The 144,179-nt window shown below is 35.2% G+C and overlaps 1 protein-coding gene, 1 long non-coding RNA gene and 1 pseudogene across 5 annotated transcripts; 1 reads left to right on the top strand and 2 right to left on the bottom strand.

Moving 5' to 3' along the window:
• Positions 1 to 25,016: 25,016 nt before the first annotated feature.
• Positions 25,017 to 143,007, top strand: PLA2G4A (phospholipase A2 group IVA). Of its 3 annotated transcripts, XM_039881225.1 has the most exons (18): positions 25,017 to 25,152; positions 46,130 to 46,232; positions 57,544 to 57,625; positions 74,852 to 75,000; positions 75,647 to 75,760; positions 85,864 to 85,901; positions 88,770 to 88,911; positions 100,804 to 100,940; positions 107,852 to 108,074; positions 108,824 to 108,938; positions 114,929 to 115,066; positions 115,149 to 115,241; positions 117,520 to 117,591; positions 120,387 to 120,629; positions 127,323 to 127,507; positions 136,221 to 136,416; positions 137,841 to 137,998; positions 142,231 to 143,007. In XM_039881225.1, exons 2-18 carry the CDS (start codon positions 46,200 to 46,202, stop codon positions 142,360 to 142,362), a joined length of 2,250 nt encoding a protein of 749 aa, XP_039737159.1. In that variant the 5' UTR covers positions 25,017 to 25,152; positions 46,130 to 46,199; the 3' UTR covers positions 142,363 to 143,007. The 3 variants fall into 3 exon arrangements, with proteins under 3 accessions (XP_039737159.1, XP_039737160.1, XP_039737161.1); XM_039881226.1 differs by lacking the exons at positions 25,017 to 25,152; positions 46,130 to 46,232; positions 57,544 to 57,625; positions 74,852 to 75,000; positions 75,647 to 75,760 and adding an exon at positions 79,924 to 80,052; XM_039881227.1 differs by lacking the exons at positions 25,017 to 25,152; positions 46,130 to 46,232; positions 57,544 to 57,625; positions 74,852 to 75,000; positions 75,647 to 75,760 and adding an exon at positions 85,506 to 85,630.
• LOC120617548 (uncharacterized) lies at positions 74,947 to 78,017 on the bottom strand. Of its 2 annotated transcripts, none has more exons than XR_005656951.1 (2): positions 77,509 to 78,017; positions 74,947 to 75,213 (listed from the first exon to the last, which is right to left on the bottom strand). It is a non-coding gene; the product is annotated as an uncharacterized LOC120617548 (long non-coding RNA). The 2 variants fall into 2 exon arrangements; XR_005656952.1 differs by having other exon boundaries at positions 77,761 to 78,017.
• On the bottom strand, positions 99,975 to 100,093 carry LOC120617867 (uncharacterized; annotated as a pseudogene).
• Positions 143,008 to 144,179: the final 1,172 nt, after the last annotated feature.

The raw sequence follows: 144,179 nt of genomic DNA, 5'->3' as shown, positions 1-144,179 counted from the left end.
TTTGGATTATTTTGAGCTAAAAGCAATCGAGACCCAGCAGGATCAAGAGAAACTTCTGCCCGCCCCCTTCCCCCTTTATAGAAGAATTTGTATTAGGGGCCTTGCCCATAATAAGAGATTATCAGAGATAAACTTTTCTTGACCTGTCTATATGTCAGGGCAAACTACTAATTACCAAACATCTGCTCTTATGCTGCTGGTGGCCTTTCTCCCCTCTGGAGCCCCAAGTCACCTTACCTCATCCTCAGCTCAGAATGTCGTGTATACTTCATTTTCCCTTTCTGTCTCTGAACCTCTCACGCACATGAAGTTCTCGTGTGCACACAACTAAATTTGGTTTTCTCTTGTCAATCTGTCTCGTGTCCATTTGATTATTCAACCAACCAAAGAACCAGAGGAGGGAAGGGGGAAAATAACTAAAGAGCCTGTCCTTCTTTAGTTATTTTCAGACCCGTTCTCTTTCTTTATTGAGGGATAGGGGTTAGAAAGTGTGGTCCCAGAGGACATCGGAAGGAAGGGTAGATGCTGCTGAAGGAGAGAGGATAATAACATAAGTTTGGAGACCATGAAACATACTTGAGCTTCAAATTCAACAAGTTTTCTTGTTGGTGTTTGTCATTATTTCCTGGAGGAAAAAAAACAAGTTTATGTCTTGGTTCTTCTGAGACAATAGTGCTTAAGCCATGGTATGAACTCGCTGATACCTTGGTGCATTACAGAATATACTAGAAACTAATGAGGGAGAGGAGAAATGTTCCTCTACCCTCGGGTTCTTCTGATTGGCCTAATAATCAACCAGACAAGAGACGGATTAGCAAGAGAAGATAACCAAATTTAATACATATGTATGTATGGAAACCCCGCATACCTCAGAGAGTCAGAGATCCCACATGCATGAGAGGTGTCAGAGATAGAAAGGGAACTCAGGTGTATAAGACATCCTGAGCTAGGAATGAGGTAAGGTGTCTTGGGGGCTTCAAAAGGTTATTGTGAGGTGATAGGAAGAGCGGATGCTTAGTAAATATAAGTTTGTCCTGCCTTATAGACAGGTCACAAGAAGTTATCTCTGATAATCTCCCATTATGGGCAAGACTCCTGTCTAAGTTCATACAGGTAGTCAAAGGAGGAGTAGTCAACTTTAGCCTCAGTCCTTAGATCAAACAACCTGCATACCACAGAAGCACATCTTGGGGTGACTAACTCTGAACCGCACACTAACAAGCCACATTTTTTCAAAACAGTCTGTAAATTGAAGCACTTATGAAAGCACACCGGAGACCCCATATGGAACAATGGAGCTGCATGCACCACAATTACGTATTTTGAGTGAGCAAGGTTTTATTATTTAGTATGTGTGTCAGAGGCCTGGATCCCTGTAACAGGATATTGCAATTTGATAATTCCCTTGGGGAAACGGAAATAATCATGTTGTTACTCTTTAACCATGGACAAGCTTTGAAATGGCTGAAAAGGGTACTCAGAAATCTAATGAACTATGCCATTTCAAGGCAGGACACCCTTATTACGCAGTCATTTTCTGAAGGGTACACAAGGTTATTCACACTCCTGCCTCTTTATTACCTACTACCCTTAACACCCAGTTGTGTGTGTATGTGTGTGTTTTAACCAGTATCCATACTAAAGACACATAACAGTGGAGATTTTTAGTGCAATATAAATGGTTTGAAATAACTGTTCCAGCCTTTGACAACATATAATAAATCAATTCATCGTTGACACATAAACAAGCACCTAATATTTATACTTCCACAGTCTTTCAGGACTTGTTATCTATACTGAATAGATAAAAAATATATATTATTTAAGTTGGCTTTGGGTATCTAGGTGAATGACTGAATTCAAAGTTATGTTTAAAAGAAAAACAAAACTCGATTCCATATTTATAGATTCCTTTCCTTTGGAAACATTAACCTTTATTCAGAAGCTTATGAATTGTCCTAATCTGCTTCTTGTGGGGTGGAGGGAGAAACTTTCCTCTACCCTCCTAAATTCTTTCAGCTGGCTTAAGAATTAAATGGACATGGGATAGATTAACAATAGAACATAACCAAATTCAATTACAACATATGTGTGGGAACTCTACTGCCACGACAGAGTCAGAGACCCCACGAACATGAGAGGTTTGGAGACAGGAAGAGAAAATGAGATAGGTACGACATTCCGAGCTAAGGATGAAGTAGTCACCTAGATGCTGCAGAGAGAGAGTCACAGCAGGATGATAGGAAGAGCGGCTGATCAGTAATGAGTACATTGTCCTGCTATACATAGGTTAACAACAAAAAAAGATGATTTCTGATATCTCTTATTACAGGCAAAACCCCTAATTCAGATTCCTCTAGGTAGTTAAGAAGGGAGGGCAGAAATTTCTCTGGAGCCCACAGGATCTTGATTGCCTTTAGGTCAGAATAATCCACGTATCACAGAGGCATATCTTGGGATGCCTCATTCTGAGCCCCAACTTCTGGATCTAGATTGCCAGGCTCATTTGAGGAGTAAAATAACCAAGCTGATGAAAATTCTTTCTGTAGTCAAAGGAAGTCATGACTCAGTGGGTCAGAGTTATGTTTGTCTATTAAATGCTTGCTTTCCGTGTTCTCTTAAACACATGAGTAGCAGCGGTATAGAGGTTCCTCAAAAAACTAAGAATTGATCTACCATATGATCCAGCGATCCCTCTACTGGGTATTTACTCCAAAGACTTGAAAACTCATATTCAAAAAGGTATTTGCACACCGATGTTCATAGCAGCATTATTCACAGTGGCCAGGACATGGAAGCAACTGAAGTGTCCTACGATAGATGATGGGCTAAAGAAGCTGTGGTACATATATACAATGGAATATTACTCAGCCATAAGAAGAGATGAAATACTGCCATTTGCAACAACATGGATGGACCTCGAAATAATCCTACCGAGTGAAATAAGCCAGACAGAAAAAGTTGAAAATCACATGATATCACTTATATGTGGGATATAAACCTAAAAGCAACAAATGAGCAGGACAAACAAACAGACTCATGGACATGGACAATGGACTAGTGGTTACCAGAACGGAAGGGGAAAATAAAAAAATAACGTGAAAAAAATTATGTATAATAGTTGAAAAAAAAATGAACTGGCATTAAAAAAAAAAAAAGCACATGAGTGCTAAATTTGATCGCGTTACAGTCACCTGGAGTTGTTAGTAGTAGGTGGGAACATGTGTCCAGATCCTAGGCATGACGACCTTGGATGCATAAGCCCAGCTTTCTAGTTTCCGCTGGTCTCCAAAAAGAATGAGAAGAGTACAGCTTTCCCCAACTATTCTCCCTCAAATCGTGTTCTTTACTTTGCTAATTATTTTAGATTTGAAAAAAAAAATTGCAAGTTGTTTTCTCTTGCATTTGCCTCCAGCTAAGCATTTTAAATGTTCTTAATGTATCTTCTTTCATTAAAAAGAATTAAAATGAAAAACTCTCCTACAGCCTTGTTCTTCACTCCTTACTTACCTCACCGTCACGTCTGTTGTCTTAGTGTACCCAGAGAATTTTGGCATACTTGCCCCGTTTGCGTGAGCCTTTACCAGCTCTCTACATGTCATGCCAAAATGCAACTGTGTGGTATAAGCCATGTCTCTTAATAATTGGTTTGACTTTTATAGAGGAAAACCTTGCCTGTTTGTTGGTAACATACCCACTTTTCTTAAAATTCCTTTATCACTACATTCTGCAATGCTCTTGATTACACGAGAAATTCTAGTTTTTCCTGAGGTAATTTTTGTTTGTTTGTTTCTTTTGAAAAGCATGAGAAACACTATTCAATCATATTTTAAAATGAGTGAATTTTAGTGACAGTGAGAAACAAATAAGGACATGTTTGTAAAATATATGCTAATAACTTTAAATATATTTATTGTAGTTTATATAGTTCCAGGCTTGGAGCTTCCAAATCCTTGGCATTTACAGAGCAATAAGAGCAATGAGAGCATCTTTTGTTATGATACGTGGTCTCTTTTTGGGAAAATTTTCAAAGCCATAAAGGTGAAATGTGTGGCTTGTTATTCATAACAAGCCCCTTCACTACAACTGGGTTTATGTTCATGAGGTAATTTCTGCAAAGCACCTAAGGATGGGGGCTGGTTGCCAGGGGAACCAACCATGAATGGAAGATTGGAAATTTCAGTCTTACCTACTGATTTGCTGGGAGGGGAGAGGGGCTAGAGGTTGACTCAATCGCCAATGGCCAATCAGTTAATCAATCATGCCTGTGTAATGAAGTCTCCATAAAAACCTGAAAGGGGGATGGGGGCTTCTAGGTTGGAGGACCAGAACGTTTCCATGTGCCACTGTGCCAGGCCCCAAACTCCATGAGGACAGAGGCTCATTTGTTTGGGACCTCGCCTTATGTATCTCTTCATCTGGCTGTTGATTGGTATCTTTTAATACCTGGTGAGCAAATGGGTTTTCCTGAGTTTTTTGAACCATTCTAGCAAACTAATTGAGCCCAAGGAAGGGATCAAGGGAACTTCCAGTTTGTAGCCATTTGGTCAGAAGCTCAGGCATCTGAAGTGGAGGGCAGTCCTGTAGGACTGAGCTCTTTTTCAGTGGAATCTAATTCTGTCTCCAGGTAGATAGTGTCAGAATTGAGCTAAATTCTCCACACCTTGCTTGTTCCAAGACTTGCTTGTTGGTGTGGGGAAGTCCACACACGCACACACACGTGCACAGACACACACACACACACACACAGAGGAATTGGGTCCAGGAACCTAATTTATTTATGTGGCAATATGTTAATTTTCTACAGATGTCTGGAAGTAGTTCTGAAAATCAAAACAAAACATTATTGAATGAATGGAAGGAAAAGAAGAAGAGTCACAGCTGTCATGGATGAATTTCATTAAAATGCTTTGTTCATTGAAGATCTCTTCTGCAACTGTAGGAGCTTATTGAATGACAACAAGACTGGTGATGTGACACCCTCTGCTGACCTGTGAGAGAATGCTATGTCATTACGCTACGGTATTTACTCTTATGGGCTTTTTTTCTATCAGCCATTGTGATGACCGATGACATATTATGTTTCTTATTCCCAGATTAAAATGAAAATTGATAATTGCAGGAAAGCTTAGAAGTTGAATTGAGACTCTTGCACATCATTCTTACCCTTTACTCTTACTTAGATTCTATGACATCAAAATGACTTGTAATTCAACCAGTTCTAGCCACGAACATGCTGTCTTAGAATTACACTATATTGCCAACTCCGGATAATCGTAAATTATTTAGGCCACTTTTATTAGACCAATTTTACAGATATAGAAACTAAGTTTAGTAAATAAGATGGACATAATATAGTGCTAGTCTAGAGAAACTAGTTTTTCATTTGTTGGTTTTTCATTTATTGGTTAGACCTAGTTTAGTATGGCTGGTACACACTGATGTCTCCATAGGATCTAAAAGGCTTTTCTATTTTCACTGCCCAAAAGTACCAAAGGCGCACTTACTAGCCACTTTTATAGAGGAAATTCTGACCCAACAGCCCTTCCTAATAACCCTTGGCTTAGAATTTGAGTAAGCTCTGGGTTTCCTTTTAATGGACACAGGCCTGAGGTCATTTATGCGCTTTAAAATTCTTCTAATTCTCTCTCTAAAGCCCCCAAAAGTTAATGATTTTCATTATGCAACACTTAAATAGTGAAGCCGGAACTGGAATTCGGTTCTAAGCTTATGTAAACATCTCGAAGATTGGAAATGAATCTTCCTAAAATTGCTATGCCACCAAGTAGGAATAATTTTCTCTAAACCCTTTGGTTAATTCCTTTGCCAACGGGAGGAATTAATGTTAAGAACTGGGGAAATTTCATTCTGTTCACAGTCCTACAAAAATGTTAACATTTTTATTGTTTACCAGTGCATATTATTTAAAAGTATATACTGTAGATCTCTTTCATGTTATAGTCTATCTTCTTCCCCTTTGGCATATTTATATTTGTCATCAAAACAAAAAAGGTGTTAAATTCAGAATTAAAGTAATTCAGTGCTTAGAATATGACCTGGCTCATAGGAAGAGCCCATAAACATTAGCTATTATCAGAATGCTCTGGATCAACAGTAGCTAGAATGTGATACATGGGTACCGGGGTGTCCCCCAAATCCTAACAGAAGATCACCAACACAAAATGTTTTCATAATAATACTAAGGTATTGTTTGTCTATTATTTGTTTAACAATTACTGGAAGTCATTGTATTCTTTACTATTAGTATCGATACTGATATTATAGTTATTGAATTCTTTATTACCATGCAATCTCAATTAAAAAGAAAAGTCAATGTCACTTAGAATGATCTTTATGAGGTCATAAAAATTAATTTATGAAATCTCAACTCTAATATATGTCTTTTTAATATTCTGTGTGAGGCAAGTAGAATACATAAAACACTTCTGATACTCCTTGCGGTATGATGATGTCATGTGTGTAATTGAGTTGTGAACTAAACTATACACATTTTTCATGAAATACCATTTTTCACTGAAAGACCAACTGACAAATTATGGTTCTTTAGACTTTAATATTTGGCATTCATTTTCTCAAAAAAATGAATAGAGTGAGCCTGTCACTTTGAGCAAAACAATTAACAGTGGTTGTTGCCAATAACATTTGAAGTTTTAAATAAAAATTAGAATTTTAGAAAACATATAGACCACTGTAAGTTTGACAACTTCCAAATACTTAAAGGCTTTTTGATGAGATTGGTAGTAATATTAACAAATGTGACATATCATTTCTATAATTAAATGTGTGAACATTTTAAGGAGCTGTATAGCTCCATGAACCAATATTTTCCAAATGGGAAACATATTATGCTACAAAATCATGCATGGGTAAAAGATCTACTTGCATATAAGACAGACCAATGGATTCAAATATAAAAGAGCACAAAAAGTTTATTGATACTTGGTTTCATAATCCACATTTCAACTTACCTTTAAGAAACAACCACTTGTTAAGGTTTCGTTTGGTATCAAAGGTAATTTTTAAAAGATTATTAAAATATTCCTCTTTTTCCAATGGCATATCTATGTGAGGATGGATTTTCTTCATATGCTTTAACTGAAACAATCTATTTAAATAGACTGACTAAAGAAACAGTACAATCTATCTTCTCTTCAGCCAGACATTAAAGAAATTTGCAAATATGTCCAATAATACTTCTCTTCTCACTAAATTCTTTTTGTTTGGAATTGTGATATTCATTATAATGTATAGTTATATTAACATATAATTAATTTACTATTCCTATTTTAAAATGAATATAGAGATAATTATTTTAAATATTCTGTTTTGATATCAAATCAATAGATATCAATAGCTATAAACCATATAATCAAAAGCTCTCTTGGGTTCTCAGTAATTTTTGAGACCATAAAGGGTTTCTGAGACCAAAATTTTTAAAACCGCTGGTATAGAATAAATGTATATTGTAGTTCCTTCATACCATACAATCTCTTCAGTTTAGGACTCTGGAAGATAAGATAAAGACTATAATTCTGTGCATAAAATAAACTGGAATACAGTAACAATACGATAATCAAACATGATTCTAGAAATTGACTGCTTTGAAAGAAAGAGAAAGGGACAATTTGTTATGACTAAATGTATTTCCCGATTATTGAGTAAAATGTGTTTGAGAGGTTATTTATGATTTGGTTTCAACTAGAAAGTTGTCAAGCTGCTGTTTATTGTTCTTATCAGTCAAGGGAAGGTTATAACCTTCCAAAGTACCCAAGGTGATATTCTTACCTTTTAAGTTTGAGATATCAATAGAGAGATAATAAATCTCAGTTCAAAAAAATTGTTTTAATGCGTTTGAGACCATGCCCATTGCTGCTGGCTTCACAATGGTCATTTCTTAGATTTCCTTCTCTATAAACCAGAGTAGTTTCACTAAAGTCTTTCTTTGTTGCAGTTAGTGCCTTTATCTAGTGTGGTCTTTGACTCTTTTTCTACTTTGTTTCTACTCTGCTGCCAAATTGTCCTGTCTCTTCTTTTCAAAGTTGTTTCACGTTGGTTCTTTTCTTCTTCAACCCCATTGTCCTCCTCTAATTCAGGTGGTCATCACCTACTAATGCTTGGATTTCTATAGCAGCTTCTTAGCCAATCTCTCTGCTTCCAGACCCATGAAAAGTCTGACTAAAACAGTGATTTGATCTTCCACGTCTGAGCATAAAACCCTCCAGAGGCTCCCCATTACCTATAAAATAAAGTTCCTCAGCCCGGCATTCAGGAACATTCAATGCTATTATTTGTCTCCAGACTATGTATTCAGAACATCTTTCTCTACAGCTCATCATGAGCCCTTTACTTCAGGTAAGGAAGCTTTCCCACTGTCCTGCATAAGACGTGCCTTTTATTGAAACCGGCACTTTACTTTTGTTAGCCTACACCCAGGAATGTCCCCTCCCTCTTCTCGTTTCAGGTTTCCATTCTCACTCCTTGTCAAAAGTTCGAGTCCCAACTTTTCTTTGAAATATACTTTTCCCTTTCATTTAGTATTGAGTGATAAAAATATCAATAAATTATAATTAGAGTGCTTTTCTTTTGCCTCAGATCCTAAAGCTAGTTAATGTGGGTGACTTGGACAAAGAATAATGTACTTTTTTTTTTTTTTTTTTTAAGAGATAATGTGATAAGCAGTAGGCTTTGGAGTTAGAAGACTGATTTCAAACTCTAGTTACGGTTAAAGGAATTTGGATAAATCATTTCAACTTCTCATATTTGGTTTTCTCATGGGTAAAATAGAAATGATTATAACATCCATCTCACAGGATCATTGTAAGACCAAATAAGAAAATATCTCTTGAAATAATACAGTTCCACAAGAATGTTTATTATTGTTGTTGTTTCTATTGCTTTTTCATGTGTGTATATATTTTTATACTCCCAATTAGGGGATAAGCTATTGGAAGGGAGGCTTTGAGTCATTCTTTACTTTTGAATTCCCCCTTGGTAACTAGTATTAATAAAGAATTGAATAAGATTTATGAAGTGTATAAATAAATTTTTATGAAAAGAGAAATTAGGAGGGCTATGGTAACCCACAAGTAAATATTTATCTTGTTAAGAAAAAAACGCACAAGGTAGGAGGTTAGCAATATGAAGATTAATGCTGCTTTTATTGAGAGACTGTCTATAGAAATGAAAATCGTCTTACTACTCAAATCTTTTGAACCACAGAAATTTAAAATTCCAAGATAAATAATTTGTGACTCATCATGGAAGAATGAGGTCAAAATTCTGCAGGGAAAGAATGAACCAAAAAAGAGGAGGCTTAAGTATGAATCAACATGAAAAATTGAACTATGATAAAAAGTAAGTTCAGCTAAATTCTGGGAAAGTAGTTTACCTCTTACATAAAATAACTTACTACAGAAATTAAGCTGAAGTCATCTGTATACTTAAGCTTCTAATGTTTAATCAACTGAAGGATTGGCAGCTTATATGGATTATGGTTCTATAAGGAAACCAGTATAAGATTAATAAATGTTAGTGCTTTCAGAATTAAATTTCTAATAGCAAAGAACTGTCTTGAGTTATTACATACTATAACTAAAGTTAAATTCTGATCCCATGAGAATGTTCGAGGTTCTGAATAGCCTGGTAAGGAAAGAGTCCAGCACCATACATGTGTATATATGTGGGAAGAGAAAAATAGAGCAAACGAGCCTCACAACCAGAGGGATCAAATGAATGTGAGGAAACCAGAGGGTGCATGAAAAGACTGATGTCCTACATGTCTCCTTTTTTACTGCCTTTCTCCAACCTTTATACCTGGATCTACTTGGTCCCTATGTGTAGTGCTTGTTTCTGCTTCAGACTCTGGAAGCAAATCAAGAAAAACATAATGAGCTCTATGTCAATAATTTGCTGTCTCAGACTCAAGTAAAACATGTTAATCATGTCTCTCTGACTGAGTCTTACCTAGTTCTCATCTTCTGCCTCATATGACCGTAGTGAGTCCCTCTTCTGTGTCTTTGTGCTTTGTTCCTAAGCCCTGGCTGATCCAGCATCCTGCTCAGTAACATATTACTTTTTACTGCTTCTCTTAGTCACAAACATGAAACTGATTCTTCTAAGTTTGGGGCCTTTTTTGCCTTGCAACACAACATAGGAAAATAAATTACAAGATTATAAACCACATACATTAAAAAGGCACATAAAATGTTACAAATTTATTTATTTTTTCCCATCGAGGAAAGAATGGACTTTCTGTAATAACAAGAGAAAGGAAGTTAAGAAGAATGACGTACCCTTTTCATATTTTGGCACTGAAGCACAGAGCCCACAGCACAGCCACCTGCACCCAACCCATGGAGCAAGCGCAGTCAAACTTTGTGACACCTCCATGGAAGCCACTGCTCTCAGGATCAAGTTCAAAGCTGTTCGTATAGAGGAAGATGTGAGCCGTGCTCCACCATGCCTTTGGATAGTCAATTAATTTATTTTGGTCTTCGATTAAGTTTTCTTAAGCACTTGCTATATGCCACGCTATGTGCTAACTATTGGGGATTCATAGATGAATGAGACTGGGTTTTTGCCCCCAAGGAACTCACTGTCTTAGTGGCTGAGGAGAGAAGAAGGAATTGTGGTATTACATTAAAAAAATGATTGAGGCGAAGAAATTTGGCATTTGGTAAAATTCAGCTGCTCTGAACAGTCACAACAACAAAACTGGGCAATGTCAGTAACAACTGGAATATATTATTTGAGAGTCTACTTTTTATCTCCTGAAGAGAAACCATAAAGCTGTAATAAAAGATAAATATAAGGAAAGAATGAGATATATAATAATTAGTTTAAAACACTTGTAGTGTAGTAAGGGGAAATAAATACATATGTTCAGTGCTATAAAAAATTAAAATCAGCACTACAAATTGCAATATGATATAGCTTGGTTAAACTAATGGAAGACATGATTGCAGGGGACTCTCACTGGAAAGTGATTGAAAAAGACTTTGAGAGTAGTTTAACAAGAACCTGCAGGTGATAAATTCTTATCCACTAGCTAAATTTAGGTAATGACTTATGTTAAGGTACAAGGATAGACATTAGTAAGTGTGATTGAAAGATGACAACTAAATTCAGTTAGCTTAAGCAGAGGGGTCCAATTGCTAATTAATAAAATATGAGTTAAAGGTTGAACTAGGAAATATAATGGGTGACCTTGAATAACAGGCTCATGTGGAGCTAGGGATTTGTGTGTAAACAATGGGGCAGATGATAAGAGTCTAGAACTCAGTCATGGATAAACTAGGCAAACTTACAATTCAGTACCTTTTGCTATATAAGTAAGGAACTAGAAGTTGACATGGAACTGAGGCAGTGTTTTATGGTATAGGTCTTTATAATAATAATCGCAATAATTGTTATGGTAATTTACTCATGTACCTGTGACAGCCTAATGTTTCCTGTCTTTGCCTTCATAACTTTTACTTGTCTTTGCCTATTGGTTGAAACCAGGTGTCCCATCTTCCTTGACCCAACTCCCTGGTCTTGGTAGAGTTTAGGCATCTTTACTAAAGGATCCCCTAGTATAATGTACTAATATCCTCACATAGTCAACTTGCTTATATTTGTATTTTTATGTTTTGCTACTATGTGAGGTTTTTCAGGGTAAAGAACTGTGTCTTATTTTTCTTTGTATCCCAAGTAACTAATATAGTGTCTGGCACAAGGAAGTACTCAGTACATGATTTTCGATTGAGTAAATGATTGAAAGAATGAGTAGATGATAGCTCACTCAAATCCTTTGTGGAATTAGGCAGGACAAATATAGAAGATAATAGTAGAGTATGTCTAAAACATGCCAGGTGCTTTACTTGCATTATGTCTGTTAATTCTCACAGTAATTCAATGTAGAGAGTGAAATCATCTATTCTTCAGAGATGAATGAACTGCAGTTCAGCATCAATAAAGAGCAGCAGGATCACTCACCCAGTGATGGGCAAGGCTGGGAAACAATGCTGGATTCTTCCCACTATAGCACATATCTTATCCAGGTTGCCCAGGATCACAGCATAGATGGTGTTGAATTCACAGGTACGTATGCAAGGAGGAAAATTTCCTGCCAGGGAGCAGACAGGTCCTGATTGTTTAGAGCTTTTTTTTTTTTTTCCTTTTTATTAAGTAAATGAGGACCCTTTGCAGTTTTTGAGTGATAAGTTAAATATAATATGCTATGATGGAAATGAACTTTGACATAATTATTCTCACTGGTTTCTCTGTACAGGCTGAATTACAAAGAGAACAGTTAGGAGTCTTCTCATTGTGGAGTCATAAAAAAATTAGATTGATGGGCTTAGAACTAGAAAAGAAAAAAAATCAGTTATGAGACATTGAGTAGGAAAAATATGACAGAACTTAAAAATCTCATTAGATGTGAGATGACAAGAAGAGAGTTCGTTCAAATACAACTCTAGGATTTTGAGAGCGTTAGGGCATTGAGGTGGCACCTAATTTGAGGAATGTTCTAAACACTGCTTAAAATTCATTACATTTTTTTAGATATCCTAATGGTCACTAAAACATCATGAAATGGATGAATGCAAATCAGTGCACAATTTATATTTCAGTTTCTCATCTTAGGTGATTTTGAGGGTCATCGTCCTATCTAAATTTAGACGATTCTTATAAACTAGTTGTTTCCTTCCTTTACATGCCCCTGCCTTTCCTTCCTACTTTCTATTACAAAAGAATAGTCCTGAAAGTCATCATTATCTGATGGAACAAACATGTTTAGAAACAAGTATATAATTAGAAATCTTTCCCAAGTTGTATACACACGAAGCGCATTTTTTGGTTTGCAAGACTTGGAAATGTTTGTGACGTGGCTTTGGCATGCACTGTTCCACACAACCACCTGCTTTTCTTCCTTTCTTTTTTAAAATCGCTTGGGATGAGGCTGTTTCTACTGCAGTGTCCTCCACAGTAATCATTTGATAAAACTCCTCTGTTTACCTTACTGCCGATCGATTCAGTGTAGCACACCCCCAGAAATAGCTAAGAAACCCTGCCGTCACCCATCGTCTAGTCAAGATATGTTGCAATCTTTAAAGTTCATTCTAGGATCTAAATATGGGAAATAGCAGCACACTAGTTTGTATTCATTATGCCCTAAAATGCATTATGCCTTATCTTAAAAAGAAATTCAATCAGAATTTGGGAAGTATAATTTTGTAACACAAAGGAACAATATCACAGGAAAACACATTATCTTATTTTAAATACAGAGTAGTAAGGCCTTGGACTGTGGGATACCTATTTGTCACGCTGTATCTTGAGTTAATGAAGAAGAGTTGCTGAAACCAACAGCAAGAATAAAAAAAAAAAAAAGTAACAAGAGAAAAGGGCTTAAAAGGCTAACCAGAGGGAATTTATTCATTTGAAAATATTTATTGAATACTAATTATTAACACATGCAGGCATCGTGTTGGACATTACTCGTACAGCAGAACACAAAATAGATAGTCCATGTCCTCTCAGAGCTTACGATCTGGAGCTAAAGGGAATGTGGGTGTTGCATAAATGATTAGAAATTTTAAAAATGGAAAATTGCAGATGAAATGGAAAGAAAAGGAGAAAAGCCTGACTTTGGGCAGAGGACGTGGGGTGTTAGTCTGATAAGATCTTTTAGGAGAAAGTAATCTGTAGGTTGAACTTGAAGGTTAAGTAGATGTTAAGGAGGCGTTGGGAAGGGAATGAGGCATGTGTGAAGGTAACTGGAATCGAACGTCCATTAGCTTTGGGATAAGAGAAACAAATGCGATTTAACTTGAATTGAGATGTTTTGAGACCATGCCGAAGAGAATGGGTCGCATCCAAAGGAAGAGGGAAGTGACAAAAGAAGACTTGTATACTGAAGGGATCCTGATCATGTTGGCAGATGTTGGAGAGGAAAGGAGAGAAACATGTATGTGTATCTCTATATGTATCTCATGGAAATGATGTCGACTTACTCTAAACCTGGATGGTGAGGAAATGCTATTTGACGGATTCTGTTAACTGAAGAAAGAGCGAGGGGAAGTTTAGGATAATGATTTATCACGTTATTATGCAGCCTGCTGAAGACTTCCTTCTTGATGACAGTACTCACTGTGAGATTGCAGACATTCGTACTGCTAGAAGGGTTTAAGCGAGCAAGGCTTCCTAGCCTTTCTGAAAAGGGTTCTAACTCACAGTTCCTAGACTTTTGGATATCGGTGATCAGGAAATTGCACCCCTTAAAAAACAGTAACCTAAATAAAAATTTTAAATGCCCTTTTAACACCATTACTTAAGAAAGATATAATCTCACAATAAATAGTAACCCTTCTAATTTCTTTGAAAAGACAGTTAAGAACATTTTTGCGCATACGACTTTCTTAATTTTTCTTGTTTGTCCACAAAGCTATAACATCTCGTAACATTTGCAATGGCCCACAGACTAAATTTTATAAACCTCAGCTCTACCTATCACAGAGACAGGATGAAAACTGCTACTGCCTTTACCCGTGAACCAAATACATCCAAGGTCGTTTAAGAGTTGAAATACAACATAATTTCACAGCTGCGCCTTGTAGGGTAGACTGGAAAGAAAGAGGCTTAACCTCTCTTGCTGAGAAAGCAGCATTAGTTACTTATTCATTGGAGGACAGCAAATGTTTCTCAGACTATTCTTTTGCTTGACGGCTACTAAATTTGTAAATATACCCCTAGAAGAAATAACACAGTTCTCATGAATCATCATGCTTTCACATAAGGATGTTCCTCACAATAGGAACAGAAACTGAAAACCTCCTATTTTAAGACTTCTCTGATTTGTGGTATTTTTCTATAAAAAAATAAAATAGCTGCATATATATTAATTCAGATGGAAAATATTTAGAAAAGATCCAGTAAGCATCTTTGAAAATGTTTGTTTCATATAGTAGAAATTACGTGTTGATTTTTAAAAATAAGAGGGTGAAGAGAAGTAATAAATGATGAGACAATTTTGATGAGTAATGACTTTTTTCACTTTATTCTTAATTATAATATGTTATCTGATGGAAGAGAGCATTGGTAACAGGAAAATGTAATTTCCATCTCTATGTAAAGTAGACTTGTGAGTTAGTCTTACCCTGCAGAGGAGTTAACACTAGCATGCCTTCCACTAACATAGCAAGAAGAGTTTTTCCAAAATAAACAAATGGGACTACATCTGACTAAAAACATGAGCAGAAAAAGAAATAATCAACAAAATGAAAAGACAACGTATGGAATGGGAAAAATATTTGTAAATCATATATGGGATAAGGAGTTAATATTCAAAATACATAAAGAACTCAAGAGCAAAATAACAACAACAACAACAACAATAATAATAATAATCCAATTAAAAATAGGCCCAGGACCTGAGTAGACATTTTTCCAAACAAGATATACAAGTGGCCAACAGGTACATGAAAAGCTCCTCAGCATCGCCAGTTATTAGGGAAATGCAAATCAAAACCACAATGAGATGTCGCCTCACACCTGTTAGAATGGCTGTCATCGAAAAGACGAGAGATAACAAATGCTGGCGAGAATATGGAGGACAGGGAACCCTGGCACACTGTTGATGGGATTGTAAATTGGTGCAGCCACTATGGAAAACAATGTGGAGGATTTTGAAAGAATTAAAAATAGAACCACCATATGATCTAGCAATTTCACTTTTGAGAATTTATCTGAAGAAAATAAAAACTCTGTGTCGAAGAGATAGCTACACCCTTGTGTTCATAGTAGCATTACTTACACTAGTCAAAACATGGAAACGACCTAAGTGTTCATCAAAAAAAAAAAAAAAAGACATGGGCTTTGAAATAAAGAGTACGTGTGTTTGAATCTCTGCTCTAATACTTGGTTACTGACTTTGGGCAATTTAATCAACATGTACCATAGTGCCATACTGCTGTTGAAAATTAAACGAAAATATGTTTTCTGGACCCTCAATAAGTGGTTGCTATTCTCTCATGTTCTGTCTTTCGTTCTGGTGTCCAATCCTCCCTTTCAACCTACATCCCTTTGGATGTTTAAGATGTTCTCCATTCACCTGCCTGATCCAGACTGTTTTCCACAAGGAAGCAGACAATCGTTAACTTTCCCATTAATTCTCACCTTAAAACTTGCCTCTTCAGTTAAGTGTGGATTTGTGCTAATAATTAATTACTAAATTTTTTATCAAAGATTCATTTACATTAGTGAACAAATTGGAAACAGCATAATATCTCAAAATAAATTATCCTTTAATAAATTCTAGTATATTCACACATTGTACTGTTATACGACTGTTAAAAATATCTTATTGGCTTGGAAAAATATTTCCAACATGCTTTGAATAGGGAAAAATAGAGATTACAAAACAGTGTTCACGACAATGATATTAACAATTATATGTACATGCATAGAATAAAAAACCTAACTAATAGACAACTAATGCTCCCCATTGTTATCTCTGGGTGGGATGTGTGATTTTTACTCTCTTTCGCCTGTATAACTAGGTACAGTGGCTATGATTTTTGTAACCCTGGATGTAAGAAAGGTCACATTTATTTTACTTTCCAAAGTCCCTAAATTCCAACTGGCTAGGAAATTTAATTTCAAGCATTATTTAAACTTCTTTCCACTTAATATTCTCCATTCTCCAAGTCTGTGCAGGTGTCCCGTGGATTTTGTAAAGTTCTGAACATTTAGATAGAATCCTCTGTTTTGGGTTTATTCTGGTTACCAACGTTAAACCCATGCCTGAGCCACTTCATGCCTTGAAATCGAGAGCTGTTCTCCTGCTTCTGTGCCAGGCTTGAGTTCAAGGAGCTTCAAAGATATAGTCCAATGTTATTTGAACACCACACATTTTTGTAATGCCAAATCCCTTCAGTCTTCTTCAAATTGTTTTTCACATTTTTGTATAGCAAAACTGCTTCCCACTAAGAATAAACTGGCTTTCTTGTTCGGGCATTCATTTATTAAGTAAGTGTGGCAATTGAAGGTTAAATCTCAATAAATATTATTAAATACTTCATATGGATCACTATGTATTACTTATGTATTACTGCGTAATAATATGTATTGCTTACTATGTACAAGGTGCAAAGGTCCCTAATTTTCAGTGGAGTCTGAGTCATCAGTGTCACACAAATTATCTTCTCCGACCAAGTGGCCAGGTAGCCATTTCCCAGAAATCTTGCTGCCTTCTATTATCTGAGGGGTGGGGGTTACCGACACTCTGTAAATATGCAAATCACCTGTCCTTTCTACCTCGACTCCATGTTTGCTTCCTTCACATATTTTCCTATGAGAATTTGGGCTTTGCCAACATAAATAAGAGTGGGATTGAAGGGAAGTGTGGAGTTGAGGGAAGTAATCTCCATCCTTTGTTCTGCTTTAGTAGTTAGACAACTTAAAAGAGTCTTTGTCAATGGAACATAAAGTCATGCCTTGGAATAGAGAAGGAGCTGTGAGAACTAAACTCAAAAGGGTGGCACATACATTTTCAAAATGTTTAATGATAAGCTTGTTACCTATTTAATATGATTTTTTTTTTTTTAAGAAAAAGTTAGGGAACAAAACAAAGCTTGTATATATAAAAACTCTAAATGTCCCATTTCCTGTTCACTGGGTAACTTTTTCTTTAACCTCTATGGCTCAATTCATTTATCTGTGAATGGGTGATGGGAAATAGTTACAGGTCTCAGGGAATGGCAATCCATCCTTCCAGTTACTTAGGCCAAAAACCTGGGGATCATCTTTAATCTCTCTCTTTCTCTCTCATTACCCGACATAATTTGAGGTCAAAGGTTTGTTTTAAATCTGACTCTGATGTTTAAACTGGGTAAATCACTACTCTGCGAGAGTCAGTGGTTTCCTATCCTTCCTGTGGGATGATAACAATGCAGGCTGGGGCGATGCTGTCGGGACCCCCAGTTCATCCGAGAGGTTACATGCAGCTCCAGAGAATGACTCCCATATACTGGGAAGAACTTTCCTAAACACTTACATCTACCTCTTAGAAGACACATTTTGTAATCCCAAATCTCCTCTCTTTTTCCTAAATTGTTTTTCACAACTTTCAGGTGGAAAACGTGATTCCAACTAATAAACTGACTTCTTCAGATGTAAATTTATGAAGTAAGCAGCAATTTGAAGATTAAATCTTGACTCTTAATAAAACATTATTAAATATATACTATGTATAAGACATTAAGTTTTTCATTCTAAATGGAATCCCTGAATCATACAGATTATCTCCTCCTACTGTGTAGTCTGCTATATTCCTGTATTGACTTTTGTCAAATTGTTTCAACACTCTATTTCCATCTTTTCTGTCTTGTAGGCCTCTTCCTCTTTAGGAAGTATACTATATCTTCTTGACACAGTAATCACTGTTTTTTTTTTTTTTCCCCTCCACACATCGCTATCTCTGTTCTTCAGTATATTCTGCTGTCTTCCTGAATACCAGCTCAATAACTTCATTCCCCTGCTGAGATCCATGAAACCAACACCCATCTCCGATAACCAACTGTCAAAATCAAAACAAAACAGTACAACTAACCACTGCCATCTTTGATACCCAGGGCATTTCTTATTTACTACCGGAAAATATCTAAACTCCTGTCTATTATTCAAGAATTTTAAAAGTCTCACGCGCAATGTACATTTCTAAACTTACCTCCTACTGTTCTCCCTATAAATTCTCCTTTACTCCTGGAATTGCCTTCGCATGTCCTCCCAACCATTAATCTCTGCCTTTCCCTTTACTGCTTGAATTATGGTAACTACGCACCAAATTTCAATCCTAGTTTCATGTCCCATTTTAGATTTCAGATTTAAATCAGTGCTTCTTTATCTCTCTTTCCTTCTTCTACCACTTCCTGTTCAAGATATTTATAAAGGCTTTCAATCATATGCATCTTTTACAAGTTTTTTGCTTGTTCTTGGCTGGTTCCTCGGTTTGGAACATTCCTCCCACATTCAGTTTCACTGCCGGTTGGCTTATTCTCACTTTTGAAATCTAACTTGAAATGTGTTCTCAGGAGGCCTTTCCTAGACATTTTTTTAAAAGTCATTATCTTGTTTATCTTGTTACTTGACTCCCCAGTCCACCAGGATACATGCTCCATGAAAACATGGACCTTGTCTATGCAGTTTGCTCTCTCTCCAGTGTCTAATAATATGCTAGGCACATGATAAGCAGGCAAGACTTCTGGGAAATGTCTATGTGAAGCCGTTGATGAAGCTGGATTGTGTTTTTAGGCGTTTCCAAAAACCAGTCTTCACATGGATGCTGCAGAAAAGCTTCTTTCTTTGAAGGGATGAAGTTACTTGAAAAATGGTCCTATTAGTAGTGACATGTGATTATTAAATTTAATATTTTCCTCTTCAAGTAAATTACAAAATTTTAAAAGGACCTAGCAAAGACATTAAAAAATCATTGTGAATGAGTGATCAAATGAATGAATCATATTTATTAGGTGATTGGATGCTAATTATTATTTTTTATAATATATTAGCTTCAGGTATATAACATAGTGATTAGACATTTATATAGCTTACGAAGCGATCACCCCAATAAATCTAGTACACATCTGACACCTTACATAGTTATTACAGTATTATTGATTCTATTCCTTATGCTATACTTCATATTCCCGTGACTATTTTGTAACTACCAATTTGTACTCCTTAATTTTTTTCCTCTTATTTGCTACGTATTATATCCAAAGAGAATGATGTGTGACAGTTGGTGGAACATTCTAAAACAAATGACCATATGTAACTTAAACTATGTATTTATTATAAATATCTGAAGGGGTGTTAAGGAAAATAGAAATATCTAAAGAATCAAATGAAAGGGAGATTGTTTTTCTAGAACTGTTACAGAGAGTAAAATGGTCATACCTTCTTTTTTCTTCCTATTTTAGTGATTAATCAAACTATTATCTGATTTGTAGTGCTTTTTTTTAACAGTAGCAAATTATGAGCAAGAATAAACATAACTGTTTAGATTATTAATCTTTTCATTTTTTTTTAAATTTAGTTCTTGGATAAGTCTGCTATTTTCAGGAAGGTAAAAATATCTCGATAGGGTGTTAAGATTTATTTAAATATGTTGTGTCAGCAATGTTTTCCTTAATGGTCCTGTCTATATGAGTAAAACAGTTGGATCATTTTGCTAATTTGGAATGAATTTGATTAGGGTGGATGTTTTTGCTTTTTCATAGCAGTTTTTGGAATTTCGTTGTACTCGTGAATTATCTCAAATTTTATTTCATCCTAAAAAATAAATTTGGGACAAGCTGGGATTCAAGGCTAGATAATAAATGTAACAAAATTAAATTCTTGTATGTGACTATCTTTGTTATTTGGATGAATATTAAGAGTTAGTTGTTTCTGTTGTTGTTGTTATACGTCCAATCAGAGAAAAATGACATATATATATATAGGAAATGAAGAAAGACCAATTTTCCGAAGGGAAATTGTTGGGCTTGACAATGTGTCGAAAAATCAAATAGCAAAAGTACTTTCGAAGATGTTTAGTCATTGATTTTATAACCGTGAGCCTGAGAATGCTATTATTATCTCAGTCCTCTAATGAAACCCTTTACTGACATTTCTCAGGGCTCATTCACTTGAGGACCTCTGGACAGTCACTTAGCAGTAATTCTTCCTGCTCAGAATCACCTTCAAAACAGAGTTTGGGCTCAGCCTCTCTCGTGGTCATCAGTATATTTAAATTCCAAGAGCACAAGTATTTTTAAAAGCCCATAAAGTGCCTGCAAGTTAGTTTCTGAGTTGTGTAATTGGGTTCGTGCCCATTCTGACAGAATTGCTGAAATTAGACAGGCACTTGCCTTACCAAATTTAGTGGGATCTCGAAGAGCAGAAAACAACTTGCTAAATTCTTGCTACATGTAGGTGAAAGGAGTTAGGACAACTTGGCTTTGTCAAAAATTCCTGAACGTGGTTTGTCTGTAGACAGAATTTTCTATTGTATACTGTCATATTAATTGTTGACTGACTCTTTTCATTCGTACAGTATAAATTTGTAATTTGTGATAAAATCTAAAGGGACCTTGATTTAATTTTCACTTCTACTTTATCTGCAAAAGAAAAATATTTTTTAAGGAATAGTAGTAAATAGGCAGGGGAGAAAACTTCATGGTATGAGCATGGCAGTGGGATGACATGGCCTGTAGGAGAGTTTATTTGGGGTTGAAGCCTAAGAGGATTTTAAGAGGGGAAAAGAGATCCTAGAGTGAAGGCCATATGGCAGTATATGTAAATAATAGTAATGCAAGAATATAGCAATATATTCACAGTAAAATGAAAAGGAAAATGTAGATTAAAAAAATTTGAATTGAGAAACCCAAAGATAAATAATGGAATTAGGATGAGTAGGAGGGGCAAGACAGTGACTATTGCTGGTGAGGGAAAAAAACAGTGGAAGGTGCCCAGCCTGGATGCTTAAGGGGTTTTATTTTCTATCAATGGCTCCACTGGTAAACATATAACAGTCAGGGGATTGGGTGACTTGAGACAAAGCTGAAAAGATTATCAAAGAAAACTTGCTACAAGAGATAGTATGATATACTGAAAAAATTGTAGGCTTTGGAGTCAGACAGACTTCGATTGAAATCCTGGCTTTACTACTGTTTTGTGTGCTTATATAATATTAGAATTCTAAATAAAGATGATAATGCCTACTTTCATGAATATAGTGGCTAATGATACTGCAAATGTAGTGATAATAAAGTACTTGGTTCTATAGAGAGTAACAATGATCTTACTAGTACTTTATTTGTTACAATGTTCTCTTAATATATTTTTAAAAACATGGAGGAGGAAAAATTTAATAAAGTAGTAATAATCTGCCTCACATGTTCAATTAAAAAAGAAGAATTAAGAGAAAATTATTGCTTCTGCTTTTCAGGTCAAAATATTAAAGTAACTGTATGGATACAGTAAATGTTCATTGCAAGTACAAGCGATGACTATTAGTAGATATTTAGGTATTGAAATGTAGTTCTTATTGTTTGTAGATACTAGCTCTCTAGATCTGTGTTTTCATCATGACATCAAATATTTAAATTCATTATAAATGTATTTTAATTAGAGTCCATTTCACTCTTCTCCCTGAATAGCTTCATATTTCCAGAAATTTTACTAGTGTGTGTGGAGGTGTAAAAAAATATACTTTCCCCTCTTTAGTAATGATTAAAATGGCAGTGGCAAGCAGAAAGTCTGAGTGTCAGGATTAAGATATCGTTGAACACAATATCATGGATAACGAATTCAACCAACATCCCTTGAGCTCCTAATGTGTTATGGACTTGGAGTGGGGTGTGGGCAGTGTTGGCTAAAATGAAGAAGGCTTGTGTCCTGCATGGAGCATAAAATACTTTTTCTTGTATGGCAAGTATAATACAAATTGATCAGTGCTCTAATGAATGTGTTGGAAAGGGAGTGGTAGAGAAATTCCCCACGCAAAGTATTAATTGTGTTAAGTCTTGCAAGATGAATAGGATTATTTCAGTGGAATTTAAGACAAAGGTGTGCAAGGAGATAGTCTCTATGTTGAAAGAGATGAAGGTCAATGAGCTGGATGCCAAAAAAGCTCATAGGCGAGAATTACTTCAGTTTTCTTTGATTCAGATGTCTTCACTAACTTGATTTTGTTAATATATAAAGAGAAGAATGACTCATATTGATGATGTTCACAGACAGATAAATAGTAATAACTTATTATTTTACTGGACCAGAATACTCAAGCATAGCAGCGGACAAGAGGGACTTCTTATTATGAGTGAATTGGTTAATTGGTGGCTATTTCTGTCTGCAATCTAGTAGATTTCCCTATTCAATTCTCTTAGCACCCTAAGAGAATGCTGATTAGCATGCTGGCTAGTCATTCTCATTAGATGTATGGATTTAATTATGAAATAGTATCTCATTCCTCATGTCCAAGTTCATGGGAGACAAATCACTTTTGTGTAGTTAAATTACAGGATAGTTGAAGGGAAAGTCATAAAAAAGAAAACAGAAAGCAACTGCATATAAAAGAATAAAAACCAATCATAGAAACATCAGGTTTTTCTTTTCTGCTTTTGAGCCATGGGTACATCCTTGCTAGTTAATTCGGCCAGTTTTAAGACTTCCTTTTGTTTACTTGTCCAATGCTAAAATTAGCTTATTATTCTCAGTCTAAAATTTTAAGATGTTGATAGTTAATAGCAAATGGTATGAAACTCATTGACTGGCAATAATGCAAAAGATCGAATTGCATTTAAAGAGGCAACTACAATATTGCTCGGTTTCAGCTGGGTTCCACATGTATTCCTTACCCTAACTCATCTTCACTGATGGATAAGCCCAGGAAGACGGGTCTTCAGACCTAATTGGTTCTACCACCTGAGGCAGGCTGTGAAGGCAGGGTCTCTCTTATCTAAAGGTGTAGGCAGAGATTCTTGGAGCCAGTAGGCTAATGCTGGAAATATTTTTTTGGGGAAATGAACAAAGCGAAGACAGTAAATCTGAAGTCATGCCGTCCATCTAGGGGTCTGTGTGGACAGTGAGATCATAGGCAGGGAGACAAAATGTTTGTGGACATGGAGGCCACAGAAGCACAGAATGGGGAAATGGGAGCTGGTCTACATCAGTTATAAAGAAGGAGAGGTATACTTACAGAAGCTTTTATTCAGTTCACTCTAAGCCTGATTTAGTAAGGTTGGAAAGAAACAAACATCTCCTCATAAGTTTTGACCCTAGCCATGACATACTCTAAAATGTTCTTTAAGAGCATTTAATCAAAATTTTTTCTTATCTTTAATACATGACACACTACTAGATATCTTCTTCAAATACTGAGAGTACAACCTTTTGCTTGTCAAACTGATGAGAGCACAGGAAGCTGCTTTTCACGAGAGCCCTGAAAACATATCCTTTCTTTCACTAACTGTACCTGGAGGAAAAGGTGAAAAATAGCCGTGTACTCTCTGCTTCTCTATTTCATACACACCACCTTTTTAAAAATTTGAGGTCTTCTTTCGAAAGAGAAAGACCATTATACCCATGAGACTACCGACCTTTCTTAAAAAGGAGAGACTTAAATATATCAGGTTGAATTTACGGGAGAAAATAAAAATAAAAATGATTTGACTCTTAGACTACAGAAAGCAGATAATCCAGAAGGTTTAAGGATGGGGTCTGCAGAAATTATATTCTCTGAACATGTAAGAAAGCTAGGAAAGTATGCTCAGTATTTGATTAAAGGGAAAAATAGAAAATGCTGTGTTTGAAAACAAGATATACTAAATGAATCAATCTTTAAAGACACTAATCCATTCTTGTGAAATTTAGATAAATTTAAACAATACACCTTCTTTATTACAGTGCTATCAGGTATTTGAATTTACATTGCAAATTTGTAATTAAACCTAATTTGATTTCCCCCTCAAATTTCAACATATGTAGTACAGTCTTTGGTATGCCTTTAATCTTAACTTTACAAACAAACAGTTATCAACTCAGGTGTTCTAAGTTTGGACAAGTACTAGTTGAGCAGATTTGATTTTTAAAGTGGTCTGTTGTTCACTTCAAAAATGTACTCATTGTATTTTTGGGGTTTGTTATAAACTTTGCCTTTCAAAACAATGCAAAAATTTCTAGGTTAATCATCTTTTCTATTTAGTTCTTATTTAGGGGAAAAAAGAGGAAGCAGTCATTACTTAAGGACAAGAAGTGCTTCTAGGCACCACACACACACACACACACACACACACACACCCCCAGCATCCTTGTAATTCAGGACCGGTTAACTCACATATTATTTAAACATGTTTTCTGACTCCGAATTCTTGGTTCTGGTAAGTAAACATTTACATTTAGGATATTAGCTTCTGCAAGAACAATGCTTTCCCTCTCTTCCTCTTTAATTCCACCTTAAAACATCTGTTAAGACGAAAGGAAACCAGCCCACATTTTAGCCCCTCCTACCAAGGATAAGACTTAAACTTCTCTGTGGTCCCTGGCTGAAAAGGGAGCCTGACCGAAAGCATAAAGGAACCTGAAGAAGCTCATGTAACTCTGGGAACTGTAAGCTATATATTTACTTTTCCCTCCTACCCACCCCCATCCACTTCTATCTTCAGCCTTCCTTAGCTTTCAGTTTGAATCTTACTTGGGAGGAAGAAAGGACCGAGGAAAACCTCGTGTTCACTGCTTTAACAAAGCTGCACGTCCTCTGCTTTTTGAGATGACACACGGATCAGGGAACTTAATATTCTTCTAACAAATGCCAGTTTTGATTTCCGGGATCTAAATGCACTGTGGAGTCGAACGATCAGGTGTTTCCTTCACTTAGAGACGCGAAAGAAAACCAAAATTCAAAAAGGCAGTGAGGTGGCGCTTATTAGAGCTCCATGTGATGCCACCCCGTGGTTGCAGATCTCCTTACTTGACCAGGGTGCTTTGACAGCCCTAATGATCTTTAACGACCTATTTATGGTATTTATGGACTCATTTAAGATTTAATTAAAAATTAGTCCTTCCGATCCCTTGTGCAAAGCATTCCTGGGTATTTAATGTGTTGCAGTGTTATGTGGAAAGGAAGATAATACTGAAAAATTAATTGTAAAATGACTGGTATTCTGATGCGCTCCTGCCCTAAGTTATTGGACGTGCCAGAAGAACAGAGATCAGAGCGAGATACTGGAAGAAGATTTGATCAAAGAAAGAAGTTAAGTTTTGAGTGTGAATTCTATTTTAGTAATTTTGTTTTCGAAGCAGCAGTAAAAAAAGCATGAAATTTGAAATAATAGAAGCTTAACAGATCTAAGTCCGCTACAGCTTATAATCATTCGAGTCGTAAATATAATGATTTTCACTTCAAAAACTAGAACAAGAAATGCTCTTCACATGGTTGATGACGTAAGCATTTATTCAGCTAAGGCAGATGGAGCGTACATTTGGATGGGTGTCAATTCTAAGTTATGATATTTGCGTATTTAACCCTTTCAAGGAGAATTTGTGTTTGTTTTGTTTCTGTTTGTTGCATAAATGTGAAATTGTAGCCCAAAAGGCATTTGCAGGGAGTAGTGGTGAAACAAACCCTGTTAAGGGTTTGTAAATTATATTCCAGAGATCCTTAGACCTTGCCAGTCTAGTTTGATGTTGAGATAAGAAAGTTATTTGCTTCTTTCATTGAGGGGTGCAAGAGTTAAATTTTAAATGAAGCAATAATTGTGAAATGCATAGAGAAGTGTTTAATCTGCATATGCTCACAGCAACTTTACAAACTTCCTGTAAGGGAAGCACATTTTATGGGACGAGAAACTTAGAACTTGATGAAGTTTATAACATAGAGATAATTTGGCTGTTTTTAACTCATCAGTATCATTCTTAGTGTCACTTAGTGAAAGCGAAGTCATAAAACCAAATTATTTATATATTTGAAATATGTTCCAAGAATAAAAAAAGAGGAAGACAGAATTAGCTGTGGTTCCTTTTCCTCTCATATGTTCTTTATTTACCATCAGATTTTCCTCTTCTCGCTTGCAGACTTTATATCTTTAGTTACTCTCAACCTTTAAAAAAACAACAACAACAATAAACATAGACCCTTTTATAAGCCTTATGAATGCTATGGACCCTTCCCTAGAATAATGCGCAGATGCTCCTCCAACATACACAAATTTAGAAACAACTTTAGGAAGTTCATAACCCCCCATCCCCGAAAAAAGAATTCATGTCACATGAAAACACAGTATTTCTTAGAACTTTGGAGTTTCCTGGTAATATCAAATTAGCAAATTATTTTACTTATTAGTAAGGAACTGCCCAGCAGTGAATATTGTAACACCCATATTGTCACTTATTCATTAGCGTTCTGGAACTCTAAGCAATTCACTGTAATGGAAAAAACTACTTTCCTAGGAATCAGGTGACCTAGATTCCAGACTCAACCCCAATAATAAGATTTACAATATTAAGCTTACCATTTTTTCTGTAACATCTGATATATATATATTTCTTATTACTAAATGCAATAAGTGAAAAATAGGAAAATAAGATGCAAGTTATTTTCAATTGGATTGGGGGATGTCTATATTCTCTGCTTTTATTCGAAAATTCTTAACGCTATTTCCCAACACGATTATATTTTATAATGTTCTCATTTATTACAAAGATAACTTATATTCGCTGTTTAAATTTAGTTAAATATAGAGCATTGCAAAGAAGAGAAGAAAAAATTACCTATAGTCCCCCCAAGGGGTAGCTACTTTTAAAATGTCATTCATTTCTTCAGTCAATGAATGTTTATTGAGTAACTAGCATGCATCAGCACAGAGACAGAGACAGGAATTCACGTATAGACATTTGTTAATACCTCTAGACATTTTTCTGTACATGCACTCACATGTAGATATTACAAAATTGCGATCACGCTTATTAAAAAATAAACTGAGGCATATTAAAAATTTCAAGAATTTTTTTGAGCAAAACTCCATTGGAAGGAGGCAGTGTCAAACCAGAAGTGGTTAGGAGTGCTTCACAGACAGGATCTCAGGTGAGAGACTTTTATAGAGAAGTGGAAGCAAAGTAAGGAAATTATTGATTGGCTATAGCTTAAAGCTTAGTTGGCGGTTTGTGATTAGTTGTCCTTAGGTTTTAGTTTTGTAACTTTGAGTCATTTACAGGCATAGGTGGTTTTGTTTGCTTACGTAGGCCGCCATGGCGTTAGAGTCACCTCAGTCTAATGGCCTTTTTGTTTAATTTAATATACTGTTCATGCTGTTTTAAACATGCTTCCTCCTCAATCGTGAAATTTCCTGTTAAAATATGGTATTTTTGTACTGGTGCATTATTTCATATTCATTCATACCTTAAATATTATTGAGTCCCTTATATGTGTCGAGCACTGTGCCTATAATGACAATCTATCCATGGGCAAGATATATGGTTACATGATGATTCCTTATAAAGATTTTGTAAGAAAATTAATGTCCATGTTTGTCAAGAACCAGCTTACAAATAATGAATTTAAATTTTAGTCAATTTGTCGTCTCCTCCTTGATGATTTGGGCAATGACAGTTGGGAGAACCAAAAGGTTGGTTCTTGAGTTCTTTTCAGAGGAGGTAGTAAATGGAGCAGATAGGGTCTTGGTCTTTTGATAACATCACCTGCCTGAGAAAAAAAGAGACGTGCCAAATTTGGCTGTTCTTGCCATGTGATTATATTTTTTACTTCTCTCTGATTCTTACTCCACCCTGACAACATTCTTTGAAAACACAGTTTCTCTCTCCTGTATACAAATAGAAAATAAGCTTAAATAATTTGTGCTCGCCATTAGCAGATTTGTAATGCCACACTACCAGCCAAATCATTTATTTAATGTATTCAAATGACTTTAGAGAAACTCAGCAAACACCTGTAAAGTGGTCCTCTTTAGAGTTTAACAACTTCTGGATTAAAGATGATAGGCTGATAGGCCCTTTTTAGCACATTCAGTTGTAAATCCAGAGGTCCCCTTTCCTTAATCTTTCTCCTCATTGGTTTGACTTCTGGAGTCTGCAGGGAAATTTAGGTATATTAAGTAATGGGATGTTTTGAATTAGACGACAAACATCCATAATATCTGTAATTTCAGTATTCTGTACTACAGAAAGCTCATGTGTTTATAACAGTCAACTTATACTTGCTTAGTTTTTCATTTCGTAACTACTTAATTTACAACCTGATTTCTGAGTATCCAGTCTGAAAAAATATCAAAGGGCCAGCAATATCTTACATTTACATAGCATTTTGTGGATTATTGCTTAAGAACTTCATTTCCGCAATAACCTTATAAGTTAGGAGAGCAGGTCGTCACATTTTACAGATGTGAAAAGAGAAATGTTGAACCGTCAAATGGCTTGTTTAATGTCGAAGTCTTACGGTTTCCATTTTGATGCATTCTGTAAGTTTTAATTGATTGATTTGATTGATTTGTATTTTCAGTTTTGATGAGTGCTATTATTTAAAGCTGTGAACCACTTCCTATTTGTGTTAATATCAGAAAACCTATGAGGGACGATCCAGAAAGTCCCAATGCATGTTTCCATATTAACTCAATTGTTCTGCTGTTTTAATGGATTACTGATTGACCTAACAGAGGAAGCTGCAGAAACATTTAAGAATGATTGAAAAAGTAGTGTATGATTTAGAATTTCCTATTTTGGACTTCCTTAGCATTTTATATAGAGATATGCCACTTTAAGAAGATAAAATATATGACGTTTTATCTAAAAATACAAAACACACATTATGAGTTGTATTAAAAGTACTAATTTTACCAAAGATTTTGCTTTCATTTGGTAATAGAGCATTATAATAGAGCATTATATTATGTTCTAAGACTAACCCGCAGAGCTTATGGCTCTTTGGGGCTCTTCATAACCCTGGCAGTTGGCATAAAGCATTTGTACCAAAATGGTTACTCTGCCCTTGCATCAGTCATTTATAGGAAAAAAAAAAAATCATTATTGTTTTAACTTTCCAAACAAACTAGTAGCTCATGGTAAACCAGATACTCCTCCTTTTCAGGGCTAAACACTTCTATTGGTTGTAAAATGGTTTATTATACATATATTAACTTCATAATAAATGATACATAGCAGATCAAATTTGATTGCTGGATGCAACTCTGCCACAAGAAACATTGGGTCAGCAAATGGCTTCTGAATTTCACTCGGTAAATTGACACACTTCCTATTTGCCCCACACTTTAATGCCCACAGCTTTAACAAGATAAGCGAGTTGAGTGCGGTACATAGGCAACAAGTTGGGTTATTAAGGAGGTGTTCTTGCTGAATTCTTGGATCTGTAATTGTGGAAGAGACAAGTTCTGCCCATGACAGATAAATGGTGTCTAAGTTTTCTTCAGGGTCTCATTTTTTTAAAATAAAAGCGTCATCTATTTTGTGAAGCTTTTTACATGTAGTATTTGACATAATATTATGAAAGTATTGAGAAAGTAATCTAGAGCAATTATGTAAGAATTTATAGAAAACATGGAGAAAAGTGAGACTCATTCAGTGTCTGTAGAAATTCTTACTATCTGTTGAAATTATGTTTTAGATTGACAAATTGGCTCGGGAGGTTAATACCTTATGAGCGAAAAATTTTCACAATGAAAAGAACACTCCTGTATAAATTACAATTTTCCATGAGGAAAATAATTTCTAGATACTATTTTATGAGTATATAAAGTGTACCTAGAAAAACAGTAAGAAAGATGTATCTTTTTAATACTTAGAAAAAGAACAGGTATTAGAGGAAGAAATTTAGATAGTTCTTTTCACTTAAGAGTTTTACCTATTGGTTCAAAAAATACAGTTGCTAATGTCAACCAGGAATTATTGACCACTGGGCTGTATACATTTATTTCTTCACCAATATGTCAGGTTTTAACTAATACCGACTACACGCTAGGCACTTTGCTACATGTAGGGCATACCTGGGTGAATAAAGCAGGTGCGGTGAATTTCCTCTTGGAGGAGAGAGGCAATAATTAAGCAAACAATAAACAGATATCAAATGAAGCAGATAGACTTCAATAGTAGAGAATAACCTGAGGATGTGAAGGATGGAAAGGTTTTGCTGAGAGGTAAAATTTGAGCCAAGATGTGAGGGATGAGAAGCCATGCGTGGGAGGCGTGTGGAGTGAGAATGATATGGCTCCAGATGGGGGCTCTGGGCAGAGAACAGCATTTGTCAATAAGCCTGCAAAGAAGCCACCAAACTGGGGATTAGGGCGACGTGATAGGAGCAAAGGAAGGAAAGTGGTTCCAGAGAAACAGAGGATAGAAAAGTGAATAGAAAAGAGGAGAGAAAACAGAGGATAGAAAAGTGACAACTACGTTTGGAAATTTGGAGGTCAGTGATCTTAAGAGCAGTTTTGGTGACAGGACAGAGGAAGAAGGAAGTGGAAGTGAGATGGCAAGTGGACGGAAGTGAGAACTCTGAGAATGGACACAGAATGAGCAAAGCGCCTTTTAGAGAAACCTGTCAGGGAAACACGACATAAAAATGGAGACGCAGAGGAAAAAGGAATGTGGCATCGAGGAGGACTAACGGGTTTGCCGATCGGATTATGCAGTAGCAAGGAAAGTTCGATGATTCAGAAAAGAGAGGCATGGCCATCACAGAGTGAAGCGCTTGAGGAGAGTGGGAGTTTGTATCCAGAGAGACACGTGTGGGGCCAGGTCTTGTAATGGGAGGAGGAACTGGGCCTCCTTTTTGTACCGGCAGAGAAGTTTGCAGATTTGGTGGTGGGATGATGAGAAACTTCCTTCTGGTGCCTTCTGTTTTTTTAGTAAAGGGAGATGAGGTCATAAACTAACAGGGGGGTGGGGTGAGAGACGTGAGGGAAGGAAGCAAGTCATTTCCTAGAGTGGGAATGCCAGTTCACTAGAGAAAGACATGTAGTGTTGAAAGCCTCTTTGAGTGTTGAGAATGTGCGCCTAAAAGGAATCAGTGTGCCAGGTTATGTGGTTTTTCTCCAGCTATGTTAATGCTGGGAGCTCACACAGAGAAGCTAGAATAGCTGAGTTCTTTAAGAGTAGGAGTTTATAAAGAAAGAGGGAAAATCTAGAACTCCTAAAAATGAACGACTGATACACTGAGCAAAAACACAAAACAACAACAAAAAACAAAACAAAATATAAATGCATAAAACAAAAATGCATAGACGTTCATGAGCTTGTGGAATACAGATCCTATCTAAGATAATCATTAACTAGTAGGAAACAGCACCGGATTGGCTTGAGTTCCAGCAGTTAGTAGGCAGGAACTGAGTCCTTGTTCCTTCCAAACTCTGGCTGGAGTCCTTACCTAGTCAGTTATGGCTAGGCCCAGTTCAGTTCTGTACTTTGGTGAATCTCGATGCCTTTACCTGTTCCAGAAGCCATCATGTTAGGTTCCGTTTTCTTCAAGTCCTAGTTGCTAGATTTATTGTTGTTGTCGTTTTAAAGTCTGATCGTTTAACAGTGCCACACCTGCCTTCACTGGATGCCTGGCTAAGTTCTTGTGTCTGGTTCAGATCACACCTCTTGGCTTTGCTTAGCTTTTGCATACTTCCCTGGATTCCTGAGGGCATGTTGGTGATCCCTCAAGATAATGCTCTATACAGTTTGAACAATTACAGCTTTGCAACGTCAAGATGGCGAAAACATTTAGTAATAATCGATCATCAAAAAAGAGGGCATTTCTCATATAGCTCTGCTATCTCGACGTTCTTTCTTCAACCTGACATAAACCCTTTATTTTGCAACTAAAAGTCATTTCCTTCTCTTTCCCAATCCTTAACATTTTAGAAAAAAGCTGGTGTTAAAAAACAAAATTCAGCAGAGTCAATTTGAATTTCTCATTGGCTTTATTCAACGATTCATGAATTGGGCAGAATCCCATCTAATGAGTAGAAAGGAGCTCCAGGGCACTGTAAAAAATGGAAGGCTTTTATAGGCAGAAGGGGTGGAAAAATGCAATTTCTAACAGAGTGGATTATTTCAGGCAAAGTCATCTTTCTTTGGGAGAAAGGGTAATGGTCTATCATGCAGATTACTTCACTTATGTTGATCAGGTAATTCTACATTGGCTAGTTAAAGGTTACATTCCTGGGAGAGGTTGAAACTGCAAGTAAGTCTTGATCAGCTGACGTGGGGCTTAGCACCAGCGACTCTATTTTGGGCCTGTTGTCTCTTTTTTAAGATTGGTTAACATAATTAAAACGATGTGTTTTTAAGAACTAAAATAATATTGTTGAAATATTGACTCACATTTCCTCAAAGTTTAAAAAAAATCCATGTTTTAAAAAAAATGTATTAGCTGTTTATCGTAAATCTTCTTAACATTAAGCTGCTTTAGTTTTATACTGATAATGGGCGGGTGCCTCCATGAATGGACGTAGTGAGTCTGTGTGGGTTGAGCTGGGCAGCGTGGTGAGAAGGGGAAGCTCTTTGTGGTGAGATGCACTGGAGTTTGCCACTGGCTCGCTTGTTTCCCAGATGCACTGCCTGGCTCCCAGAAGGTTCTTCTCTGCCCCTCCTTCCCTCCTATCTTGATGAGACATGTCGTGAATTGGAAAGTCATTCTGCACTTTATTCCCGGCTCTTCCCATATTTGTTAGGCTATGAGTTAGACATAGTTATCTAACTTCTTCCTGTTTAAAATGAAAGGGACATCTGTCAAATGAAGGAGAGAGTATAACGTTACTTTTATTACTTTTGTCTTTTCCTAAAACACACTGAGGCATTATATCTCACTAGCAGAAGCTCCACTGAAACATTCTTAAGCTTTTATTAACGTCCTTGGCACTGTTTGCCAGCTTGCTGATCCAAGGTAGAAGAAATGTAAATTTCATATTTCGGAGCAAGTGATAGTGTTTCCAGTTCAACCTGTTTATTATATGTAATACCTAAATATTTGTGCTTTTATGTTCAACATGGTGCTAGCAGAGGTCGATATACAAAATAACCCTAGTTTTCTATCATTTTATCTTTTTTTGTGCTGTAAGTTTTTCTGTCTTCAAAAATTTTACATTGAATTTGAGAACTATATGGGTGCACTCTACAGAATTAGAGGGAAAACCGATGTTGCAAAGCTCCAAAGCACACATAAGTATCATTTAAGGAATCTCCTAGGCTGCAAGGTCCTCATGTGTTTCGATATAATTAGTTTCCTTTGTCATCCAGTGTTTTATTTCATGAATTTTATAATGTCATACGATATCTAGGGGTCCCTGGGCTTCAACCAGATGGCCAAGGTGGTCCATAGTACAAAAAAGATTAAAAACTCCTGAGGATACATCCTTGAAATGCATACTTTCTATTTACAGAGCTCTTATCCTGCAAAAGGCTGGGTTTCCTGTTCATTTGAGAAGTGAGCTGTCACTCACGCTATGGGAAAGCACATTTCAAAACTTCTTACAGCCTGACAACTGGACTATTTTATGCTTCCCAGTCTAGGACTTGTAGAATGCATGGCTAGTGTTCAGTGGTTTGACTTCACAGTGACACCTGAGATGATGGATGGGTACACAGCTCTGCTGATCTTCCACCACTTCAGCTGTATTTTCTGTCCATTTTTTTCCCCTTCAAGATCGTAGTCCACATTCATACTTTAACTACAAGATCAACCGCGCACTCATGAAACATGAAAACCAGCATGACTGTTTTCCTGGGGGTTTTCCCTGGCCTGTTTACGCTAGAAAAAATTAAATGGCTTTCCCTGCTGTGGCAATCTTGCCTACGTCATGAAAAAAGGCAGCAATTAAGGAGGGAGTGGAACCCTCATCAAAACACAAATGCTCCCCAGGGGAGCATATTTGCAAACTGTCTGGTGTGGAGAGAGAAAGCTGTAGAGTAAATGAGAGTAAATGCATTTCTCAGAGCATTCATGTCACATGGTTAGGCATATTTAAAAAGTGTTAACGCTGAGTGCTTCACGATGATCAGTTTCTTTTAAGTAGAAAGTAGAAGATTATTCTATGTTTATTGAAAATGAACATAATATAGTTAACACTTGTCAATGGGATAATGTTCCACAATGGTCTGTGTGGGAAGAGGCATTTTTTAAACAATCCATCTAGTATTTGTAAGTAAACATCTTATAACTATTATTCGAACTTAGAAAAGTTGAAAGTAAAGGATGAAAATGACTCTTTTAAAGCTTCATTTGATAAATCGGAGAGACAGATTTCATTAATTATTTTCCTCAAATTCATATCTTGAGCCTACCAACACAATAATTTCGCAACTTGAAAATTTGGTCAAACTAGAATGTACCCATAGGTCCTTTATAATTTTGTCTATATTTCCTTTTCGACCTGAGGATGCGGGAAGGGGTTGGGTTGGAGAGGAGAGGAGAGGATGCTGGTGGAGGGTGAGGAAAAAGGACCCGGTTGCAGGTGATGAGATGTGTTCAGCTGTTTCCCTGACTGGGTGAATTTGGATAAATTTGTTTATATCTCGAGGCTTCAGCTTACACATTTGCACATTGAAGTTCTGTCTAGGTGGTGATTATGAAGATTGTCTCCTAATTCCAAAATTTTGTGACCTAAAATATAGGCAGAATGGGTGCTTATTTTTGGCCACCAAGAGGTGAAACAATAGAAAATAACAGCAAAACAGATGGTCAAAGGCAGAAAACTGGAAAACTGGCTTGGGGTTGAGGAGACTTTCTTGTTTCACTCATAATGCAACTGTGAGACGGGTTTCCTAATCCTTAAAATAGGTTCGCCCGGATTAGTACTTGGCATTTGGAAAGTAGTAGAAGAAACTATGTTATGTATTGTTTCACTTCTATAGAATGTGTGTGTGTACTTTGCACGCTATATAGGCACTTTTTAAGTAACCAGATGAGGGAGGCTGGCCCATTTAAGGATGTCATTCTCTCTCTCTCTCTCTCTCTCTCTCTCTCTCTCTCAATCTCACTCTTCCAGTCACCTCCACAGTCCTAACTGAGGCGCACATCAGATCACATCTGGGCCTCTCTGTCCCTCTGTTCTCAAGCACCATTTTCTCCTTCAACAGTCCTAGGCTTCTTTGTTTAATGGCTGTGTTTATAATATCGATGTGTTAGAGACTGAATGTGCCCTACCCCCCAATTCACATGTGGAAGCCCTAACCCCATCCCCCGACTCCAGTGACTGCATTTGGAGAAAGAGCCTTAAAAGAGGTGGTAGAGTTATGATGAGGCCTTTAGAGTGGGCCCTGATCCAACCTGCCTGGTGTCCTTATAAGAAGAGGAAATCTGAATATACAAAGAGAGCAGTGTTGTGTTGGGACAGAGGAAAGCCCTTGTGTGAGGACACAGGGAGAAGGTGGCCATTTGTAAACCAATGAAAGAGGCCTCGAAAGAAACCAAACCTGCCGACACTTTGATATTAGACTTTCAGTCCCTAGAACTGTGAGAAAATCAGTTTCTGTGGTTTAAGGCACCTAGTCTGGTAGTTTATTAAGATAGCCCTAGCAAGGTAATACAGAGCATCACTTCCATGATGCCAGCTGTCTGCTAAGACTCTCTTGTAATGCTATTGCTTATTGTATAATGTCCTATCCTTTAGGGCCTTTTGTAGAGTGGCAGAATGATATAGAAAGAAAGAATTTGGTATGAGTCTGAGCGTCAGGATTCTAGAGCCAGCTCAGCCCCTCATGATGCAAGGGAATGGCCAGGGGAAAGTTTCTTGGTCTTTCTGGGGGATAGTATCCCCTTGTAGAGTGTGAGTAAAGGAGAGACTGCCTCAGTCTGGGCTGTCAACTAGATAGATCACTTGACCTTTCTAAAGAGTAGGCTTTTTATCTCTAAAATATCTATACTAATTTCACTTTTGTTATGAAGATGAAGTGAGATACATATAAATCACTTAGGTGTATATAAATCACTTAGGACAGTACCTGGCACCTGGGAAACGTTCAGTAAATGTGAACTTCTAAAATTAAGTAAGAAAATTAGCAACTGCTAAGATATCTTCCAGTTTGTCATTCTAGGTTCTATAAATAGGCTCTACTTCCCCTCCATTCTTTCTCAACACAAGACCTCATCCACGGTCTGGCCAGTTTTCTCCATTATACCCTAGGAATTCCCGTTTGTTTATTCATCCTTCAGCCAACAGTAAGTGAGTGATCTCTTCAGGGCCACACAGGAATACAGGAAGAAAGAGGCAGAACTTCTCTCATGTTTCTTACAGCTGGAGGAGACATATACTCCCTATGATGGTAGTATATAGTATATAACATTGTGGTGAGAGATGTCAAGGAGAAATACAAGGGTGTTAACCTAGGAGAAAGATTAAGAGGTGGTTTACTTCAGAGAATGAGTTTACGGGGAACCCTGAAGGACCAGTGGAGCCGATCCTGTGGAGAAGGTGTGGGGAGGGGCCAGCACAGGTGGAGCCTGCGGTGGGAGGGATGGAGCCTGAGGTAGGGTGGAGCCTGTGGTGGGATGGACCCTCTCCAAGGTGGCTGCAGCTTCCTGTTCATTACCTTTCCTGGAGGAAATGTTTCCATTTCCCCTTTCTATACACTTAAGCCCATTCATGTTTTCTTGTCTGTTTAAATAATGAATGTTCAGGAATACAAATTTGAGAGATAAAGAAGCACTGTCAGAAACCAGGAAGTAAAAATGAAGCAAGAAAAGTCAGTTCTCCAGGAACAGTGTGGACACCAGGCGTGTGTGGGACACAGGAGGCAAGCAAGTTCCGCGCTGTTGGGTCCTTGGCTTAAGAAGTAGACCTGGTTAATTAATTGGGACCTTTGTGTCTGGTAGCATGCTTTGAGATTTCCCTGGGAACAGGAAACATTCTCTTAACAGATTTTCTGTATGAAATTCAGAGTAGGGCTTGAGAGACTTTTTTTAATACAAAGCAGCTCATTTACATATCTTAACTCCCGTTGTTTCTTCTTTTTTCTGTTCCTGTTGGTGCTATCAGACTCTTGCTTAGTCTAGGTTTTAAAAACGCACTAGCAAAATAAGTGAAGAATTTACAACATTAGTGATGCCGTAGTAACGATCTATCTGTATGAGGATGGTGGAAACAGCAGTGCAACGCTCTTTGCTTTGAGAACATCTCTCTGCATCCAGCGTGATGGACGAAGCTTTGAACTTGGAAGCAGACAAGTCAGTGTCCCAATACTTTTATTTAAAAAATTTTAACAGTTCAGAAACAGCAGTATTTTAAAATCTCTATTAAAACTCATTATCGCATATGAGAAAGTACTCAGTCTTTCTAAAAGGTCACGAACAAATTCGCTGCTTGAATTTCTTAGAAATCTCCAAAGAGCCAAAGAAGTCTCAGGGAGTTGTGGCAGTTTGGGGAAAAGCATCGGTTTCGTAAACTACAATACTAATAACAAATAATAATTTTATATGTTTGTGACCTGCTAGGCACTGTGCTTGATGATTGGCATACATTTTCTCATTTTATCCTCCCGCTGCCTCTGTGAAGTGTATGGGGGTTGTTTCCCCATTTTCATGATAAGGAAACTGAGGGTCGGGATCACGCAGTCAGAAAAAGGAGGAGACAGGCTTGAACTTGGCTCAGTCTGGCTCCAGGAGAGAAGCCTGCCACTGCTTCAAGGCCGAGGCTCTTACTGCCTTCTCTGCTCTGTTACATGATGAAATGGAGGACAGGGAAAAGGATCCTTTGCGTTCTCATCCTTCTTTCTTCCAGTTACCGCAAACCTAATAATAGTCCTTTATTTTCCTGTTGTCCTAGCACATGATGCAGGGAAAGAGAATTGACAAAGCACTCTAGTCTGTGTGTCTGGTTCTTGTTCACTTTTCCCAGAGAAATCCGTCTTGCCCTGACAACACGACTAAAGGGTTTTGGGCAGACCACATACTATTATTAACCATTCATTGAAAACCAACTGTTGCATTCGCATAGACAAGCGTATCTTGAAAAGCGTATCCAAATTTCTCTCTCATTAGTATCCATCCAGGCATTTCTAATTACAGGGGAGCCAAAAACTAAAAATTAAAAGGAGAGAAAGAAAGAAAAAAAAAGAAACCATACCTTCATAGCTCTTGTTTTAGACTTGAAAGACTGTACATTCACCGAGACTAGTTATTAAAACTCATTATTGCAGCTTAGTTGTAAAAAACAAAACAAAACAACAGCAAAAACCCCTGCCGTTTTATGAACATTCATGATAATGGTTGTGCAACCTGTTTGCAATAAGGTTTCCAGGACTGAGCTAATTGTGGGAAGAAATACATTTTCCTAGTTTAACGTAACTAGAGAATGTGACTAGCGTGACAGAAATGCCTTAATTCCACAGAAACCTAAAATATCTATTGCTACCATTAGCAGTTTAGGGGGAAAATGATGAGTGGGTACCTTTTCGTAACTAGAATCGAAAATACCGTCACTGTCTGACAACAATGACCAATGGTTATCCGGAAGAAAATGAACAATAATTTTCTTGTATAACTGCTTTGCTACTTATTTCAAACATAACTTTGGAATGAAAAGTGTACCTATAAATTAGATCTATCTACATGTATTGGACTTTTTACATAACTTTTTTATTTTGAAATAATTTAAGAAATTGCAGAAATATTATAGTGTTCGCAAACAGCCTTTACCCAGACTCCCCCAATGTATCATCTTACATAACCATGGTATATTATCAAAAGCAGGAAACCAACACTGGTATACAATGCTATTAACTAAACTATACACCTTACTTGGATTTCGACAACTTTTGCCTTTTGATTGGAGTGTTGAATCCACTCACATTTAATCTTATTATAGTTACGGTTAGATTTCCATCTGCCCTCTTGCTTTCTGTTTTCTATATGTCTCATTTCTTTTTTGTTCCTCTGTTCTCTGTTTTAACTAGATATTTTCTAGTGGACCATTTTCGTTCCTTTGTTCATGCGTTATCTATGTTTCTGAGTGAATTTCTTAGTGATTGTTCTAGGAATGATGTCTTGATGCATCTTAATTTATTACAATTTGCTTCAAATAAATAAGAACTTAATTCTAGTACAGCATAGAAATGTCGATCTAATATGGTTCCAACCCATCCACACTCCTTTGCTATTATTATCATATATATTGTCTGTATATGTTATAAACACAATAATAGTTATTGTAATTTATTGATTTATACCTTCTATATCTTTTAAAGAAGCTTAGAGAAGAAAAGAGAAAAACCATATTTATAGAATACTTTATTTTGACCTATGTATTTACTGTTTCTGGTACTGTTTATTTCTTCCCGTGGATTCAGTTACCATCTGGTGTTATTTCCTTACTCCATTATAGCTCCAGTCTCTCCTCACACATTTGTACTATTATTTTCATATATATCACATCTTTAAATAAGCCCAACAATGCAATTTTATAATTGTTATTTTGTGCAGTTGACTTTTAAATCAGTTAAGAGAAGAAAAGAGAAAAAAATATATATTTATACCATTTTTAAAAATTGTCTGTATACTTACTTTTCTCAGTGCTCTCTATCTCTGTGTGGATTTGAGTTACTGTCTGGTATAACTTCCTTTCAGTCTGAATGTTCTTCACTATACCTTATAATGCATATCCCCAATCGAAAATTTTTTTTAGTTTCTATTGTCGTAGAAATGTCTTTATTTTTCCTTCTTAATCGAAGGGTAGTTGTTTTGGATATAGTATTCTTGGTTGGTAGTTCTATTCTTTTAGCACCTTGAATATGCCATCCCATGGCCTTCAAGTCTCCATTGTTCTGATGAAAAGTCACCTATTAATTTTACTTCAATGACCTTTTATGTGATAAACATTATTTTCTTGCTACGTCCGAGATTTTCTTTTTGCCTTGGATTCTCAAGAGATCGACTATGATGTGTCTAGGTTTGAATCTCTTTGTATTTGTCCCACTTGAATTGATTGAGCTTTTTGCCAGGTTTTCAATCAAATTTGGGAAAATTTTCGCTACTCTTTCTTCAGATATTTTTTCTTTCCTTTTTTTCTCTCTCCTCTTTTCTGAAATTCCCATTACATGTACATCAATATACTCAATGTCGTCTCCCAGTTTTTGAGGCTGTTCATTTTTCTTCATTATTTTTATTTTTATTTCTGTTCTTCAAATAATTTCTATTGATGTATCTTTAAATTCACTGATGCTTCTTCCAGCTCAAATTTGCTGTTGATCCTCTCTCATAAGTGAATTTGTCATTTCAATTATGTTTTAACTCCAGAATTTCCATGTGGTTATTTTTTCTAATGTCTATAATCTCTTTATTGCTATTCTTTATTTGCTATGTTATTGTGTCATACTTTCCTTTGATTCTTTAAGCATTGTTTTCTCTAGTTCTGCAAACATATGTGTAACAGATGCTTTGAAATATTTGTCTGCTAGATTTATAATCTGGAGTCTCTCTGAAATAGTTATTATTGACTGCTTTTTTTTCCCTGAGTATGGCTCACATTTTCCTTCTTTTAAGAAAAAATTTGTTCGTTGTTGTTGTCGTATGTATTTATTTATTTATTAATTTGCTGCTGAAAATTGAAAATAATAGCTTATATGTTGTAGCAACTCTGGATTCTGACTCTCCTTCTGGAGAGGTTACTGTTGCTGTTTGTTTTAATGACTTTCCTCACCTCATTCTGTGGAGTTTTCCCCTACGATATTCAGTCTCTGAAGAGCCAGCTCAGTTTTACTTTTCATCTGTTTTTATTTTTAAGCCTGGTTAGAGAGTGACCCCTGAGTCAGGGTAGCTTACTGTCATCCAGTGAATGGCCAAATGATTGCTTTAACACTTGAGCAAGTAAAGCTTCAACCTTTGCTGATTAATCTGCATGTGGCCTGGTGAATGCTTTCAAAATACAGGGAATTTGTAAGTCCTCTCTGGTTTTTACTTTCTGCATTCACAAAACCACATTTAGCAAGTAGCCTGCTAGGGTCCTCTGAGCTTGCTTCTTATCAGGTGCTGTCTTGCATATACACACTGTCTTCCAGACCACCAGGAATAAGTGGGCCTCAGCAAAGCTCTCTCTGCTTGTCTCCTTTTCCAGAGCTCCCTATGAGATTTCTGGCTGGTCTGATGTTTTGTTGCTTGCTACAACCAGTATGGATCCTATACACTAAACTTTCCTAATAGTTTGCTATTGCATCTCTATTGTTTTTGAAAACATCCCTGGACATAGTAGCATTTTTTATGCTTTCCTGAAAATATGCTTCCCCCCATCCCGTGCCCTCCCCGCACAACTCCTCAGGGCTACTCTGCCCTCCAGATAGAACTTCCATTTTGCAGAACACCAGTGGTGGTGGGGGTAGGAGCAGCCCCTTGCTAAAATGTCACAGACTCCCACTGTTCTTATTGAGATTTAGTAGATTTTTTTAAAAGAAAACAAATGATTTTTATCTGTTGCATGTCTTTTGGTCAGTTTCCGAAATTGTTTTTTGTGATAATTCTAACCACTTTGTTCAGTGGTTTTTGCAGAGAAAATTACCCAAGTTTCTCACTCTGCCATTTTGGAAGTTGGCCCACATATATATTGAATTTTAAAGTGGAAGTGTTGGCCAAGATCTTAAGATAAAAGACCTAAGATATCTCTAAAATGAGTTGTGATGCAGCCTACTCCTTTACATTTTGAAAAAAAGCAGAAAGCAGGTGGATGTGAACATTATTTTACTGTAAAACCTCATACATACCTTACAAGTAATAAACGATTGGAATAGTAGAAATGTGGGGAGGACTTTGAAAGAGTTGTTGTTGTTTGTTTGTTTGTTTTGGAGACTACTTCTTGGAGGTAGAGCCCTTCTTCCCTTGGTGAAGAGATCTGGGAGGAATATACCTCCTAACAACCAATCACAAGAGAGGCCTTTAAGGAAACTACTCAGAAAATTTATCAGAGGGTTTAATATGAGTCTCCTGCAGTGGGCTGGTGTTTATTAATGCTTGTGAAATATAAAGGGACACAGGTAGCAGAACAGAGTGTTTCATTTGGGAAGTAATTGCGTTCTCAGAGCTTGTTGGAAGAAAAGATACACTTATGAGTATTCTCTATGGACAAAAGAGAACCCTTAATCTTAAATCCTATACCAGGGTTTTTCTTGGTAGGGCGAAAGAACCTCAGAATAAGATGTGTGGAAGTGGACTGCAGGATGCATTGAGGAGCTATAGAAGAAAGCACAAGACCTCAGCTAGAATAGAAATGCATCGGTACAGGCCAGAGACTACAGGGACGTGATCTCAGAAAAACCCACAAAACCAGCCATGTATAAAAGAATGAGCTTTATCATGTACCAGGCCCAGAGATCACAAAAGTAGCTTACAATGGTATCATGAAATAATAACTTTTATCTCCCCCACTTCAACCTTCTGCAACCACACGAGGTTAAAAATCAGGACTGTAAAGCTTGGGAAGTAGATGGGGAAGAGAAAAAGTCAGTGATCTCACCCATTCCAATAGGCTAAAACTTGCGGGGGAGAAAAACTTCAACTCCAAATCAAGTTAAATTCAGATGGCTACATAGCCCCAGCATTTTAACTTCTGAATTCATTAAAAATTATATATATACACACATATTATTGATACGTGTGTGTATATATGTGTGTATATATATATGGGTATATATGAGATACATACACATATAATATATCTCATATATATCCAATTGTTACCAGAAAAGTTCTGAGGCTGTTTCCATCAAGATAGAAAAAGAACTAACCTGGGATGGATTTAAAGAGTAAAAGGGAATTAGTTGCTCTAGAATTCAATGCCACTAGTCATGTTTGTTGATATCTACCTACCATGTAGTTTCTAACCTAATAGTTTGGTATCTTAAGCATATTTCCCTCTTTTGAATTTAATATTGGGGGAGTATCTATCCAGGTCTTGCTGCAAGATACAGTAGTTACAATAGTGGTTAATAGGTGCTGAACACATTGATTATGAATGGAGTTGCTGGAAATGAAAAGAGGAAATTAAGTTGCCGACAGCAAATTTGGGCTCTAACAACATATTTCCTCTAAACATTTTAAATAGTAGTCTCACCCCTTCTGGAATTTCACTTGTTCTGCTTTTTTTATATTTTTAATTAGAGATTGATATTTAACATTCTTTGATGTTAAGAATCGTTAGGAATGAAGGAGTACTATTCTGTGAATTTCCTTCATAAACCTGGCATTGAGTAACATTTATCCATCTATCCATCCATCCAGCTATATTTTAGGTGCTGCGCTAGGCACTAGAGATAATTCTATGAACAAGATAAATATGGTCACTGACTTTATGCATCTTTAGTTCTCTCAGGAAAGGTAGACAATGTGTAAGTGGAATGAAAGGCTTGAAGGACAATTACAAAGTGCAAATGGAACCAGTAACAGGCAGACCGCACATATTCCGAAGATCATGAAAGACTTCTCTGTGGAAGAGACATTTAAGCTGAGTCCTGAAGCGTGGATGAGCTTGATCTAGGTGAACAGTAGTTGCCTACAAGCCCTACGTGATCTGCCCCACCTATATTTCCAATATCATCATAAGCCTCTTTTGCTTTTGCTGACCACTTGCTAGCCACTCTTCTTTCAATTTCTCAAAAGTCCCAACTGGAAGAATATATTCCAAACCCACTCCCTCCCCACCCTCTATGGCTAGCTCCTTTCTAGAGCTCAGGCCTCAGGTTATTCTCTAGTTCTGATTTTCGCCTGTTTCCATCATTTTATAGACCTTTATTTCTAATAGTCTCATTCATTGGTGGTTTCTTATAAAACTAAACATAGTCTTACCATACAATCCAGCAATCATGCTCCTTGATATTTACCCAAAGGAGTCGAAAACTATCAACACTCAAAACCTTTCACACAGATGTTTATAGCAGCTTTATTCACAATTGCCACAATTTTATAGCGACCAAGATTCCTTCAGCAGGTGAATGGATAAACTGAGGTACATCAAGACAATGGAATATTACTCCCTGCTGAAAAGAAATGAGTTAGCAAGTCATGAAAAGACACAGAGAAGACTTAAATGCATACTACTTAAGTGAAAGGAGACAATCTGAAAAGGCTACATATATACCATATGATTTCAACTCCACGACATTTTGGAAAAGGCAAAACTCTGGACAGAGTAGAAAAATAGGTGATTGCCACATTTGGGGGACAAAGAAGATGAATAGGCAGAACATAGAAAATTTTTAGTGCAGTGTAAATACTTTTAAGATACTATAATAAAAGATGGATATATGCTATTATAAATTTGTCAAAACCCATAGAATGTACAACACCAAGAGTGAACTTAAGGTAAACTATGGACTTTGGATGATTAGGATGTGTAAATATAGGATTATCAACTGTAACAAATGTACCACTTTGGTGGTGGATGTTGATAATGGGGAAGGCTGTGCATGTGGTGAGTGGGCCAGGCATATGTGGCAAATCTCTCTACCTTCCTCTGTGAATCTAAAACTGCTCTAAAAAATAAGGTCTTTAAAAATAATAAATACATATTATTCTTTTTTGCTTGAAAAATAAGATGGAGTTTAACAAACCAAGGGCATGAGATCACATTTATGTTAAAAAAAAATTAACATTCTCTCTTTTTCTTTTTACTCTAAATTTATGGATATGCATTAAAGTAGTCTGGAGGGATACTCATCAAAATAAAAATAGTGATTATACTTTATTTTTTATTCACTTCAAAAGCTCATGTTTGTGATGATGAGCATGGATCATCTTTTAAGATTTAAAAAATGTGATGTTTAAAAAGAAAGGACAGTTTAAAAATTTGAAACAAATTCTATTTTGAAAACAAAACATATTTTAGAACTTACATATTAAACACAAATAGTAAAGGCATATGAAAAGATGTTTCTAATTAGTTGTGATATATAGAATGCTAAAATATATGTGTTGTTTATAAAGTCTCAAGGAAAAAGTCTGTGATGAAAGAATAAGGGTGTTCATTGAATATTTTATTTTATTTTATTTTAATAATGTAAAGTAATTGTAGAACAAAGCAAAACATGGAGAGTATTTTTCCATTAAAATATTTCTTATTTAACTGCTTCCAAATTAAACTGGTACCTTAAAACGAACAAACATTTCCTTAAAATATCAGCACTAAAGTTGAAATTCAACATAAATATATTTCTTAAATTCTTGATATATAATTACAGTGAAAAATATTCCTTTCTTATTGTGAATTTATATAATGATGACCCAACTGCGAAAACAATGGCATATGGCTTTTTAATTATAAACAGTACAAAAATAATTTTAATTTTCCGTAATTTTGATGAATTTCTCATAAAACACTTGGCAAATACAAAAAAAAAAACAACAACCCTGAAGTTTCTTAATAATTATTCACAGAATAAAGTTGAACAAATAAATATGGAAATTAAACTGTACTATTAAAATATGTTTATCCTTTCCCTAAGTTCTGTGTGTAAACCCACTCATATAAACAATTAGAGAACTCAATCTATTTGGTCCCTTTGGGCAGACTTTTACTTCCTAAGATTCATATACCCATCATCATTTAAATCTTGGAACTACATCAAGAGGAAGCTGAACAATAATGATTGTTTATTTTTGTAGGTTTTAAAGAAGTTAGAGTACCAGAGAAGACCTTTGAAGTGTGAAGAGATTTCCTGTAATTGAAACCAAGATGTCATTTATAGATCCTTATCAGCACATTATAGTAAGTCATTTACTGTTTATGTATTCTTTCTGGGAGGGAGGCAGGTATATTTCTGTGCATGAGTATTGCTGGTGTTGCTCATGAAGTAAAACTACGATTAATCCTGGATTTTTTTTCTAGAACTTGTATGAACTTAATGTGGTACAAATAGGCAACTATAATAAAGTTATATTTCTTCTTTATATCACTGTAAGTTTCCAGAAAAAGAGGTACTTAGAGGGAAAAAAAAATACCGAAATATTTATAACAGCACTGAACTTTCAAGGAACAATAAAAAAATCACTTAGCAATTATCAGCCTACATAAGATAACATTTCACATGGATTGGTAGAGAGAAGATAAAAGAGCTATTGAGTTGAAGGTTTTATTTTAGTGTGTATTTCCAGGGCATTTAATTCTGTAAACTTTTCCTTAGATATGTTTAAATAGACTTTTCTGTGGGTGGTTAATTTTTATTAAAGAGTTGAGTAATTCAAATTTTAGTATGTAGTTTTCCAAATTTCATTGGAAGTATACATTCTGTCTTCTGATCAAATAAACAAAAACAACAGAGGAGAAATTTCTTTGCTGATTTTAACATTTGAGATCCAGTTAGGTTTATATGGACTAGAAGTAATTTCCATAGATATTAAGGAATAATCCACGGTCTCATTTACACTTAAATTGAAATACTGTTCTTTAACCCCACATGCTTCCCTGGCTACCATCCTCTTTCTTTTCTTGTCTGGGGAGCAAGAGGTAATGTGCTACAGTTCTTTGTAGTGCCTTCTTCCCCTCCAGTCACAAAAACTGGACTCAGCTCTTCCATTCTTCCATTTCATGAAAAGGTCTTATTAAGACCTCTTTGGTGTTGAACCCAGTGGACTCTAGTTCCTCCACCTGACCCTCACCTCTGCTGGTCATTCCCCCCTTTCTGGAAGTCTTTTTAATTTCTTCTGTTTCTGTTTCACAATTCTCTGGTTTTGTTTCTTATTTCCTTGCTGTCGATTCCTTTCTTTGAAAGCTTCTCATTGTGTTTGACTTTTTAAAATTGAGGTATAACATATATAAAGTGAATAAAACTTAATTGTTCATCTTGATGGATTTTAACATATGTATTCCACACATGAAACTATCATCCAGATAAAAATACACAACATTATGACTACCCCAGAAGAGTTTCTTATGTCCTTTCCAGTCAATAAACTCCACAAAGGTAACCAATATTTGACTTCTATGACTATAGATAAGTTTTGCTTGTTCTTGACCTTCGTATAGATGTCTGCATTTAACATTATACCTGTGAGATTCAATCATGTTGTGAGTAGCAGAATTTCACACTGAATGGTAACGGTGCCTTGCTGTAAATTGGGCAGCCATATGTAAGTGTGGCTTGATTTCTGTCCTGTTCTGTTAGTCTATTAGTCTTTGTCCCAGTATCAACCTATTTAATTTCTGTAGCTCTGAAACGTGTCTTGATATATAATGAATCCTCCAACATTTTGTACATTATATATAATGTAAATCCTACTACTTTTTCTCCTTCAAAATGGGCTATTTTCATTCCTCTACATTTTTATATAAAACTTGGAATCAGTTTGTCGATTTACACACACACACACACACACACACACACAACTGCTGGGATTTTTATTGTACTATTATGAGTCTGTAGATCAGTTTGAAGAGATATGACATGATAGATAACAATATTGGATCTTCCAATCCATTAGCAACCCACGAATCTAACCCAAAGCTAATGTTATTTAGATTACCTTTAATTCTCTCAATAGTGTAGTGTAGTTTTCAGTAAGAAATCTTTTTTTTCAGATGTTTTTCTTGAGAGTTGATGTTTTAGGGCCATTGTATAGGTAATTATAAATTTCATTTTGCAATTAGTTGTTGCATTATATGAAAATGCAATTGATTTTTTGTAGATCCAGTGAACTAATTGAATTTCTTTATAATTCTAGTTGTTTGTGGATTCTTTTGAATTTTCAACTTACACATTCCTGTTATCGATGAATAATGCTAGTTTTACTTTTTCCTTTTTAATCTTTAAATATTTATCTTTCTAAGCTTTACTGATTATTGACCACTTTAGGTATAGTTCATAAGTTTGGAAATGTCATATTTTCATAATTGCTCGATTAAAAATATTTCCTAATTTTTATTATGATTTATTCTTTTATACATGGGTTACTTAGACTTGTGTTTCTTAATTTTCAAACACTTGGTAATTTTTTAAATTGCTTTTGTCATCGATTCTTAATCTAATTCCACTGTATTCAGAAAACTTACTTTGCACAATTTTATGTTGTTTGTAATATGTTTATATATGATTATGGCCTAGCATATTGTCTATTTTAGTAAATGTTTCATACACAACAATATATTCCATATTAGACTTTTGTTTTATGAATTTTGAAGATATTATTAGTGTATATAACTTGAATTACATAATTATAGTTTTCTGTTTAATTGATATTTTATCATTACGATAGATCCTTTTCTTTATTTCTAACAATGACTTTGTTTTACATTTTACATTGTCTTACTAATATAACTCCTAATTTCTTTGATTGCTATATGCATCCTTTTACTTTCAATTTATATTTTCCTTACATTTAGGGTGTTGTTCTTATAAAAAGCATATAATCGGGGTTTAAAATGAGATAATATTTTTTCTTGAAATGATATCCTACTTTCTTTCACAATTATGGTTTTCTTTAAATAAATTTAAACAATGAAGGTAGGATCTTTTTAATTGATTTTTCATATTAAGTTTCTATATCTTATGAGCAGATTTCTTTTTCTCACCTTACCACCTTGAGAGATGTGTGCAGAAACCACATATTTGTATCACATTTTTCTTTACCTTTTCATCAGAGTTGGACACTCAACTAGTATTTCAATTAATAGCCCTTTTAAATAAAGATATCCTAAGAGCTTTATAGGTTTGTTTATTCTTCTTATTCTTGCTGTGCCTGTATGAAAAAAAAAAAAACTATGTGCACGTGTGTGTGTAAATCGTTGCAGTAACAAAATTCCCTGCTCTATTTTTCACAGAAAGATACTTTAAAAAATATATTAAGTGAGCACAGTCAACAGAGAATAATGTCAGAAAAAGGAAAGATGAGGAAAACCAAGCCAGCTAATTAGTAATGAACACTGCCAGACAGGCCAGTGCAGTTTGGGCTGCCTCAAGGCGCAGAAAATTGGACCCATTTTCACACCTGTGATGCACTGACATGTTGGAGAATCCCGTGGGCTAATGCAGCAACTTATAGCCAGCAAGTTCTCTTGCTTCCAGTGGTGCTGGCTTTTAAGAATGTGGTAGAAAATGGAGTGATAGATGTATGGCAGAATTCGGTTGCTGGACACCTAGAATTGTTGTGAGGCACTTTCCAGAGCTTATTGTATCCCCAGAGTTTATTGAAGTGCTTTTGGGCCAGGGAGACATGAATTTTACAAGGCTAGATCAAGTGTAAAATATTTATAAAAATTTCCATTTTTTTTTTACTCTGAAAATATGAGTCACTGCTCTGAAGTGAAAAAAAATCTATTCCTACCACCCATTAGCAACAGAGGGTCACTACCCCGTGTCCACAGAAGCTACGATTGTCTTCACATTAGAGTCAGTCAGCCACATAGATGTGCTAGCATGAATGCTTGTGCAAATACAGGGCCCTCTGAAAAATGTCATTGTTTGATGACTGGAAATTTTGCCAAAACAGTAAAAAGATTTTATTCTAGATGATTACGGCAACATAGCAGTGGCGAAAAACAAATACTGTGTAAGTAATCAAAGAACTAGTGTTCCAGGGGGCAGTTCCAATCATCAGTTACATGCTCACGAGCACCTAAACTCTGTTTTAACTGCTTTGTATGGAAAACAGGGTCTGAACTGTACCTGTAGTGTCTGTTACATAGGGCTTGTATGAATAATACATTATTACGTATACAGAAGTATTCTTTAGAAACTTAATAAGATAAGGTATTTCCAGGGGACTTTAGAAGACGAGATACTGCACTGGGAAATCAAAAACATAAAGGTAACAAAACTGTTACAAAAGCATAGCACTCTGCACAAACTTAGAAGTTTTATGGCCAATAGCGTATCTTTTTGTGAGCTTTGATTCTAGAAAAGTGAAGAGGAGAGAATGGTTAAGTGATAAACTTTTAACCTTTCCCTGATTCCAGCCATTTCCTGCCACAAGCCTCTGACCTGAGGGGAAAGCACACACATTTAATGAGCAAGTGGAAAGTTTCTTGGTTCACAAGAGAGAAAGAAGAAACTCAAGTCATATTTTTGATTCTGACTCTTTTTTAATGATGTCGGCTGGAGCTAACAAATTCTGTTGCCAAATTAGATGTTTTGGACATTAGAATTGCTTGTGCATGTAGCCCATCTATGACTGAATTCTTAAAGCAGTTTAGATAGCCTCGTAGATTGAAAATATATAAACTGATAGCTCTTTTAAAAATGTGACAGAATAGTAACACAATGCCTGTGACTCTTAAATGTATTAAAGTGAAACTCTACACACGCTGAAAATGAAAACAACTATCTTATTTTAAAAAGTGTCATGACTCTTGGATGCTGTCAGAGCAACAATTTTTTAAAAAACATTTCTGAGATCTGTTTGAAGTTACCTGTTGCGGATTGTGGTGATCACTGAAATTGTGGTTGTGGTATAAGATAGTGGTTCAGTACTGAGATTAGGTAGTCTCTATCATACTAATAGTCTTTAGTTTTTATTTGAGTTAAAATTAGGTAAGAGAAAAAATATTTGCGTACAGAATCTACCTTCTCCATCAAATTTGTTTTGTGACTGTTTCTTTGGTTCTCCTTTGTAACAGTAGGATTTTTAACGGATTAAGGCAATCGTCAAATTGATTTTGTATAAATTGACTGATTCTTTTTTCCACATCCAATCATTTTAGTTACACATGTCAGTATAATTCTTCAGAATGAATTTAACCTCTTTCATAGCTTTCATAATAACCGAGTTACTGTAATTGCAAAAAGAAAAAGGGTTGTGATTTTCACTGTAGAAAAGATTATAGATGGAGAAAGATGCAAAGTAGGGTAATCCAAGACCTGAAGGCAAGGCTTAATCTTGGTGACTAAGTCACTATATTGAGCTTATATTTGACATCTCAATTGAAATATGGCATCTTTTTTGCCAACTACCAACTAACTTTGTGCCGAGTCATAGTTTCCCCAGGGAACACTGGTTGTCGATTCAATGATATTTCCTCTGGCATCATTCCTGAGACATATACGAAAGTCCCCTATTCAAGTCAGAAACTAGCCTTGTCCACACTAGTTTGAAATTTTATGTGATATTGGCCCCAGGAACATGGCAAGGGATTATCAAAATACAGAAATTATCCAAATATGGATAATTATTGACTGAAACTGAGCACTTTTCTCCAAGAATTTGTACATTGATTTTTACAGCTCTTAGAGAAAGATTGTCATGATTTTGAAACGTCTGTTTTAGAAATAATTTGCAGGTTATCTGAAGATTTATGATTTCCAAAATTAACTTGTAAAAACCAAGAAAATATTTGATTTACTCCTTATTTTCTGTAAACAGTATGCAAGTATTTCACTCATAGTTAAGACAGAATTGAGGCTGATGGAAATAAAAGCAGATTAAAATAGCTGAATGATGGAGGAAATAACCCAATTAATAGATGGAGTATAGATCAACTACAGATATAATAGAGAGACTAGATTGTAACTTTCTATACCATTTTAATAAATGGAAATAGCCTTTTTTTTATTATTAAAGGCGTCATTCTTCTCTGTGTAAGTAAAGGAATGGAGATAGCAAGACTGGATTCTAATTAAAGTTTAACTTTTACTACTTATGAGATACTGGGAAATTAACCTCTCAGAATCTCACTTTAATTATGTATAAATATAAATAATAACATATTTTATAGGATTTGGGGGGAAATTCAATGAGAATTTGCATCTACTAGAATGTCTAACATATGGTTTATACTCAATGAATTCTTATAATAATCTCTATGTATGTTATACTTGACATGAAATAAATATTTGACATGAATACATCTGCAGTGATTTCAAAAATTGTATTAAGTAATAGATAAAAATATTGCTAATAATCTTTATGTTACAATGGAGTTTTTTGACATTTGAAAACCCATGTGGTATTAGATGTTCTAGGATACGGAAAAGAACCATAAATGATTTGGGATGGTGTCCTATTATATGTAATAATTATTATTGAGTTCTTTTTAATGGAGAAAGCTAGTCCCTAAGTCGAGTTTCAAGAGCATCTACTTATTCTCTTTCAGGCCCAGGTATCATTTTTCTAGAATCTCTCTCTCTCTCTTTTTTTTCTTTTGCATGTGAATGTCTAGTTATTTCAGTACTATTTGTTGAAAAGACTATCTTTTCTCCATTGTATTGCTTTTGCTCCTTTGTCAAAGATCAGTTGACCATATTTGTGCCAGTCTATGCCTGGGCTCTCTATTCCATTCCATTAATATATCTGTCTGTTCTTCAGCAGATACTATACTGTTTTGATTCCTTTAGCTTTATAATAAATACTAAAGTCAAAGAGCATCGGCTCTCCAACTCTGATCTTCTCCTTAATATTGTGTTGGCTATTCTGTGTCTTTTGCCGTTCTATGTAAACTTTAGAATCAGTTTGTTGACATCCACAAAATAACCTCTTAGGATTTTGTTTGGGATTGCATTAACTCTACAAAGTAGAGAAGGACTGATATCTTGACAATACTCAGTCTTCTATCCATGAACATAGAATTTATTTAGTTGTTTTATTGTCTTCATTCATCAGAGTTTTGTTGCTTTCCTCATACAGACCTTTTACTTTTTTAAAAAAAGATTTATACCTAAGTATTTCATTTGGGGGAGGCATATGCAAATGTAAATGATATTGTGTTTTAATTTCAAATTCCACTCATTTATTTTTAGTGTATAGGAAATGGATCGACTTTTGCACATTAACCTTATATCCTATAACCTTGCTATAATCACTTATTAATTCCAGGAATTAAAAAAAATCAGTTATTTTGGGTTTTCTACATAGACAATCATATCGTATGTGTACAAAGACAGTTTTATTTCTTCCTTCACAATCTGTACATCTTTATTTCCTTTTCTTATTGCATTAGCTAGGATACCCAGTACAATGCTAAAAAAGAGTGGTGAGAGGGGATATTCTTGTCTTGTTCCTGAACTCTGTAAGAAAGCTTCTAGTTTTACACAATTAAATGTGATATTGGCTGTGGGCTTTTTATAAATATTTTTTATCAAGTTCGAGAAGTTCCCATCTATTCCTAGATTGCTGAGAGTTTTTATCATGAATAGGTGTTGAATTTTGAATAGATGTCAAATTGTTTTTTCCCCATCTATTGATAGGATCATGTGATTTTTCTTCTTTAGCCTGTGCTAAATTACATTAATTGAGTTTTGAATGCTGAACCAGCCTTGCATACCTGGGATAAATCCCATTTGATTATAGTTATAGTTCCTTCTATAACTGTTAGATTTTATTTGCTAATAATTTATTGAGAATTTTCACATCTATATTTATGAGAGTCTGTAGTTTCCTTTTCTTGTAATGCCTCTATCTGATTTTATCAGGGTAATGCTGGCTTCATAGAGTAAGTTAGGATCTATTCCCTCAGATTCTATCTTTTGAAAGAGATTAGAGAATATTGGTGTAATTTCTTCCTTAAGTGTTTTATCAGTGAATCCATCTGGACCTGGTGCTTTCTGTTTTGGAAGGTTAGATATTGATTTAATTCCTTTATAGATATAGCCCTATTCAGATTGTCTTACTACTTGTGTGAGTTTTGGCAGACTGTGTCTTTCCAAAAATCAGTCCATGTAATCTAGTTTATCAAATTATAGGTTTAGAGTTGTTCATAGTATTCTTTTATTATCTTTTTAATGTTCATAGGCTCTTGAGTGAACTTCTCTCATTCATTTATAGTATTTGTAATTTGTATTCTCTCTTTTTTTTCTTATTTAGTCTGGTTAGAAGCTTATCAATTTTATTGATCTTTTCAAAGAACCAACTTTTGGTTTCATCAGTTTTATCTGTTGATTTCCATTTTCAATTTTATTTATTTCAGCTCTAATTTTTGCTATCTTTCTTCTGCTTACTTTGGACTTGATTCATTCTTTTTCCAGTTCCCTAAAGTAAACACTTAGACGATTGATTTTAGATCTTTTAGATATGTATATATGCATAAAATAAATTTCCCTCTAAGCACTACATTCATTGCATCCCCCAAATTTTGATAAGTTGTAGTTTCATTTTCATTTAGTTTCAAATATGTAAAAATTTCTCCTGAGACAACTTCTTTGATATATGTGTTATTTAGAAATGTATTCTTTAATCTCTAAGTCTTGTGATTTTCTAGCTATCATTCTGTTACTTATTTTTAGTTTAATTCCATTGTGGTCTGAGAGTAGACATTGTGTGACTGTTCTATGTGAACTTGAGAAGAATGTGTATTCGGCCATAGCTGGATGAAGCAGTCTATAGATGGCAATTATATCTAGTTGATTAATGGTGTTGTTGAGTTCAGCTATGTCCTTACTGATTTTCTGCCTGCTGGATCTGTGCATTACTGATAGAGGGGTATTGAAGTCTCCAAGTATGATAGTGGATTCTCTTCATTTTTTGGTGGGGGGAGTACATGTGATTTTCAGTGTTAGTGTAAGGCCACACACTTTTATTTAAAAAGCATTCACTTCTTCATGATTGACAATTTCATTTCTATAAAATAAAACATTGGCTACTCATAGCTCTTATAAATATAAAAGGTATTTCCCTTTAACAAAAAACTTGAATAAGATGTTATCTTGAAAGATTTTACATGCTTTTCTACCTTTTAAAATAATATATGCTCATCATTTATGACTTTACCTCATCTTGATCCTGAATTGTGAATCTGGATATCAATTACTCTATTGACAGAGTGATATCTTCAGAAAGTATTGAATGCTATGTAACTTTCGACCACTCTAATGCTGGTTTCTATGAATCTCTGTTTTTACATTTTTTTTACCTCTTTGCTTTTAGACTATCATCACTCACTTCTCAGTATTTTTAGTATCTTAGTTTCTTTTTAATCGATTATAGACTTTTTAAATTAAATTTATCAGGGTGACATTGGTTAATAAATGATAAAGGTTCCAAGTGTACAATTCTATAATACATCATCTGTATATTGCATTGTGTGTTCACCACAAAAAGTCAGATTTCCTTCTTTCATCGTGTATTTGACTCCCTTTACTCTTATCTGCCTTCTCCCCTTTCCCTCTGGACGTTTTAACCAGTTAAGTAAATCCATTAAAATTAAAAATTGTAGGAGTAGCTTATAAACGTGGACCTCTTCTAAGATTAAACAAAAATGTCTGAGCTTTAGAGAAATCCTTGTAATCTTTTCAGTTGCCCAGAGATCTGTGTGAGTTCCTGTTCACCCATTCTGGTTTTTTGTTTGTTTGCTTTAATTTTTATCTTTTTTAATTTTTCAATTATAGTCAATATTCAATATTATATTAATTTCAGGTATACAGCACAGTGGTTAAACATTTACATAATTTACAGAGTGATTCCCCCATAAGTCATAACCTGGCATCATACATAGTTGTTACAATATTATTGACTATATTCCCTAAGCTGTACTTCACTTCCCTGTGACTATTTTGTAACTGCCAGTTTGTATTTCTTAATCACTTTTTCTTTTTCACCCAGCCCCCCAGTACCCCTTCCATCTGGCAACGATAAATTTGTTCTCTGTATCTGTGAATTCCTTTCTGTTTTGTTTATTTGTTTAGTTTGGTTTTTAGATTCCACATGTAAGTAAAATCATATAGTATTTGTCTTTCTCTGTCTGACTTATTTCACTTAGCATAATACTCTCTAGGTCTACCTTTGTTGTCACGGATTGTAAGATTTTGTTTTATTTTTATGGCCGAGTAATATTCCATTACAAATATGTACCACATCTTCTTTACTCATTCGCCTTTTGACTGGAGCATTGAATCTATTTAATTTAAAGTAATTATTGATAGGTATATAGTCATTGCCATTTTACTGTTTTCTAATTGTTTTTGTAGTTCACTGTTCTTTTCTTATTCTCTCGCTCTCTTGTATGTTGATGACTTTCCGTAGTGCTGTGTGTGATTCTTTTCTTTTTATTTCTTGTAGATTTTTGGTTTTTGGTTACCACGTGCTTAATATATACTGAGATATGTTTATAGCAGTTTAAGTTGGTGGTTGCCTAAGTTCAAACAGTCTAAAATCATTACCATTTTTACTCACCCCCTCCATGTTTATATTTTTGTCATTATTTTTTTGCTTCTTTTGTGTGTGTTGTGTGTATTGCTTAATTTACTGTCGTAGTTACATGTGGTCTTCCTACTTTTTGCATTAACCTTTTTACTAGCTTAAGTGCTTGTTGATCTGCCGCTTTTATTATTTTGTGTTTGGCTTTGTCAGTGAGAAATTTTTTCTTTACAATCTTTTCTTATTCATACTTATTTATTTTTTCTTCTTAAAGAAGCCCTTTAAACATTTATTGTAATACTGGCTTGATGGTGATAAACTCCTTTAACATTTTCTTGTCTGGGATTCCCCACTTTGTATTTTTGAATAAAGTAATTTGGTAACTAATTTCCAGTTAGGTTAAGTGTTTAATAAAATCTTCTAGGTGTTAATATTTATTATGTGCATATAAACTATCAGGCAAATAGAAACTTTTAACATTGCTGCATATGGTTTATTAAATTAAAATTAATAAAATTAATGTAAGTGGTTTATCTGTTATTGCCTTGGATCCAAAGATTTTGAAAGCTGTTCTGGAAATGCGATGCCAAAAAAGATATTCATTGAACAGTAACAATAAAAGCAAACAAACCTAAATAATGCAAACATCTTGCTCTGACCTTGCTTTTCTAAGGCAGGGCTTCTTAGTCATCCAGGACAAAGCCTGATTGTGCTTCTGGAAGGACTGCAGTCCTGATTTACATGATTTCCCAAGCGCTTGGTGAACCTGACAGCAAAGAAGTCCTAAGAGTTGAGCTGTAGTGACATTTTCTAGCATGACCTAGAAGTCTGAATAATTCTGTGATGAGAGAGAGGAGAGAATCAAAAAAGGAACAGCCTTAGAATCAAAGAATGTTTCTAGTATGCATGTTGCTTCTTTTCGACTAGAACATTTTTTATTAGTCTCAGAGAAACAATAAGAATGATTTACTTGGATTCTACGTTGGAAGTTTATTTTTAATTTACTACCATTTTCTTTCCAGGTGGAGCATCAGTATTCCCACAAGTTCACAGTAGTGGTGTTACGTGCCACCAAAGTGACAAAGGGGGCCTTCGGTGACATGCGTAAGTCCTCTTATTTGCTTTTCTATTAAAAATGTGTAATTGTGGTTCACTTTTCAGTTGCTTGAGTTCCTTTATACGCCAGGGGCTGTCTTTTCTTCAAACGTGGTTATATTTGTTTATATATCTAAATGGTAACATTTTGAACAGTTCTCTGATGCTCTTTTATCTTTTGGAATAGCATTTCACCTTGACTTTACATTAATTGAGAGTACTTGAAGTCAGACACAATGACTGCCTTATGACATACAAATCTTTAGAATTCAAAAAATATCTACTTAACTCAGAAAAAGTGCTAGAAACGTGTTAGAAAAAAGTGTTAGAAAAAAGTGCTAGAAAAGTGTTAGAAAAAGTGCTGAGTTGACTTCAGACAAGCCACCTCTGTGACCTACTATGATTCTAGGATTAAAAAAAATTCAGTTTCTCTAGTTCTCATGCCTTTCAGTGTGTTTATTATGTGTAGAAATAGCTACAGAGATTGGTGTAAGACAATCTGAAACAATGTAAAACAGAGCCTGAGGATAATGTTGGATTAACTTGTTGGCATGTTAGAGTTGAATTAACTTCTCCATACTATAAAAAGCAGTTTTTCTGGGTAATCTCACCACTCAGATAGCTGGGGTTCATGCAGGTGGGAATATAAAGAAAGATGGATAAGCAGGATGATGATGAATTTGGTCAAGTTTTAGATTATTGCTAAAAATGGAAATGGCAATTTACTTCTCAGAACAGGTTTTAGAGAAAGAATGGAGATTTCAGTTTATCAGTGTGGCAAATAGGGAAGGCTTTTTAAAACTCATACCTGAGAGAAGAGCATGTGGATGGCGAGAGCAGGAAGTCTCCGGCAGAGAAAACAGCATCTTTTAAGGCAGGGGATGAACCGAGTGCTTCTAAGGACTGAGGGTAGGTCCGACATCGTTAGAGAATGGACAGTAAGGTGAAGAAGGACCAGACTAATATAATGAAGACTAAGAATGAAACTTAGGAAGAATCTGATGGCATTTGAGACATGAGTCACACGATCGGACCTTCATCGGTAAAAGTCAAGGTGGTAAAGGAGGAACAGGTGGTAGAATCTGATGGCAATAGTTTTAGATGAGCAGTGGTTTTCATGAGACATGAGGGGGACAAGGACAATTCTTTCAAATCTAGTCTGGACTACGGCTTTATATTCTAAATTTTATCTCCTACTTCTGTCTAACACATTTCATCACTGCTTTGCCAGTGTTTTTCTTAAGTTAATCTTATTTGGCTTTTTATAATTTTTTGCATTTTCATCATTAAAATGAGAGTTCACTGAAAGAAAAGTTCCTGTAAAAAAGGAGCCACATTAGAAGCCATATTTAAAAACTAGTATCTTTCATGACCTTGGGGAAGGCACAGGCCTTACGACTCAAGAGGTCTTACTGTTAGTTAGAAAAGCTAAAGATTATGTCAGTAACTTGCCAGACATGTAAGTTTCTGACCTAATTTGACTTAAAAAATAGAGTTCTCTCATAAAAAGCAGCAGTAACCCTTTTCTACCAGTGCGGAGCTCTGTCATGTAGAGACAACGGGTGTTAATATGCTTAAGATGAGTCCTATAGCAGTTCAAATCTATAGTCCATGAGTCTCCTTCAACTGGTGTGGAGCTGATTTCTTAACTACTTTCCCCATAGGCTCCAAGCACCTTGGTCCTCATTACTTGTGACTTATTATAATTAGGAGAGGGAAGAGGGTAATGCTGCAAGTGTCATTTTAAACCTGTTTGAGTTGACATTGAAAATAATACTTAAAAATGAGCATGAGGTATGTATTTATCTCATGAAACAGGGAGCAGTTACATTTTGGATGCCCGCAGTATACACAGCACAGGTTGGACCCTTGATCTCTAAAAGCTTCTTTTTTAAAGGGAAAGACCCAGGGGAGGAATAGACCCTGGAGATTAACCACTATAGGAGAAAGGACAGTGTTATGACATGCTGTTAAAATTTTTATTCAGCATTTGTAATTTTATTTTATTTGTTATCACCTTCTTCTTCTTCTTCTTCTTCTTCTTCTTCTTCTTCTTCTTCTTCTTCTTCTTCTCCTCCTCCTCCTCATATATACTCCTCCTCCTCCTCTATATCCTCTCTCTCTCTCCTCTTCCTCTCCTCCTCCTCCTCCTTCTTTTTTTTTTTGAACAAGGGGAACGAACTGTTGGTAACTATGTTACTTTAATGAGTTTCCAGGAATTCAGAAGAGATAAAAACAAGGAAGAGTCTTAGAGAAATCAACTCAATGATAAGATTATTATGAAAAAGTGAAGGGACAATATACAGTGCAAACACTTTATTTTTGAGACGTTCTAGGAGGTTACAGTGAGGGAAGGTATAGGCATTAGCTGTCACTCTTCTAGGAGAAATTTTTATGATATTGCTAAATTTGAGATGTTTGTATATAGAATTTTTTTAAAGATAGACAAGGATAAAACTATAAAAAAAAGTCCTAAGATATGCAAGACCAGGATAACAGAAACCTATACTCTCTTCTGTTGTTGATATTTAAATAAATGTGTCTGCATTTATTTAAAAAGACCAATTTCCATAAAGTTTTACATGTTGGTAAAGAAGAATGACAGATTGCTATTGAGTTTTTCAGCGGTTGCCTGTGGGGGCTTTCTCGGGGTGCCACCCAAATCAAATAATTGATTCTTTGTAAAATACTGATATTTGCTGTTTTTGAGGTAATATGAAGATTATATCTGTTTTTTATTTTGTCCCTTGATAAATCATCCAGTTTTGACTAGCTTCATTCAGAAATACCATATTGCATTGCTAAAACATCATAATAAAATCGGCATGATCCCATGAATTATCTTTTGAGGGGTCAGAGCTGACATTTTAATTATAACATCTCGCTCATTTCCTTGTTTTTACCTGAGGGCACTGGACCCACCAAGAACAAGAGAGCATCTTCCCAGATATAGCTGCTCCTCTTAGTATGCCCAAATGTATCACTTATACCCAGTGCCCCGTTGCCAACCCTTCCTTGCGTTCTTATGCTCATGTCATATGAAAACGTAGTTTGAAATTTCAAATTTGTACCTGACTTATTTAAAAAATAGTCTCATTTTTAAAATAAGTAGTTTGCATTAATTTGGTATGTTAATATAAGTCTCACTTTTAAAGCTAAGGAAGTTGTAGATATAACATGGAACCGAGAGCATGTCAACATCGTGGCAGTTGCTAAGCACTGGGTGGAGGCATATTAAACTCTGTGTTCTATATTGTTCTCTTCCTCTTCTAACAGAAGATATATGTTTGCAGAATGACCACACAATGACAGTAAAATTTCAGCTGGTAATAAAGTTTTCTTTGTGCATTTATGAAATGAAACACACATCCCTAGCTACAAACCTCATTTTATAACCAAATGAAACAGCTGCCACAAATTTCTACTCCTTTTAAAAAGTGTTGGGGAAAATAGAGATCATGTATGATAATGGAAGCTAGTCTCAGAATTCAGAACTATATAGAGTCATGTTTCATTCCCTAAGATGAAATCACATAATGAATGCCATGTTTTGAAACAATAAAATACTATAGCAATGTTAGATATGTTTAATATTCTAATTATGCCTATGTGCTGAGGATTCTTGTCTGGTCGCATTGGACACCAGCCTCCTTCTCTTTACAGAATTAACATCATAAATATTAGGGCTTCTAAGGACAGCTGTAGGTTTGCAGACGGATCTCCTTTCCTTAAGTATTCAGGAGACAACAGAGCTTAATGCCTATGCATAAACTTTTAAGAAAAAGTAAATACACTTGGGAGAACTATGAACTCATTGCATTTAAACCAATTTTTATAAGATCGTATTACTTAATATCTTAAGATACTGTTTTAAGGTTTTCTTGAGAACCTTAAGCTTCTATTTTTTACAATGTCTGGGTCTGTGGGTAAATGATGTTTTATTTCAGATAAACTCATAGCAAGATCTGAATCAAGTTCCTAATTTTTAAACGGCTGTACCATTGGCAGGTCTGACGTTGACTTAATATCTCCAAACAGAGCTTCTCAAATGTCATTGTCTAAAAGAATCACGAGGGATCTTGTTCAAAATGCAGATTCTGACTCAAAGGGTCTGGGGAGTAGATTCTGCATTTCTAACTCACAAGTAATGCAGACACTGCTGACTCATGGGACGCAGTTTGGGAGACAAGGTTCTAAGTGTTTTCTCCTCTGCTACCCTGACATCTGTCCAGACTTCTTTTTAATACTTGCCACATGGGAGTGTAATCATGTCTTTCTAAGACTGGGGCCTGTGTCTTTTAGAAAACTTTTTAGAAAATAGTTGCTGAGCCTTGAGTGTGGAATAGTAGTAAGATCTGAGAGAATTTTGGATGAATAACAAGAACACATAAATATGTGTAAACATATCTTCTTAGATACTGCTTTTTCACCTCACTAGAGAGAAATTTTAAAATGTTTTTGTACTCCATTTCTTATAGATAATACATATCTCTGATTATTTCTATCCATAATTATCTAGAATTTTCTTGGGTTTCAGTGTGCCAAAACTTTATAACACTTTTGTCTTAATCTGATTAATCTGTTGGAGGGCATTAATTATAGTGTGTTAAATATTTTTTATAAATAGCACTGCTGTTGGCCTACAGCCACCTGCTACTTTTAAATATACCTTTTCTGAATCAAATATTTCCCTGGCATCAGATCCTCAGGTTAGAATTGAACATGAGTTTTGGCTTACTACTCTTTTGGCAATGTATCCACCCAAAATTGTAAAAGTTCTAAGTATAATAAAATAATTTCCCAATGGGCTTTTTAAAAAAGAATTTCAAAATGAGTAAAATATTCCAGAATACCCATCCATTTCTCATTTCTCATCTTGTGCTTTCTGTGTAGTAGGGATATAGAATGTGTTAAGGAGACACTACAGTTCCTCACTGATTTTGAAAGTCATGTAGTTTATTAAGTTGTCAGATGGTTTTATGAGTACAGTTAATCCTTTTCCTCTCTATTTGAATTTTATTAGTTACTTTTTGGCTTGTATGTTTGTATATGTGTGTTTTAGGTCTGATGAATACAGCGAATAATACTGTCCTATGATATTTTGAGAACATCGATTGATCATTAGGTGGAATTTCTCCATGTTTATTCAATAAGTTAAACAGAGCTATATTCCAGTAGTAGATTTGTCATCAATGCTTTTGTGAGATAATAAAAGTAAGTTCCTGTCAAAATGACGAGTATATTACCAGCACTGATAAGGACACAATCCATATGTTCTCTCTCTTTTTTCCAGTGATGAATCTTCCTTATTTAATTCTATACATATATGTCTTATACTTGAGCTTCTTTATCTTAAAATGCTTTTTTTATTTTTCATGTATACACTTTAACATGTTAATGGTCTACCAAGTGAAAGAAAAACCTTAATTTAATTTAATTTAATTTAATTAATTAATTTATTTAGCCTTCAGCACCCGGTGTTCCTAGGTGGTCCGAGATCAGACAAGATTGGAGTGTTGAGGGTGGCATCACCATAGACAGAAAACTTTAATTTTAAAAACTTTTTACAGCAGAGTGATTTGCAGCCTTCTTATCATCTGCTAAGTAAATTCTCTTTGCCAAAAATTACATACAACTTCTAAAAGGTGTGATTAATATCAAGTGAAATTAAATTTAAAAACAGATTAAATTTTTGAAGAGAAGTATTCTCTTAAAGTTTTTATGTCAAAGAGAATATCTCTGCTGCTCTAAAAGTTTAAGCACTTATATGAAAACATTTATTTAAAAATTGTCTTTAAACTAAAAATTATATGACATAGAGATTGAAATGTCTAGTTACTTAGCTGAGGTATGGTATGAGGATTTTTGTAAAATTTACTGACTCCCTAGAAGCACTTTTCCATTCTCACTCCTCACTTGGTATATATATTTTTTATAAAATATTTTAGATAAAATTCTAGGCAAATGATTTGAAGTTGTGTACAAGAATCATCCAAAATCTCCAGATGCAAAATGAAATAACAATTTGGAAATTTTAACTTTGGAAAAGAAATGTTAAAGAAATATAACCCAGTGCTTATTCCAGCAAGGCTCTATTATTAACGTCCTCATCAACAAACGCTGAGCATCTGCTATGGACTTAGCACTTGGTGCCTTGAAGAAGTGCAACAGGAATAAATAAATACTTATGGTAGATAACTTTATTGAGTGTCTATTTCATACCAAAGTGGCTTAGTGGTTAGACCAAGGACTCTGGAACTGGCTGGCCGGGATTCAAATTTCCCTTCCACTATTGATTAACTACAATGAATTTGGGCAAATTACTTAGTTTTCCTAGGTCTCAATTTACTCAGCTGTTAAATAGGGTGATAATTATACCTTCCTCGTAGTTTTTTGTGTTTTTTTTTTAATGAGGATTAAATGAGATTATGGAGTGCTTATAAAAGTGCTTGATGCATAGTGTACACAATATAAGTGTTTGTTAAATAAACAAAAATGCTAAGCAGAGTTCATAGGACTTTATATTATACTTCATTTATTCACTTCAGTAACACTATGAGGTATGTGCTGTTTTTGTTTTAATTTTATAGGTGTAGAGATTTATTTAAAGACATCAAATAAATAGTCCGGAAACACACAGCTGTTATGTTTTAGGGCTAGAACTCAAATATGTCTCATCCTCATGTCTACTTATGCAGCAGCTTTGAGCAGTTTATGACCTAGCTGGGAAGATGAAATGGGTATAAATAAATCTTTGGAAAACCAGCCTTAGAGAATACATATTCAGTAATGATGCATTTAGATTTTACAGTATTACTGCTTTAAAAAGTTTTGGCATTAAACTTCCAAGAAGACTTTACAGCTTGAATGGAGTTTGAGATGGGTTTTGTAACTTAAGTAGACTTTTAATATGTGGAATGGATGTGAGACATTTCAGTTTGGAAAAGAAATCATGAGAAAAGATTTTAAAAATGAGATCGACATGATATGTCTAATACATATTACTTAGGGAACTTGGCTATTTTTTAATAGTTTATGCTAGTGAATAAATGTCAGGTAGCAAGAATAATGCCTTGCTTTACTGAAGCGGTTCTAAACTGTGGGTCCATTTTCTCCCCGCCAGGGCATGTTGGCAATATCTGGAGACATTTCTAGTTGTGATAATTAGGGGATCCTACTGGCATCTAGTGGGTAGAGACCAAAGATAGTGCCCCAGACCAAAGAATTATTCTGCCCAAAATGTCAGTAATGTCAAGGTTGAGAACTCCTGTTTTAATGAGAAAGAAGAATTATTCTTGCTTAGAATGCAATCCACATATATAGTTAAATCCACATAGTTAAAATTAATAATATAAAAATATGTTTTATAATATTACATAAGAACTTCTGGAGAATTACTCTTTCCCTCCAATCTAAACAGATTCCCCCCCCAAAATCCCTAAATTATAAACCTTTAAAACATTCCAAGCATAGATACTGATACCAAAGGTATTTTGATTTTCTTCCAAAAAGGTATCATAGAACTTTGAGTAAAAGGACCATGCAGGCATCAACTAAAATTTCAATCATATTTTAGATCTTTCTTTGTTTAACTTTCTTTGTATTGTTTTGCATGTATATTTCTCTGTTTTCTCATGAATATCAACAGTTTTTACAAGAAGTCATTTTTATTGTATGCTGGACGGTAGCCTACTTCATTAATGTACTAAGTCAATTGTTAGTACAAAAAGTATCAAGATAATTGATAGTGGATGATATTGGGCTTTCTTCCTGATGTCCATTTGGCTGATGATACATTCTGATAGTTTCATGTCCCTTTACAAAAGGAAACATGTGACCCGAAAACACTAATATAGGTCTGTGAGAGTCTGTGAGAAAAAGGGAAACAAAAAATAGAGCTCAAACTGGAGACACTGCCTGATAAAGGGATTTCAAAATAGTGTTAATAAAACTGCATTGTAATTTCAAATGAGAAAGGTATTCTGTGATTTTCCGAGTTCCTAGACAATGCTGCCATTGCTGTAAGGACTTTCTTCTCTCTTCAGTATATACAGAGTCACTGCCAAAGTGCTATTTTATTAAACCGCACTGAATTATTTACTAACTTTTTCAACTCCTGTATTTCTGGCAATTTTCAGGGACTGCTCTTCAGCATCTGTAGCCATAACAATTCCAATTTTGAGCCTGTTCTGGAGGAAGCAGGGGTTGCTACCTATAAACAAGTCCCCTGGCACTCTACACTATTCCTTAGAGTTATTAAGGAAGGCAAGCCGAGATTTGAGGATTTATTTTTTTATTTAGCATTATTATTTGGAAATAAAGGTTAAACACAAATGCACTTGGAAGAAATGACTGACATGATTTATATTAAAATACAAATAAGTGGGGTGGGACAAAGCACCAGGAAGGTTGAGACTTATTACCCAAGAGTAAAAAGACATTAAGGAGAGAAGGTTGTTGTGCTGTGATAAAGGTCACATTTTCTACAGTACGGCTCAGGGCTAGTTCATCACCCATTATTTCTGTAATATTTATTATGTTCCTATAATGTTTCAGACTTCGTGCTAGACTCTTGGACACAGTAGTGAATAGGAAAGATGTGGTTTCTGAGATTACGGAGTTTACAGTGTAATAGAGGCAAAAATAAGAAAGAATTATTAGTGTTAGCATACATGAAAGAGCAAGGAATTTGGCTTCAGAAAGACTAAGTTAAAACCCTGTCTCTGGCCTTACTCCTTAAATGCATCTGAGTCTCAGTTCCTTTATCTATGTGATGGGAATAATAATACCTTAATCAGCAAGTTGAAGCTTTATGTGGAATTATTTTTACTTTATGAAGATGTACCTAGATAAGATCTCTAGAGAACATGATTTACAATGAGCAGTTTTACCCATTAGGGAAACAGAACAAACGGTTGACTAGGGATATATGAACTAGATAAGGAAAACATAGGACATCTCATTCCACTTATCCTTTAAGTGTGCAGTCTTTGGACCCTTATCTTGGGTATTCTTAGGACAAGGACAACAACTTGAATAACATTTAGTTATCAACTAAAACATCAAAATAAAACAGAATGATATGCACAAGTAAAAGAAAGGCAATGTTCTCTTAGAACAAATGCTTCTGCCTTCAATGTAACTGTGTAGAATGTTTGAAATGTGTGGATTTCTGAGATGCTTTGTGGCCTCAACATTGACTTGCGAGAGTGATGTTCCAGTGTGTGGTGGGGGAAGATCACTGACTGGAAGGAAACCTGGGGTCCGGTGGTGGGAGCCCTTCTAGGCCTTTCTCACCATGTTGAGGCCTGCCTTCATAGGCTGTGAAGGTCAAAGATGTGTTTCACGAAGACAGTCATAGTGGCATAATGGAAAGGGGCCTAGTAAACACCCTCGGATCTCAGTTGAGAAGCTTTAATTGGGAGTGAACAAAAGTTAGATAGAAACCTACAAAGATTTTAGTCAATTCAATTTTCGATTAAATTGAGAAGATCCATCTTAACTGTCACTGCCTGCCAGAAAGTAAAATGGATCTTCCGTTGAGGTAGATGTAGTCCCCCCACCCTTCAACAGCTTATGTAAAAAAAGTCCGGCATTTTATCCAGAATTGCCATGTATACCAAAAAAGAAGATCTGGAAAAATAAGTATTGGATATGGACTTTAAAATAACTAAGATTAATATATTCAAGAAATAGATGGCAAGGTGGAGAATTTTACTAGAAAAGAATCAAATTGAAAATTTAGAACTAAAAACACAGTAACTAAAATTTTAAACTCAACAGATGGGTTTACCATAGTTTGAACACAGCTGAAGAGAGGGAATTGGTCAACAAAATAGAATAGTAGGAAACATCCAGACTGAAACATAGAGAACAAAAAGGATATAAAATATAGAACAAAAGCATAAGTAATATCTGGTGCATAATAAAAAAGCATTGAGGAAGAGATAGATAATGGGGCAAAAGTAAAAACTGAGGATATAAAGGCTAACAATTTTTTGTAACTGATAAAATATATCCAGCTATATACATAAATGTACTATGAGCCCAAGGATAAATATAAAGAATACCAGTCTTACACATGTTGTAGCAGAACTGCTGAAAACTGAAGACAAAGAAAAAAAAAAAAACCTAAAAACATCCAGAGAGAAAAAAGACACAGTCACAAAAGCAAAAGACTGAGAGCGAATTCCTCAAAAGAATAGATAGAAGCCGTAAAATAATAGGATGACATCTTTGAAGTGCTGAAATAAATAACTGCTAAAATAATCCTGCAGAAGTTGAACAAAGTTAGAGGACTTACACTACTTGATATCAAGATTTATTATAAAACTATGATAATTAAGACAGTGTGGTATTAGTACAAGCTTAATGAATAGATTAATGGACTAGTAGACTAATGGAAGTCCAGGAACGGACTTGCATTTAAATGGCCACTTGATTAATTCAAAGTTTATATTATGATGCAAGGGTTAAAAGTAGTATTTCCGGTATATGATGCTGAGTCCATTGGTTATACATATGAAAAAAAAGAATAATCTTAACACCTACCTCACACCATACACAGAAATTAATTCTAATCGGATTTTATATCTAAAGGTAAAAGGTAAAATGAGATTTTTGAAGAAATCAATAAAAACTATTTTATGATACTGAATAGCTAAAATTTTCTTAAATGACAAAAAGCATGAAGTATAAGGAAGCAGATGGATACATTGGATTATATTAAAGTTAAGCCTTTCTTTTTATTAAAAAAATATCATGAAAGTAGTAAAAAGATAAACCTCAGACTGGGAAAATATATTTGCCATATACATGTGTCTGTCAAAAGACTCGTATCCAGAATATGTAAAGTCTATATAAATCAATATAAAAAAGGCAACTATAAAAAATATAAAAAAGAAAAAAATGGGCAAAAAACTTGCATATGCTCTCACTCAAAGGAACATTCAACTGACCATTGAAAACACATGAAGACGTCCTGAACCTCATATAGTCATCAGGGATGTGTGAGTTAAATTACACATCTACCAGATGTTTAAAATGACAAGACTGACAATATTAACTGTTGGGAAGGATGTGCTGTCATGTGACCATTACCCTTTGGGTGTACAATGGCATAATAATTCCACATCCAAGTAATCCCATTCTTAGGACTTTTGCAACAGAAACGTATTTGTGTGTGCACCAAAAGCCATGTATGAGAGCGGCCATTGTAGCACCATTGGTAATAGCCCAAACTAGAAACAATCCCAAGTGTCTGTTAGCAGTGGATAAACATTTTATGAAATATTTGTACAAAGAGCGTCAACAATAGTGAATATATTATTCTACACATGTTCATATGGATGAAACTCATAAGCTTAATAGTGAGCAAAAGAAGCCAGTTTCTATAAAGATAAAATACAGGTAAAAATGTTTTATAATGATATAGGGCCTGCTAGTGGCCACCCCTGGAGTGAGGTGAGAGAGGCTTCTGCAGTGCTGGGTGGTGATCTCGTGGCGAGTTCAGTTTATGAAAATTCAAACATTGTACAGTTACAGGTCTTCTAACTTTTCTGCACGTATCTTATCCTTCGATAAACACTTTACATAAAAAAAAGGACTAAACTGTTGGTGAAATTCTTACATTTATCGTAGGATTAACCATGACTTTCCTAGGGTGTGTGCCAGCAATTCAGCTAGCCTAGTGCAGGGATAGTGAAAAGATTGCAATCATAAAAACTTTTAAGTTTAAAAGCTTTAAGTTCTCAGCGTAATTACTATTATCGCTAAATTATAAATATTTCAAAGGAGTGACCACATTTGGGAATAGTATTCAGTAGCATTCTTTCACCAAGTGATTAACTTTTGGTCTAACTATGGCATTCCTACTTCGATGGTGACTGAAGCAGAATGCTCGAATATCAGCTCATCGCCTTATCCAGATTGCCATCTAATACACCCACGTGAACCTTATTCTCTGAGTTGTTTTCATTTGGCCTCTTGAAAATGTATTGAGTGATAGAAACAGAAGTGAATTGCTGAATTGTGCTTAATGAAGTGTATGAGAAGAGTGACTCCGTGACAGAAGACCAGCAAGCATGTTGACTTCTCAACGTCAAAATGTTTCTACTTTTCTGTGGGTGTTGTGATACCATCGTCCTTTAGTTGATTCTAATAATATACTTTAAATCCTATTTTTCAAACTTGTGTGCATGAGAATCACCTGGTCAAGTTGGTAAAAATGCATTTTCAAGCCCACACTGAAGACTGATTGAAGCTGTGAGATGTCTACATTTTTAACACTGTAGATGATGCTGTGAAGACATCAGTGAATTACTTTTTGAAAAACGATGCTTTAACTTCACCGTCACTAGATCATAGCTATTCAGAATGTGTTATTTTGTCTATGAATCTGGGGAGACTTTTGCGTTGGGGATTTTTTGTTGTTGTTGTTGTTTATCACAAGAATTGTAACAGGTCATGGGTCATCTTTATTTGGAGAGAAGGGTTAGCACAGAGTGACATGGATATGAGAAAGCAAATGGCAAATACGTGAAATAGAAGTTGGCGTTTTGAAGCTGCTATCAGGTCCTAATCATTTAACATATTGCTCAGACAAAGCAAAAATGATAGATGGGCCTGTTATTAATTTAGGCAGGCACTCCTAGAACTTCTGAAGTTTATGAGATATTTTATAATCCTGGTGTTCTGAAGTTGTTTCTGGTGCATGTAGTTTCATGTCACCTCTGTGGGAGCAACAAAGATCTGTATCGCATACCTCTAATATTTTTTTGTCAAGATTTAGATAAAAGGATGAGATGTAATAAAGCCCTTGCCCACACATTACATCTTTACTTTACCACCTGTTTGGCTGGAGTTACTCAAAGTGAAGCTGAATCGATGACCCAAAGGCCTTAATTCACAAAGCCATGAAATAAGTATATAGGAAAAAAAATTTTCTTTTCCTGCATTTGACTCCACCCCCCCACCCCCAGTGCATTTATAGGAATTTCTTTAAAGCATTGGTCTAAATTTTGCTGTCAAAATGGACTGCTTTTCCAAAAACATACAGTGAGAAAGGAAAAAGCCTCTTCAATAAATGGTGCTGGGAAAACTGGAAAGCCACCTGCAAAAGAATGAAACTAGACTGCTGTCCATAACCACACACCCAAATTAACTCAAAATGGATTATGGACCTGAATATAAGACCTGAAACAATAAAATGCATAGAAGAAAACATAGGAACTAAACTCATGGACCTTGGATTTAAAGAGGATTTTATGAATTTGACCTCAAAGGCAAGGGAAGTAAAAGCAAAAATAAATGAATGGGACTACATCAAACTCAAAAGCTTCTGCTCAGCAAAAGAAACCATCAATAAGGTAAAGAGACAACCATCCTAATGGGAAAATATATTTGCAAGGAACACCTCCGATAAGGGCCTAATATCCAAAATATACAAAGAACTCATACAACTCAATAACAACAAAAAAACCCAAATAATCCAATCAAAAAATGGGCAGAGGACCTGAATAGACACTTCTCCCCAGAAGACATACAAATGGCCAACAAATATATGAAAAGTTGATCAACATCACTAGCTATTAGGGAAATGCAAATCAAATCCACAATAAGATACCATCTCACACTTATTAGAATGGCTATAATCAACAGGACAAGTAATAATAAATGTTGGAGAGGATGCAGAGAAAAAGGAACCCTCATACAATGCTGGTGGGACTGCAAATTGGTACAGCCATTATGGAAAACAGTATGGAGGTTCCTCAAAAAAATAAGAATTGATCTACCTTATGATCCAGCAATCCCTCTATTGGGTTTTTACCCCAAAGACTTGAAAACTCATATCTATAAAGATATGGGCACACCAATGTTCATAGGAGCATTATTCACAGTGGCCAGGACATGGAAGCAACCGAAGTACCCTACGATAGATGATTGGTTAAAGAAGCTGTGGTACATATACACAATGGAATATTACTCAGCTATAAGAAGAAATGAAATACTGCCATTTGCGACAACATGAATGGAACTTGAGATAATCATGCTAAGCGAAATAAGCCAGACAGAAAAAGTTGAAAATCCCATGATAGCAATTATACGTGGGATATAAACCTAAAAGCAACAAATGAGCAGGACAAACAAACAGAGACTCATGGACGTGGACTATAGACTAGTGGTTACCAGAGGACTATAGAGTAATGGTTACTAGTGGGGTGGGAGAGGTAAGGGAAGGTAGACAGGATAAACGAGGTCAAATATAGAGGGTAGGGGGAGGGTGAAGTGGGTAAAAAAGATCAAATATATGGTAGCTGAAGGAAACTGGACTTTGGGTGGTGAACATACAATGGAATATACAGATGTCAAATGATAATATACACCTGAAAATTATATGATTGTATTAACCAACGTTACCCCAATAAACTTAATTTAAAAAAAATGGACTGCTTTCTCTTTTCAGAACTATCATGTGTTACCGTGCCAATGAAGATCATAGATTGTGTAAAGAAAGTGAGCTGAGATATGTGATTATCATAATCCAATTTTAAACTAGCTTCCTAAAACTTCTTTTGTCCTGCAGTGTCTGTCACTGCTACAGATGTTTCTTAGAGTGCAAAGATTAGCAATGATGTAGATTGCAATATCAAAGTTTAGAGCTGTCAGTGGTTTTCCACTGCCCAGCATCCTTTGACATCTTGACTTTGAAGTCTCTTGCTAATGAAAAGGAGAAACTAGAAAAACTATCACTCAACAAAAGTTTTAGCATATTGACATTATTTAAAAGTAAAAATTATAATAAGAATCCAAAATGACAGCTTTGAACTGGATTTCAATTTTTTTGAAAAAGGTCTGTTGATGTTTTGAGATATAAATGTAGTGATGGCCTCTTGTTATATGGTGTTGTCTTAATCATTTTGTTCGAGTGATAATTTGTTAAAGCATATGACCTAATGAGAGTCTCAGTTGGCTGAGAAGATGTTTATATCACTGATTGACATATGCCACTTTAGTTTGTGCATTCTTTTCCTTTCTGGTTCCTCCCAAGGAACTTCACTTTTCTTTTCTGCCAAAGACTTCTTTATTTATTTTGTTTGTTTGTTTGTTGATTACAGTTGACATTCAATATGATTTTATATTAGTTTTAGGTGTACAGCATAGTGGTTTTACATTTATATAATTTACAAAATGATCCCCTGATAAGTCTAGTACTCACCTGGCATCAGACATCATTATTAAAATATTATTGACTATATTCCCTATGCTGTACTTTAACATCCCCATGACTATTTTGTAACTACTAATTTGTACTTCTTAATTCCTTTACCATTTTCACCCAGCTACCCAACCCTCTCAGTTCGAAACACTGATTAAAAGGATACTCAGGGAACTTAGTGAGAACTTCAGCAAAGAGGTAATACACATAAAAAAAGACACATAGAAACTATAAAAAAGAACCAGTCAGAAATGAAGAATACAATAATTGAAATGAAGAATACATTAGAGGTAATCAACAGCAGATTAGATAAAACAGATCAAATCAGCAATTTGGAAGACAAAGTAGCAGAAAACACCCAGTCTGAACAGCAAAAAGAAAAAAGAGTTTAAAAAAATTAGTATAGCTTAAGGGACCTCTGGGACAATGTCAAGCCTAACAACATTCACATCTTAAGGGTACCAGAAAGAGGAAAGAGAGAGCAAGGGACTGAGAACCTATTTGAAGAAATGATGACTGAAACTTTCCTAACCTGGAGAACGAAATAGACATACAAATCCAGGAAGTTCAGGGAGTGCCAAACAAGATGAACCCAAATTGGCCCACACCAAGACACATCATAATTAAGATGCCAAAGGTTAAATACAAGAAGAGAAACTTAAAAGCAGAAAAAGGCAGTTAGTTACCTACAAGGGAGCTCCCATAAGACTGTCAGCTATTTCTCAACCAAAATTTTGAAAGGCAGAAGGGAACTTTATTTTCTGCTTTCTCTTTTTTGTTTGGCCCAAGCAAACCTCTCCCTCTACTTCTTCAAAGATTCAAATAAAGATCAAGCCTGGGAAAGCAATTTGTTGCAGTCAGGTCTTGCTCTGATACTTAGTAGCTGTGCAATATTGGACAGATTGCTTAACATCTCTCAGTTCCTGTTGCCTCACTAAAACAAATAACTTGTGAGATCTGAATGAGATCAAGGTGTGCAAAATGCTTAACAGAGATCCTCCTCATCATTATTCAATTATTGGTTTTTGTGGTTATGAATTATAATGGCCAATGGGAAAGGGTATGTTAAAGAGAAAAGTTGAGTCCTTACGTTGGGAGACCTTAAATATTGTGATAGTTGCTAGGTTCTGAAGATATAAAGATGAGCAAGACTTGCTCTCTGCCTTCAAGTGTTGACAGTCTTATAGAAAAAGACAGATTAAAATTTCATCCATAATATATAGTATGCCCAATGCTATATGATGATGAAGGATTCAGTAGAACCACTAACAAGGGAGTGATCAATATTTTCACTGCTCAGGGTCAGTTGCCTTGTTAAGTATATGTTTAGAGGGAGAAATTTTAAGTAGTTCCTTTATTTGCAGTTGTTTCTTTCTATTTAAAATGGCACGCATATCATGCCCAGATTCAAAAGGACCTTTATGTCAATAGAAAAAGCTGTCACTTCTTTGAGACACCTAATACCATTTCATTGAATACTGCCATAATAAATACAGAAATATATGTTGATTACTAATATAAATCCCACCTCTTAGAGCTGTTCAGTGCACAACCTGTACCACCATACTAGGTGGTACATTTATATTTATCTCACACTGACTCTCATTATTTTGTTTGACAAATAAAGTAATTGGGATTTTTTTCTAACGTAGACAAGTATCATGATCCCGAACCCATGATCTTGTCGCTATCATAGTCCTGGGGTGACGGTTATGCTGTAATTAGCTGGGTGAGAGTTTACAATCATTGTCTAGTAGTTGGACTGAGATGTTGACTTCGGTGAACATGCCCCTGAGGAGGACAGAGGAATTCTAAATAAATCACCTAATAAATGATTCTTATAGGACCATTACGAACATCAGAGATATAATATATAAAATGTATATAACCTATGATGTTCTTCTATATTATCATGTCTCAGATATTTTGAATATGTTACTGCAACACATATTAATAAAAACAAATTTGAAACTATGAGTCACATTTGCCTCCTTCCCATCTGTGTTTAATGTCTATAGTTGACACTCCAGACCCCTACGTGGAACTTTTCATCTCCTCAACTCCTGACAGCAGGAAGAGAACAAGACACTTTAATAATGACATAAACCCCGTGTGGAATGAGACCTTTGAATTTATTTTGGACCCAAATCAGGAAAATGTTTTGGAGGTAAGTGAATCCTTTGCGGACTGTTAGATGGTCATCATTCATTTGAGGCCAGTGCTTGAGTTTATCCCTTTACTGCCTTTTTCCCTCTCTCAGTCATGGAGTCCAGCTGGGCAGCGTAGTAGACCAGCTTCTAGATGGTGCACATCACGTTATGTGGGTGGTCAATGCAGGAGTTAGGCAGAGCTAGGAAGACTCTTTTATACTCTCCGTGTGCTTTGGAGAGAACATATTTTCTGTTATAAAGAGGAAGATCCAAGTATAATAAAATAAAAATATTTTCAATTGCCTTTAAAATACGTTAAAATAAATCTTTGTCAAAATAGTTGCATGGGGATTTTTTGACATTAATTTCTTTCTCATATTCCAAAATAACATTTCCCTTGAGAGGGGATAATTTTCATTTTTGAACACATGATAATGAGTAGGTTAATTGGGAAAGTGAAAAATTAATTATTATTTTAGTTGAAAATTTAGTATTTAGAAAGATAAAAACAAAGTATTGTTATTGATTGAATATTGAGACTCTCAAATGACTGTTATCTATCATCTGAGAAATTTCATTTTTTACATGTGGTGGAGACTTTAGATATTATTTCCAAAACCACGGGAAATTTGATACTCATGATCTGTCTTTTATTCTCTATAGATCACGTTAATGGATGCCAATTATGTCATGGATGAAACTCTGGGGACAGCAACATTTCCCATATCTTGTATGAAAGTGGGAGAGAAGAAAGAGGTTCCTTTTATTTTCAACCAAGTATGTAACACAACAGAATTAATTTTCAACTTTATATCAGATAAAATCTATTTTTTATTCCAGAAAGTTGGGTTTGACACTTGGAAATTTTGTTTACTTATATTTATATTTATGCATGTATTTACAAGAATGTTTTGTTTCTTAAAGAAAAAATTTTTTCCCTTTTACTTCTTGTCCTAATCTTTTATTATTCTGATATCTATAAACTTTGGTTGAGGTATTACACCAAATACTACTGAGGCATTAGTCTCTTTTGTTGCTTCAAATGATAACATTGAGATTAAGCAATGGCTTTGGACCCCATCAGCACTTTGAACACAAAACATTTGGGAGGATGAAGGAAGATATAAAATTTGAGAAGAATGGTACAGAGAGAGAGAAGGAGTGGATGAACTCAAAGAAAATTGTTGGAATGAGGAAGCTATTCTACAATTTCATGTTCAGTAATAAATTAAGCCTGTGTAGAGGAGTATTTCTGTCTCAAGTGATCCTCAAATAGTTAGGGCCGAAGCAGTAAAAATGCAGTAGGAATGGTCTTGAGGTTATTGTTAACTTCATATTTCTAGGTTTGCTGCATTTCTGAAATTTCAGTAATTTATCCAGGAATAATAAAACCCTAGGAAAATTATTTATACAGACCCAACTCTTTGGATTTTGAATTTTTTTATATGAAACTAAGTTAGTAGTTTATAGTGAGAAACATAAACAGCTTGAGGGCCAGTATCAATGCTTAAATGTCTTCATTTCTTCTTGTTCAGAGGAACCTTGTATTTTGTTCATCCTTTGAATGAGTTTTTAAATCCCTCCGCTCACCCAAACCTACCAATTTCTTAACCCTCACCTCCTTCCTGACCATTATCATACTAAATGACCTCTTCTTCCTTTTAACCCATCTGTGGTATTAATTGGGACTGAATTATTTAAACTGTTTAATGAGAAGTAGATGTAGGTAGATACATGTGATGAAAAGAAACCACCACACAGGGAAGTAAATATCAATGAGGTATGTGCAGAGTGCAGTGGGAAGACAGAATCAGAATAAAGACAGATTGCGTTGTAAAAGGAGGCGGGGGTGGCCCTGTTTCAGTAGCTGGTTTTGAACAGGTTAAACAGTGAACACAATGGTTAATACTTTGGCATTTGAAGCAAAGCACTTTGGCGTTTAAAGTCCAGGTCTGTTTCATCCTGGGGAAATCACAGTTCCTCTGTGCCTCAATTTACTCATCTTTAAAATGGAGATGATATTTCATAGGAGAGTCATTATGATTTACATATATAATGTATGTATAAAATAGTGTATATTGCATATACATATATTAAATATAATTGCATATTTAATTGTAATTTCATAAAATTTATTATATAAAATGTGGGTTACATATTACTTAGCCAAATATTTACTAAGTATACAATTTATTTAATATTAAATACATAATTGATTATAGAAATATATATATATGAATACTGTATACATATAAATGTGTGCGTACATATATATAGTGCTTACAACATTGCCTGGTAGATATGAAGCACTATATATATGTTTTTGTTTTTGAGAAAAGAGTAGAATTTCAGCAGGCAGAGAAGCAGTTGTGAGCATTTGAGGCAGAGGAAACTACGAAAGCATGGAGTCTTGAAAGAAGAAAGCAAGTTGGGGCATGGCGAGTTACAGGGCTTGGCAGGTACATGTTGGTGAGCAGTGGGGTCAAGTTTAGAAGTGGTCGAAGGCTGGCATTTACAGACCTTACCCTATGGCATGTTGCTTGGGTCAGTTCTCAATAAACATTTGTTGACAGCTTTGTAAACATAGATTGGCCTTTCCAAAGAAGAATTTTTTCCCCCTGCCCTTCGGTCTGTGATACAAAGGCTAAATATAAGAGAAGATGCTGTAGGAAGACATGCATTTCCTCTTCTCCTGTCATTTCCTATGGTTAGGTGTGTAACCCCCAGGCTTTCTACATTCCTGAATTTAAAGTAGTTGACGTAATTATTTTCCTTACTGTGCCTGAGAAAACCGTTGGCCAGCTGTTTTTCATTATTCCATTCTCAACAGTCCTTTGCAGTTTTCATCCGAATGACAATTCTTTGAGTCAGGGACTTGTGATGGGAGTGGGGGGAAAGGTGAATGAGTGACGGCTGATTGGGCAGCTCCTTGCCCTTCCCCTTCCCTGGGTCATGTGCTGTGCCCTCTGCAAGCCGCCCAGCCTCTCCTCATCTCTGAATCCCTCTTTCAGAAGAGGACAGTCTTCTTTCTACAATGTTCACAGAGGTTGTGAGAGAAGAGATTTTTAAGCAATTCTTGATGGTTACAGCAATCGGGTCTAGTAAAAATCACTTGGATATGGCAAAGGGAGTACACTTGCTGCAAGCCAAGACATTATTAGTAAAAATTCCTTCAAAATTTTGTCATCCAAAAGTTAATACTGAGTCAACATAGAGATTTCTGTGGCCAGGAGCCAGCTGGAGGAAAAAGCAGGAGCCTCAAGATGGAGATGCCAGACTCCAAAAGGGCCTGCTCTGCCCTCTCGGGGTAGGAACTGGGAATGGGGAGACCTCAACTCTCCTTTTGTCTCTGTCACCAACATCCCTCTAGGATGTCTGAGTTGTCATTTTTTCCGAGTCCTATTTTCTTCATCTCTACGATGAAGGTTTCTGTTAACTTATTTCTAAGAACCTTTCTAATAACAAAATTCTGTGATCTAGGAAGACTGTCTTATTTTTCATTTGACCATTTTCACCCCAGAGTTTTCAATTCCCCCCATTTTACAGATATAGAAACAAAATAATCATAATGCAACAATAAAAAATTTTATATGTAATTTTAAAATATCTGCCAATGGATTATTTTTTATTATGAGAATTTAAGCTTTTATTGTGCACCTAAAACATTCCTAAATATTAAGAAGGCTACAAACAGTTCAATTTTAAGTAATTAATAATCGCTTTGGAAAGTAGACATTCATGTGTAAATGGCTAATTAATATAATACGCAGTATCATGAGGCATCTATTCACTGACTTACTTAAGAGCTATTATTAAACACTTATTTTCCATGTGATATTCTAGGTGATAGGCAAGCAGCAGGGGACCTGATATATGATTTCCTGGTTCCCAGGGAGCTTGCATTCTAATGGGGGAGGTAAATAGGCAACAGAAAGTAAAACGATAATCAACACAACATCAGCTAGTGATAAATACTATGAAGAAAATAAAATAGAGAAATGCAATATAGAACAGTTGGTGGGCAACTAAAGTTTATGTAGTCACGGAAGACCTTTCTAAAACATTATGTTTTTCCCAAATTTTATTACAGAAATTTTCAGGCATGTAATACATTGAAAGATTTGTACACTGAATACCCACATATCTACTACCTAAGTTTCTACAATTAACGTTTTACTGTATTTGCTTTGCCACATAGGTCTCCTCTATCCATCCATCAACTTTTTGGATGCACTGAAAAACAAATTGCAGACAATATGCTTCACCTCTAAATACTTTAGCCTATTTATTAGAGGTTAATATTTACATATTAATTTTAAATCTCAAATAAAAAGTATATATAATATGTACAGTGAGTTATAAAAAGAATTATTCATTCATTCATTTATTCACTCATCTCGCAAATAATTATTGAGTACCTACTGTGTGGCAGACAGTCTGTAAGCAGTATTTAAAAGAACAAACAAGACTCTGTACCCTCATGGAACTCATATTCTACTTAGATAGATAAGAAGCAAGATAAATAAGTAAAAGATACTTGTGTTAGATAGTGATAGTGATAAGTGCTAATAAACCAGGGAAGGAGGAGAGGAGATTTTATGTATATATATATATACATACATACAGGCGTGTGAGAGAGGTTGCAAGCACAATCTAAAAACTATGGCTAAGAGAAGCACTTCTGATGATATCTGAGGACAGAAGTCTCTCTGAGTAGAAAGAAAAATCCTGAAGGAAAAGCTTGTCTGGCATGTTGCATAGCAGCAGGGAGGAAGGTATGACTGGAACATAAAGAATTGTACGGAGAGTGGTAAGAGTTGAGGACCGAAGCAAAGAGGGGTGGGGGGTACAGTGAGTCATTGTGGGTTACAATGGGTATCAGTGGCTTAAGCTTGCCCTTAAAGGAAGGATGTAGTTAGATCACTAAAGGGAGCGGAAGGCAGTTCTGGTAGAGAGAACATCCTGAGACTTTGCTCATACTCACAGAACTACACAGCAAAGCGTGTTCAGGAAACGGCGTCTAGACAGGTGTGATGGAAGCAGAGCATTCGTGCGTGAGGGAAGAACAGGTACTTTGGGCTCAGACCACAGCAGAGCTCAAATTCAGTTGTTGGAATTTGGATGTTATCTTACTGACAGCAATGAGTCATGGGAGATTTTTGACCAGGTGATGGGGAATTTAGAGCAAACAGGGGTTGGCTTTTTTTCCGCAGAAGTGTTAGTAAGAGAAAAGTCAATAGGCAAAACAGAAAATGTTTGATATTGAAAATAAAAAGTTGATGCAGCTTTAGCAGACTGCTTCTGTGGAAAGTGATGAGTCTGGTGAATACCGGGTGACTTGAGGAAAATAAGTGTAGCAACAGCTTTAATGTGTCAGCCAGAGTTGAATGGAATGAGTGCTTAGTGGCAGTGGAGATCGGCTGAAGTTGAAAAGCAGGAACTTACGATGATCCTGAGACTATGATCTATATCATTCAAACCAATTTTAGAACCTTTTTTTTTTTTTTAGGAGAAAACCAGTTTTAGGGCTGGGGTCACTGTTTTTGTTTTCCAGCTAGCAGGTATAAAATCTGGGTTAGGTTGTGTTTGTTAGAGTCATAAGTTTAGAAAGCATCAAAGTTGACATTTGAGAGAAACTGGTGAGACTGGCTGCTTTTGACGCCAAGCTCAGTGTCAGGTGGCCTACGCCTGGGTTGGAATGATGATTCTACTTATTAACTGTGTGATATTAGATTTTTTTTTTCTCTTTGCCATGCAAAACAGTGTTATAGAAGGTAGTATCTACCTCTTAAGGTTGTAATTATGGTTAAATGAGTTAATACGCGGAGAGTTTTAAAACAGTGCCAGGGCTTAAGCACTAAATAAGTTTTAGATATTCTCATTATAATTGTAATCGGTTCTATTTAACTATTTGTCATGTACTTCATGAAACTGACAATTGACTATTAAAATTACTTATTTGTTTGAACTTACTGACCCAAATCAACTTATTTACATATAGGTAGAGCCTACAAATTTAGTGATCATTTGTTTCAACACGGCTCAAAAGTGCTCTGGTCACCCATTACTGAATATATCAAGTGTGGCTTTGGGTTACATTATCCCATTTTAAGGTAGAAAGATATAGTGTCTTCAGAATTTAATGTTTTGTGTAAACAAAGTAGTTCACTTCAAGAAAACTATGAAAATACTAAGGCTTTAAAGTAAGACAGAGAAATATTACACTTCTTTATTCTCTAGATAAAATAAGTTTGTTTTGGTCAATATTTTGAAGAAGGTGGGTAGCCTCTAAGTTTACACAGTATGGTGTTTTTAATTTGCCATCTTTATTTAGAAGTTAGTGTTATTGTTTAAAAATTGCCATATCTCATGGCTTCTGTGGTATTTAATTTGGCTGATCATATTTTTTATTGCTTATTTCCTATTAAAGTTGAAAATGAATAAGGTAGTTCTATAAAAAGAGATAGTGGCAAAGGTTAAAAACATGGGAGTTCAGAATGTTAAGATAGTATCAGTATAATTTCATTGGAAAACTCCATATTGATGTGTGAAGACAAAGACCACAGTTTACCTAAGTGAATGAGACAGCAATTTGGAGGGAAAAAATAAACGGTATAATTTTGTAAGAAATTTGGGAGGTCTTTGGTTAAGATGTGAATGCCATCAGATTGATGCCAAGCAGAGTTCAAATGTAGCTCAACTTCCTGGCTTAAAGAGAGAATGCATTTTGGGGGGTGGGGATACTAGCCATGGAAACATAAGTGAATCTTTTCTGACACTATTGCAATTTATAAGGTTTAAATTACAGGGCATTTTAGAATGCACTCATGTCCTTGGGGTCCTCTACTGGACCTAGATTTCTTCAGAGAGTAGAACACTTTCAATTTATTTACCATTGCATACCCAGCCTGACATACATTAGGCACTTGAATCATTTTTAGATGAATGGATAAATTAATGCGTTTATAGGAAATACAGAAAACCTGGAAAGTGCTCAGGCAGATAAAACAAAAGTAAGTGAAATTTCAAAAAGAGAAAAATTAGAGTCTGAGAAATTCCCACTTGGAGAAAAAGAGAGTATTTCAGTTTGGCGCTCAAGGAAATCTGATTACCCAGCTCTCTCAGAATTTCCAAAGTCCACATAAGGAAAAGAGATCTTGAATTAAGGAAAGAGAGGTCACGATCAAGTGTCAGGAGGAAAACTGTGTGGTAGAGTGGACATGGCTACAGGGGTAACAGTGTGTTTTTTATCTTTCACATCTTATAATACCATCAGGGATATTTTGCGGGGGTAGGGGGGCCCAGTTATTCTGAATTCTTGGTTGATGATTGATGAGATGATTCCTAGTAGTGAATGCTAATTTTGTTTTATTAAGGAATCATATATGTTAACTAGATTTACTATGGTGATCACTTTGCAATGTATTCAAATATCAAATCATTATGTTATATACCTAAAATTAATATAATGTTAAATGCCAAAGATATCTCAATAATAAATAATAAATACCAGTTTTTAGTGTTATCAGAAAAAGAGAAAATCATATACATTTAAAAAAATGATTTTAGCAGGGTCTCACTCAATTTTTAACACCCAAAATTTATTTAGATGTGACCTGGTTTATACTGGTGGGCTTGTTATTTCTGTCTGTACTTGAATTACCTTCTTGTTAGATACACATCTGATTTCTTCTTCTTAGGATGGAGGGTTTGAAAATATGATTCTTAGTAAAAGTGGCCCTTATTTTTTTTAAATATAATTTTACTTTTTATCTTGCATGGGTAAATATAGGTAAAGCAGAAAATATTCTATGTGTTTTTTGAAAGATGTAAGTGATTATTGAATCAACATAGTGACTAGTTGCTCTTTGCTTTTACCAAGAAAAAAAATGGTAAATTGACTTAAGAGGGATCAGAATTCGAAATGATGTTTTATTGAGAGTAAAGGTTGTAAATACTGAAGTATATTAATAAGAGAAAGCATGCCATATTTGAAGAGCTCTTCAGTAATTAATAGTATAGATTCTCAAGTTTTAAAATTATTTGACCGTGTGCATCTTATAGTAATTTTAAAAGATCTTCTTAATGTCAGGCATTAGGCTTGTTGCTTTAGCTTCATTATTTCAAAATGACCCTGGAAAGTTTGCAAAAGAATTAGGGGTTTAGATACTTTTTAAGAGATTTTAAAGCCTGAAATGGCATTCTCTTTTTTTAATAGTTTCTCTTCTCTAATCCTCCTTCCCCCTCCCTCAATTAAACATCCCCATTGTGAGCATCTCAAATTGTTTTCCACTACGGAATTCAAAGAAGAAACTTGTTTCCCACAGGAATGTACACCGAGTACAGCTTGCTTCTTATATTTATAATTCCTAGGAGAGGTGGAATTCTTCTCATTTGTTCTGGTTTCTAGCGAAATATTATGGGTTAGGGAGAGCCATTTGGAGATTTAGCCACCTTTCCTTCTAGCTGCCTTGATAACGCAACCTGGAAGCCTCAGTGCAGAGATGCTTTCTGAAATGACATGTTCCAGGTAAAAGGCACAGAAAGACTATGAACGTCAGTCTTCATAGCATGTCTGAACATAGTGCATCAAGTGGGAGAGTTTAAAATTTCCTCTGGATTGTGGGTGATCCGCTGGGGCAACATGTGGAAGTGAGGATCCCAAACCCATGGGACGGGAACCATGGCAACACATTCTGTAATACTCCAAATGGCAGGGAAAAAATCCTGTGTCTTCTCTCATCCTGCCTTCATTTATAGTCTTCTCAGTCTGTCTAGGGCCATAAATACCTTAGTTAAAAAAAAGTTGTGGATGGATGTAGAAGGAGCATTCTTATGGAGGAGACAAATATGACCATAAACAGCACGGTTGATTTTCTTTTATTTATTCAGTTGTCAAGATAAGATATTATATATACTCAGGCATTGACTATTTTAATATAGAAATTGCTTAGGGACCTGCCAGTTGGGAAGCCAGCTTGTCGCTGAACACTCTCTGTCATGAGGGGGCATGTTGGAATAGGAAGCCCCTTTCAGCTTTGAATTTTTTGATTAGCAAAATCCACATTAGATTATAATATTATTCTTTTTTTAATTTTCATTATCTCATGGTACTTTTGCCATCTGGAGATAAAAACAATAAATCTAGTCTTATTTTAATATCAGCTTTCCAGCTGATATTAATATCAGCTGATTTTAATATCAGCTTTTTGGGGAGGGGGGGAACCAAACGGACTATGTTTTATCCGTGTCTTGTTTTTGTTACTAACTATTCAAAGTAATTTCATTTAATATTAAATTTTTCTCTAAGCCCTCTTTGGGAAAGACTTTATTTGAAATTTTGAAATTTGTGCTAAAATTTTAATAATGTGCTTCAGGATATGGTCTGAGAAGTGCTTTCATTAGTAGAATAGACCGCAGCTACATTATTTAGAAGCCAGTCACCATTTTGACTTATAACTGAACTATGATTCATCTGGGCATGTTAAAAAAATAATAAACCATTTGTACTGGGACTCTTGATTATTTATTAACTTCAAAGTAATATTTAAGTGCTGTTTTGATGAATAAAGTAAGGTTCATAGAATTCCATACCTAAGAAAACTGTCTGGGTTGGACCAGCCCATGATCTAATCTCGAGTAGAAATAAGATGTTCTTGATTAAAAAAGATTGCCAGATGTGCTCCCTCTCATACACATGCACAGTCATTCAACAAATATTTATTGATTATACGCTGTATGCCAAATATTGTGTAGTGAACTAGTAATAGAGACCTACATAAAAAAGAACTTAAAGTTTAGTGACAGAGGCAAATTTTTGTAGATAATTTCCATACCTTTTTCTTACTCATAAAATTCAGTACTAAGAATTATCCATGAACTTATTTTAAGCTTCTGAAAGTTTAAAATAAACCAAAGTTCCCTTTGGTTTGTTTTTTTTCCATCCCTGAAACCAAAAAGAAAACAAAGCCCATTATCTACAGCTTGGTTCTGAAAATATTCTTTTCACGTTTTAAGAGACATTTCCTAGTTCTTTTATATTCGACGGTATTAAAAAGGTTCACTCTATGTTCTTATGGTAACTGATATAATAAAAATAATAGTACCATCTTACCATCGTGCACGAACTTTCAAAACATTTTCTTATTTTGTTCTCCTAACAACCTGAAGTTATATTATTCATTACCCATGGCAGGGAGAATATTAAGAAGATCTTTCTATACAACAGATTCATAGTCTTGGAAAGATACCTTTTACTACCCCTCTGTTTTGTGGCTATTACTCCCTTTCTTTTCTGTTAAACCAGAATTGGCCCATTGGCAGGAGTTTGGTTGGTTCGCATAGTGTTGAAAAAATAAAAACCTGAGCCCCACATCGCATTTGCAGTATTTCTTGAGCTGACCACAGTTGGCTGGTCCCTGGGTCCTGCCGCCCACGTTGAAGAGGTATTCTGTCTGCAGTTTTCTACAGCCCTCATGTCACAAATGCACACATATGAATTTCTCTCCAGTCTTTCTTTAATCTCCCATCTACTCTGGCCTCTGATTTTGAGGCCCAGGGTCAGCCACTGCAATTTTTCTTTTGCGAATCATAATTGTGGAACTGAACTCCTTCATTTCAGTGAAGGAGGAAAACAACCATGCAGAGGCAATTCTTATATTTGCTAAAATGACTTATTAAGTAGACATATAAAAAATAGCAAAAAAAATTATTGAAATACACCTATAATTTCAGATCTCCATGGACCTATGTTACTTTTATTTTGGCGGGGGAGGAGGGTTAGCTTAAAAATATTCTGGCATTCAAAAATTATTTTGCCTTTGTTTGCATTGTATATAACACACATCCATTTATGCCCTAATCAAATGTATTTGTTTTAGGTCACTGAAATGATCCTGGAAATGTCCCTTGAAGTTTGGTAAGCGCACTTATTTTATTAGATGGAAAATACTTTGAGTGCTCCACTGACTTATTTTAACTGTTCAAAATTATTTTTAGATGAAATAATTCTAACAGCTTTGAGCATAAAAAGTACATTAAATACACTTTGCTTTTCTTTTGCTCTCTTCTAATAGCTAGAGTGTTAAAAAAATAAATCTAATACTCTTTGCTTAATTTTCCTGTAGTTTGCTAGTTAGATAATAGATGTCAGAATAAGGGCTTTTAGAAAGGGCCCTCCTCAAGTTACATATTTATTTCCATAGAAATGACTATAGTTATTTAAGCCTATTTTCTATTGCTAATTTAGATAGATATTCAAAAATGTGAAAGCGAATATAGACAGGAAACTATAAAGAGGAAAAACTGAAAATTGAGACTGATTTTGTTCATAGTGATCAACAGGACTACAAATGGTTAAAGTTCCATGAAGGATGTCACTTTCAAAGTGGCCTCCAAAACTGGAAGCAAGAAAATCATTTATTTTCAAATGGTGAATCTTAGGGAGGTCAGGCCTGCCTTGAGAATTAGCTCATCTCTGATTTAACTCAGAGTTCAGTGGATCCCACCTCTCTTAACCTCCCTGCGTCTCTTTGAACTTCCCTGTTGAAGTATGTTTTGCCAAAGTTACTAGTGCACATTTTATTTACACGAATGCCATACAAATTAGTGTCACATTTTCCTATCTTGTTATCTGCCAAATGTATGGTAATGAATACATTAACATTGAGTTTAGACACTTTGTTCTCTTATTTTGATCCCTTAGTATAAGTAACTACAGTCCCGTAATAGATGAGATGTCAGGATGTATCAGAGGATGGTCCAAACTTTTGTGTTGTATTATTCTGTATTACACTGACACTTGCTTACAAGTGGTTTATTTTGACATGAGATGAGAAATATTTTTGTTATTTGACTATGAAAGTATTGCTATTTGTTTTAATGGGAAATGGTCATCACTGATGTAATTAGGACCACATAATGTAAAAGAAATAGGCTTTAACAAAACATAGTTATCAGAAAATGTAGGAAAAACTCACCTCAATAATTTACATGTGTCTGGAAGTAATTTAATATAAATTTATAATGAACTTTAATTAAATTCTACTTTTACGTGTGAACTTACATCTTGACTCTAAAATGGAAATTTTTCTTTAAAAAAATATAATTTTCTATGGATGTCTTTCATTAAATATAAAACAAGTTTAAAAAATTAACTGGTTAAAGGTAATACATAAGAAATAAATGAAACATACTGTTACCATGTTTATGAAATTATTCAGCACTTTAAAAACTTTCTTCCAGATATTTTTGTACTAGTACATTCTAAACATCTATATTCATTGCTCTGATCATAGATTTTTAAAAATCATGCTTCTTGTGCTTAATGTGAGATAATGATCAGCACGGTATATTTAAGAAGCAGCCTTCTAAGTGGCCAGGTAGCAGTCTTAACTGCTAATTATGTAAACGGTTGAAAGATTTCTAATAACTTTTGTAAAGTAAGATAAGAGCACTTGATAAACATATCTGTTGCGATGATTTAATGAGATGTTTTTTCTAAAGAGCAAATATTATAGGAAACTTTTCCACATGTGTACCAGATGTTCATAGTGGTACTGTTTGTAATAGTTAACAATAGATTGGAAGCTACCTCAATGTTCATGGATAAACAAATTATGCTATATTCATATATTGAAAATACTCCACAATAGTAAAATTTTTGAATTAGTTCTATTTACATAAACAGAGATGATTCTCAAAAAAAAAAACATGTCCAGTGGAAAAAAATAATTTGCAGAATATATATAGTCGATAACATTTACATAAACATTTTAAATCTTCAAAATGACCCTATATATATTTTAGGAACATAAATATATATTGTAAAATTATAAAGAAATACATTGAAATAGTAAAGAGCAAATTTAAGATAGTTGTTACCCCTGAGGAGCAGAAAAGGAAATAAATTGGGGCAGATTCACAGAGACAGCTGTGCAGGTAGATTTTTATTCCTTAAAGTCATTAGAAGATACCCAACTTAATATATTACAACAAACAATAATAATAGAAGAGTTTATCCCAGGATTTGGTTTTAAAAATGATAATTCACTTTTATTCTTTCTCCCCTTGTTACATGATCTTCATAATAATTAAATTTAACAATTGTGTAATCCAGCACTTTTATACACTATAATTTAATGACCATTTCCTTATTGTATGATAATAAAGTTAAATGATTTTTCAAAATTCACAGTTACTTCCTTTAAAGTAGATATCCAGAAATATAATTACTATGGTGAGGGAAATACACACATTTTAATTATTTTTAGTGCTCATTGCCTAATCGCTTTTCAAGTGTTTTACAAATTTATATTTCCGAAATAAATGTACGAGAATAACAGTGTTACTTTACCTTTTCCAGTATTAAAAAACAGATATTTAAAGTACTTTAAAAAATTATTGATTTATCAGTAACTGTATTTTTAATATTTGCTAGTGAAATTAAATATTTATTTCTCTATTTTTCATTATTAATTATACTTGATCTTTTGTGAGTTATCTATGTTTATCCTTAGGGTAATAGTAATTAAAATATTATTTATAATGATCAAATATCACTACTGTCTGCTTATTTGTTTTTTTTTCTAAAACATCTCATATTCCTCATTTTCTGAAAATGCGCAGCTTTAAGAGAGCCATCATGTTATACTCTTCTTTCAGATCCCTTCCTAGGAAATGGCTTGAGAGAAGCAGTGAGCTTATATCAGTGTAGCTACTGGGGACTGGATGATGTCTAACAGGGCTACTGGGGACCTTGGGTCATGACTCTCTGCTTTATATACAGCTCATCCCCAGACCTCCGATTTAGCATGGCTCTGTGTGATCAGGAGAAAGCTTTCAGATACCAGAGGAAAGAAAACATAAAGGAGAACATGAAGAAACTCCTGGGTCCAAAGAACAGTGAAGGCTTGTATTCTACACGTGATGTGAGTTGGAAATTTTTCAAATGTTATTGCAATTTAATAATAACTTTGTTTGTATTTGCTCCCTAATTTCACCCAAATATGAAAACATTAAGGCTGAGCATTATGTCTTCTGCTTTTGAAGATAAGGTACAGTTGCATGTTTCATAAATGGAAGCTCTTTGAGGGAGGTCATCACAAATGCTACCCATATTTGGAAATATTTATCAGGTGTAGTTTTTAAAAGAGGCGTATGCCTTCTTATGCACAAATAAGACTTTCATTTTATTGGTAGAAAATGTTTAGTGTCACATATAAGAAGATTATTGAATTAGTTTTAATATAGACTAAGATTAAACAACTGTGGAATTACTGAACAAAAAGCAAGTGCACAAAAAGAAAATGTTATAAATCTTAATAGCATAATTAACAGAAACAGGTAGGTGTAAATAGGGGAGGTAGAAGGAAATGTTCCAAATTCTTAATAGCAGAAAGTTAAAATATGTCATCTGAAATTGACCAAGTAGCTAAAAATAATGATTTCTACATTTTAATGTTTTTATAATACTAATTATCAAGAGATCTTAAAATTAAAATATTTTTGTGAACAAATATTGAAAGTACAATTCTTCGATTGTACTTTAACTTCTTTTTTTTTCCCTTAAATTCCAGTGAAATAAATGGCATTAATTATTTAATAACTTGTATTGTATAATTTAGTTTTGGGCTATTTATTCATTCACTATTCCCTCACTCGTCTATCATCTATCTATCTATCTACCTATCTATCCAACCACCCACCCATCTATCTTTCTATTGGTCTGCTCTTCTATCTGAAATCTACAAAAATTTGCTTCTATAGTTAATATTTATTGCATATTTGAAAGTTGCTAAGAGAGTAGATCTTAAAAGTCCTATCACAAGAAAAAATTTTTTATAACTATGTATGGGGATGGATGTTAACCAGACTCCTGTGATGTTTCACAATATGTGTAAGTATCAAATCATTATGCTATAAATCTGAAACTAATGTTTATATCCAAATAATACGTCAATTTAAAAAAAATTTTAAAAATTGTTGCAATGATGTTTATCAGATGATAATGAAATTTCATCTTAGTGGCAAATCAGGTAGTTGATTACTTATTTCTTTGAGCTTTTCTGTTAACTGAATATTTGAAATCAAACATAAGATAACATTTTCATTAAATGCATAAATAAAATACACACACACGAATTTCCATATATGCCCATAGACCGGAGATTAAAGATTATTATAAATTAACTGCAAAATACAATAGGATATGAGACATAAATTCTGAGTAGGATGGACAGGTGGGCACCCCTGTCCTGCATGTGATGGCAGGTATCCAAATGCATTTTTAGCTGAGCGTAGCGGTGGAAAGCCAAGCTGCTGGAGCTGAGATAGCTGCTGTTGTTATGGAGAATTTTTACTAAAAAGAAGCTGAGAAGAGAAGCAAGACATCCACTGAAGTTTCTATTTGAAAAAAAAAAAAAACAGACACTTCTCTTTAATTCCATGTCTTGCTGTCACCTTACAGATCCCTGGTAGCACTTGCGGTTGATTATGGTCTCAGGTTAATGATTAGCCCTTGAAGACACTTCCTTTTCAGCATATTTCTCAGAAGTTTCTAGTTTTCTGGAAGGGTTTTCTGTTTTCGTTTTTTTTATCTATATTAAACCTTTCAGCAGCAATTTGACAACCTGCTTTTATCCCTGTCCTTGTTTGATATTGTTATATTTTTAGAACAGAAAAAAAATTTCAGATTTTCTTTTTATTTCTGCCGTTTGTCATTTGTTGAGAACTAGAGAGAATAAAGCTGAGATGGTTAATTCTGAACAGTCACTTTCCTTGGTGAGGTTAAAGCCTAACTAGGGAGAAAGACATTTAAGCAGATATAAAACAGCGACATGTTAAATTCTTGTAAAAAGAGGTGTGAACGCAAGGGTGTAAGGGCTTGCAACAGGGCGACCCATCCTTTCCTTCTGTGATAGAGATGATGGTGATGGGGTTCAGGACACACCAGACCAAGATATGACACGTTGGTATACTGAGTATTTTAAGTTGAAGATGTTTGAGAAAACAGCAGAAGCAGGCAGGTCTCTCTGACGGTCGCTCACCTTCCTTCTCTGAAACAGGTCATAAGGCCGTCATGTGCAAGGTGTCCTCTCCCTCTACCCAGAGGAAAGGTGTATTCTTATTACCAAAGACAAAGGGGTAACTGAGAAGAATACAAACAAACATGCCTTGCTAAATTTCCCCAAGTTTCCTATGCTTACCTCCTGCTCTCTGATCTGTGTTTCTACATGACTGTCCTTTCTTCAAGCCTAACTGTTTCTTCAGGTCTAACTGTTTCTTCAGGTCTTCATATCCCTATGAGGGCTCCTGTGTCGCATAAAACTTATATTAAATAAATCTGTAGGCTGTCCTCTCGTTATTCTCTGTCAGTTTAATTTTCAGACCCAGCCAGGGACCCTAAGAGAGTTGATGAAAACATCTTTCCGCTCTACAGAGGACTTTAAGTGGAGTACTGTTGGCCAGGCCTCGAGGAAAGAGTTTGCCAGAGGGAAAAGGAGGAAACGGATGCCTCTGTTAATTTCACGGCCCTCATCTTCATTTGGGAGACTTTGTCTCAGAGTTTCTCTGCCCAGCTGCTTTCCACTTATTTGCAGCAGTCAATTCCTTCACTCTCTACTGCTAATCCTCCCTCCGTTCCTCTCACAACGGATAGACTTGGCTTCTAATCAAAGAGAAATTGAAAGTCATCAGATGGCAAATCCTTCACTTCTTGCCATAGGATCGACATACTCCTTATCTTATGTTTACCTTTTGCCACTTCCCTCTGAGTTCAGAGGAGAAAATAGTCCCACTTATTTCAAATGCAGATTCACATCATATATGGATTGCAAACCCCAGTTAGGAACTTCAATATATCAATTGTCCAGTCTTCCCAGGGGCCACTTTCCCTTGTTTTGTGGAAAGGATTCTTCCTGGAAAAATAAAATTTGGCCTAATAGTCTTTTTTTTTTTTTTTTTTTTTTTTTTGCAAACGGATGGAAAATGAGGTAATTATGCTTTTCTCTGGGATATTCTTCAAAAATATTAAATTTGTGTTTTTGGAAGTCATCCCTAGAATTAAAACTTTTGTTGTTGTTTTGGTTTTAGTCTAGACTTTTTCTCTGGAAGAAAAAAAAAAAAAACAGTTTAGGTATATTCAGCACCACCCATTCCCAGAAAACAAGTAACATTTTCCTATTTTTATGTTACTTCTTGGCCAAGGCTGTCTTAAGCTCCCACTTCCTTTGATCCTTGCCAAGATCTTCACTTTCTGTTCAGTACTGGCAAAACAGTCTCTTTAAGGTATGGAGGAGTGGGCTGTTGTGGCAGCTCGTCAGACAAAGAACAGTACTACTCAATTTTCAGTGCAGACACTGTGACAGTCTTCTTCCTAGTTTTCAACAAACAGACAGCTTAGGACCTCAGTTTTTCACAGAACTAGAACAAATAATACTAAAATTTATATGAAACCACAAAAGACAGCAAATAGCTAACATGATCTTGAGAAAGAAGAACAAAGTTGGATGTATCACATTCCCTAATATTAAACTATACTACAAAGTTATAGTAATCAAAACAGTATGGTACTGCTACAAAAACAGACACATAGATCAATGGAACAGAGAGCTTATATGATCAGTTAGTCTATGACAAAGAAGGCAAGAATATAAAATGAGGGAAAAGACAGTCTCTTTAGTGCGATGTTGGGAAAACTGAACAGTTACATACACAAAAAGTGAAACCGGACCACTTTCTTACACCATATACAAAAATAAACTCAAAATGTATTAAAGACTTAAATATAAGACCTAAAACCATAAAACTCCAGAGAAAACATAAGCAGTAAATTTTTGACATCGGTCATAGCAATATTTTGTGGATGCATCTCAGTGGGCAAGGCCAATAAAAGCAAAAATAAATGAATGGAACTACATCAAACCAAAAAGCTTTCGTGCAGTGAAGGAAACCATCAACAAAGCAAAAAGGCAACATACTGAATTGGAGAAGATATTTGCAAATGATATACCAAATTAAGAGTTAATATCTAAAATATATAAAGAACTCATATAACTCAATATCAGAAAGCAAACAATACAGTTTAAAAATGGGCAGAGGACTTGAGTAAACATTTCTCCAAAAAGAACATACAGATGGCCAACAGACATATGTTGTTTCATTTGCATTTCTCATGCAAATGAAAAGCACAATGAGATATCATCTCACGTCTGTCAGAATGGCAATTATCAAAAAGACAAAAAATAACAAATGTTGCTGAGGATGTGGAGAAAAGGAATCCCTTTAGGTGCTGTTGGTGGTACTGTAAATTGGTCCAGCCATGATGGAAAATAGTACAGTGGTCCCTAAAAAAATTAACAATAAAACTACCATATGACTCAGCAATTCCACTTCTAGGTATTTATCTGAAGAAAATGAAAATACTAATTCGAAAAGATATGTACATTCCTATATTTATTGCAGCATTTTTACAATAGCCAAGATATAGAAACAGCGTAGGTGTCCATTGATAGATGAATGGATAAAGATGTGATATATATAGAAAATGCAATATTACTTAGTCATAAAAAAGGATGAAATCTTGTCATTTGTGACAAAGTGGATGGACCTAGAAGGTGTTATACTAAGTGAAATGTCAGACAAAGAAAGCAAATGCTAATACTATGTTTTATTTATATGTGAAATCTTTAAAAAAGCAATTAAAAACAAAACATAACAGAAACAGACTCAGAGATACAGAGAATAAACTAATGGTCTCTGGAGGGGAGGTGCAAAAATAGCGAAGGAGATTAAGAGGTACAAACTTTAATTATAAAATAAAGTCATGAGATGTAATGCACAGTATAGGGAATATAGTCAATAATATTGTAATAACTTTGTATGGCGACAGATCGTCACTAGACTGCGGTGATTGCTTAAGGTATTGGTGATGCTGTGAAGATGCACTAGCAAACTATGAGACTTAATAATTGCTGTCTTTGCTTCTATCTTCTATCAAAATAATAATAATTAATAATAACAACAACACATGAAGATCTAGGATGCACAAACGAGCAGTCTAAAGCCCAAATAGTTTTAATATTGAGATAATCGCTGTTCTATTTAATTGTTAAAGATCAATGCTACTTTTTAAATTCTCTTTTACACTTAAGGTTAACTCTTATTTCAACTCAGCTTCTCCAACCCCTTTTATAGGTTGGTGAGACATGATCAGCTGAGGGTGTGCTCTTCTTGCGGGTATGCTCAGGTGTTCTAGCTCTGTGCTTTGGAATATGGGGCAGTTGGCGCTTTAGAAAATTGACTCAGCAAAAATAGAGGGGAAAAGAGGGTTGTGCTTTTACATTTGTACCAGGTTTTTCTCTAAACTGACAAGAACATATAGATGATTTGGAGCAAATTAGAAAAAGGACATAGAAGTAAATTCCAATAATGTGGAGTTTGTGACATCTTCATTCTTCATTTGCCTGATCTCATCAATGAGAAGAGATAAAGGAATAATTTATACGTGATAATTACTAAAAACAACAAAAAACTGAAACACATAACACATAATTCAATGATTATAACTACTTATCTGTGGTACTAATGAGGAACCGGTGTAGAAAATTCTTATGCTTCTCAACTTGTTTTGCCTCACAGTCCCCTTTCATGCTAATCAATAAAATGACAAACTCTCTTAGAAATTTTAAAAATTATTTAATCAAGTTGAGTAGGTATATTAAAAAGTATTGTAAGTAAAATAGTTTGTCAATATTTTACTGAATAACACTTCATTATGGAAAAATTTTTTATATAATATAGTGTTCTATATTGAAAATCATCTTTTTCCTATTTAACAAGTGAAAAGTTTTTGTGAAATGTATAATTTACCAGGCCAAAATTTGCTCTTTGTATTTTTCATAATTTTTAAGCATTGTCCTTAAGACTTGCTAGTTTAAGCAGAGTTGGTTCTATACTTTTCTCTTGCTTCTTTAAAACATGAAATGGTGCTATGATGGTTAATTTTATGTGTCAGTTTGGAGAGTGATTTTAGATGAGATTAACATTTAAATCTTTGAATTTTGAATAAACAGATTGCCATCCATAATGTGGATGGGCCCCATCCAATCAGTTGAAGGCTTGAATAGAATAGAAAGGTCAGCTTCCCTGAGCAAGAGAGAATTCTCGAGCAGACTGCCTTTGTCTGTACCATCATTTCTCCTGGACCTCTGTGCTGGCTTTCAGACTAGAACTGCTCTATTGACTCTCCTGGATCTGGAGATGGCTAGCCCATACTGCAGATTTGGCCTTGCCAGTCTCCATCATCCCCGTGAACCAGTTCCTTATAATATACATATATATATATAATTTTTAAAAAGATAGGCATGGCCCCTCAGTTCCCAGACTTGAGCCAGAAACCCTAGAATAAAGGGGAGGTGAGTCTCCTTGAAGGATCCCAGTACACTCCCAAAGACTTATGCTAGGAATCTTTCTCCCAGCTTTTCCAAAAGGGTCTTTTGACATTTTACTAGAGAAATCATGTACTGAGGAAAGGAAATAATTAGACCTTTTGAGGACTACTGGACACTGGCTCTGAATTGGTAGGTCCAAAAATTCAGTAGGTTCAAAATGTCTCTGTGGTCCACAAGTCAAAGTAGGAGCAGATAATAAATGTGGTTTAGCTCAAGGGGTCAGATGATAAATGTGGTTTAGCTCAAGACCTGCTCACAGTAGGCCCAGTGAGTCCCTGAACCCAGTATTTTCCCAGTTCCAGAATGAACAATTGGGAAAGACATACTCAGCAGCTGGCAGAATCCCTACATTGGTTCCCTGACCTGTGGAATGAAATTACAGTGGGAAGTAAATCCAGTAAAAACTCAGGGGCCTTTTACCTTAGTGAAATTTCTAGGCATCTGGTGGTGTGGAGTATGTCAGGAGATCCCTACTAAGAGGAATGAAAGGGTGTTGCATCTGTCCACTCCTCTGACTAAAAAATCATAGGCACAATGCCTGGTGGTCCACTGGGATTTTGGAGGTAGCATATTCCTTATTTGAGTGTACTGCTTTGGACCATTTGCCAAGTGACCCAAAAGGCTGCTGGTTTTGAATGGGGCCCAGAGCAAGAGAAGGCTCTGCAACAGGTATACTTATTGTACAAGGTGTTCTGCCACTTGGATCATATGACCATTCAGATCCATTGGTGCTTGAAGTGTCAGTGGCAGATAGGGATGCTGTATGCAGCCTTTGGTAGGCTCTTACAGGTGAATTACAGCATAGGCCCGTAGGATTTGATGCAAGGCTTGCCATCCTCTGTGGATAACTGCTCTCCTTTTGAAAAACAGCTTCTGGCCTGCTACTGGGCGTGAGTAGAGACTGAACACTTAACCATAGGAGACCAAGTGATCATGTGATCTGAGCCGACCATCATGAACTGGGTATTATTTGACCCACCAAACCATAAAGTTGAGCGTGCACAGGTGTATGTCATCATCAAATGGAAGTGATACACTATATGAGATTGGGCTGAACAGGCCCTGAAGAGTCAAGTCAGTTACCTGAGGGAGTGGCCCAAATGCCCATGATGCCCAGCCCCTTTACACTGCCTTCTTTCTTCCAGCCCACACTTATAACCCCATGGGAGAGATCCCTGTGACCAACTGACAGAGAAAAGAACACGTGGGCCTTGTTTACAGATGGTTCTACACAACATTCAAGCACTACCTGAAAGCAGACAGCTGCAAGATTGCAGCTCTTTCTGGGGCATCCCTGAAAGGCAGTGGTGAAGAGAACTCTTACCGGGAGCAGAAGTTCAAGGAGTACACCTGGTTTTTCATTTTGCTTGAATGGAGAAACGGCCAGATGTGCAATTATATACAGATTCATGGCCACCGGTTTGGCTGTATGGTTAGGGATGTTGAGGGAACACGATTAGAAAATTGGTGATGAAGAGAAGCCACTCTGAATGGGTGAAAAATATGAATAATTTGTGTTCTATGACAATGCCCACCAAAGGGTGGCCTCAGCAGAAAAAACTTTTAATAATCAAGTGGATAGGATGACCCATTTTGTGGATGCCAGTAAGTTCCTTTCACCAGCTGCTGTGGTCATTGCCCAGTACAGTCATGGAAAAAGTGGCCATCGTGGCAGAGTTGGAGGTTATGTCTGAACTCAGCAACAGGGACTTCCATTCGCCAAGGCCGACCTGGCTATAGCTGCTGTTGAGTGCTCAATCTGCCAGCAGCAGAAGCTAACACTGAGTCCCCAACATGGCACCATTCCCTGGTGTGGTCAGCCAGCTACCCGGTGGCAGATGGACTACATTGGACCAATTCCACCATGGAAGGGTCAGGGTTTTTGTTGTTGTTGTTGTTGTTGTTCTTGTTTTTTTTTTACCTGAATAGATATTTATTCTGGATACGAATTTGCCTTCTCTGCATTTAAAGCTTCTGCCAAAACTATCATCTGTGGACATATAAAATGCCTTATCCACTGTCACAATATTCCACACAGCATTGCTTCTGCTTACTCAGAGAATAAACATCATTCGAATTTGAGTAAGCAAATAAAGTATGGCAATGGTTCCATGTGATGGACTTTACCAGTCTTGCTATGTTCTCCACCATCCTGAAGCAGCTGGTTTGATGGAACCATGGAATAGCCTTTTGAAGACCCAATTATAGCGCCAGCTAGGTGACAGTACCTTGCAAGGTCTGGGCCAGGTTCTGCAGTCGGATGTACATGCTCTGAATCAGCATTTAATAGTGGTGCTATTAATCCCTAGGATTTATAGGTCCAGGAATCAAGGAGTGGAGGTGGCATTGGCAGCACTCACTGTTACCCCAGGGACCCACTAGCAAAAAGTTTGCCTCTTGTCCACATGACTGTATACTCTGCTGGCTTAGAGGTCTGAGTTCCAAAGGGAAGAATGCTTCCATTAGGAGTGGAACAATTATTCTGTTGAACTGGAAGTTAAGACTGCCACCTTGCCACTTTGGGCTCCTCATGCCTCTGAGTCAACAGGCAAAGAAGGGTGATAGCATGCTGGCCGGGGCAATCGACCCTGACTACCAAAGGAAAATTGTATCATTTTTCCACAATAGAGATAAGGAAGAGAATTTCTGGAATACAAGGTACCCCTAGTCCCTTAATATTATCATGCCTTCTGAGTAAGGTCAATGGAAAGCTACAAGAGCACAATCAAGGAAGGACTTCTAATGGCCCAGACCTTTCAGGAATGAAGATTGGGTCACTCACCAGGTAAAGAACCATGGTCAGCTGAGGTGCTTGTTGAAGGCAAAGAGAATATAGAATGCATAGTGGGAGAATGTAGTTACGCATACCAGCTATGACCAGGCGACCAGTTACAGAAATGAAAACTGTAATTGCCATGAGTATTTCTTCCTTAGTTATGAATATGTTTTTGTATGTTTCATATGTATGTACATATGAGTGTGCACACGTAGAAGCACAAAAACAGATTAATATTTAAGTTATAAGTTTTTAAGGAGAAGAACAAATATCATTCAAGAACTTCGTATCCTCTTCTAAGGAAAGGATTAGTGCATTTCCAGTTGTACACAAGAGAGTTGTTTCACGTTGGCCAAAGTATGACCTTGTTATACTTGGAGACTTATTTGGAGATTAAGTATGGATTAAGGAGATATACATGGGTGCCAAGATGAGAAGGGGTAGACTTATGATGATTAACTTTATATATCAACTTGGAGGATGTTTTTTGATGAGATAAACATGAAATTTGAGTAAGCAGATCTCTATCTATAATGTGGGTGGGCCTCATCCAAACAGTAGAAGGCTTAAATAGAACAAAATGACCAACCTCTCAAACAAGAAGGAATTCCCCAGCAGACTGCCTTCAGATGTCATCTGCACCGTTGGCTCTCCTGGGCCTCTGCCTGCTAGCCGTTGAATTAGAACTGCGTTATTGACTCTCCTGGGTCTGTAGTCTGCTGATCTGAACTGCAGGTTTGGACTTGGCAGTCTTCATAATCACATGAACCAGTTCCTTATAATAAATCAGTCTCTCTCCTCTCTCTCCTCTTCTCTCTCTCTCTACTCTCTCTCTCTCTCTCTCTCTCTCTCTCTCTCTCTCCTCTCTATATATATATATATGTAACCTATATATATATATCTAGTCACACACACACATACATATACATGTATACATAGGCATACATATATCCTATAATAATATTAGTAAGTCCATGTATCAAAATAAGTAATCGAAACCAGAAGTTTTTTGGTAAATGCAAATTCATTTCCTGTAATCACATGAGAGAAGTATGAGAAATAGTCATTGATTACATTTATACACAAATCCTGGTGCTATTAGATCTAAATATAACCTAAAAACCCTGAACAACACTTATTTGTTTGCTTCTTTTAGATTTAGAGCCAAGACTAACAGCTGCACCTTATAACTCACCAGTTATTTTTTGACAGTTATATCAGAATTACCAAGACTATTAAAACATTCAAATTTAGCCTTCGTTTATTGCATAAATCTGTACCAATATTATCTGAAGTGATACATGAATCTGAAACACCATTTAGCTGAATATCAAATGGTTTCTCTCAATAAAGATTACTCCTTTCTTTCTGAACAATGAGAAAAGGTAAAGAGCATGAATTATGGTGTCATCCTGGTCCTGCTACTTATTAGCTTTCGGTATGTGGACAAGGTGCTCTGTGTGCACTGAATATCTCATCTGAAAAGTGGAAATAATAGTGGTCTCCTTTGAGGGTTGTTAGTTGAAGAGAAAGCTTTCAGAGACAGAGTGGAGTGTGGTGAATTAAATAAATACTTTGGAGTTGGATGGACCCAGCTTTGAATCCACAGTATACCTCTTTCTAGCTTTGCAACAATGGCAAAATTATCTTGTGTTTTAATTACTTTTTTCTTTTTCTTTTTTTTTTAATGTGAGGCAACCCTTATTTGACCTCACAGATTGCAAGGACCTCGTCAGTTTACAATCTCTTATTTTTTTATTTTTTATGTCTACAGCACCTGGTCTTCCTAGGTGGTCTCCCATCCAATTACTAACCAGGCCCAACCCTGCTTAGCTTTCGAGATCAGATGGAATCAGGCTTGTTCAGGGTAGCATGGCCTTAGACACTTTTTTTTCTAAATGAAGGCAATATTTATCTCATACAGCTGTGAAAATTAAATGTTATGATACATTAAAAACAGATTAATTCATGTGTAATAAATGAAGGTGGTAATTATATTCTTAACAATCATTCAATTATTTGATTATTCAATTTTTATGTACAAATACATGACATTTTCTTTTACCTGATAGCAACCCAAAATATCTGACTTCAAAAATCTTACCTGAAAGTCCTCTCTAAGAATTACTGCAAAACCATAATGAATTCTAGCCCAAGGAGGAAAGGTATTTACTTTACAGATTACCAGCTACTAGGTCATATGCAAATAATATTTCAGACTTTCCATCTGCAAAATGGAAATTTTTGCTTACCTTATAGGACTTTTGAAAGGATCGAGTAAAATAAAGTACACCTAAACGCAAGCCTAAAATGCAAAGCATTGAACAAATATAGAAGATTATTGTTGTAATTATTATCGAATAGGACTAGTTGGTTATTTTAATAACACCTGCTTTCCAATAGACATTAATTCTTGATTTTCTTATATGAAACATTATTTTCTTCTTTTTAAAAATTATTAGACAATGTCAAAGTATTTGTGAATGTAATTCTTTATTACCAAATGTGGAACATACAACATAAAAATTGAAACTAAAAGGAAATGTGTTTTATAATTTTACTTTGCAAACGATCTCTGTGTTTCATCATTCCAGGTACCTGTGGTCGCCATACTGGGCTCAGGTGGGGGGTTTCGAGCCATGGTAGGATTCTCTGGCGTGATGAAGGCACTGTATGAATCAGGAATTTTGGATTGCACTACCTATGTTGCTGGTCTTTCTGGTTCCACATGGTCAGTATATATTTTAAATCTTAGTTTTATTATTCTAAATGTTTAGCATTTATCTACTTGAAACATTAGAGCAGGAAACGGGGGGATTTAGAAAACTGAACATTAACTTCAAATTACTGAAATGTTCCAGCTTGATGCAATAATTGGCTTCTTACACGGGTTATTTAAGGCAAATTTATACCTAATGATGACCCTTGCTATAAATTTACTCCCTTTAAGTCTGTTTGTAACTTAAAATGTAGTTAAACATAAAATTAAAAAGAAGTAGATTAACTGAAATAATTCTGTATAAGTGTCACAAAAGTGGAATAACATACTCCACCCATAATTATTTTAATCTTCCTATAATTTGCTGATTTGTAATCTTTCAGTGGTCATGCCTAAGTCTCATGATTCATTAGGTATTCATATTCTTCTTTAGGGCAAATAGAATGAATGCAAGATACCTAGGTACACAGAGGAAGGAAAACAGCTTTTGAATTCAGAAATGCAATAAATTTTGCTGATTTATATCTAACTAATTATGAAATTAATCCTGTAAGTGTATTTAAGGTCAGCGGAACTTGGATAGAGAATAAAAACATCTGTATGTACAACATTCGTACACTGTAGATTTGCCTTTTCACAAATAGATTTATAAAACATTTTTGAAGAAGATACTACACATTTTTTGGTTTGCCTACCTTATATAAGCACATCGAACATCAAATATTAGTCCTTGCTTAGATGTCTCAAATAAGAGCATCACCTTATGATAAAATGTCTGACTTTGACTTGCAAGGCTTTTTTAGTCACTCAGCCATGGTAAAGCTCATCTTTCATAATATTGTATTATATATATATCTAGCATTTTAAAGCATCTGTGCCTTCTGATCCTGTGAAATGGATATTAGCTTTTTTCATTTTTTAACTGAAGAAAACTAGACTCAGAAGCTAAGTGATTTATCCAAGATAACTAGCAGAGCCAGCACATGAACTCAGGATTTTGAGCCCCTATCCTAAAATTCTTTCAACTAAACCATAACCTTTTCTTGGACAGCTCTTTATTCTACATAGAGGTTCACATTTAAAGAACCTATAGTTTCTTAAATATTTTGAACCAAATTCTTTAGCTAAAAGCAAAGCCTAGAACCCTAGCTGCCACTTTCTTGGTATATATACCCTCAAAATGATTTATCTCTTTTGAAAGAAGGGTGTAGCCCATCAGTATTCTTTTCCTTGAAGGAAAGAGCAGGCACCTGCCTGTTTAATGAGTAATGTGATGCTTGGACCCTTAGATTAATTCGCCTACTCAAGCATTTGTTGTTATTCTTAGGGTGGTTTTCTTTCTCTGTATTCACTTTTCGTTAGATCTCTGTGGTCCATCACTGACTAATACATTACAAGAAGCTTACTTTCTTAAATTCACCTAATAAACACAGACCAGGCCTGGAGTGCTGATTGAGGGTATAAGAAATAGTGTGTGTTTGAGCTGTAGTCATTGTTTTAATTCTAAATTTAGGGCAACTCTTAACACCCTCCTCTTAGGGTTCTGAAAACAAGTCCTGCAAAATATGATTAAGAGAATTTTTAATGTTACAGGACAATCATTTAAATATTGTAGGGTACACATTCACATGTGCATTAACTTCTGCTCTATCCTTCAATGTCTAATTTCCTCAAAGATTAGACTTCTTTTATTTATTTCATTTCCTTAAAAGCTACTCATTCCTAAACTCCTTACAATCGATTTTCATGCAGAAAGTACCTAAGTTCCAAATATAATTTGAAAGAAAGTTCTTACTCTGCTTGACTTTTTGGGGGATTCAGGGAGGATGAGGCTGGGGATTGAGGCATTTCACACATTGACTTGTTCTTCTTTCCCTCTTTCTAGCCCCTTCTACCATGCCTTTTTGTTTTTATTACATCCTCTGATTGCTCTCTCCTCCATGTGTCCTCACTTGTTAATCTCACCAACTTCTACCACTTCAGTTATTATGACTAATAATTTAATTCCTCTAGAACATTAAAAATTAAATTAAAAATTGAAACTTGAGCACATTCCAAAAATTAATGGACCCCGAAAAGGAAAGATAACCTTAAGAGGTAATGCAAAGTAGCCACCAAAAAAGAGTCCAATACAAGATGCATTCCAGGAGTCATGAGTGAAGAGTGCTTGAAGAAGTAGTAGATATTTTATTTAATAGAGTAAAAATCTGTGAGAAGCTTAGCTTAGAACTAGGTTTGGAGATCTTTAGAGATTTTAGCAAGAATCCCCAGATGTAGTAAATATAGGGCACTATTGACCATGAAATTATAAATGAGAAGTGAATAGAAGGCAAGAGGAAGGATGGTGGGAGAATATAGAGCTAGCAGAGCTGTCTATTATTTCAAGAAGGGCGATAGAGGACCAGGGAAGGGATTTTGTTTTGTTTTCAGAATTTAAGGGACTTGAGTATTTTTATAGACACCTGAGGTGAAGGAAATAGTGTAGAGGGATAGATGGAAGATAAAGAAATGGATGGATCATAATTAGAAAAAGATTCAGGCAAAGACAGGACAGGACAAGATACATGGAAAGAAGAGATGCTTCCTAAGATGGAAGAAACGGTGGTCGGGATGATTCATGTTGACAATTCTCTCTTGAAAAGTATGGGTGAGAAGGTAAAAAGTTCAAAGGAAGGAGTTTGGAAAAAACAAATTACACTCTGTGTTGTGTAAGTTTTATATTGCGCTGATACATGACCATTACGTGGCACAAATGAGGTAATGCGGAACTATCTGGAGAAGCCCTGGACCTCCCAAAAAGCTTTTTACAATCGCAAAAGGGAATTTTATGTAGGACAAAAGCTTCCCTTGTAACTGCTACCACCTTTGTGATAATTATTTCTAAAATTATTTTTGGATGATACTTGTTATACATTAAATATATGTATTAGCTAACCAGGGGAACTGACATGAGTGAACTAGGAGACTCATGATCGTAATTCCATGTTCTCTCGCTCAGCTCAGTTCTCTTCCTCTGTCCAGCTATTCATTTGTAGTATCATGAGAGGCTATTGGATATTGAATGCCATGTTTGTGTGTCAATTACCTTCTAAAGAGAAGTGGGAGCAGCTCTGCCTATGAGCCCAATTCATTAAACTGACTAAAATGGAATTCAAGAATGAGAACTTTCAGCTTAATAGTCTGAAGAATTCCTGGAATATTGTAAAAGAAAATTTTAATTTTAACAGAAATTGTCACATGAGTGGTGACAGGCAAAAGATCAAGAGCTATGTGGGAGAAAATACATTGTTTGAAATGGGGACTATTCTTGTCTTAGTCACTAATGAATCTCTCCCATTTATTAAATTTTTAATGGCTAAATGAAGACTTGTGTAAGTAACTACATTTTACAGAACAATTAATATAAGGATTTCTGTAGAGTTTCAGGATATCTGCTTCGCAAATGTTGAAAGTCTTCTCAAGTCATTTCAAATTTTAGTTGCAAATGAGAATCACTTCTGGCACATTAAAGCACAGAAATTCTAAATGTTTGCCCCTGAAGATTCTGATTTGGCAAGTCCTTGGGGCTCAGACACTGATATTTTAAAACATTGACTATGTGATATGGAAACAGAGACTGAACTGCGAATTTCTTGTTCTCTGACATGGTTTAACTTTAAAATTTTCACACTTAACCTAAAATGCATTCATATGGAGAGAATGAGATGTCCCATCATATAAACTTGTTGAAAAATGAGAGGCAGATATTTTCAGATTTATAGATCAATGGAAGACCCTTTATTAACTATTTAATAATTAACTATTTTATTGTTTACAGAAGCCCTGTTATGTCTAAAATACTTAGATTTTGAAATTTAATTGGTTCAGTTGGGAGTCATTTATTGGAAAGAGGTGAAAATTAAGGTTTAACTCTAGAGTTGCAAATTGGGGTGATGTTTCTGTGCTGTAGATGGTAGTGTCCACAGAAGCCAGTAATAACAGAATCTTGCTTTGGAGCAACCAAGGAAACAAAGAAAGTAAAGAAAATTATTTAAGGAAAACTGACCAACTGTTCTATCTTTAGTTGTCATCAAAGCCAAACCCCAAGTCTTGGATGTCACTACAGTGACATCATGAAAAATCTGTCCAACTCACACTCGTGGATTCTAAGGAATATGGGTTCATAAAGTTGAACAAACAGGAATACCAGACCACTGTCAATGGTTGAGTGTATTTAGGTCTTACTGTCTCTCTTAGGGCTTGTTTTCTCAGGCTGACTGCTTCATGAGAGGGAAAGAGAGACAGAAAGGGGCGAGAGAGACTGCCTGAGTAAATGAGTTTACTTCAACCTTTGGAAGCAGAAATGACTTGCCACCTGGAACAAAAAGAGAGAATTGGGCTGACATCCATATACATTTTGACCTCTTAAAAAGTTCTACTTTTGAAACTGTGGCACAGAATCTACCTTTTGAGCAGTCCCCCAATCCAGTGGAAGGATTTTCTTAATCTAGATCCAGTGGCTAACATTGGGAGGAGAGGAAGAGAAGAGCCTTCAGATCTTGCTGGAGGCAATCCACGGTACTTGATAAAATTATAAGTTGACTCATTTAAAGACTTAGTAAACATAGAAGGGAAGTCTTAAATAATATAAATGAGAGTTGAGTAATTACATCATCCTGCTGAACAGTTAGTTAGAAATGACAGCTTACAATAGCAAAATGATCATATCATTTCCTTTTCACCTACGTTTTCGAAAAAAAAAATCATTTTGTGACTAAATTGATTTCTGTTGACATTAAGTGTTTATTTGATTCTTTGCCTTATTTTTACCCTGCTTCATTAAGGAAAAGATTTAGTATGTCTTGTTATAAAATAGAACTGGATCACATACAATAAAGATAGAAGTGAAAAAAGATGAAAATAAATAGAAATGGAAATTAGATTAAAAATTCATGCTATAACCGATATAGCTTTGGGAGACATGAGACACAGGCTTGGGTTAGGCATTCTAGAATTCAAGGCAAAATCTAAACTATGTACAAGTATATAATAAATTAAGGGAAAGCCAATGGCCCATATAGGTAGAAATTATTCTTGATAATAAGATCAGTAAAGAACTCCTTAGTGTCCTCATAAAGAATGAAGCATATCCTAAACAGTTCCAGAATTGACCAGTTAGAAGCTCAGAGGAATGATTTATTTTCCTGTTTTTATTATGTCCTTAAATATAAACCAATATCTTTATACCACCATGTGGCTTTATTGAAATATATGATGCAGTCCAGAAAAATAAGATCTTTGTTGATTTGAGTGAATCATGTGATAGAACTTGGAATAGATGGACTCTGTATCTCTCAAGCAATATAAGATGTATTGTTTATAGATATTTGGTGATTATACCAAGCTTGACTTTAGAATAAGTGCATTTGATTTATCTTTATCACATGCTTGTGGAAATGTTAGGAATCCACTATGTATAATAAAGATCTTTAAAGAATTTTAAATTTTTTTTTTTGCAGAGCATGTATTCCATTTTAGGTCTATCATCACTCTCCATGTGTTAACTTATAATTATTCTCAATTTGTTTCCAAAGAACTCCAAATCCAACAAGAAATTCTAATTTAATGTGAAGAGTAAATAGTTTAGTCTCTAAGAACTGTAATCTTATTTAAAAGATTAAAAAAAAAGTAAAGCCTATCAGAGAAGAGGACAAATTTTAAATTCTAGTTCTTCTGTTATTAATTGGGGAACTGTGAACCTATTATTTTAATTGTGCAATTCTCTCTTTGCTCATCTTAAAATAAAAGAATTGAAAGCTCTTGCAAGTCTTCAAGACAACAGCTTATGAGCAATTAACCAATACAGGCCTAGAACATAGCAGAGACCCAACAAGAGTTAGCTTTTTCCTCTCCATGAAGAAAAGTTAAGCCATTATGGCAGTCATCTTGATTCGAATGTCAAGAAAACAAGAGATTAAAATATGTGCTCTTTTCTCTTTGATTGGATGAAATGATGGAGTATTTGTTTCTTTCATTATTTTGATCTCAGTTCAACAGTTCAAAAAACTGTGCTTGCCATATACCATGTGTTTACTAGTCATTGAAGCTAAAACAGATGAACAAAGTTTTCCCGTAGGAGGCCACAGCTTATTAACTCTCTTAACTTATTAAGGGAGACAAATAAGTAAATTAATAATGAATATTCACTATAAGAGCTATAGTTCTAGGAGTATTGGTTCATAGAAAGGAGGGTGGTAACTTAATGTTTATCATTCAAATATCAAGTACCAAGGCACAAGGTAATTTCTAGTATCACTGGAAGTGGCCAAATGGCTAATGGCCAAGAATATTCGTAAGAAAGCATTTACCTTAAAGACCTATTCCTCTCCAGGATTTCACCATCAGATTTGTATACTCAGAAATTTTGAGATCTACAGCTGGCAAGGTTTGGGATTTTGTCTAATTGGCCAGTGGACAATTAAAAACCACATTTGTCGGCATTAGGTATTCACAACAATTCATACAGCACTTTTTCTACCTGTTGAAAATCATCATCGAAAGTCAAATTGTCTGATTGCTTGACTAGTATTATACCCAGACGAGTCAACTTATTTACATGGCTCACATGTTTTATCAGTCTCTTATAGTCTGATAGTGATACCCCATCCTGGAGACTAGATGGTAGACATCCTCCCTTCTGGACCATGCATGGGAATTTCAGTTTTGCCTCTGAAACCTCTCCTTCACTTTGCTTCCATTGTAGACCAACTACTTTCTAACTAATGCATTCTTTCTTTAAATGGGTTAATATCATCAATCAGATAAATAAGTTAACCAACTCTTTCTATCATTCTTTATTTTTCTGAAGACAGAGAGTGCCTACTTCCTTTGCAGACTATGTAATACCCTTTATCTTTACGAATTATCTTTTGTTTTCTTTACAGGTACATGTCAACCTTATATTCTCACCCTGATTTTCCAGAGAAAGGGCCAGAGGAGATTAATGAAGAGCTAATGAAAAATGTTAGCTATAACCCCCTTTTACTTCTCACACCACAGAAAGTTAAAAGATATGTTGAGTCTTTATGGAAGAAGAAAAGGTCTGGACAACCTGTCACTTTTACTGATATCTTTGGGATGTTAATAGGAGAAACACTAATTCACAATGTAAGCTATAGCTCAATCTACCATCCTTTTGCTACAAGTAGATTATGTATATTATAATGTTTTAAATAAAACAAAGTATGATGTTTTGTAAAAGTCACTTAACTCAACTTATCCCATCAACAATATGTATTGAGCACATAGTCCCTGCCAGACATAAGTCTTCTACATTTCAAACTAATGCTCACTAATTCATTCTAACTGTGTATCAGTTTTAATGTGTAGGGAAGTACTTTTATATTCCTTTTCTTTGGAAAAATAGACATTTTAACTCTTAACTCCTCATTCTCCCAAATGGCAATTTTTATAGATAAGAAGGAGAATAAAAATAACATTTTAATGGTAGAGGAAAAATAGAGATTGCCTGGAGAGAGTCAGAAAACATAGTGAATCACATGGAACAAATTTATTTGACATAAGACCGTAGTGTGACATTTCATCTGAAGATAACACAGGGAGATAGAGTCTGTGCCAGGAAATCTAGGGCTAAATTCTTTCTGGGCTTCATAGCCGCCAAATTGTTCTCCACTTCAAATGTAGACACAGTCTCTAAAGATATGAATTGTTTTTAGAATGAAGACAATTACTTTCAAAGAGCTTACTTCTCGCTGTTTATTCAGGACCATGGATTTCTGAAGTAATGAGACTTAGTTTTATTATTTAAAGAATTAAGTATCTTGATGGGAAGTAAGATTTTGAATACTTTTCATTTTGTATATTTAAAGCCATTTCTTTGTTTCTTCTGTGGACAGAGAATGAACATTACCTTGAGTAGTTTGAAGGAAAAAGTCAATACTGCACAATGCCCGTTACCTCTTTTCACCTGTCTGCATGTCAAACCCGATGTTTCAGAACTGATGTTCGCAGGTATGTAATTCCTTCTTTCAAAACATTTCCTGGAACCTTTGACCTGTGGTTTCTAATGATTTTTTTTAAGGAAGCAATTTCAGTTGCTTATTTTAATGTATTTTCTGTAACATAAAAACATTTGAAAATACAAGAGGATATTAAGCTAGATTGTTTTCTGGTTGTAGAGAGTACCCCATGAAACTAATTACTAATATAACTTCATTGATATTAGTGAAATAAAAAATAAATTATAAAAAATAAATCATAGACATAATCAACAACTCAATTTTAATTACTTATTTTCAAAGATTTTCAACAAAACAGTATGCCTAGCACTTTCAGGAAATACATATTCTTTTGCTTGCCACTTACATTGTTATTAAATTGGATAATATGATATACATTTATCATTCAAAGCACTATTCTAATTTTTATAATTCAGCACCTAAAAGGTACTAGTCTATACTGTGGCAGCTGGTGAATAAATGCCTCATTTTGTTAAATCTCAGATGTAAACACTTGTTTCTTCTGCAGCTTTGCTTCTCGTTCTGTGCCCTAAAAGTATGTGACATACTTCTGGGGACTTCTACCTATTCTACTCTGCAGTGTGGCAGCATTTCTGACTTTGGCTGGAAAGGTCCCTTGTATTTTTAGGGAAAGTATCTCAATGACATCAGTTACACCATGAGCTTAAAAAATCATTATGAGTGTCATGTAATTAATAAATGTAGATCCATAATCCTTTTGTAGTTTTACCAAGTCTCCTTTTTTTCCTCAACTGATTACTCTCAGGCAAAAATTTCAAATTGTTTATAAAATGCAGTGTACCTGGAATTTATTTATTCAAAAAATGTTTATAAGTTATATTGACTAAAATGTTTATCATGCTTATAGTTCAAAAAGCACTTATATTTATTGTCTTATTCAATTTTTACTACAACCCAGGGAGGGAGAGATTTTTTAACTCAGCTTCACAAAAGAGAAAAACAAAACCTCAGAAAGAATAAATGATTTGCATATTGCCACATAGTAGTAAGTAACAGAGCTGAAAACTGGTCTCAAAAATTCTTCGTACTATCCATAAAAACATTAGCTTCTTTGATTACTGACCATTTGAATGTAGCAGGTCAGGGCTAAGCGTGAACTCCCCTCCCCCAAGACAGTACATCATTCTCTAAGACCTGGTAATCTGTTTGGAAAATTTACAATAATGATTAAAGAAGTTAAGGCTCAAGAAAGAATGGAATATTACGACACACTGGTCCCTTGCCAAGGAACCATAACACCTTTTGACCTCAGTTTCCTCATCTGTTAATGAAGGATGAGACTCTCCTCATAGTGTCGTGATAAGGAAATGAGATAAAGCCCAGTTTAAGTTTCAGGAAATCTTAGCAAGTTAGAGTATGTATAAGAAAAGCCAGAGATCTGAATCTTAAGGATGAATAGGATCTGTATATGAAAGGCAAATTTAATCACTGGGTGGGGGTGAGGAATGCAGCAGGAGTCTAGGAAACCTGGGCTGTGCTCAGCAGCAAAAGGAACCACACTGACTGTCATGGCAGTCATAGGAAAGCTGAGATTTCACGACATAAGGAAAGTTTGTGCCGTTGTGCAACTGGTTTTTGTTCATTTGAGTCATTTTTTTGCTTTCCTATGGCTATTGTCTTGGAATGTTTGGAAATTGGCTGATAAATACCATTAGCATGCTGGTCAATTCTGTACATAACCAAATAAGCCATATTTTACCCCAGAAACATTATGATATGGTCAAACAAGCACCACACTCATTTGGAAGCCTCGACTTACTTCTAAGCTGAAATACCTTAGGCAGGTCATTTAATCTCTCTGATTCTTATTTTCTTCATTATTAAAGAAAAAGATATTAATATTAATTAATCAGATTTATCTTACAAAGCTATTAAGACAATTCCATGAGATATGCATAAGACTGACTATGATAAAAAGACAAAAATATAATAGTTTTATTACTATCGTTATGATTGTTATGGCATTTTCACAGTTGCCTTTTTCATTCTGAACTTTTAGTTGGTAGTCATTCTTTAGAGAAAACCTGACTAAAATAATTAAAGAATAAATAATATTTCAGCGAGCGAATATTTTGGAATCATCCAGAGTGAGAAAAGGCTGTTTTACAGTCAGTTAGTAATCTTAGGCCTAGATATGTCTGATTTGGGCCATCTGCCTAACTGTGATATTGTTGCTGAGATGAGCAGTAAACCATTAATGAAGCTTCTGTGATAATGAGGTTCAAGCTATTTCTTTCCACAGAATTGGACGAAGCCATCAAACATTAGTTATGTGGATCTTGTACTCCGATAAGACATTCAGAGTTGCATGTTATGAGAGTTCAAGTAGCTTGAGTTATTGAGGGAAAAAAAAGAGTGGAGACATCTACACTTTATGCCTTTGAAATTTGCTTTGATTAAAAATGGATATTCAATTAAAAAATGGATATTCGAGGAGAAAAAGTTGAAATATCTGAATTATATTTTTAAAAATCAAAGAACCATACTAGCTTACAGAAGTTTTATCAACTTTTCTTCAACAATATCGGAGAATGTTTTTCTTCCCTCTTAGAATAATTTTAAACATTTCCCCTTGTGAAGATTTTCAACAAATAAACATTAGTCGTTTGAACTGTTAAATATTTTTGACTCCTCCACTTCACTACATTGTTGACAGAGCTTAAAACTTTTATTTAAAAATTTCCATTGGTCAATAAGTTGCATTTACTGAGCACAACTCATTGACTCTACATCATGTTAAGTTCTTTGACAGACACTAAAAGAGTAAAACTATAGTACTTTTCTTCAAGAAAGTGACAATCTTATTAACGAGACAAAAGATGGAGTATAAAAAAATTAATGAGCCATACATGTAGAATATTATTGTCTGTTTAAATGTGTAGAAGTGACATAAGTGGAAGATATCAAAGATATTCAGTATAGTCATAAAAAGACTTCATGAGGGTGATGGAACATGCTTTCAAGCTGAACTTGCAAAGATCTGGAGATGAAAAGTTACCTTTGCATAAAACAGTATGAGAAAATGCTCAGAAGGGAAGCCAAAAGAATGCTGTGGGGAGCAGTAACAAAACACTAGCCTTGGAATGAACTGGTGAAGAGTAGGTGATATACTTGGCAAAACTGTTAATGTCAAGCTACAGAAAGATTTGAACTCCAGACAAATGTTTTTATTAGATTATGATGATAATAGGAAATAGTTAATGCTTTTGGGTAGGGCAATACAATGATTTAAGTAATGTTTTTGAAAAAAGCATTTTGGTGATTCATATGGGTAGATTGGAAAGAAAAGAAATTGAAAACAGTGATATCACTCTGTTTTTGTAATAAGGGCTTAGAACTAGGGAGATACTGATAAGGAAAAGGAGGAGAAGATAGATATGAAAAATCTAAATGTTACTAGTGAGATGTGCTGATGATTTGCTGTGAGTGGTTTCAGTTAAAAGATATTTGGTTTTTAGGGAGGATGTGATACTATAGTTTATAGAAACAGGTAAACTAGACTGAGAGGAGAAGCGACGAATTCCTTTCCAGGCAAGTGTAGTGGGATGTGATGAAGGCAGATCCAAGCGCAGCAGAAAGTTGGAAATAGGTAGACAGAGGTGCAAGAGAGAGGTTCAGACTCGAAATGTACAAGTTAACAGTAAGAGAATAATAGACAAATACTACTATGGTCAGTTCTTTAGTAAGGATTAGACAGCAAATCTTACCTCTTGAGAATGTCTATAATTACTGTGTGCACAAGCCACAGCATTAATAAGAAGATGGCGAGGGAAGTAGGAACCAGGAGATTATGCTTCAGTACCCAAGAGAAGGGTGTGAAATTCAGTAATAAGAAATTACTCTTAGTGATATAGAAATTTTCCTAACAGCCTCTAATTTATTGCGAGTCACGTCTCACTAACTATAAAATACAGAACTTTCTGATGAAGGGTATATATGCCATTGGCTTTGATTTGAAATGAATTATAAATAAATGTGTCCTCATCGCAATTGTGATTTTATCGCCCTTTTCATGAAAGTAGAATGTTCTGATCTACCACTGAGTAAATAGTAAATATATATCCATAATTTCTTTTCCAAACTTTGGAAACAGATGTTTTAAAATTCAGAATATTTTACATTTAAAATTTAAAAAAAATTGTATATTGCATAATACTCTTACTGGAGTCTTATAATCAAATAGAGTGATTTCTCCAGTAAAATGTATCAATATTCAGATTGAGTGTGATAAATAAAGATTAAGCTTCATATCATTTTAAGACTGGTTTTTCTGCTAAATGAGTTCAGGTCAGTTTTTACCACCAAATTAACAGGAAAAAAAATTTTTGGATTTGGAGTTATTTGAATTTGGGATTGTTGGGTAAAGCATGTAAACAAGTTATAATTTCAGAAAGGAAAAAAACAGACAAACAAAAAATGAAGGAGGGCAGAGGGTTATTGGTTATACAGGGTTGGGTTGTAATAGTATCCAATGGGGGATGGGCAACAAAGACCTCGAACTAAAGGTTAAGAAAAAGAAGCTTTATAATTGCAGAAAGGAATAGGAAGCATGAAGGCACCAAGGTGGGAATGAGCTTGGTCTCTATGAGGAACATTAAGAAGGCTTGTGTGGCCGAAGTGAAATAAGCAAGACAAACATGATGGGAGATTGGTTAGAGTGTGTGGTCCAGCAGGGAGCATAAGCCAGACCATCACGAAGCCTTGTCAGTTATGTTTTTATTTTCAATGTAATGGGAAGTCATTGGAAAGCTTTCAGCTGGCATTGTATGCTATGACTTGAACTTTCAAAACTATTTTCCAGCTACAGAGTATCAGAAAGACAGTAGGGGAAGAGGGAAGAGATATTTCAGGAGGCTATGGTGAAGATCCATGGGAGAGAATTTGAGAGCTTGTCATGGTGGACAAAGGAATAAGTTTCTAACCATACGTGATAATAGAGCCTATAGAACTTGATATTTGCATGTGAAATATAAGGGAAAGAGAATCCTCAATGATAATTCTAAAGTATGAATAGTGGTATGTATGAAAAGTAGTACCATTTACCATGAAGAGGAAGACTGAGAGAGGCAAGTGTAGAAAGTGGGAGTCAGAAACCTGGAATTCTTTTAAATACATCAAGATTCAAATAATTATTAGACATATTCTAGCCAGAGACATACAAGAAATATCATAGTGACTACCATTTATTCAGTGATTAAAATGTGTTGTGTCCTCTTGTAAACTCTTTACATTTCTTAATTCATTATATCCTCATGACAGTTCTACAAACTACTGATTTTATTCACATTTTACAGATTAAGGAACTAAGACACAGGGAACACAAGTAGTCTACCCAAGGTTGCACAGTTGGTAAGCAGCAGAATGGGATTTGAACCCAGGGCTCTGGCTTCAGAGCTTCTGCTGTTAGAAAGTATACTCTATTGACCTTATTATTATGTATTTCTTAAGATATTCAGCATTAAAACTTGGTATTATAATCTCGTGAGTTGGAAGAATGGTTAATAAGCAAAGTTGAGGAAAGGTGAAGAAAAGGCAAATGTTAGAAACACTGTCTCCCATTTTAGTAGTTCGTCTGCATTACCAAGAAGAGTTTAAATCTATCTCCTTTATGGATTTTAAATCTGAGAGGACAGTTTTTAGTTTTCCATTTTTTTAGAGTTAAGATAAATTTGTAAAAGATATGTGAATTTTTAAATGCAAAAAAGTATTCGATTTGTGCAAATTAGAAGGAATGCTTTTGTGTTCTCATCTTATTCATCTATAAGCTTTTTTCCCCAATTTCAACTTCTATATAATGCCTTCTACATAATAGGCATGTGGTTATTTAAAAAAAAACTTTTAAAATAAATGAATGAGAATAATCATGGCATTGTTGAAGTGATCTTTAACTGTCTGTGCACATGTCTGTAGTATTTTCCTATTAGTGGATTGAATTTTTTTTTTTTATTTGGATGCTTTCAGATTGGGTTGAATTTAGTCCATATGAGATTGGCATGGCTAAATATGGTACTTTTATGGCTCCTGACTTATTTGGAAGCAAATTTTTTATGGGAAAAGTTGTGAAGAAATACGAAGAAAACCCCTTGCATTTCTTAATGGGTAAGTGATCAAAATACTACTAGTATGTCTGTTTTGAATCTTGGTGCATTCTAAGTTGTTCTCTGGTTTCGCTTTATTTTAGGTGTCTGGGGCAGCGCCTTTTCTATATTGTTCAACAGAGTCTTGGGAGTTTCCAGTTCACAAAATAAAGGTTCCACCATGGAGGAAGAATTAGGTATTATAAAAACATGCTTACTTTGATCGTAATTATGCTACCTTGATAAATTTCATTAACAGATATATGTTGAGAAAAGTAAATAATCATAAAAATGGAATGTTCTAAAGGTATCAATAATTTGGTTGAATCAACCTAAATGTCTCCTAAGAACAGTATGTACATTACTTCTTAACTACAGAGCCGCATTGTCTTAAGAGTAACTAATGCTAAATACTCTGACTTCATTTATTTTAATGAACATTATTATTCTGGTATAGTGTTCTCGACTCTAATTTTGTGAAAATAACTAACTCTTCTCTAACTTATGTGAAGATTTCAGGAAGAAAAAAAGGAAAAAGAATAAAAGTACCACACGGTACCGCATGTGATGGGTCTTGCTTCTCTGTGTTCCTTCTCTGTTGAATAATCCAGATAAACCTAGGGTTTGTTATTTTTTCCTCCTAAGGCAGGAAGAAAATAGAACTGAAATAACACATTTGAAGGTGGGGAAAACAATGGCTGAAGGCCAAGGAAAAGAAGAATGTTTATATTAAATAGTCTTGAGAATATTCTTTGTTGTGAGACCTCCCTTTTGAGGCCAGCAGTTTGGCAGATTATTTACTTGTTCTGGGTGTCAGACTTAGGGGGAATACTGTGGACATGAGGACCCTGGTCAGCAGGATGTGTGTTACCTTAGATTAGAGAAGAGTTTCCAGGAATGAGACCAGAGAGGTGACTGAGTTGAATCTGAAGACTCCTGGTGATTCTTTCATCTGTTGGCCAACTAAAGTCTACCTCTTACAGGGGTGTTTAGAGTGGTTTTAGTTTTGTTTTCCCTCCCTTCTGAAGAAAGACTTTGAGGTAAATCAGACCACAATCAGATAACTCTAAATTAATTTTTTTTTACATTCGCAAGGATTTTTAAATGTGAGCAGTCTAAGCTTTTGAACAGATGGAGCTATACATTATAAAGTAGTGATGGAAAACAGATAAATTCAGAATATTTTGCTATTTATATAATAAAAACTTCTTTATGGAGAAGAAAATATTTTGGCGAACCATCTTATAAAATGACCCAAAAAATGCTTAAAGAAAGAAAATTTTGTCTTGCTAGAATACATGTGGGACCAGAAACACAATTAATGTATATGACACCTGGAGTGGACTGTTTCTTAACATGCTCCTTCCTCTATACAACAAAATTATTTTCTCCGATAGTCATGAAATGTATAATAACATTAGCCAGTGAACATAAATTCTTTTATTGAATTTTATATGTGTAATTATGCCAGTAAAATTTTTTAAATCTAAAAATTAAAAAAATCTATTGCCTCAAGTATTTATTAACCCTTCCATTATATAATCCTGATCATTTATGTACATGACATTTATGCAGGTATAATAAACATGTGTAGAACAATATGGGGAAACCAAAAGCTATACCTGTAGTTCTCAGAGTTTAAAACCCCAAAATGATTCTGTCACTGAAAATGATGAATTTGGAGTCAGTTTCTTAAAATTAAAAATAAAATCTATTGACTAATAAAAGGAAAAAAAGTCACTACGCAGAAAGCAATTTCATGTAAGTGTCCAAAGAAATTTTGATTTTCCTGTAAATAATGATTATAAGAATGGTCTGTGGACTCCATAATTTAGGTACTTTTTACTTGAAAAAAGACAACTAGTTATTATGTTAAAGTTTACTCCTGTCGTTATTTTAAGGATTTATGGTTTGTATTTTAGTTTTTATAACTGCTCTCTTAATATATTCTGAAGAAGCACACATTTTTGACACCAAGAGGAACATTTCAACAGATGATTTTCAGTATTATTGAAAATTAGAAGATACCTTATATTAGTAGCTTTCATTTATTTTGATGAAACTGTTCTGTAGCCCCCTTGTAGATTTTGGTCTTACCCTGAATTTGCCTTTATAAACACCATTGAACGTATTTAATCGAAGAAAAATATACTTTTTTTAGTCTAATAAGGAGCTTCCTATAATCGAGTTAATCTTCCTGTCAGAATTAAGATAAACAAAAATTCTTCCATTTAAATCATGAATGAATAAATTTTAAACTAAATTTTCATGTCCTAGGAAATTTTGTTTTCCACTATTTGAAATTTGAAAATACTAGTAAATTTAATAAACATAGGTTTACTAAATTGACCTAAATTTAGATTTGTAAATCTAGTAGATCTCACTGTGGTTTTACTGAAATTACTTCCTTACAGTAAATTTAATTGTGGGACTTGACACCTGAGATCTTTCAGTTCATTTGTTTTCTTTCCACAGAAAACATTACGGCAAAGCATATCGTGAGTAATGATAGCTCGGATAGCGATGATGAATCACAAGAACCCAAAGGTAAGAGAGCTGGAAACTTCTCTGGCAGAAGTCCATGCGGAAAGGATTATGACTATTTCCTCTGGTTCTCTCACTGGAGGTGGTAATGGTAGTGTCTGCTTAAGGCACTAGTTGATAAAATTATAGCTTTCAGTTCAGAGAGAGAATTAATGCTGTCTATGTAATAAAATATGCAACACGTAAATACTCCCTTATTTCTTTTCTTTTTACTACCTCAAAAATATTACCAATTGAGAAAATGGAGAACAAGCTGAGATGGTAGAAATACAAAATTCTGTTTTAAATCTGATTAGAGAACTGGAATTTCAGCATGGAAATCGTAATATGGGAGCATTTTCACATGGCTTTAAAAAATTCAAATTTTATCTTTAAAAATTCTATTAAGTGACATCTGAAAAATTATATTCTCAACTCCGTTCCTGTCTCATTGCCAGCATTCCATCTCGTAGGAAGGGAGCAGCGACGAAGTGGGGTGAGATTATGTCGTCGCATATATTACTTTGTAGTATAAACGAGTTCCTTTACATTTTGACAGGGCAGCTTTCAGCTCGGTGTAGATCAGGATAGTCAGTGATGGAGTCGGGGCACGGACAAGGCAAGAATCAGGCATTATTTGTTGCAAATGGGGTCATTTTACATTTTGACACAGTGTTTTGACATGGCCATTTCTACAAATGTCCTCAATGGTACAAAAACAAAATAAAACACGAACAAACAAAAATCAAAGAGCAGATTTTATAACAACTAGGTGAACACATCCTATTACAGTCTGAATATAGATTTTAGAAGATAGTAAGTGATTTCTTGACCAAAACTTAGCGAATTCTACAACCATGGTAAGTTATCGGAAGTAGCTGTTTCATCCTTGCTAAAACACTAAAATTAAAATTTTCTTTTTATAACTGGTCTGTTATTTCCTCATCAAATGAGTCTGTATAAATTGGAGATGCCTTCTCTGAGAAATGCAGTTACGTAGGCCCATAGCTTGGTTAAAGTGCAGCTTCTTGTGAACATCCTTAAAGGGATACAGGCTTGGGCAGGCAAAGCTCTCAACCAGGCACAAGACTGGGCCAGTGGTGCACAGTCTGGTCTTTAGTCCCTATTTGCCTACTGTCCTGCTGGCATCATTCAACTGCTTTCACAGAATTGTTGTAATAGTCAAATTAGCAAATGCACACAAAGGGCTTTAAGTTGCAAAATGCTCTGCAAATAGAAATTTACTATTAGTCTTATAGCTAATAAGCAATAGATATCATTTATCTGTTCACTGCTGGGCTCGTTCCACAAATGATGCCGTTTTCAAATATATCACAGGGAAAGGAGATCTTCTGCTATTACAGAAGTGGGGTTTACTTAATAAATACAAAAATGCTGCTGCTGATGACGATGAAGTGGTAGCTCCAAATAATTTGGAAACTAATCGAATATCTTATTCATATCCTGCATAACTGGAGATATAAATCATTAATTTTAAAGCCTGATTTGTTTTAGCAAAAGACTTTCTTCGTCATATTTGGCATTAGAAAAGTGTGGGAGTAGAAAAGAATATGTTTGGGTTTTTTTGTAAATATGTAGTAATTTGGATTGGCTCCTGACAGAAAGATCATTTCATTTACTCAGCTCAGTTAAGCTAATCTTTGTGAATATTAAAATCAGTATTTATTATGGTTTTATGTGTGTTTAGTTAACATGTATTGGAAATTATGAACTTCAAACATAGATTCTCTTTTTTTTCAACACACACATACACACACACAGAGTTTTGTATATATTTGTATAGAGTTTTCAGAAATCTGACCAGAAATGATTTAGGCAGGTGGGATCACACTACCATATAGTGTTCTCAGATTTGGATTATGAGTGAATAATATTGATGATGATAATTTTGCTGCTGCTGCTTCTACTACAACTATTTCTACTGCTAACTAGTGTTTATTAAGAATTTAATATGGGCCAAGCACTTTTCTAAGAAATTTACATGAATGCTCTAACTCAGTTCATCCTCACGACAGCCTTATGAGGTTTCCTGATGAGGAAATGAAGGCCGAGAAGGGTTAACTAATTCGTAAACAGTGGTGAGAGGATTGAGATCAAGGCAGTCTAACTGTGGAGACAGTACTCTAAATAGCTACACAACATAGCTTCCCAGTAGTAATAACATATTCATAGGTTTTAAGGAAAAAGTCATTTAAAACTGCTTCTCTTAGAAACTGCTGAATTTTAAAATATTTCAAAGCAAATATTTAAATTACAGGATTTTAAACCCCAAACTTGATAATCAGGGATGAAATGTTCGTAGAACATTCATTGAGCAGGAAATATATGTTGAATCCTTTAGTTGTCTGTTCTCAGTCTGCATAATTTCTGGAAGTTTATGAAGCAAGATAGGGAAGGAAACTTGATGAAGTGGATAGGATTAGGTACTTGGATTTTTCGTGTGTATGTGTGTCTGTGTTTGTGTATTTGTATGTGTATTGACAGGACAAAAGAAGAAAAGGATAGAGAAAGGGAGAAAGCAGAAAATAAAAGTTTGCCTGGAAATCTAAGAATAGACAAAGTGACAGTTGAGACTATGACCGTTAGACGAACTGTAGGTAAACAGTAAAGTAAGAATAGTTTAAGAACAAGAATGACTAACAGATATATACTGTATTAATTTATGCAAATAAACATTTTAAAATCAAAAGCCATAGAGTTTTTGTTAATTTTAACACTCAGTCGCCCAAAGATCTTTTTTTTTTTTTTTTTAATAAATTTTAGAATCCGTCTAATGAATGATCTTTCTTTTTCCTTAGGCACTGAAAATGAAGATGCCGAAAGGGAATATCAAAATGATAATCAAGCAAGTTGGGTCCATCGTATGATAATGGCCTTGATGAGTGATTCAGCTCTATTCAATACCAGGGAAGGACGTGCTGGGAAGGTTCACAACTTCATGCTGGGCTTGAATCTCAATACATCTTATCCACTGTCTCCTTTCAGAGACTTCACCACACAGGACTCCTTGGATGAAGATGAACTGGATGCTGCTGTAGCAGGTAAATATACAAAATATAACCCATGGAAGCTAATTCAAGAGATCTTTCTTCCTTCTCTGTGGAGAAAAATTTTAGTTATTATTAATGCTTATTTATACTCAATTACAAAAAAACACATGCATTTAATCTGTGAAAGGCTTTGAATTACTGTGTTTTGAGAAAAAAAATACATTGGACAGAAGGTGGCATAGTCATATTGGCATAAAAGTTTTTCATTGAAATACAGAGAGGGACTTTAGATCCTTGTTCCCTTGTTTAACTGAAAGGGATTTAAAATAGGGAATTAGATGTTTACAAAGTTGTTCCAAAGCTTAGAGGAGTGAGCTTCAGGCCGAGCTTCCAAAAATGGTTTCAAAAGCACTTCGGGATCACTCCCACAAATGCCCCCTCATCGTGCCTGGCAGTAGAAATAGCGGGAACTTAAAAGCCTCTGCCTCATTTCCTCCCTCACCACTTACGTGGGTGTTTCTCCTTGGCAAAGGACAGGTCTCAGCAGAACCAGACTTGGAGTTGTAAGGGAGTCAGGCACCATGGTCCTGAGACTGTCTCTAGAGCAGGGCAGTAAGGCATGCAACCTGGGAGTGGAGTGGCCGGGGCTCGCAGTCTGCAGCGTCCATCGGGATGATGAATCTGGCCCTCCAGTTCTCGGCAATGTTAGTTAATTCTTTTAAGGCCACCTGTAAGAACCGACTCACTTTCAGGTTTACCACTTAGTTGAATTCCAAAGAATAATTCCCTTATTCTTTAGTTCATATATGTTTCGAATTAAAAGTTGAATTTAACTTGTTGACTAATCAATGCATAATAACCTTTCTTGTAACGATCCTGTCATCTTAAATTTTTCTACTTCATCATACCATCGCTCTTCCCTTAACTTCCCAAATGTCATTTCTGCCTAAGGACGCTGACAGGATGCTCTAAAAACTTAAATGGAATTTTTCCAAACAAACTTTCTACTCTTTGTTTGATCATTGTATCTATACAATATTTGTGAAAATTAGGACATGGCTTTAGATCTTGGTCGTTTAGGTAGTGCTGTTTTTATGTGTCGCTCGAGCTTAAGGGAAATTGCAAAAGCAAAATTTACCCTTGTTTTTCAAACAAGAGGAGTAGAAACTCATTGTACTTTGCCTTATATTTATGGCATCAAAGTCTAGGATATGAGTTTCTACCTGGTTCTATACCTTCGATCCAAACCCTTTTATATGAACTGTCATGAAAGTCTATTTGTGATAAATTCAATGTCCATTTTTAAATTCATTTAAAAATTTAAAAAAAAAAAAATAACACTTGACCTTACCATCAGTGACATTAGTTTTCTTGTGTTGTGTTACAAGATTATATTTATGTCCATTACAATACCAATTAAAAAAAGCCCATTCATTATTATTCATCCGTAAAGCCTAAAACATAGGCTTTACGGATGAATAATAATGAATGGGCTTTTAAAAAACAACTTAGCCTCCTACAGTAGAGTTAAAAAGAAGTTTTAGTTATTTTACTGGATAGAAAAGAAAGATCATGGAAGATAGTTATCGTCTTGGCCTAAAATTACTCAACTGAGTTAGAATTGGGACAGGCCCCCGGACATTGCTCAGAAGCCTTCTCCTTCTGCTACACTCCCTCCGAGCACTAGTTTCATTAGTCATTGTCTTGCTGATGTAAAAATGGAACTTTCCTTTGTGTTTACTTGATTCCATCTGTTTTGCGTTATTGCTTTGATCACATCACCCCGCAAGGCTGCTTCTGCGGTTTGCATAGCAAGTGGTCTGCTCTCCACATTTTAACAACTTCCTGGCAGTTTTGTAATATTTTATGTAGATTCAGAATTGTTAGGATTGCTAGATAAAATACAGCATTTTTAGTTAAATTTTAATTTCGGATTTGTCGAGATACTTTGAAATGTTTTAACTAAAATTGTTTTAGATTAAAGATCTTTGGAAAAATTTTTAAATTTTATATCTTAGTGTATATCATTAAAATTCTATTTCACTCATTTCGTATTTATCCAACTGAAAAAATGTATATAGCATATAGATTTTAATCAAAAATCCAGTTTGATCAGTGTCAAGTTTATTCAAATTTATTATTTACAGACCGATATTGCTAAAAATTACTGCATTTTAGAATGAATTTACTACATTGATAAGTGCTTTTTAGACACTGCCCTTATTAAGAGAGACTTTGTTTATCACCCTCTGGTTATTTATCTCCTTCCAAGTTTTAAGATTATCATGTGTGTGGAATGAAAAGTTAAAAGATTTATCATGAACTGTGATCATCTTAGTTTAAAAAGTCTTTATTAAAACTCCTACTTATTGTATAGCTAAAAAACATAATTTAATTAAGACATTAAGGTATTTCTCTTTTATTTTCGCACCCCCATGCCGAAAGAGAATTGAGATTTTTATCTATTCTAGATATTATGTTGAGAAAATCTTACATTTTCGTTTACCTTATGATGATTTTGTGTATACTGATTAAAACATGAGTATCTTAGCATTAAAACAACCTCTCAACGTAAAATGAGAAAAAATTACTGCACGTTTTTGTGCCTATTTCTATACCTTGCATACAATCTTTTGAAAACAAGAGAAATAATAAGATGACAAAATTCCCCTCATTTGTTTACTTCAAAATAGTCTTATACCTGTAAAAACTAATTTGGGCAAAGCTGTTCATTAGTTACGTGACTTCTTTCTTATTTACTTTTGTATTTATACTATTTACTGTGACATACACCATCTGGAATAAGAAATTGAGACATGAGTTCAGTTAGGCCAGAGTTCAAAACACAAACATCCAAATATTTGTGTGTCGTAAATTGAATCTGTGTGATATATTTAGAAAATGACCATCACAAATATCCACAGCCAAACTGCTTTAAGGAAATGGTCATAATTGTAAAATATAGCCTATTTCCATACCTATCAAAAAAATGGATTACTCATTCACAGGTCTGGAAACCATGTATGCTTAAGTTATGGGAGGATATTATGTCATAATGGCATTTTCAGTCTCTGTGACATTTTAGTAGATATTATGCAATAAACTGAGTTCGAGTTCAAATAAATTTGGAAAACTAACAACTGCATCCCCCTCTTCAAAACGCAGTGGGCACTCTAACGAGCATGAGAAGTCCTACTTAAAGGTGCCTCAGGTATAGTACTTTAAAAGCAGACTGGCTTACATCCTGACTGGACGATTTATTGGCTGGACACTCTTGAGCAGTTACTTAGCATAAGCCTCAGTTAACGATGAGAGAAAAGTAGAGTAAAACTAAAACTAGCAACTCTGACTGATCCTGATGGAACCATAGGTTAGTGAGGATTCAACAGTCTTCACTGTTTCCTCCAAGTACACTTATAAAATAGAAATAGTAGCGATACCGATGTGAGAATTAAGTAGCAGCTTCATTAAAAAGTGCTGTTAGTCCACGGCATAGTAAGGAGAATAAGAGACACATAATATAATTGCCCGTTACTTTAAACTGTTGAATCTTAAATTTCTCAAACCTATTTGATCATGGAACTCTTATTTTGTATATAGGACATCTGTTAATATCTTGCAAAACTATGTGCTTTGAAATAATTAAGAAACACAACTTTCTGTCAGTTTACCTGGAAGGTTGGAACCTTGGTGTTTAGCTACGTGCCAGAACTGGAAATTGACCCACACAATAATTTTTCTCTCAAATGAAATCTTGGATTTAAAAAGAAAAAAAAAAAAAGACTACAGCTTTATGATGAGAAGGGGAAAATCAAACAGAATATGAGAAGAGTGGTCTGTTTTTCGTTAATCTTTTAGTTAAATGTCAAAAAGCACTAAGTTTATAAAGCCAAATAAAGACATTTGTGAATTATACTTTACTGAAATGTATATAATAATATAAATGATTATATAATGGTAATCTTTTATTAGGAAAACTCACTGCATGTAAAAATTTATTTCTATTAATGTGTTTTTAATTTTTTGTTTACTTGTGATAAAATACACACATTAATGTGGTTTTAAAGATTGATAGATGCACGTGTAGATATCCTCTATACATTGCAGTTATTCTTTTTTAAGTTATTCATTTTAAACCTTTCTAGTTTTACGACCATGCCACTTTCTTAAGTAACAGTGTGACACTGTGCATAGTGCTTCGATTTTGTGAACCTGGCTTGGAATCTTGACTTTTAGTACCTCTGTGAAACTGGACCTCTTTGGGCCTCAGTTTCCTTACCTTTAAAATGACACCGATAATACCTCCTGTAAGAGTCTCATGAAGATGATAAATCTTATATGTGAAATTTCTAATATACTATAGACACTCAAAATAAATGAAGCTGCTTTTATAAAAAATAAAAGCACTCAAATAATGGATTTTAGGCTTCTTAGTAAAATATTTAAAAACTAATATAAGACAAAGACAATTTTTTACCTTTAAAAATTCCACATCTGTAATTTTTAAACAAAAATTTCAAAAGAATAAATATTAAAATAAGGTTCGATATATATATATATATATTTCAATTTTACAATTCTTAAGTTTCAGGTTCTGTGGTGATAGATAGAAATTTAGAATCTTGACTGGTGGCAAAGTATATTGTCATTATAATCCATAGATACTTGATAAGAAAAGAGAATAAACCTGAAGGTAATTATTGAAAAAATAATTTCTCTTCTCTCTCATCATTGGCATAGGCATTCACCTTGGATTTTTTTTTTAAACTTGGCCTGTCTTTTCATTCAGTCATACGAACTTATTCTTATCTAAACACAGTCCCCCATAGCTTTTTTTTTTTTAAGCATATTTGTTTTTCATTTAAGATTATTTATTTACACCTTTTCTAACTTCCTTCTGCTATTCGGGGCAGTACAAGTAACTTCAGCTGTAAACTTTTTTTCTTTATTTCATAAACATCACTACTATATGTTTATAACATTCAGTATTTTAGAGACGAGAAATTTTAATAGATGAGAAAACACATGGCTCTGTTAACTGTCAAAACTTAAGATATTAATGGTTTCTTTTAAATGACTGAATCGAAGTCTAATTCAGAACTGTTTCGAATCATATTGAATAAATTTCATGGCTAATTTTCTCATTGGTGTTTTAAATTTTAGCTTTTAGTGATGATAAGGATTGTGGATTTAATTGGACAGTAAAAGTTTAGACATTTGCCTTTCCGATCTCTTGCTCTTAAATGTAATAATAAAATTGACTATGAGAGAATTATAGTCAGTATCATTCTTATTTAGAAATATACAGAGGAAACAAATAAGCAGTGGTTTCCTACTATGTGCTGAATATTTTCCTGGATTATAGATATTAACTACACATCATAGGTGCTTCCATAAACACAGGTTGATCTGACCCTGTCGTTTTTGTTGTTTGCTCTATGAAAGTGCTTGCCAAATGAAATTTAAAAGCTTGCTCAGAGGTCATAATTCACGTCTCATATGAACATCACTCTAGTCTACTGTCATAGACGTCTCTCTTGAACCCTGCCAGCCTTCTTCCTAACAGAACAGGTGGGAACAAGTGTGAGGACAAGGGGACTGGACAAAACCATTGCATGTCATGTTCTTAAGGTTGAATCAAGTCGATTCTGATCACATTCCTTTTTCCTAGAAATTGAATTAGGAGCACCACAAATAAATGGGAGGAGCAGCCTGTTCTCAATACTATTTTTTTCATAGAACTCATGATTCCTAGGCCCTGCTTTCTCCGAGATCCCTTGTCATCTTAATTCCACGCTCCTACCATGCTATAGCCATACTGGGCTCCTTACTGTTCCTCAGATATATGAAGCTTTATTCTGCCTTAAGGCCTTTGCTCTAGTTCTTCCCCCTCCCTGGAAAAATTACCTCCTAATTTTTAGATAGCCAGTTCTGTATTATTAATGTGGTCTCAGCTCATGGTGTCCTTCTCAGAGCGTTCTCTCCTGACTATGCAACTGAAGTTACTCTCTATTATATTACCCTCTTATTTTCTTCAATGCATTTATCACTGCCTGAACTGTCTTTTATGTATTTGTTTACTAATTTATCAGCAGTGTACTCAGAGTCTAAGCTCTATTAGAGCAGAGTTTGCACGAGTCATTTTAGCACCTAGAAGAGTGCCTGAATAGTAGCAGATGACACCTGTTGGCTGAATGTGTTGGCGGAATTATCATCTTGGACTCCCTTCACCTAGAGAGATGCAGTGTGTGACCCATTCAGACTCTGCCACTCCCCACTGTGTCACTTTAGAGATGAATTGAATTTGTTTTATCCTCCATATATACATATCCTCTATCTCACGTGTCTCCCGTGAGATTTAAACAAGATGATGTCTGAGGACATATTTTTAAACCGGGAAAGACCTGTGCGATGTGAGGTAATGCTAATATAAGGGATTGGGCTGCACAGCTTAGAGCTGATACCAGTACCTGAGCTGAGTACTTTCTGAGCGTTGTCTTACTTAATCCTCGGAGCAGGCTTATTTGCTAGATTTTTTTACCCTGATATTACAAATGAAGAAACTAAGAGTTAAAGACAAAAATTCACGTATAGTGCTAAAGCTGGACTCATGTCCAGCTCTGTTTGTCTCCAAAACCTGAGGGCCTAGTCATATAGAATTCTATCCTATAAAGTTACAGAACAGATATTTTTATACTCTAAATAATAGTAATTGTTTTATTTATTTATTTTTCCTTTGGAAAGATCCTGATGAATTTGAACAAATATATGAACCTCTGGATGTCAAAAGTAAAAAGATTCACGTAGTAGACAGTGGCCTCACATTTAACCTACCTTACCCCTTGATCCTGAGACCTCAGAGGGGAGTTGATCTCATCATCTCCTTTGACTTTTCTGCGAGGCCAAGTGACTCTAGTCCTCCGTTCAAGGTAAGGAGAATTTATATAGCATTTCGTTATCTACCACATTCTCTTGCATGCCTTGTAGATATCACATGAAAGTTTATAGTCCTGAGCAGGACAAGAATGATGCAATGTATCTGAAGTTTAGGAAGGAAATTAATCTGAGATTTGGGAGTTAACAGGTAAAAGATTATTAAAACCATGCTTGAGGGATGTATACTGTGAGAACAGAAGACATGAAACAATATCTTGAAGATCCAAGAACAATATCAGTGGAAAAGGACGAAACCAAGGAAGTGAGCAGTGTCGTGAAAACCAACTGAAGATGTTTTAAGAAGGGAGTCTTTAGTGAAATGGACAAGAGCAGTTTCAGTAGGGTCGTCAGGGCGGAAATCATGCTGCTGTGATTGGAGAAACGAGCGGAAGTTAAGAAAATGGAGCCGACTCTATAGACTGTGCGGTGAAGAAGGAGATGGACTACAACTGCAAGGGGATATGGAGAAGAGGAAAATCATATGTGTGTGCACCGAGGGGTGGGTCGTTAATAGAAAAGGCTCAAGCATATTTTTGTTTAAATGCCAGTGGCTAGGAGTCATTAATGAAGGTGTTATTGGAGGATGGAGAGATGACATATATGATAGAGTCACATCCTTTGCAAGGTTACAGGAGTGAGGGATGGAAAGGAGATCTAAAAATACAGGTGGCGAGTAGTGTAGAAATGTCTGTATTGGGGCAAGAAGGAAGGGAGGAGATAATGGCCGTGGCATGAGCTTCATTGTTAGGCGTGGAGAAGGGAAGTTAAGAACATACTCGTTTGGTGACTTATAACTTTTATAGGAATTAGGAGTCAACATTATCTTTTGAGAGCAAGGAGATGGAAGTGGTGGACCCAGGGGCATGGGGAGAATAAAAGTCTGCTTCTGTGAAGAAATGAGAGGAAGTTCTAAGTAGGCATTATGCAAAGACTGCAGGGCTGCTGTGTGGCCTCACCCAGGTGAAGCCATGACTGATTTTGTTCCCTCCACCTGGGAACACCTCGGACTTTCTTTAAACACGCCTCAAATGCTATCTTTCTTGATCTCCACAGGTATAGTTTCAGTACGAAGGACTTGGTAAATGCTACTGATACAGCAATCTTCATGGCGCATTGTTTATTTATTTACCTCTCTATCACTTCCACTGTCTGTGAACTCTTTGGGGACTAGAGCACTATCTTGTATGTATGTGTGTTTGTTTTGTTTTAATCAATTTGGTTCTAATTGCCTCGTAAGTGCCAGTCAAAATGTGAGTATGTAGGACATTTTTTGTGGGTGAATGAATAAAATGCTATAAGAGAGATAGAGTCATTGTTCCTGTTTCGTAGACTATGAAACAGAAACTCGTTGAGATTAAGCAAAATGGTCCATCATCTCCCAAACCGGGAAGAGTCATCGATAACCCAGGTCCTCTGATTTCTGGTTTCCTTTCTAATACACTATGATGAAACTGCTCTCAAGACTAATAATGGTTATAATTCATTAATATATATAAAACCTCATATTTTAAAAATACTTCATATTTTATCTTTTTTTGAGGCAATTAGTGGTATGCAGACAGAGAGAAAAGAATAAGTGAGATAAGCGATCTCATCACATCGAGAAATTAAATAAGACAGTGGGTGTAAAGATCCTAGCCTAGGACCTGGCAAGGCAAGTGCTAGTTAAGAAGTGGTCAAGCCGGACGGAATCCAAGGCTCCAGAATGAGAATCTAATGCTCTTTCCCTTTCACTCACTGTCTCCTTTGTCCATATTTCACACGTATTTGTTTCTGTCCTCTGTGCCATGTGCAGAAGTTAATGGTAAAACATAGTTCTTGATCTCCATAACATTCTAGCAAAACTAACTGTTAAGTAGTTATTTGACTTCATATAAGTATGACTATTTTAAGAGATCTGTATAAGAATAGCTAGATGTCCTGGAGTATATAGATGAGCAGGGACAGGATGGTGATGGCACAGAGATGGCAGTGAACATAGCTGAGGACCTGGAGCGATCTGATGAAAAGTAGCAGACATTAAGCTCCATTAGGAAAGGTTTAGGAGAATGTAAGACTGGATGATAGGAAAGAGAGAATCAGTGAAGAGTTTCTGGCAGAAAAATGACTTCAAGGAATTGAAATTTTAGGACGATTAATCTGACAGTGGAGAACAGAGGGCAAAAGATTAAAATTAAGAAGGATTTACTCTAAGCCAAATATAGGATAACGAGGCACTGCGATGGGGCAGGTGACTGTGAAAACTAAGAGCAGGATTTAATGACCTATGAGGGGCAATGAGGAGGTGAGTTTCAGTGGATGACTCTGAGACGATAGCTAGGAAGCCAGTTCTGAAAGTGCAGTGATCTGTTATTCACCTCACTTATGAGAGTGTAAAATATCAAAGCCATCATTTTATATATGATTCAAAGTTCCACTACCTCAGTGACTTACTATTGGAAGAAGGTTTTAGAGTGTCACTTTGCACCTCTAAAAAAAACCCATTGTGCTTTGTTAGTTTTTAAATGTACTTTGATTCATTATTTCTAATTAAGAAGAATATATACTCTTGTAAAAAAATTGAAAATTTGGAATATACATTAAGCACTTCTGCTAGTCATAGATAACAGCTGCTGATATTCTGGCATTTTTTTTTTTTACCCTCTTTGTGAGTGTGTGTGCATGTGCGCGTGCATGTGTGAGTGCACTAGGGTCACATAGTTTTTCATTCTATGTCTTTCTAGTTAAAATTATATTTTGAGCATTTCCCATGGTGTTTCTATATGGGGGTATGCGAGAATTTATTTAACAGCGCTCTATTTTCAACTTTTAGATTATTGCTATCTTGTCATTTTCTTTAATGCTCATCCTTGCACATGAATCTTTAATCACACTTTTATTATTTTCTTAGGTATGTATTAGTTTATAACTTTTAGTAAATATTTCCAGATTGCTTTCCAAAAACACTGTATCAATTTAGAATACTGTATCAGATTGTAGATGTGAGCCCTTGTTTTACATCGCTTTGCTGGCATGAAAAATATATTAAAAACAAAGTTAAAAAATTTACAATATGACAGAAAGAAAAGGAAAATATTTTTGTTTCAATTTTCTTTTTTTGCTTGTGAAACTAGTTTGTCATGCATATTGTGAACTTATGTTTTTAAACTACTTTGAATTATTAGTTTTGCTGCTACTCATTAATAAGTATTTTATATCTTAAAAATATTAGTTTGCCTTTTATTTGCAAATATGATCAAATGAGTTATTTGTATTGGGAATTTCCTGATGATTTTAATGTTTTAAATATTTTTGTAGCGATTTCTTTCATTGGTTTTACTCACGAAATTTGTACTTCTTATCAAGATTAGTTACATATGGATGGATATTTTTCTTTTTATGATATTCTTTTTAAATATTTTAACTCATTAATCTTTTAAAATATATTGAGTGTGTAATAATTCCACAAGAATTTTTTAACATTATTTGTCATGATTTTATTATTACATATTTTATTATAGAACACCAGAATCTGTTTTGTGTTTAACCTTTATATTCCAATGGTCCATCTGACAATCTGACAATTCCTATCTAAATACCACACCGAATAGCTTCATTATATGTTTACTATCTTAGGGAGTGTATAATCACTATAAACCTATAGACATTTCCAGCTGTGCTTTCTCATGGACGTGCTTCTTTAGAATCATTTTGTCAATTCCTTCCATCCTACTTTTCTTCCCCACATGTATATATCTCCTTCTATTTTGGTTTTGTATAGTGTAAAACCTATTGCTCTGGAAATAGTGAATTGTATTTTCAGAGACTAACTGTAAAGGAAATTGTAATATGTTATGTATATTTTTTTTCTTCAAAAATGTACTTCGGAAAGTTCAAAGTGAAAATGAACTGAATTTTCAGGCTGACTTGGAATACTGAAAGTGCTTTTCTAAACTTATGAATGTTTTTAAGATTGCCATTATAAAAATATCCATTTCTACATAGATCTAAAAGATTACTCAAATATAATGTTTAAATTGATAAAAATATTATATATTAATGTTAAAGTGGGTTACTTATTTTAGTAAAATGAGGTTTAAAAATTGATGGGAAATCTACATAAAGTCTTGATAGCAGAAGAGAAAATCCAATATAATAATTAGATAAATGCAATATGATTTTATTAAGTTGATAAAGAGTGAAGAATTTTATATATTTGAGACTGAAATATGGATCTTATTTGTAATAAAAGAATAGGGCAAACTATTAGAACCATTAACTTTATTTCACAATTATTGATGTAATTATGTCATAAGTAATAGTTAAATCTCAGATTTTGTCAGGGAGATATAGAAGGATGGACATCATGGCTTTCAATGAAGGCAACCACTTTATTATATCTACTTTGTAACTGGCCTTGAAAGTTGATGACGTCAACCTCAGTGATACTGGAGAATTTGTTTTTTTTTTAAATTAGTAGGCACAAAGCCTAATAAATAGTCCAGATATAAAGAGCTTCATTATTCTAAATAGTATTCTTATAAATTGATTTAAGAAAAGCAGCTCTGTATTTCATTTTATTATCTCTTTTTGTTAACCATTTCATAGCTTAGATACATGCCATGCAAATTTAGTTTACCATTAAGGTCCCTTCAAGGAGAACTCTGATAGGATTTGTCTTTAATGTTAGTCATGGAAATAAGCCAGAGTCTTCATATTCAAGTGTGCAAAATAAACAGACTGTGGATTTAGGAGGGGGAAAAAAAGCTTTGGATCTTTTGAGAAGCAAGCAAGGAGTATAGGAAAATTCAAAGTCTACAACTGGAATTTTTTTTTCTTTACCTTACTAGATTTTATGGGGAGTAATAGATTAGAGGTATTGTGCCATAAATTATGTTATTTTATATTATGTTGCCATATATTGGACATAAATCTAGCTCAATTTTTCAGTGCCCTTTTAAATACTTAATGACCAGAAGCCGGAGCAATGGATTCATGCTCATAAAAATAAAAGGAAAGAAGGAAGGAGAAAAGGAGACAATGAGGAAAGGAGAAAAGGAAGAGAAGAGAAAGGAGAATTTGAAATGAGCCAGTCTTCACAAATGATAGAAGCAACGCGTCTAAATTTCTATATTTTACTCTAGGTCAAAGTTCCATTTAAACCCACAAATAAGGAAAAAGCATCTGTGTTTTTCCACATAACCCTGATTTATTTGTTGACATTAGGGCTTGATCCTTCTTTAGAACCTCTGCATATGATTTACTGTAATTTTTAGGTTGGCTAACACCATCAAGACCAAACCAGTCCAAGTGTTAGCTTTGTGGGTATCGATTCATAATGGCCAATGAAGGGAAGTGCATGTTATTAAACGTAGCATGTACAGATTTACCTCTTGTCTTAGTTTCCTCGGCCACCATAACAAATTACCAGAAACATGGCAGCTTAAAGCAACAGAAATGTATTCTTTTACAGTTCTGGAAGCCACAGCTCCTCCAGAGTATCTATGAGAGAATTTTTCCTTGCCTTTTCCAGCTTCTGGTAGCTCCAGGCTTTCCCTGGCTTGTGGCTGCGTAACTCTAATCTCAGTCTCTGTCTTTATACAGCCTTCTCTATGAGTTTGTCTTCTTATAAGGACATTTGTGTCTCATAAGGACTTTTGTCATTGGATTTATAACTCACCCAGATAATCCCAGATCCTTAACATAATTATATTTGCAAAAAACCCTTTGGTATATAAGGTTACACTCACAGGTCCTGGGGGGTTAGGGCATGGATTTATTTGTTGCAGGGCCACCATTCAACTCACTCACCTGTATGGGTCTTGAGGACCAGATGCCTTATAGTGAGTAGATATACCCCAAATTAATTTCTCCTTACATATTTTTGTGAATTTACGGTAACCTGTTAGTGAAGAACTAATGAGAGATGCAAAAATTCTATGTAAATTCGACACACTATCAGATATAGAAAATTATTTTCATTTATATTGCATCGTAAAGATCTTGGCTTCTAATACCAGCATGCTTTTTATTGGAAGTGAGAATAACAAAAGACCACAAAATAATGAATTCTAAATTACAGTTTCTAGCCATTGTATCTTATATAATTGTTTCAATAATTTTTAAAGATTCTGCATACTTATTTACATACTTATGGTCCATAAGTATGTAAATATAAAAATAGATTTTAAATAATGAGAAACATCTTAGCACATATCCTAAGTTTGTACAAAGAAAAATCATTTCCTATAGAGAAAAACTAATTTATTATAGATAGGTATAAATATACCTATGTATTTATAAATATATATTTACATGTATAAATAAATAAAATGGCATATATTTGCCATTCACACTATAGTTTGAATATATTTCTGTTATTTAGATTGTTTTTCCTATCTTTTGAGATGTTTTAGTACTCAAAAATGCATAAACATTTTACAAAGTATCACTTCGAAGGATATTATCAAATTTTTATCTCCACAGAAAATCGCTTTAGTTAGTCCTACATAAATTTGTCTATGGAAATCTGAAGCCCGTGGTGTCAAACAATAAGCACATGGATAGTTGTAACAGAATACAGTTCTGGCGCGTTGCTATAATTTGTGGAGCAATGATTTTTTGCTCACTGCATTCTTCTCAAATACTCTTTTCAAACTCGTCTGCTCTCCTCATAGTCTGTGTCATTGTTTCTGTCTTTACATGCCGAGAAATGAGACATCAGAGAGAAACTGATTTTTCCATCCTGTAATCACTGTCTTTATAGTCACCAGTCTTTAATCTTTTCCACGTTAGGATCATATAAGGAAAGAGAAAGTTTCCATCTCTTCCTCATTCCAGCATAAAATATCTACCTAAAAATAGCTTGGTCTTTTCTGTCCTGCAATTCCCTTTTCCTCTTTCTCCACACAGCCACACATCGTTGGTCATACTCTTGAGTCATATTTATAAACATTCGCAAGCTCTTTTTTTCTCTTTATTCTCACGCAACCGATTCACACTATGAACTTTGGGTTTTATTTGGGTGTTGAATAGGCTGGAATGAATAATTGTGAACAGTGCTAGACAAGAAATAACAAGCTGAATAATCCAAATGAATGGGGGGAATAAAGGAGTTAATGATAAAAGTTTTCTCAAGTTTCGAACAAGAAAATATTTGTATATGTGGGATTTTCAGTAAAATATAATTGTATTTAGCTTAATAGCTTGTGAAGCAAATGCTTGAATATACATTAAAGTTTTTGTTGTTCCATATTTTTATTTCTTTGTAAATGGCTTAAAGAGAGAGTTGATCGATTTAAAATTCACAACATTCCAGAAGCATAAAGACTAGTAAAAGTTCAATGAAGAGTATATTTTTCTCTAAATGTAAAGTGCTATTTTAAAGTGCTTGTTTTCTTAAATATAAATTACTGACTTTTAAAAAAATACATTATCTCATTTAATACAGCAATACTAAGGAAGATAGTAGTATTAACCTTATTTAACAGTGGTAGAAAATGAGATGCTGAGAAATAAGAAACAGGTGAAATGTAGATGAAATGGACTTGAGAGTCCAAGATTTCAGGGATAATGAACAACCTGGTCCCTGTTTGTTTATTTGGTTTGTTATTGTCACTTATGATCCTCATGGTACCATTAGGGGAGTGTCGCTGCATACTTCAGCCCCGCAAATAATTCTAACAGCATTCTTATGAGAGATGTATTATTATTACCATCCTTCTTTTATATTTGAGGCTATTGAGTATGGAAGCATTAAGAAACATGCCCGAGGCCCGCAGCTGGCGTTTTGACTTTGACTCAGACAATCTGGCCCCAGCATCAGTTTATTTGTCCTGCTTCCCCTTAAGCTGAATATAAATAGAAATAAGCTTGATTCACTACACCTCTCCATATTGACTTGTTTTCTTATATTAAATTTTTAATATTTGTGTGTGTGCTTACTCACTGCCTTAGTCAGCCTTGATGCAGAAACAAACTCAAAATCTCAGTGGCTGACAACAAACATATATTTCTCTGTCAAGCTACACATCAGCAGCTGCAAATGAGCTGCTGTGGTTCTGTCCCATGTGTCCTCTCATTCTGGTGGGGACGCAAAATCTTTTTACCAGGAAGGGGGCTAGTATGTGATAACAATCACACAATCTGCCAGTCCCATTAACTAAACTCGTGGTACCCTCTCTATGGCCCACTCTTGGCTATTACTTATGTAATGACAACATGCTGAAGCCAGAAGCCTAACCTTTTTTCAGAAACAGAATGGAGAAAGAAAGCCAATTCAGAGAAACTCAAATATTTTTGTATACATAAAATTTATTATTGTAATTAGTTGTGTGGAAATGATAAAAATTCAGTATGGAATGTTCTTCATTCTGCTTCCTCAGATTCTTTGACTCCTTAGGGTTAAAAAAGATTCACATGGCTTAGAAATGCCCAGAACCTATAAAACTTTTTTCCAATAGCAATTACATCAACATAATTTCATTTAGTTCAGTTCATCAATAAATTTTCCAGTGGAGCTAGGCCAGAGCCGAAAGTTAACAACACTGAGCATTTTTTTTTTTTTTTTGAGATTGATGGGCTTCTTGAGAACAGGGTCATTATTCATCTTAGCAAGGAACATGCTACTAGCTCATAGTAAACACCTAGTAAATATTGAATGATAGCCAGACTGGCTGAACAAATCAAGACTGAAAATTCCCAAATGCATCTTTCCCTCTTCCACAGGAACTTCTACTTGCAGAAAAATGGGCTAAAATGAACAAGCTTCCCTTTCCAAAGATTGACCCTTATGTGTTTGATCGAGAAGGACTAAAGGAGTGTTATGTCTTTAAACCCAAGAATCCTGATGTAGAGAAAGATTGCCCGACTATCATCCACTTCGTTCTGGCCAACATCAACTTCAGAAAGTACAAGGCTCCAGGTGCGTTGGGTATAAGTTGTCTTCTATAAAGTAGGAATCTGGTAAAGGAGCAAGACCAATACTAAGCTGATACGCACTGGCACTTGCTGTATCAGCTATTACAATTTTGAGTGCTTCCCTAACCTTGGCAAATAGCTTCTATCCTGAGACATCCAAGTATCCCCCATCTTTCTCACTCCAACATCCCCTAGGTCCTTCACAATCTAGAATCTGGAGAGTTAACTACTAGCTTGGTAAAAGCAGATTTGGGTCTTTACTCCAAAACCTCGAATTATGTTTGTTCTGATTGGTTGGTGATCTTATCGTTAAGATTGTTAAATTTTGAATATCACTATTGTGAAAGGAGCCCTTGTTTCGGAACAAATCATGCAAAAGTTCTGGGAATTTTAGCTGACTACAAGATGAATGTAATCTATCAGTACAACATAGCTGGTAATTTCATGTTGCCATGTTATATTTCATAGAAAAAGAAAATTAAATTCAAAGCACAGTCATCCTGCTGTACCATCTTCAGAATGCCGAAGGCCTAAAAATCATTATTTTAGGACCAGAAAATGTAGTCGTAAAAGGAAAGACACAAAAAAATAGAAATGGAAGATCTAACAGGGGACTATGGAGAAGAAAGTCATCTTTTTCTAGATGGCAGAGCAAGACAGAGAAAGGATCAATAGGGATAGAAGTTATTATAAGTCGTACTTCAAAACAAGAGAAGGAAGGATTGGCTGTCATTTTTAGTTATCGGACAGTAAAATACTCGAAACCAAGAATTTTCTATCACTGTTAATTCCCAAGAGGCCGTATAGGGGATTTCTATGTCATGACCACAATTAGATCATGTTTGGTGTGGGTTCCCCCAGAAGCAGACTCCGAGCAAAGGATTCAAGTGCTAATGGTTTATTTGGGTGAACTAGAGAATTTTAGTAAGGAAGGAGGAAGTGACAAACAGAAGGAAGGCAGAGAGCAAAAGATGTGTTCATGAGCTGGCTGCTTGATCCTGTTGGGAAACTAGGAAATGGAATAGAACCTGGGCTCCAGAATCATCCTGCCCACTCACACGGCAAGAGACAAGGGAACTGGGGAATTTATATCCTAACTCCCTAGCTGCCTGGAGTAGAGTATTCTTTACCAGGATTTCCAGCCAGCTGCTAGTGAGCAAAGCAGGCTTCCACAGTTGCAGACAGGGGTAGGAAGCCCTTTGGCACAGAGATGAGGATACTGGCAATTGGAAGTTGCCCAGTCAAAACACACAGAAATCCCCCAGGGAATGTGGAAGGGGGACACAACAGTATTACTACAGCTTACAGTGACCCCAGTGGAGACTTCCAATGTTATATTTATGGCTATTTGTATGTTTTATTCCCTGGGTTTTAGAGCTATTTTGTAGTGTTCAAAATAACACTGTTTGAGACTCTTCTGATATTTAGGTGTTCCAAGAGAAACTGCAGAAGAGAAAGAAATAGCTGATTTTGATATTTTTGATGACCCGGAATCACCGTTTTCAACCTTCAACTTCCAATATCCAAATCAAGCATTCAAAAGGCTTCATGATCTGATGTACTTCAATACTCTGAACAACATCGATGTAAGTATGTCCTACGATTAGTGACAATGTCAGATATTTCATATCACATAAACATAGCAACACCTCTTTTTAATTAATTAAAAATAAGGTTTATGAATGACACCACCCAAATTGTACCATTTTATTTTTCATGAAATATTTTGTTAATCTCCAGGCGAACCCTATAAAATTCACAAATAAGAAAACTAATGCCTCCAAATTGGCAAAGCCTACATTTTATGCTATTATTTGATTGACAGATTGGTTGGAACTTAGCTTCTTTCCCAAAGTACCTAATGTATTTGTGATATGATAAAATAAATATTAGAAGTAGAAAGTGATAAAAAGGAAAAATAAAAGTAGGAAAGTGAATATAACCAAAGTGTAGTTAATCTACAAAAATACCATGTGTTTTAATGGATACACTCATGCTTTTTAAATGTCTTTATTTTTATGGATCTTGGGAATATCACCCAAAGTAGCAGCCCTCCTACCCTGTCTCTGACAGCTGCATGCTTCTGTCGCTTCATTTTCCCCAGAGATCTTAGCTAGCCTGCTTTGCCAACGCTAAATTCCAGTTCATCTTTAAAGAACGACTGCTCTGTTTGTACTCACCTCATGACAGCAGCCCCGGTTTGTCATTAGCATCAGGATTCTGCACTTACTCGATCCTCCCAAATTCTTGTTCACTGAACATTGGCCCAATGTTTTTCCACTGGCAGTATTTCATGTTTGTTTGTTTTGTGAGAAACCTAATATCTAGTCACTTACACCGGTAGACGTGTGGTATGTGAGAAACGCAGCGGCTTTGGAGTCAGACCTAACTGGGTGGTCACACCCTTGCATGCTGCCTCTTGGCTGCGTGATGCTGGGCATGTTGGCTAACCTTTCCACATTTAACTTTCCTCATTTGTAAGAAGAAGCAGCGATACGTGTCTTATAGATCAGGGTGAGGATTAAGTAAAATAATATAGTTTAAGAGCTTGGCATCTAAGAGACAATAAATTGAAGCAGCTAATAGGTGATGATAATATTATCTGTGTTCTGACTTAGCTATCACAGGAAAATGTACTGTTATGCACTCTCACTCATTCAATTTATTAATTCAGTAAATGTATTCTAAGAACCTGTTGTGTGTTAGTTTATTCGGCATATGCCAATGATGCATAATAAAAAGCTTTTAAAATTTGTTCTCAAACAATTTTATAGTGTTAAATATTAGATGTTAATTAAAATGTGGAAAAGCATATATCCAGAAGTACTGGTACTTAATTCTTAATTTATTGGTATTTTATCATCATGATAAGTGTGTCTAGGTACGAGTTTAAGTTTTTATCGTTCTAAAAAAAATAACTAGAAGCGTACTAAGTGTCATAGCCTAATACCTTGGGCCCCGATTCCTGCACCTTTAATGCTGTCTGTAATCTCTTTCCATCTTATTTCTTCATTAACTCATATTTATTGAGTATCTACTGGACCAAGCACTGTTTTAGGAACTAGGAAATATAATAATTCACAAAACAAGAGAACAAGAAAAAGTTTTGAGTGCTTAATATAAGCTAAACCTTTCCCCCTCAAATATTTAACATTGAAAACTATCCTATGAGGTAGATATTTTTATTCGCGTGTGAGGAAACTGAGTTATGTTATTAGTTAGGCAGATTGCTGGAAGTCACACAGTTATGTGAAGAGCTGAGATACCGCCACAGGTTTTTTCCACTCTTTCCTAACTTTTGACCATCTATCTCTCAAATAAGCACATTTCCTAGTATTCTCCAAAACAGCCTCCTCTCCAACCAGGCCAATTTCCAGATGTTCTCTAAACATGGCATGACCCTCTATCTTCAGCCTTTTTATAAGGTTCTCCTTCTACTGCCGAGAATGCCTCATCTTTCCACTCTGTTTATAAAATCCTGCTTGTCCTTCGACTCAAATCAAGTCTTATTGTCCCTATGATTTGAACTTTATCCTGTTTAATTCGACCTATAATAATAACCTTCTGCATATTCATTAATTTTACAAATATTTATGGTTCCCCTACTGTGCTCTAAGTGCTGGGATCAAAAACGACAAGACTTACAGAGTCCCTGTTTCCATGACATTTTGGGTTTTATTGGGAAAGCAGGCATTAGCCAGGAAATTCACAGAAATTTAGGTCAGTATATCTTCTTGTATTTTTCTATATTTGTAATTTTTATTTCTTTCTCAAAATATACTGTAACTTCTTCTTTGGGATCATTTAAAATTTTCTATTGTGGGAATTCAATATTTGCTTGTGGATTGCTTCCAATCTCACATTTCCAAATTTGTTCTTTTTTGAGAGAAGATCACATTTTACGTTTTATTTTCTTATCTTCTCTTTTTACTGCCAAAGATTTAAAGGTTCTGGATCAACAATGAGGAAGCTATTGAATGGCACAAGCGAAAGATGACATGAATCCTATTTAGAGATGGGCAGTGGGGACGGAGAAGTTTGAGATATGAGGGCTATTGCTAGGATAAGACTGATGGGAAGGATTTGGAATCTCAATGAATTTCAGGGGAATATGAAAGAGGAAATTAGATACAGACACTACTTAAGAATACTCCTAATTAAAAAAAAGAAAAACCAGGAAGATTCAAATATGGTATCTTGCCTTTGTGGATACATCTAAATGTATCATGCTGGAAGCTTTGAATTTAGCAACTGATGTACTGAGTTTAGCTCTACTATTTATATTACAGAATTATATCACAACAAATCAGTATTTTTTGCAGTAATCTGTAAAAACCTGGTTAATGGTTTTATAGTGTTAATATGCCACCTAGTGGTTCAACTTGCTTATTCCAATTGCATTTAATTTGAGTTTTTCAGAGTTATAAGTATAAATATTCATTTTCATTTATAAGAATGGCCTGTTTACTAGAAATAGCTGCCAAAGTCCAATTATGGTAAATATTGCTAGTTATTGATATTGATATTGATGATTTTTTGTGGTCATGAATTCATTATGAAGTAATCGACAGCAGTCATCAGTATAATTTCCACTGTGGTCTTTTATATTTTAAAGCTTCTTCGGTGTTTGGAAAGTAAATAGCTGATTTTTTACTTTACTTGGGTACTTCTCCGTAATGAGGGTTATTGCGTCTCATGATTATGTGGTGAAAGAGAAACCAACTTAAAACCTGATGGCATGATCTCTAGAAAGGTGGGGAAGTTATTAAAAGAAGATGCAGAGGGCACGTTTGATCACAGAATTAATTTTCTGACTTTTACCAAATAACAAGCCCACGATTGGCTATATATGGTGGGTTCTTTCTAGTGAACTTTCTAGCCTCACATCCTGAATTTCCTCACAGATGGTCAGTTTTAAAATAGCAATAAATAGATACTACTTATGGAATGTTTCCTATATGCCAGGTGTTGTCAAAGTAGTTTTTACAAATGATGTCCAATTCCTACAAAATCCAAGATTAATATTATTATTCCTATTCTAAAGAAGGGGAAACATGCTCAAGGATTTAAGCTAAACTGCCCTTGATCTCACACAGCCAAGAAATGGCCGTGTCTGGAAGCCCAAAGCTTCTTTTGTCGCTATAGAATTATATTTCCCCTACTCATAGGAAAAATGGGGTCGGCAAATTTCTGCTTTACTTAAAAGTAACATATGAGCTCATTTTTCCCATAAGACTATACACACACACACACACACACACACACACACACACACACACACACATATATATATATATATATATATATATATATATATATATATATATATATATAACTGTTTTGGCTGAGGAAGTGGGGTGATTCCTTAGCCGTGACTTCTCTCCTCACTAGGCATAGGGTAAGTCTTTTATTTGTGATCCTTCATTTCCACTTGTCCACTAACTGTAAAGAACATAAATTCTAGATTTTGTAATTATTCTTTCTTCACTCTCATCACTTTCTCAGTGAAGGACAGAATGAAGATAAATTTACCATGTTACAAGTATTCTATTCTCAATTTGATCAGCACAAAATCTGGAACGCTCCCAGAATAGTTCTTTTTCTCTGGTAAGGAAAGGAAGAGTATTTGGATATGAGTTTAACAAGACTATAACGGTGGGATGTTGAATTTAAATGTATATATACATGACTCAGATATTTCTCTATTTTGAAAAGAATACTTTAATAAAAAGATTGATGAGATTTTTGTTTTGAGCAAACAAATGGTTAAATGAGTTCATAGCTGCCCTAATTATACATCTTTTGCCTCTATTTGCAGGTGATAAAGAATGCCATCATTGAAAGCATCGAATACAGAAGGCAGAATCCATCTCGTTGTTCTGTTTCCCTCAGTAACATTGAGGCAAGAAAATTTTTCAACAAGGAGTCTCTAAGCAAACCCACAGCATAATTTGTGTGCCAGAAAGGGCAGCAATTTCCGATGCTGAGGGAGTTTGAAATTCCATGACAACTGGATTTAAAAGCACATTAGTATTGATCACAAGAGACTGGCTAATACTCAAAGTTGTAGTTATTTAGCTGCATGAGAATAATACCCTTAGAAGTTCGTTAGGTTAGCAGATGGTGTTGGTTATGTAAAAATATACTCAGCTACATTTTTTTATCAGTAGAAATTTCCTGATGCAAATGTAGGGACATATACTGTATTTTTAGACATTCCTCACCAACTATCTTCTGTGTCCTCTTTTTAAAACCTTGGCTTCTTTTTAGCATATTTAACATTTCAGTCTCAATAAGTAAGACTTTGCATAATGTGTGAATATCATTCACTGACTGGATTTATTCATGCCATGAGACAACACTATTTTTTATTTAAATGCATTTATACATATACAAAATAAATACATCTATATGTAAATTAGCATGAGACAACTGAGTTGTATTATTTTTAATGAGATATTGCACCGTTGGCTGTGAGAGTCTCAGATTCATGCTTTCGAATGCAAAAGTTGTTAATCCTGTATTCAAATATGAAACTTATCGATTTAAATCATGGCTATTTTTCATAAAAGAGAAAGTGTGCATTAATTGTTAAGCAAATGGCATATATTTATTCAGCAAGTAGAAAAAAATGTAACCACTTCTAGTTTAACATTTTACTTTGCTAAGGTTATCTTGGACTGCATATCCACCACCGGAGAAAAATTCGGAAGAGTAGCAAGGGCTGAATATGCAAGACTTGTCTTCGGGAGAGTCTGCATTGCACGGCTACTGGTTCAGTTACGGTTGAACTGCTAAGGTTCTGGGTTGGTTTTCCAAACATAAGGGCTTCCTCATTCTTTCTTTACCGCGTCTATTCATTTGTCTTCTTTCATCTCACCTTTCATTTGTGGGGGAGGAATAAACTTTCCTCTATTCTCACGGTTCTTCTGGCTGGTCTAACAGTCAAATAGATGTGAGACAGATTAGCAAGAGGAAATTACCAAATTTAATACATACGTATGTGTGGGAACCCCACGTATGTGAGTCAGAGACCCCCACATGCACAAGAGTTCCAGAGGTAGAAAGCGAAAATGAGTACATGAGACATCAAGAGCTAGGGATGAGGTGAAATGCCTTGGGAACTTCAGAAGATTATTTCAGGATGATAAGAAAAGCAGACCTTTAGTAAATAGCAGTTTGCTCTGCCCTATAGTTAGATCAAAAGAAGTTATCTTTGATAATCTCTTATGGGTGAGGCCTCTAATTCAAATTCTTCTAGGTAATTAAGGGAGGGTGTGGGGCAGAAGTTTCTCTTGAGCCTGTGGCTAAAGTTGCCTTTAGTTCAAAACAATCCGCATACACAGAAGCACATGTTGGGGTGACTCGTGGTGAGGCCCCACACATTCACATTTCTACCTGTGAGGAAAGATTTAAAAAAATAATAAAGAAGGGAGCACTTGAAAGTTTGTTCTTTTACTGGTTGATTTATTCATATGACAAATGAGTGCCCACTACAGGCCATCGGACATGTTGGAGGATCTGGGGATACAGCAGGGGACAAAACGGACAAAAGCGTCTGTCTTCGAGGACCGTACATTCTAATGGAGGTCACCAACGACGAACAAGACAAATAAGTATCTAGAATGTTAGTGATAAGCACCAGGGAGAAAAATTAAAGAAGGGAAGGGAGGAGATGAGACGTGTTGGTGGTATGTAATTTAAAATGGGACCCTGGAGAAGATCATAATGAGATGGTGACATCGGAGTAAAGATGTGAAGGGTCTC

This window comes from Pteropus medius, unplaced genomic scaffold (genome assembly GCF_902729225.1).
Source record: "Pteropus medius unplaced genomic scaffold, Ma_sr-lr_union100, whole genome shotgun sequence".
Taxonomy (NCBI): domain Eukaryota; kingdom Metazoa; phylum Chordata; class Mammalia; order Chiroptera; family Pteropodidae; genus Pteropus; species Pteropus medius.
The sequence above is the reverse complement of the archived record's forward strand: the minus strand, read 5'-3'. Positions and strand labels throughout refer to the sequence as shown.

Excerpts from the sequence above, each read along its gene's own strand:
- PLA2G4A (XM_039881225.1), top strand. The coding sequence starts at position 46,200 with ATGTCATTTATAGATCCTTATCAGCACATTATA. Across the intron at positions 75,761-85,863 it reads TTCCTTTTATTTTCAACCAA|GTCACTGAAATGATCCTGGA; the intron begins GTATGTAACACA and ends TATTTGTTTTAG. Across the intron at positions 108,939-114,928 it reads TTCAGAACTGATGTTCGCAG|ATTGGGTTGAATTTAGTCCA; the intron begins GTATGTAATTCC and ends GGATGCTTTCAG.